The 130,685-nt window shown below is 41.5% G+C and overlaps 1 protein-coding gene across 2 annotated transcripts; it reads left to right on the forward strand.

The window, feature by feature from the left end:
- Positions 1–36,182: 36,182 nt before the first annotated feature.
- Positions 36,183–114,947, forward strand: Slc1a3 (solute carrier family 1 (glial high affinity glutamate transporter), member 3). Of its 2 annotated transcripts, XM_005386210.2 has the most exons (10): positions 36,183–36,338; positions 38,138–38,409; positions 60,516–60,653; positions 98,015–98,219; positions 101,022–101,064; positions 103,895–104,187; positions 106,584–106,817; positions 107,648–107,842; positions 110,795–110,929; positions 112,712–114,947. In XM_005386210.2, the coding sequence occupies exons 2-10, from the start codon at positions 38,229–38,231 to the stop codon at positions 112,914–112,916; spliced, it is 1,629 nt and encodes a 542-aa protein (XP_005386267.1). In that variant the 5' UTR covers positions 36,183–36,338; positions 38,138–38,228; the 3' UTR covers positions 112,917–114,947. The 2 variants fall into 2 exon arrangements, with proteins under 2 accessions (XP_005386267.1, XP_013370449.1); XM_013514995.1 differs by lacking the exons at positions 36,183–36,338; positions 38,138–38,409; positions 60,516–60,653 and adding an exon at positions 61,048–61,088.
- Positions 114,948–130,685: the final 15,738 nt, after the last annotated feature.

A 130,685-nucleotide genomic window follows, 5' to 3' on the forward strand; every position in this document is an offset into this window, starting at 1 on the left:
AAAAAAAAAAAAAAAAAAAAAAAAAAAACAAACTATGAAAATCAACTGTCTCAAGGAATGTCCCAACCAGTGATGGCAAACCTTTTAGAGTTTTAAATGATAACAAATAGGTTCGCCACAACTGTTCTAGACCTATTTTTTTCATTAAATAGGCCCTTTTACTCTTTTAGTTTCATCTTGTATCATGATTGTTGGTTTTGCGTTTTTTTCTAGCTCATCAGTGCTGAAACTACTTATTACAAAGATGTTAAATAAAGTTACCAACTAGCAAGTGGCGAAACCTCTACAGCAAGAAAGTTTAAACCATTCTCTAAATATACCATGTGTGTCAGTAGTGCTCAGCTTTTATATCCAGTACATACTTCACATACACTGAACCTGTAATTTCCCATGTTCCCCACTAGTGGACAAGCTCGTGTTTTTGTGACTCTTCCTGGCTACCACCCAGCACATAATAAGGCATAGCTGACTGAAGACCAAAGGGCCAGCAATGTCAAAGAGAAGCAAGGTGCTGCTATCCCCTGAAAAGTAGATGCATGTCCTTTCAATAGCTAGCTTCCTGCATGTTATTCTTGAACAGGGAGGTTAAATACATGGAGAAAGAGCTTGGGATAGATATGTACTGTACACATTTATTAAATGTCACATTGTACCTCATAAATATGAACACTGTCTATATCTTTAAAATAAAAACACATATTAAAATGATAAAATGAAAAAAGACATACACATCATCGCTAGTACTTTTAGTGTCTTAACCACATTAGAGTATGCACGTATGTGCACATTACATGTGAACATGGTTGAACTAAATGGCAAGGGAGAGGGCTACTGTCTCAGATTTTTGTGCTGCATAACACATTTTCTTTCTCTTGAAAATGGGAATAATATTAGATCTGCTCAGGGGTTGTTGGAAGCAATAAGAGTTAATACATATAAATATGACTCAGTAAAATGTTATATCAGGGGCTGGGGATTTAGCTCAGCAGCACAGCGCCTGCCTGGCAAGCGTGAGGTCGTGAGTTTGATTTCTGGTACCAGAAAATAAAACCAAAGGAAAAAAAATGTTATATCAGAATTATATAATTACTACTACTTTCTAAAAAAAATACTATATTCCTCTCAGGACTCGGGAAGCTGAGGCAGGACAATTGCCACAAGTTCAAGGCCCGTGGGGACTACATAGTGAGCTCAAGGGCCAGCCTGAAATTCGTAGTGAGATCACGTCTCAAAAAACAAAACAAAACAAAAAATACTATATTCTTTCAACACTTCCTCACTGTTGAAATTGTTACAAATCAACACGCTTTCCAAACTCTTCACTGTCATCAGTGTTATCCTCTAAACATTCCATTTGCCAGTTCCTGTGCCTTTATAATTGTATTTCTGCAGATAATAATTTTATTGCTGCAACCTCAGCAATTTGCTTTTACAGCCATTACTGTTGACATTTGTTGGCTTATATTAAGCCTCAGACCAAAAAATACCCAAATGTGTTTCTCCTTCTTTCTCTCTTTCTCTCTTTCTCTCTCTCTCTCTCTCTCTCTCTCTCTCTCTCTCTCTCTCTCTCTGTGTGTGTGTGTGTGTGTGTATTTGAGACAGGGTCTTGCTATCCAGTTCAGGCTGATCTTGAGCTCACTTTGTAGCCCAGGCTGGCCTCGAACTCACAATGATCCTCCTGCCTTAGTCTACCAAGTGCTGGGATTATAGGCATGCACCACCATGCCTGGCTCCCAAATGTCTTTCACAGAAACCTATGATAACTTGTAGTTTCCAACCTCAAACATAGGTTTTATTAAGGAGCACTAAGAATTTCTTATCGACCTTTTTATCAAATCTGATTTGCTTTGGTCCATGACTCTATTTTTTTAAGATTTTAATCATCCAAAATAGAATTGTTCATCATCAAGAACGTGGGTCTAGATCCAAATAGTTTTAAGCTTAAAAAGCAGCTGCCCCCTTCATTAAGTGTAGTCTTAGGTAATTTCAACCTGATTGTTTTTTTATCTGTCAAATGGAATAAAAAATAAATATGTCAGATCACAGGATTCTTAGGATGATTAAATGTTAAAATTGATATACCTCTTAATCTATGTTACTATATACATAAAATATTGCTATATGTACATTTATTATATACAACAATGCATTAAATATTTAATACAGCATTTCAGGTATTACTACTTACAATAATCAACAAAATATTCTTATAAAAATTATTTGACGTAGCTGAGCATGGTGGTACACACCTGTAATCCCAGCACTTGGGAAGCTGAGGCAGAAGGAAGGATTGCCGCAAGTTTGAGGTCAGCCTGGGCTACAGAGAGAGACTCTATTTTAAAATAAACAAACAAAAAATATTATTTTCCTGAATAAAAATGATCCCTGTGATGTTTCAATAAAGACCTCTTTTTAGGGCTTCGATTGTATTTCAGTGATAGAGTGCATTTCTACCATGTGCAGCCCTGGGTTTGATCTCCAGCACTACAAAAAAAAAAAAAGAATTGTCTTTTCAGAGCCAGGCACATGACTGTTCAATAGCTACAAATCCTCCAATCAAATAATTGTAAAAAGTATACTAAAGGGTGTGCAGGTGCACACCTATAAAGCCTGCACTTGGGAGACTGAGGCAGGAGAATTGAGAGTTCAAGGCCAGCATGGGCTACACAGTAAGTTCAAGGCTGGTCTGAACTACCCAGGGAGACCATGTCTTCAGTAAATAAATAAATAAATAAAAACTATAATAGTAAGAATAAAATTCCTGTGCTAAAATGGTTCATACAAATTTTTGTTGGCTTCTTTCTGTTTTATTTTGCTTTTTTTTTTTGTTCTTCTTGTTGTTCTTTTTTCTCTCATTTTATGAAAAAATAAAATTGCATAACAAAAGAACTTAATGGTAGTGAATGCACTGTATTGTTATCTTCAAAGTAGGTGGCTTCTGAAGTCAGATGTTTCCTTTTCGTGCATTATCTTTGTGCATTATCCCCATTTTATTCTTCTATTCTTCTGGTAGGTCCCTTTCAATAATTCCATCTCAGAAAGCAAGTTCATAGGCAGAAAACCTGTTGTCAGTCCTGCAGCATAAGTGAGGATAAAGTACAGTATCACGGACACAAAGGGATTCAAGAAGCACTTGATTTTTCTGACAATACTTAATATTGTTGAATCCCCTTTAAGTATGGATACTGAAAAATAAGAATAGCCAATATTGCATAGTTCTATCTCTTCATGGTGCCAAATAATCTTCTCAGTACTTTCATGTATAAACCTATTTAATACTATCTAACACTAACCCTATTTAACACTATAGTATTACTATCTACCGCTGACAGCATCCCTGTGTTGGTCATCTTTCTTGATGCTGTGACATGATGCATGACACCCTCAGTTTAAAGGGAGAGAGGTATCCTGGTTACTCTTCTCTTGTTACTGAGACAAAGTACTCAACACCCAAATTAAAGAGGGAAAGGTTTATTTAGCTCACAGTTTGTGGAGGTTTCAGTTCACACTCTGCTGGTTCCAAGGCAGGTGGCACATGGCAGAGGGCAATAGTTCATGGCAGCGGAAAACAACAAAAACAACAAGAACAAAAAGGGAGCAGTGGCAAAGAGCAAGCCGTTTTGCCTCCCTTATAGTGTATGCAGGCTACCCACCCAGGGCAGGTGTAGCACTCATACCCATGATCCCAGCATTGGAACATGAGTCAATCACAAACTCTAGAAGCCCCTCCACGTGACTGTATGAGGCTTTGAGGGGACAACTAGACACAAACCATAGCAAGAGGTTTAGTGTAGCTCAGTCTCAGAGAAGCAAGTCAGCAGGCTCCAAGGCCGGAGGATCATAGGAGAAGGGCACAGAGGCCCAAAGATGCTCTGTTCATGGCTGCTGAGAAGCCTAGCAGAAGAGCAGCACCAGAGAGGAAGGAACAAGGGGCCAGACATAGCACCCAAGGTTGTGTCTCCGTGGCCCAATCAGACACTCCAGAAGTGTGTTCCACCAATCCCCTGAGTAGCTCCCAAGTGGTCAAGTTTACACAATCAAGCTTAAGTCACAGTTCCAGCCTACAAATGAAGAAACTGAATCCCAGAAATGTTCAGTTCTTGTCTGAGCATCAGAGCTGAGTCACAGCCTATCCTTTTAACCCTATCTTGGTGAGCTCTCTGCTCAAAAGAGACACTAAGTGCGGTCCACACTGATCTAGCCACGCACTGGTCCTGTCCTGAGCAAGCACACCAGGCCAGAGGTCTGCTGCCAGGACAGCAGGCCCAGGGAGGCTATGGGAATCCTATCCATCCCAAAAGGCCCCCTATTTCAGAGCCTCCAGCAATGGGATTTCCATACCTATGCCGCTCTCGATAATAATAGTGCTGCTTTCTGACTCCCTCTTCTCTTCTGGGAGCCCTGCCCAAAGGTACCCATGGACGGATGGACTAGCTTCCCTCCTCCTCAGCATTATTTTCAAATACCCTACATTGAAATGAATTTTCCCCACCCCTTTGTCTCGGAGGAGCTTGAGGGCATCAGGACAGAGACAAGGTAGAGAGGCTACACTGGACCTTGCACATTATGTTGGATGCTGAACACAGCACGGCATTGCTCAAGACGCCTCTCCCTCATGGCACAGGCCCAGGCGACATGCACCCAGCTGCCCTATTCCCTTATTATTTTGGCAACTCAGCCTGGTTTATCTTTCTTTGATTCTCTTTTTTTCCCCCCTTCTTTTGAACACAGCTTTTCTCTTTGGGATATAACAAAGAGGAATGAAGGTGAGGGAGCAAGGATGACAAAGCCTGTCACATTCTTCACGGTTTTAGGTGACCCCGGGCCGCGCAGCCCCCCACCCCCGCCCCCACCCTGTCCAAGCGGCTCTTCCTGCAGCCCTGGGGCCAGATCTAACTGCAGTGTGGTCAGCCAGCCTTGTTTCTCTTCCCCTTTACTCCACTTCCCTTCCCTCTGAGGGCTTTTGCCACCATCAGGCCTTGTTCCAGCCGCAGTTTCTAGACAGTGCCTTTCTGCCCAGGAGCCGCAACTCCCTAGAATCTTCCACAAAAAGCCGGCTGGAGAAGTCCGTTCTTTAAGATCCCAGCTCATATCCTCCCTCCTCTAGAGCCAAAGTTATGCTCTGGCATTTGCCGAAGACCTCCACACACATCTGATCATCCGTTCTCCTTCAGAGAGAATCACTGCTCACACCACGAGGCCGTATCAAGTCACACTGAAATGCCAGGAACTGCGAGGAGGGAGACCCCCTTCAGTGTCTGACACGCTCCAGCCTTGCACACATGGCCTCCAGGTAGGTGCTCCTGGGGCTGGTCACAGGTGGTAGGCAACACTGCCCAGACCTTGCAACTGGAACTGTCTCCTCCAACTCTACACCCAGCACTCTTTACAGGCAGAAGCAAGAACACTTTGGCAAGGTCTTGCAGGAATACCGGCATTCAAAGCTCTTGCACACAGCAGCATGTCAGTTACACCCATCTCCTGCTGCCCCCTCCTTCCTTCCTTCCTTCCTTTTTTTCTTTCTTCTCTTTGTCAGTGCATTTGCAATACGTGATAGCTCATTTGTTTGGGGGAATTAGAAGATGCACGTAACATACTTTGATCCTTTTTTTTCCCCTTGCACTTCCCATCACCTTTCCCTCTCCCCGATTGCCTTCCCCATTTCCAAAAAGTCTGCCTTTTTGTTTCACACCACCTCTCTCCAATTTTACTCTTTTACACATTTACTTTCATAGCAGCCTTTCTCTGTTGTCACCGAGGATAAGGCCAATATTTTGTTCATATTTATAGTCAAATCTTTCTCTTCCTATCCCGAAGATGCTCAACAACATTTACAGTATGGAGATATTTTAAGACAAACAAGGGTCTGATAGAGAGCTTTTATTAATACTTAAGATTGGGTTTTTAATGAGGCTCATACACAAAGTAAACTGGGAACAACTGACTTTTTTTCTAGGGGAGTCCACTCCTAATCTGACCCATCAACCCAACACCATTAAAAATGTCACAGATTTTTCCACTTTCTGTCCCCCAATGAAATTTAGTAATAGCTTACAGCACTTATCACAATGTATTAATACAATTGTTTTCCTTACCCTATGTGGACTAAGTGTTCATCAAGAACAAGAGACTGAGACACTCTGCTTTGTGATAGGTAAGTGGTAGGTAGTAGACAGATGCTTCCAAAGTAAATGACGATTGCATGAACTAGACTGTCCTCTTGAAAGAGAAAGTGCGGCAGGTTGACGCTAAGAGGCTGTCAGAGTTTGAGATCTGTGGAGAGACACTGTAGAGTGTTAGAGACACTTTAGAAATGAAGCCCAACTCACTCTTTTGAACGATGAAGACACCAGGGAGGTTGAGTAGGTTGTCCAAAGTCACAGTTAGCCACTAAGCTGGAACTAGTTCCCTTGATCTTCTGGTTCGCAGCACGGGGATTCCTACCCTTTTGAGAATTTGAGGCAAGGATGAAGATTTAGAAATCATGCAATGTCTCTCCCTTTCTCCACCGATCCAGGCTTCTCTGGAAACCAGCCTCAAATTTTCACCCTTTCTCAGGGGCCTCATATCTGAAGCAGTGGTAGAAGAATAATTTTGGATGAAGAGGCTTTGAAAGTTATGATGGCACCATATATATTCTCCCCCTTTTTCTTAAGGGTTTCTTCCACTTCAAAGAATTTGCCTTCATTCAGAAGGTGAACAAAGTTGTAAATTGACATTCATCACAAAGGTTTTTGGTGTTTGTTTGTTTTTAAGACAGGGTCTCACTATGTAGCTTAGTCTGGCATCGAACTCACTATGTAGCCCAGGCTGGCCTCGAACTCAGGGTGATCCTCCTGTCTCAGTCTCACATGTGCTGGAATTACAGGTGTATGCCACCATCCTTTGAGACAAAGTTACTGAATAGCAAAATTTTTACCCAATATAAATGTCTCAAAACAGGAAGACATTTAAATAAAACATGGCCAAGCTATACAATGACATATTATCATACAATAATAGCTATTCAATTGTATGTTGGAAAGTATACTATGGTTGGGAATATAGCTCAATGATAGAGCTCTTGCCTAGCATATGTAAGGCCCTGGGTTCAATTTCTGGCACTAGGAAAAAAAGAAAGAAGAAGAAGAGAGGAGGAGAAGAAATTACAAGAATGATAGAGCTCTTGCCTAGCATATGTAAGGCCCTGGGTTCAATTTCTGGCACTAGGAAAAAAAGAAAGAAGAAGAAGAAGAGGAGGAGAAGAAGAAAGAAGAAGAAGGAGGAGAAATTACAAGAAAAGGGAAGCAAAGGGAAAGGTATAGAGACAGGGACAGAAAAAAGGAAAGAGAAAGAGGAAAGGGAAAGGGAAAGGAAGAAGAGGGGATATACTGAGGCATAGGAAGACAAACTCTCAAAAGTTAATGCAAGGAAAAGGATGAATTAGAACTTTTAGAAAAATGTTTTATTATAGGGGGCTGTGGTGGCTCACACCTGTAATCCCAGCACTCAGGAGGCTAGGGCAAGAAGGATCACTACAAGCTTGAGGCCAGCCTGGGCTACATACTGAATTCAAGGCTAGCCTGAACTACAAAGCAAGATTCTGTCTCAAAAACAAACAAAGAGGAAAGAAAAGTCTGGAAACAGAAGAGACCAAAATAACAAAACCAAACCTGGGTAACAAAGGAAAGGCAGGAGGCATCAAAATCCCTGACTTGAAATTATACTAAAAAGCTACTCTGATAAAATTGGCATGGTACTGGCAAAAAAACAGACTTTAGGATCAATGGAACAGATTAGAAGATGCAGGCACAATTACAGATACACTCAGCCCTCTTATCTTTGACAAAGTATCCAAACATGTTTACTGGAAGAAAGATAGCCTCTTTAATAAATAGTGCTGGAAAAACTGGCTTCCCACATGCTGAAGACTAAAACTAGACCATCTATCATTATGCACTAAACTAAATTCAAAATGGATCAAAGATCTAAATATTAAAACAGAAACACTAAATCTACTGGAAGATGAAGTAGGTAGAAATCTTCAAGACATAGGTGTAGGCAGAGAGTTCATGAACAAAAACAAATCCACACAGGAAATATTTCAAAGAATCAACAGCTGGGATCTCATCTTATTAAAAAGTTTTTGCACATCAAAAGAAATCACCGACAGAATGAGAAGAAAACCCATGAATTGGGGAAAATTTTAGCCAACTGTCTCTCAGACAAAGGACTTATATCTAGAACACATAAAAAATTTAAAAAGATCAAAGCCCTAAATTAAAAAACCCAATCCAAAATGGGCATCTGAGATGAATATACACTCTCAGATGAAGAAATACACATGGCAAATAAATATGTGAAAATATGTTCAGCATCATTGTTCATTCGAGAAATGCAAATTAAAACAACTGAGATTCCATCTCACCCCCAGAAAGAATGGCTATCATCAAGAAATCAGCTGACAACAAATGCTGGTGGGGCAGTGGGGAAAAAGGAACGCTTCTCCACTATTAGTGGGAGTGTAGACTGGTGCACCCACTGGGGAAATCAGTCTAAAGACTCCTCACAAAACTAGGATTAGAGGTCCCATTTGACTAAGTTATTCCCCTTCTGGATATTTGCTCAAAAAAATTGAAAACATCATAGCACAGTGATATATGAGCACCTATGTTTATAGCAACACAATTTGTAGTAGCTAAATCTTAGACAACCCAAATACCCATCAACTGAGGAATGGATTAAAAAGACATGGTATTTTTATACGATGGAATAGTACTCAGCTCTAAAGAAGGATGAACTCGAGGCTTTTACAGGTTAATGGATGCAATTAGAGACCATCCTCATAAGTGAAATAAATCAGACTCACCTGTATAAATATCATATTATCTCTCTAGTGTAAGAAACTGAAAGTAAATAAGATCCAAAATCTACAATAGATATTGTGAAAGGGAAAGAAACTGCCGCAAAGTAAAGAACAACTGGGATGGGGGAAATGAGAAAAGGAAGGGAAAAAATACATGTGTATATATACCTATATATATATATACACACACAAGATAGCTAAGATAATTGTACTACTAATTTCCATAAGTTTACTGGAAGGAACAGCCAGTGTTTATATTGTTTGATCAATTTTGCATGCCTATATCTGATAATCTGAGCAACCACTTTGAAGATAACAGTATGCAATGTAACAACCATTGTTAATTTCCTATTATCTTGTTTTGAAATTCTGTACCATTTTTACTGTTTCTAAAATTTAAAAAAAAAAAGAATTTGGGTATTAAGTTTCCAACAAGAGTTTTACATGGGACATTCAAACCGTAATCACAAGGCTGCCTTAGAAAAGTACCTGAGAAACTGAGACAGGCTGAGCCATCACCCTAGCTTCTTCTAACTCCCCTCTCCTCCAAGGTCTCTCCCTCGAGTCCAGCACAGGTCTTGCTCTCACCAGTAAGGACTTTCCCAACTCAGGACCCAGTGTAGGAAGGCAGGGGCCACTTGCCTCATGGTGCCAACTATAGGAATGCCACCTTGGCCCTCTGCAAACAGTTTCCCCAGAAAGGCCATGAGTGGGCCAGTTATATTTTCCTCAGACCTCGAGGTCCTGAGCTAGGGATGTCACATCTCTGTAAAAGGGCTGCTGTAGAAAAGACTGGAAAGGCCAGAGTGGACACCAGAGTCCATTTCCCATTTTCACCTCCGGGTCAACTCTACCTGCGTTTTCCCCATGATGACCTGGAAGTAGGAAAGAACGACTAAGAAATCAACACTTTGAAATCTCTCCGGCCCTTGCTCTCCCCCACTTGAAGCTTGCACAGCCACTCTATCCTGAGTCACTCGGACTATGCTGCTTGCTTTCCTCTGTAACAACCACTTATAACACCCACTGCCTTGCAGTGTGCACACACACAGACACACGCACAGAGGACCACAGCCACAACCGCCTGCACACACCCGCAGGGCGGGCATCCCACAGACACTCACGAAGGCCTGTGCAAAGGGGAAGGCGGGTAGGAGTGCAAGTTCCTAAAATACCTTCTTCTTGGTGTCCTTTGTTGCTCTTCTTGGTCCACCTGAATCCCACCCACTGCAGTGTACGCAGGTACAGAGCCTACACCATCCCTTCTCCTGCTACTCACACCCTGAATGACATCATCCAGACCTATTTAGAAGCCGGCAATTCCCAAATGTACAGCCAGGACCCTCTAGCTAATAATTCAACAATTGCTTACAGACAACCCATCATGGGGAACAAAAAAATGGCAGTCACATAGAGATTTTAAAATCTAGTTTATCATGGGAAGCAAAGCTCTCTCCATCTAATCTTTAAAAAGGAAAGATTTAAAAAAGGAAGGAAAAGAAAGCTTGCTTTAAAATGCTTTGAAGGATATTTAAAAGAAAGCAAATGAGCAAAGCAAAAATATGTTTCATGTCATGGACAATTATAAAAAAATCATACCTTTATTTAATCTTCCCTAGTATCTAAAAATACTTGCAGATTTGCTTTTTATTTGATATTCATAACAACTCCACACACCAAGCAAAGGAAAGAACTTCAACCAGAGTTATTCTAAAAGAAAGTCAAGCCAGAAAATAAAACATAATCTCAGAAGATCACAGTAAACTGGTTTAGCCAAAAATGCATAAATACGTCCTCTGCCGCTCAAATCCAAGCCTGAGATAAATCAGCCGGTACTCTGCTCGCCTCACCAAACCCCAAGCCATGTAAACTCCTCCCTTCAATTTCTCCAACATTTTTATTATTTTCCTTGCTGCTGTTAACTGTTTAAGAAATTCCTGGGTAACATCATAGGGTTGTAATACCTTTTGCTGCATCTAATCTCAACTGGCCTTAGTACGGCTACAAATTCCTTCTGTCCACCTTTATTTGGTTCCTTAGGGGAATTCACTCCATCTCAGATGTTTGCCTTTTCATTTACTCATATCTTCTCCTGTCCTCTTTCTTCTGGTGGTAGATACTTAGAAAGGCTTTGATTTGCTGACATTTGACAACCTGTTCTCTTTCTTCAGGCTGCAGAATGTCCCATTGTGGTTGGCAGACTTCTAAAACAGCTCCCTCAGTTCCTATCCATTACTTAAACGATAGTCTCAGATGTTAGTTAAATTCCCAAATCTATTGACCTTAACATAGGGAGATTATCCAGGTTGTCCTAACCTAATCATAGTAGTGCTTTAACTCTGGGCCTAGAGATCAGAAACAAAAAACCAGAGACATTTGAAGCATAAGAGAAGAATTCAATCAGAAAGGAAAATTCTCTACATTATCTTTGAAGCTAAAGGGATCACACGGCAGGGAACACAAGCATCTTTAGTCTCTGAGAGTGGCCACCTAGCAGCCAGCTAGGGAAGGGAGTCCTCAATCTCGCAACCACAAGGAACTAGGTCATGCCACAACCATATGAATTTGGAAGAAGATTTCACGCTCTCAACAATAATGTGGTCTGGCAAAGCCTTGATCACTTGTAAAATCCTGAACTGAGAGCTCAAGATTCCTGCTCTACAGAACTATGAACTAACAAATGGTTGCTTTTGTAACCACTAGGTTTGTGGTCATTTGCTATGCAGCAAGAAAAAAAAGCTGGGTGTAGTAGCTAATGCCTGTAATCTCAGCACTCAGGAAGCCGAGGCAGGAGGATCACTATGAATTCGAGGCAAGCCTGGGCTACATATTAAATTCAAGGCCAGCCTGAACTACATACACAGCAAGATACTGTCTCATATAAATTTAGGTAAAAGCAGAAACCATGCCCTGGCAAGACATAACATATGTTTCAGGTTTTTCCTCTCTGATCTATGAATGCTAGAATCAACAGCCAATGACCCTATAGAAAGGGATCATGACCTTCTCACTCTCCCATTGATATTACAGGAAATTATTTAAAATCAAGTTTTCCTCATATAAGTGATGTCCACACTAGGTAGGGCTTTGGGGTGCTGGAGTCTCCTTCTACAGGTGGTTTCTAGGTTCTTGCTGTCATGAACAAAGATCTGCTCAACACAAGAGCAAACGATTTTACATTTGTTAAAAGAAGGAAAAGACGTTCACTCTCCAGCATGAGAGCTGACTACTGTGAAATAGAGAACACAGCAACCCAGAGCTCAATGATGACTGTCTCTTGCTATCTCCCATTCCTCAGCCTAATGTCAAGTCAAGGCTGTTCTATCCAAAACTGCTCCACTTCTCATGAGAAGTCCACATGCAGGGGTTCAGGAACTGTTCCACGCATGTGTCCTGGAACTTTCCAGTTAACGGATCATGCTCACTTTCCAACCAGCTTGCCACAACCTAATCTCCTGCCTCAATACTAGCAATGAATAGTAAAAGCCAACTTTTCCCAGTCTTCACCCAGAATAATTTCTCCCTAGCAGTAGAACTCACTGACTCTTTCTCTCCTTTCCCTGGTTCAACAGTCATTCATTGGTCACGATGTGACTTTTTCCTAAACATTAATAATATGATGGCTTAAAAAAATACAGGCCTATGTCCTCAAAGAGTACAGAGATTTAAAACATGTTGACAAATTCTTTGACTTTCTTCCCATTAAGCTCTGGACTATGGACTGATCTTCATGACTCACTTGCAATTAATAGAATGTGACCAAAATGATCATATGTAGCAATAAACCTTCTTTTTGTCTTTATACTGTCTCTTCTTGAAATCCAGCCACCATGCTGCAAAGAAACCCAAGCCACATGGAGAGGTCACAGATAGGAGTTTAAGCCAACAGACCGGGCTGAGGTCTCAGCTGACAGCCTAAAGCAACTACGATACACATGAGGTAAGGAAATTATTGAGATGCTTCCAACTCCAGCCCTCACCTGACTATGACTGAATTAGACACCTTACGTGAATCCTGCCTACATGATCCACGTCAGCTCTCAGGTCTGTAAGAGATAATATTACATGGGGTTTTTGTTTTTGTTTTATACTACAAAGTTTGAAGTGGATTGTTATGCAGAAATAGATGAGTTAGACAGTCTTACAGAAGAAAGAAGACATTAAACAGTCATCCAAAAGAAAAAAAAAAGAATTCCATGATAAAGGTACCAAGTCCTCTCTTTTCTGTTCCAAAGACATCACACCATCCTATCTCTCCTCTCTCATCTTCCCAACTTCCTCTCCTAGTTCATAATGGCATCACTGTTCTGACAAAAGCCAAGGTTGAAATTTTGAAGTATTCTTGGCCCTCATTCTTTGTACCCATATTGAATTAGTTACCATAGCCTATTCCCAAAGGCTTTTCCTTTCCAATCCTGCTACTGTCAGAGCCTCATCCCTGGGATGCTTGCCCCAACTTGTCTCCCAACCCCTATCTGCCAACTTGCCAATCCATCCTACTCCTCACTGTCAGACATGTGTTCTGAAACCACATCCCCAGACTCCCCCTGCCCTGCTCACAAAACTTCACTCTTTTCACTAACTATAACTTTCAATGTCTTAGGCCACTGCTCATCTCTGCTGGGCCTTATTTTCCACCCTGTTCTGCTATTGCACGCTATACTCCAGTTAATCTGAACTTCTCAAGACACACCTTCCAAATACACCTTCTCTGCAATGCCTCTGAGCTCTTTACCCCTCTATCTGAATATTTCTTCTTTCTTTGTGCATCTGGGAATGTACCCCTCCCAACTTTCAAGGTGCCTACGGCAGTGATTGTCATCAGTCTTACAGGAGGTCAATAATAGCCAAGGTCAACATGGCTGTGACCCAACATCTTGCACAACAAAAGCTTTGAATAGTTTTTGACAGTACTGAGCATTGAACCCAGGGTCTTCACACTGAAATACATCCCCATCTCTTTTTAAATTTTTCTTTTTGAGATAAGCTCTCACTAAGTTATTAAATCACCCAGGCTGGGCTCAAACTCGTCATCCTCTTGCCTAGGCCTCCCAGGGTGCTGGGGTATAGGCATGTACTACCACGCTCAACTAGAAGTTATGAACTTTAATTGAGCACATAGTCACCTACAGACTAGATTCCCATCCTTCTAATGTAGTTTAACGCAATAATGTGACTAAGTTCTGGCCAATGGATTGCAATCAGAAATGGTATAAGCCCTTTGTGGGTGGTGTTATTGAAAGGGTTAAATATGCCCCTCTCCTGCTAGCTAGGATGTGGTGAGAACAGGAATAACCATCTTGGTCTTCAATATAGAAGCCACATGCTCAAAATAGTGAAGGCCATAGAGCTCTAGACCTCCTATGTCTGCACAAAGAGGAGAATAAACCTTTACTTATGTTATGCTATTGCATTTTGAGATCTCTTTGTACCCAGTGTGGTGGTGCATATCTGTGGTCCCAGCACTCTGGACACCTGAGTCAGGAGGATCACAAGTTTGAGGCTAGCCTAGATAACTTAGCAACATAGTGAGATTTGTCTTTTAATCTCAACAAAAAATTAGGGGGGTGTGGTGGATTGACAACTGGTGGTCAACTTGTACCACCCAGCTGAACTGAACCAACATGGTGCTGGGTGTGGAAGGCCCACCTAAGGAGTGTTGCCAGCAACATAAGAGGCAGAATTTAAGAGGAAGAAGTTGAGAAGCTGTTGAGAAGCTGTTAGGGAGCTACTGGTTCTCTTGGGCTATTCTGCTGGAGGACCTTGTCATGCTGGCTTTCATGATGAACTTGTCTGGTCTCGCTGGAGGAAGAGCTCGGGACCTTGTTGTCACTGACAATGGCTACGGTTCTCTTTGGGGGAGCTCTGGCCCTCACTTTGAGCATTGCTTCCTGGCTCTGGAGGGGAAGATGGTGCACTGCTTAATCTCCTGGAGAAGCTTGTCATGCTGGCTTTCCTGATAGGAGCTCAGCTGTTCTCATCATCAGAGGAGCTTGGGACCTCACTGTCATGGAGGATGGCTGTGGTACCTTTCAGGGGAGCCTCTGGTTCTTACTTTGAGTGTTGCTTCCTGGCTCCAGTGCAGATCCCTCAGCCTGCTAGCACAGATCCTTCATCCCACTGGCACAGACTTTCTAGCTTCCATCACTGATGTTTGGGCCTTCCCAGTGCAGATCCGTGAAATATGTCCGCATGAGATGTTGTCAGGGGCTCTAAGCCTCCAGCTGGACTCATGGGAGGCACTGTTATGGGCTCTAGGTCTTCAGCTGGACTCATGCAGGGCATTATTGTAAGAACCAGGCCCTCAGCTGGATTCTTTGGTCTTTAGTGTGTGGACAGATTTCCTGCACTCTCTTGTATATGATTCTTTGGGTGACTGTTATAAAATAATCTTATAAAATATCTGTCCTATATTGTATTGTTTCCCCTTGCAAAACCCCAAACTACAACAGAGGGAAATGATTAAAAATTAGGAAGGAAATGTACAAATCTGCCAAAATGAAACCCATTAATCTGTATAATCAATATGCACTAATAAAAACACATGGAGAAAAAGACTTAAAAAAATTTAAGGTCAAGAGATGTAGCTCAGTGGGAAAACTATTGGTTTAATCCACAGTACTACAGAAAGAAAAAAAGAAAGAAAAAGCTGGGTGTGATGGCTCATACCTGTAATCCCAGGATTTTGGGGGCTGAGGCAAGAGGATAGCCACAAGTTCAAGACCAGCCTGGGCTACATGATGAGTTCAAGACCAACCTGATCTTCATAGAGAGACCCTGTCTCAAAAGAAGTAAAAGGAGGAGGACAGAGAGAAGGAGAAGGAGGAGAAAGAGAAGAAAAGAGAGGGAGAGAGGAAGGAAGGAAAGGAAGGAAGGAAGGAAGGAAGGAAGGAAGGAAGGAAGGAAGGAACAAAGAAACAAACAAGGAAAAGAGAGAAAGAAAAAAGATCACTTTGTACAGCAGTTTGGTTTAAACCCTAACTTAATAGTTAATATTACTTTTGAGTGTTTATTAAGTGATAGTCTATTTCACATCATTTTTCTTCTCACAATGATATTATGAAGAAGATAGCATTAGAAATAAAGAATTAGCCAGGTGTGGTGGCACACATCTAAAATCCCAGCACTCAGGAGGCTGAGGTTGGAGACTGGCCTGGGCTACATAGCAAGTTCAAGGCCAGTCTGGACTACATACAAGACACTTGTCTCAAAAAAAAAAAAAATCAAAAAACAAAGAAAAAAATGAAGAAACAGAACCAAAAAAGTTTGCAATGTGCTCAAGATCACATGGCTAGTAGGTAATAGAGCTAAAACTCAAATTCAAACCAATTGTTTTCAGAAACTACATTGTTAATCACTACTTATCCCTGTATTCTATTCCACAGCCATAAAAGCACAGACAGATTTCTTTTAGGCTTGTCAAGTATCTTCACAAGCACTTAGAAAAAAATGCTTTGTCGGGGCTGGGGATTTAGCTCAGCGGCAAAGCGCCTGCCTGGCAAGCGCAGGTCGTGAGTTCAGTTCCCGGTACCGGAGAAAAACCGAAAAAAAAAAAAAAAAGAAAAAATGCTTTGTGTATAGTATATGCTCAGTAATCATTTGTTGAATGAATGCTTGGTTAGTTTTAGGAGAATAGGTTTTTTTGAAAGTTCCTGATGATGTGATGCAGTTGTTCTTGGTTATACAGTAGGTCTGTGTCCCTGATTTATACAGAACACTCTTCTGGGTGCTTAATACTTATTTCTCACTAGAGAATACCATACATCGGAGCACTTTGGTCCATGTCTTTACCCATCCTACATACAATCAGCAGAGTCTATGTAAGGCAATTGGGAAAAGTGTTCATTCAGCCCGCTGCAGTATTTATTTACACAGCTGTTCTCCCCTTTGTTCAAGCAGAGGACTGTGGCTCAGAAACCAGAGATGGAAATAAAATTAGGGGGTTTTTTGAAGACTGCTGTGCAGGATCCCATGTCCTGGGCTCTCAGCAGGGATGAGGGGTACAGGGACTTTCAAAGTGTTCGTTTGTGCTGCATTAAGGGTCCCGGTACAAAGGGAATCACGCTGAGAGCTTGGGGCTATGGGAGAGGATATTACAAAGCGTCAATGTCCTGCTGTGAGGGATGAGTGTGTTCCCTTGTTCAGACCTCTTATCTGGAGCCCTTAGATAGAAAAGAAATAGAGGAGAACGCCTGAACTGTTCTAGGGTTGCCATCAGCCTTCCCCTGGGAAAACGTTTAGCAATAAACACAAATCAAGAGGAAGCTAGAGAACGATTTTTTAAAGGGTCTTCAAACAGCCAGGCTTTATTTTTTCAAGTGGGGGGGGGGACAAAAAAAAGAAATTGCAGCCAACATTCTTTCTAATTAAGTTTCACGAATCTCCCAAAACACAGCCCAGATGGTGTGAGGAGCACTAGCAAGCACTTCGGTGGAGTATGCTTGAATGCAGTGGCTCTTAGAGAATGATTTTTGAAGCTAAAAAAATGTTAAACCAAAACAAAACACATACACAGAGAAAGGCTATAAAAGCCTTTTTGCAATAGTGGCTTTCACTAATCTGGGGGAGCTTATGCAATAAAATTGAATTCTTTTTCATCAGTGCATTCATAATAAATTCATTCTTTTCTTTCTGTTCCATGCTTATATACAGTTAAGATTAGTCCTTTTCTTCCTGGGTGCACCTGTCATATCGATATTAGTGCAGCAATTTTAAAATGAGCATGATTTTGCTTTCACACATATGTTGGGGAATAATGCCTCTGTCCTGGAGTTCCGTGGGCCATAATCTTGGGGTTGAGGTGCAGGAGTAAGATGGACCAACCTCCTAGAGGACCATGTGATTTAGGAGAATATACGATCACTGGAGTTGTTTGCTTAACCCACTGCTACTCTGTTTAGAAGCAGCCAAGTCCCATGGGAGAAGGGTAGAATGGGTGGAGGGTGGATGGTCAAACCTTGATAATTCTAGCTTTAAATTCACCAAATCAGGGAGGATACTGGGTCTTTCCCTTCCAGATTCGAGTTCCACCATTAGCAGTAAGCCCATGATAATCATCAAGGACATGGAGCGTACACTAGGTGAAAGGTTGAGCATCCCTGTGGGATTAATTAAGTTGAAGTAAAAGAATCAGACAGGGCCAGGCCATGGGTTAAGTGCCAAGAAAAGAGGATGAGGCTCTTCTGGAAAAGAGTTAAGTTCAGTGTCCCAATTCCAACTTGAGGCAGCTGAAGGTTGGGGAGAGGATTACCTCTCTGTGAGATTGTATAAAGAATTATTCATAAACCATTTCAAGAAAGAAAAAAAAGCTAAAACACTAGAGAAATGTACTCTTATGATTTCTTTAATGTTTATGTTGGAGTGAGAGAGTAAATTAAGATAATGTGGGGGATTTGTTGAAGGCAAGAAAAGCTTTGCCTACGGAATGAGCTGAGGTAGATGAAGACTTATTTCTGGCTCTCCAGTATCTATGTACATTATGTCTCTCATCCAAAAAAGTGCAGTGATGATTGACTCTCCAGAATCACCGTGTTTCGAGGGGACACTGTGGTTCCCTTCTGTCGAGGGGTGATTGCTGCAGCCTCTCTCCTGCTCCCACTCTTACCTCGGAGAGGAGCCCTGGATTTAATTAAAGAAAATAAAGTCAGTGTCCTTGGCTCAGTTCCTGCCTTCTTCCTGGAAGTGAGCGGGCCATGGGCAGTGCGGTCCTGCCTGGGCACTCCCAGCCTGTGGCATCCTCCAACCATTCCTTGCATGGGGCCCAATATACTTGCCTAGTTCTGTGGCTCAGTTCACAAGACTCTTCCGAGGTCCTGCTCAGCTACCCAACCCAGCCTTGTCTGCTAGTACAAGTCGTATACTGGTTACCCATCAATATAGAACCTACACGTCCAATTCTTTATCTCTTTCCAATTTGTTCAGAACTTGAACAGAGAAAAGAAATGCTATACAAATGCTCCTTGCCTTAGGACAGGTGACATCTGGACAAATCCATCATAAATTGAAGATACTCTAAGTTGAAAAGGCATTTTAAAGAGAGAAAATAAAGGAATGGAGGATGTAGCTGAGCAGTTTCCCAGAAGCACAAGTCCCTGGGTTCAATTTCTAGCACCATGAAAAGAGAGAGAAAGAGAGAAGAAAATGCATTTAAGACACTTAACCTACTGAACATCTTAGCTTAGACGCGCAGTACATGAGAAACAATGGTTGTTTCCCTTTCTTATCCTGTGGCTGACTGGGGGCTGCAGTTCATGCCATGGCTAGCATCTAAGAGGGTAGTATACCACAAATCACTTGCCTGCAAAACATCCAACTTCAGGCAGGTCATACTGGCGCACTCCGGAGCCTGAGGCAAGAAGGTCTGCAAGGCCAGCCTGGGCTACACAGTGGCCTCAAGGCCAGCCTGAACTACATAGTGAGACCCTCCCTGTCTCCAAGAAAAACAAAATTTTTTTTCAAAACGTGGTTTCTGTTGAAAATAACTGCTTTCACACCATGGTAAAAAAAATGTAATTATTATAATTTGGAAACTGTCTGTATATTAGACTCCCTGGGAAATCCTCACCAAGTATTAGGATGAAATAAAATAATGCAACATATATGATAATTTTAAAGTATATGTAAAAGAAGGGGCTGGGGATTTAGCTCAGGGGCAAAGCGTTTGCCTGGCAAGCGCAAGGTTGTGAGTTCGGTTCCCGGTACCGGAGAAAAACCAAAAAAACCAAAAAAAAACCAAACAAACAAACTAAAGTATATGTAAAAGAACCAAACAAGCAAGTATAGCAGAGATAACTGTGAAGAACAAGTAGAGCAAAGGAAAGTCATTACATGACAAGGCTATAATAACTAAACTATGGTGCTAACACACTGACTATGCAGACAGCTCAGTGGGGCAGGTGAGAAAGTCCAGAAACAGATCTAAATAAATGTACAGCTATAAAGGTGAACTTAAAATCAGAAGAAAAAAAAGGAGGATTTTTAAAAAATAAGTGCTATTAGAGCATCCATCTGGAAAAAAATTAAGTTGGCTCCATTCTTTATACTTGATTACAAGATAATTCTGGTTACACTAAATATTTTTTCTTTCTTTCATTCTGTGTGTCTGCTGTTGCTGTTATACTGGAGATTGAACCAAGGGCCCTTGCACCGAGTTGCACACCAAGTAACTTTTTAAAAAAAATTTTAAGGTAGGGTCTCTCTAAGTCACTAAATTGCCTTAGCTGGGTTAGAATTTGCAAGCCTCTTACCTCACCCTCCCAGACGGCTAGGATTATAGGTGCGTGTGGCCATAGCCAGCCTAGAGTACTGTTTAAATTCAAAAAATGAAATAATAAAAATCCAAGAAGAAATCATTGCAGTGCTTTTATAATCCTGCAAAGGAAAAATGTCTTCAGAGTAGTCAGAAAACTCTTAAGAAACCATAAAAAGAAATAATGATCATTTCAACTACATAAAAATAAAAATTTAAACTACCAAAAGAATAGTGAGAAGATAAATGATTAACTGGATAAAATATTAGAAATTTAAGTCACAGAAGAAAAATAAACTTTCATAATACATAGATTTGTTTTCTATTGGTTTTTTGAGACAGGGTCTTGGTATTAGTGGACTTCAACTCACTATGTAACCCAGGGTGGTCTTGAACTTGTGGTGATTCTCCTGCCTCAGCCTCCATAGTGCTAGGATTGCAGATATGCACCACCATGGCCAGCCTTATACGTGGAATTCCTAAAAAAAAATAAGTAAAACGTTAACAATAGGTAAACATGCAAAATGTATGATGTAGAAATGGCTAATAAAGATATGAAAATATACTCAGTACCGTTCTTCAGAAGTAAGTAAAACTACAATAATTCTCTTTTTTTTTCTTATTAAATTGGCAAAAATAAAGAACTTATATAAAATAATACAGGGAGGAACCAGAATATTAATACATTAATAGTGGGAGCACAAATTAATACCTCCCCTACTGAGAATAATCCAACCATATCAGTCAAAATTATAAATGTGCATACCCTTTATCCAAGAAATTTCTTTTCTAAAATTAAAATTATATTTTACTATATAATGCAAATATATATTCTACTAATATATATAACTAATATAATATAACATTTGCACATATGCCAGGTGATATATGGATGAAGTTTTCACTGTAACAATGTTTATAATAGCAAAACATTAAAAATCATCTAAATATCCATTACTAAGGAACCGATTAAATTATGAGAGATCTCATTTAGAATGTAGGCTTCTTGTGGGAAGGGATTCTTGTTTTGTTCACTGATCAGAACTCGAACAAGTGCTTCATATGTAGGATGAATTCAGTAAGTGTTTGTTAACCATATCTACACAAGATCATTCTAAGTAGAAGTAAAAGAAAATGAAGAATCTTTTCAAACACAGGCAGGTCCAAATACATCATTAAGAGAAAACAGAAAGGTAAAAACAATGTGCATAATATGCTATTTTGTGTGACTATATATGTACAGTACATATATTTAATTACAAATACATAAAAAATCTATATAAAAGTACAAAGGAAAATAATGATATTCACTGCACCAAGAGGAGAAAGAGCAGTTAAGCCTGGAGATTGAGAATGAATGATAAACTTTTTACTCCATGACATTTTACAACTTTGAATCTTAAGCCCTGTGAATATATTAACTATTCAAAAAAATAAAATGTAAGTTATTTTTAAAAATTCATTCTCTTCATTGTGGTGATTTTGTGGCTATGTATACATAAAAGCTTATCAAATTGTATACTTTTTTTTTCTAGTAAATCATCTGTGTTGATATTTATTCATTCATTCAGCAAATAACAGAGACAGAGAGAGAGGCAGACAGACAGACTGTATATTTTAAATATATACAAATTATTTTACTTCCATTGTACCTCTGCAAAGCTGCTTTAAAGTACAGTAAACCAGGAAAAGATTAACTATTCAGTAACAGTACTGGGACATTTATCTACCATTTATAAAAACAAATAGAAAAGTTAGAGCCTTACATCATAACAAACGTGAATGTGTTAAAATGCTAGATAATTATCCCCAGCACTTGGAAGGCTGAGGCAGGAGGATCAGAGTGATTTTAAGGCCAGCCTGGGCTACATAGTTAGTTCAAGGCTGCATAACAGGACCCTGTCTCAAAAAATAAATAAATAAAATAAAATGCAAGATAAAAATAAAAACCCTATGAAAATGCAGGAAAAATTTGAAGAGTAAAGTATACTTTTATAACTTTTTTTTCAGTACTGGATTGAACCTAGGGCTTTCTCACTGAGCTATATACCAAACCCTTTTTATTTTTTACTTTGAGACACAGTCTTATAAAATTGATAAACTGCTATCCTCCTGCTTCAGCCTCCCAAAGTGCTGAGATTACAGGCGTATACCAACATGCCCAGCTGTTTTATAACTTCTGAATGGGAAAGTCCCTTCTAAGGAATAATCCAAACCTTGAAGCCCTGGAGATAAAAGGAAGGATAGAGACTCACCCTTTAATACAGAAAACCTGACAAAATAAGACACCATGAATGAAGCCAATGTCCCTGACCAAAGCCAGGAAATTTGCTTTTGGGTTCGTTTGTGTTTTTTATTTGCTCATTTTTGGGGGGGGTGTTTGTTTTTTATTTATTTGTTTATTTTAGACAGGGTCTCTCTATATTTTAAGTTGGCCTTGAACTCACTATGTATCCTACGCTGGCCTCAAAATCACAGTGATCCTCCTGCCTCAGCCTCCCGAGTGCTGGGATTACAAGTGTGCACCACCATTCCTGGCAGTCCTGACCAAAGCAGCAAGATACCTCGTAGCGCATCAGAATGCTGTCTTCAGGTGCAACATGGTACTCAGAAGTGGGAAGCACGTGAAAGGAATGGAGATGCAGATTCAGAGACAGCAGGGCATCCCACCTTTCTCCACCACCGCCAATATCCAGAGGTGATGAAGCCCCTTCTCAAAATCTTGTGAAATACGTAATGCATTAAAAAAGGAAAAGATCACAGGGACCCCAATTATCTTGAAACACAGCCCTGTGTACAGGTGCCTTTATACTAACACTGTGACTAAGAGACTGCAGCAGCTCTATGCACTGTGATCTGCTGTACGATTGTGCGGTGGGGTTGTGCATAGGTGACTTTAGAGATTTCTGAAACGTTCATAAAATGGTATGAAAACATCTGCAGTTTCTACTGGGGACAAAGTCCAGTTACAGTCAATGTAATTTGCTGCCTACATCCATAATTGAGGGAATTGCTGAATTTCAGTGAAAGGTTATTGAAAATAAAGAAGTAATACTTTCCCCACCTAAATTCATAATCCAATGAGTTCTATTTATATCCCCTTCAGAAAACTTCTCCAATCCCAGGCTCAGTGTTCTGGGGAAAGATTTTGACACAACCTAGGGGGATAAAGAGCAGCAAAGTGCAAAGTCCAGTCAAGTGGGGTAGCCCCACTGAAGTTGCTTAACTTTAGATAAAGAAACAAAACCCCAAGAGCCAAGCTAGGTGAGCCACTTCGACCCTTACCCTTCCAGTTCATCCCAGATTCTCAGCACGGCACAACGGAAATCTCTAGGCAACAAGCAACACAAGCTAGCTGAAAACACATTTCCCAAGCATCCCCTGGAGAACGTAATCCCCAGCTTGTCTGCATGACATAATATTTCATTATCAGGTATGTGTTTAAAATACTGGAGAGATTTTAAATTAAATACAGGGGCCATATTCAGCCAAAACCACGCTATTCTGTGCTTGTGCTAAATTTAGAAAAAATCTGATACTATTTGATATTTTAAGTTCTTGTAACATTTAGTAATTTGACTTATTATTTACCACGGCTGCTTTTTCCTCCCTTACCTCATGATCTTCTTCCCAAAATTGCCACATCTTCTTTGCCTTGATTGTTATCTATGGTCCAGCTCACACCCTGCGGAAACACTATCTACATGCAGAATTAGCAAAGCTAATCTCAAGGCAAACTTTACCCCTGACATCTGTCTCTTACGTCTGACAGACTCAACATCCCCACTCAGCTGTCTTCACTTTGCGTTCCTGCCCTGGCCATACCCATACAATCTGTTCCTGGTCTCCCCGAAATCAGTAAATTCCAACTACATTCCTCTGGTTCTTCACGCCAAAAACCTGAATGTCATCCTTCAAGAGCCAATAAAATCTTATGAAAAATTGGCTAACCATGTGAGGCAGAATAGCAGAGATTCAGTTAAGTACCATTCCAGCTTTTGTAATAGTGCTTGGTGTTCTAGCGTTAAACAAAATAACTTTGACTCTTTAACTTTTAGTTATTCCATTCCATTTCGATTATGAATCTTTTCTAAATTTGTGCACTCTCACGCTTCCTCGGCTGATCGTGCAGAGCTTTAAATTCCATGTGTGTGAGAAGTCCCCAGTGTGGAACTCGGTCTAGAATGCCTTTGCCACCTGGACATCTCCATTGGAAGATCTGAGAGAACTCAGAAGAGAGTTCTTTGTCCTCTGCTACCTGACCTGAACTTTGGCCCTTCACCCATCTCAAAGTTAAACTCTTTTGTTTACTCAATTGCTCAAGTCTGAAAGGATTTCTTTTTTTCTTTCTTTCTTTTTTTTTTTTCTTTTTTTTTTTTTTTTAAGACAGAGTCTTGCTTTGTAGTGCAGGCTGGCTTTCAGCTTACTATGTAGCCCAGACTAACCTGGAACTCGTATCAACCCACTTGCCTCAGCTTCCTGAGTGCTAAAATTACAGGCCTGGGCTACCATGTCTGGCTCAAGCCTAAAGCTTTAACTTTGACATTCATGACTCTCTTTCATACTCTGTCCAATTTTTCACCAAGTCTTGACAGTGCTTATTTCAAATTACACCCTAAATTGTACCACTTTCACCACCTCTTTGGTTAGTCACCAAACCACCCTCAGTTCACTGGGGCTTTTTCCAGGAGCCTCTGAACCGGCTTCTCATTCTGTTCACCACTCACTAGCGTGTAAGCAGTTATACTCTGAGACGTCAGTTCACTTCTGCGCACTCAGCACTGCAAGGCTTTCATTCTCGCTCGGAGTGATATCAAAAGTTCTTTCTTGAAGCAAGGCACATGTATTTGATTAGGATTCCCGAAGAGTGGTGCCTTCTCCTTTGTTCACCACTCTACCCACAGCACTTTACACAATCCCAGCACACAGTAGTGTTATCGGAACGTTCTGGCTTTTGATCCTCCTGGAAGGCTACACCAAACTGTTATGGGGTAGCTCCCTCTCAAAGCAGCTCACTAATTAAATGTTACCAGGTTCTGGGGTGCTCACCTCTGCTTTTGGAGTTGGAGTCCAGGTTCTTCTCATCTCAAGGAAAGAATTAAATGAGATGAGCAAAAGCAGTGGTAAAGTTTATTTGAAAAAGTAAAAGTGAAGAGTAAAGGAGAAACTGGCTCTGCAGGGTGAGCTTGGGGCAAGTAAAGGAAGGAGAAGCAAGACAGAAGAGCACCCTGGAGACAGCAGCAGGGTCTTCACGAGGAAGCCAGGGCAGCAAGCTCTTCTTGGCATTTGTGTCCTTTTACACTGTCCAAATCTCGAGGAAATCAGCAAGAACTTTTCATATGGGTCCTGAGACATGGTGCTGGAATCTCACACCCCAGGCTGACATCAGGTCTCAGCCATCCTATTGAAAATCTGGTGAGTGCTCATGCGAATTCCATGTGCAGGGCTTTGGTAACTGTGCTGTGCGTGGTTCCGAAATCTTTGTTATTGACAGATCACACTTAGTTCCCCAACCATCTTGGCCACACCCTACTCTCCTAATATCAGTAGGGTGCAATAAATACGTCTTGCAGAAAGCAGAGAATATGGAGTGAAGGCTGGAATGTGAAGTAGTTTAGGAAGAAGGGCAGCACTAACATTTTATTCTATATCTTTTACTTCTTTACAAAAAGAAGGCCTTTGAAGACCTGCATCTTCAAAAACTTCAAAAGAGAAAAGAGTTAAGCTTGTTAACAAGTCTAAGCGCTATACAATGACTGAAGGGGCACTGCTCTACAGTGCTAGTCTAAGTCTCACCTTTGGCTGGAGCTCGTTTCTATGCTTTTGAAGAATATCTGTGTTTTTGCCCACTTTCTTGTTTAAACAATAACACAGCACAAAAATGATACAATAAAATAACACCATTTTTGATTCATATAGTCACTGTGCATTTGTAAATCTCCAGGCAGCACCTGGTGAGTCAGGACGTGCCTGAAGGAAGGGCCTCTTCCCATAAACCTGCAGTATCTCAAGGTAAACACTAGGATCTATCAAGAAGACCCAAGAGAAACTTCAAAATGGTCAACAAAGTAATGGATTCTGCCTGAGCAGAGCTCCAGGCCCGGAGGATTTGTGGATGTGTGGTGATATTTTTCTGTCTATGAGTAGTTGGGAAGGCCAGACATTCCTGGTGGGTAAATGAAATGTTAGAGGCAGCTCCAGGATTAATAGTAAATGCCCCTTCATGGGGCCGCATCTGGAAAGAGTAAGATTTGCTGGGGCCTCGTGAGGGTATAAATTTTTAGTGAGGTTGGTGGAAAGTGGGGTAAATCCACCCACCCGCCACACGTGATCACTCCCTAATCTGTTCCTACACATTTTTTTTTTTGTCTCTTTGAAACAGGGTCTCCTAAGCAGTTCAGGCTGGCCTTGAGCTCACTTTGTAGCTCAAGCCAGTCTGGAACTCGAAATGACCCTCCTGCCTTAGCCTTCCAAGTGCTGGGATTACAGGCATGTGCAACCATGCCAGGCTCATTGCCACACATTTTAACTGGGAGAAAAACCCCAGAGTGGGATTTTTTTTGGTTTTTCTCCGGTACCGGGAACCGAACTCACGACCTTGCGCTTGCCAGGCAGGTGCTTTGCTGCTGAGCTAAATCCCCAGCCCCCAGGATGGGATTTTAAATCAGGACTGCTTGTGAATCCCTAAACCTCTCCACTACAATAGGACACAGATTCATCTGATAGTTTCAAGAAAGATTCCCAAAGAATCTTGAAAGATTGCAAAAGCAGAACTAGAAGAAAATGTCCTGAGTCTTATTGCTTGCGGTAGCAGAAAGAGGAACACAAGCAGCCATCTGGAAAGGTAGGGCCAGACACTGTGTCCAGGGTTTGACAGACAAGTTCCACTTTGAATTAAATACTACATTTGAAAAGCATAGCAGACATCTAAAAAGCAATTCTGACCAAGTATATAATAAAATTCACTCTACATATCGTGAAAGGCAGTTTTCTAACATTTTCTGCCTGCCTCATAAACATCAGTGATTTCTATCACCTGCTGAATCTATTGCCCCCAAGTCGTCTTCCTTTAATGGAATAAAAACAACAACAAAGCAACCTAGGGTTCTGAGCAAAACATGGATCGGGGGATGTAAGGAACATCCTGGTTCTTCTCATTGTTTGTTTGTTTGTTGAGACAGGGTCTTGCTGTGTAGTTCAGGCTGGTCTTGAACTTGCTATGATCCTCCTGCCTCAGTCTCAACTCACTAAATTGGAGATTAAATCCATATATCATCATGCCCTGCTGTTCTTCTGAAACCCTGCAATATGGAGGAACATTTGCCACTGAAAAATCAATCCAATGGCGTCTTACATTTGGATATATTCCTTTTGATTTGTGAAGTTTGGATAGTTCTTGGAAAGTCTTTGGGTTGATTTCATTGTCATTGATATTATTACTTGTTATGCCAAACACCAGGACAAAAGATTTTAGCATTCTACAAAGTCTATGAATATAGGCCCTGCTTTGATTTTGTAAGTCACACCTAAATACCTGTGTTCAACCCATGGGATGCTGTGAGTGTCCTGTCAAGAAAGCCGGGTATTCTCATTTCTATTTTTGTACTTCTCACCTATGTAATTGTCCAAACTAGTGTGGCCTCTCTCTGTCTGTGTGTGTCTGTGTGTATTTGTGTGTATGCCTGCTTGTCCATCTGTCTTTTCCTTCATCCACTTGTCTATCTGTCTTTTCCTTCACCCTCTTATCTGTCTGTCTGTCTGTCTCTTCCCTCACCTTCTCGCCATGTATAAACAGCCAGGGTGAGCTCCTCACCGGCCCTCCTCACAGGACTCTGCGTCATTGCTCTGCCTCGCCCACAAAACCCTCCCTTTTCCCCACAATAGGAATTCATTCCTCTCCTGCCTATCTAGGAGATTTTTGAACTTTTTTAAAGTTGACATGTAAAAACTGCACATGTTACTAGGGTACCATGTAATGTTTCAATACATGTATATTTTGCAGTTTAAATGAGGTTAAACACATTGATCATTTCCTCATGGTAAAAGCTTTCTGGATCTTTTCTTCTAACATCTTGACATACACAGTACATTACTGTTCTCTGCAGTTACCCTGCTACACCGTAGCACTTAGGGAATTTTATTTGCTACTCTCTCACCGGGTCTGCCTCTGTCATATATTTTTCATCATGCATGATTTCCCTTGTACGTTGTGAGATCCTTAAGGACTGCAACCATTTTGCCAGTTTGTGCAACTCACTTTCCCTCTGGCACTTGCAAATTTACTGTGGGATTCTGAAGCTATTTTTTCATGGGGAGTGTTAGTCTGGGCAAAGCAAAATTGTGCGGCACTGAAGCATCTGCGCTCCCAGTGCAAGAGGCCTGGTGTGGAATCCCAGTCCAACTACTACACCAGTTCCTGACCTTGGCAGTTGCTCATTCTCACAGAATCTCAATTCCTTCATTGGTAAAGGGGGAATAATAAAATTTAGTTCACAATAGGATTGCTGTGACAAGTAAATGAGGCAAATACAGTGTAGTTGGCACAATGCCTGACAGATAGAAAAGACTTAATCAGTGGTAGCTATTTTTATTATTATCTTTACCATTACCATCAAACCTCTGTGCAGACACCAAAATAGTCTTACCACATGTTAATCTACTTACATAAATTGGAAGAGATTGGGCTGGACAGGGAATTTCATTAGCCCTGCCAATGTCACCCTCTTTCAAGGACTGCTCTATAAAGATTAATCACTTTATCAAAGTGCTTACCAATAGAAATACAGTGCAAGTCATACGTACAGCTTCAAATTTTCTACTGGTCACAACAAAAGAAGGTAAAAATAATTTCAATAAATTGCACTTACCTCCATACATCTGACATATTATCATACAACATGTTATTAATATAAATAGTTACTAATGAGATATTTTACATTTGGGAGAGGCTAAGTTTCCAAAATCTATTATATACTTTACAGATAAAAGACCACCTCTCGGGGGCTGGGGATTTAGCTCAGCGGCAAAGCGCCTGCCTGGCAAGCGCAAGGTCGTGAGTTCGGTTCCCAGTACCGGAGAAAAACCAAAAAAAAAAAAAAAAAGACCACCTCTCAATCCCTAGTCACTGTGTTCAGCGGCTGAATAGTTGCATATGCTGGTGGCTACTACATTGGGCAACCTAACATTGTAACATTGGACTTGAAATACATACCTCATAAGTGAATCATATCATACCAGGCTGCAGAAACACAGCCTGCTAGAAATGCCTAACCGGAGTGAGGGAATAGAGATAAGACACAGAGATAATTTCGAAAGGGGCTGGGGGCTCGTGCCTCTAGCATACAAAGAGTCCTGAGTGTCTGACTCACCTCGCTTTTATTCAACTTAAGCAAAGGAGTAAGCAATTAGATTAATGGAAATTTCATCTGTTTCTCCTTATTTGCAAAGCATACTCGGGTAAGTACCTCTCTAAATGAGATCTGAGTTGTTGACTTCCCTGGAACTTGCAAAGTGCCAGCAGGACAGTGCGTTGTCGAGGAGGGACCAGCTTGCTATTCCTCCTGCGTGTCTGCAGCGAAAGCAGCTGGGCCTAATCCTTAGGACTAGTTTCCTACACCACTGAATGTAGTTGATACTATACAATAATGTGTTTCTCTAAAATGAGTAGAGCTAGAAGCACTAATATTATATTCTGGTCTTAGCTTCTGATCTACACTTACACTTGATCAGCTTGAGGCAAACTATTAATTTATTTGCTCATTTCTCACCTTTGCCCTGGGGCTTGGTTAAGTCACAGGATCATAAAACATATGACCAGCCTCTCAAACCAGTCTATTTTACTGCCACCCACTCCTCCAGGCCTAAGTCTGAGCCCTGAAACACAAACCCCTACACATCCTACTTGTGGTAGAATTTGTTAAACAAGTCATGTTCCTACAAGAGACAATCGAGGTATCACTAATCCCACGGGGTTCCTAGAGTTCACTTTATGCTTTTTGTCTTTTCCACAGAGGTTATCTCAGTTTAGAGGGATTTTATTCTTAGAATGTGAATACTTTGATCATTCCCATAGCGTGCCCAGTACTTGGAGCACACAGAGGGTCCATACACCGCACTGGGGGAATAGGAAGAGAGATGGGGAGAAGGCGGCAGAAGAGAGGCGAATCTCATGGCCCCATGAGTAAAACTGTTGTTTATCTCATCATGAGATTTTATTTGAATAAAGGGCTAAAAATGTTTGAAATCCTGAATTCATTTCACCCTTTCCTTAGGAGGAGAGGACCTTTTACAATATCTGCCCAATCTAAGTCTCCTGACCCTAAGTCTCAGTGCATTTTTCTCAAATACCGCTTTCCCTTTGCTAGTTTCACCTGGTCATGTTAGGAGATTTTTGAAGCTCTTACTGGACTTGCGCAATTGTCATAGAAATAAAGATTCTTCAAGCTGGAGCCTGCTGGCGTGTGTGAGCGATTGCCTACATTAACTTTATTTCAGTAAGTGTGACCCTTCCTCGGTGGGAAGGCCTCTGGGAGAAGAAGGAGGCCTTTGCCTCTTCTATCACCTGGAACTGAACTGCCTTGGGAGGTGATAACAATTTCCCTGTCCATCCAGGGAAAACAGGATAGTTAAGCATCCTGGGGACTTTTTTCCCTGGTCTTTCAGCTTAGAATCAGCCCACAGACATAGCAGAAGGGACTCTGACTCAGGAGAACAGCAGAAACCCTAAATGTGTGCTTTAACATAAACTACCTTTATTCTGCCCTTACCCCACCCCCACTGCTATAACACCATCCCATCACCAAAAATTATTTCAGCTGCTAAGATCAATTTGTGGACAAGGTCCAGACGGTTTCTACCATTTTCCGTTTTCTCAGCTCCAAGCTGCATTTTCTGTTGCTTAAAAAATTTGCATATTTTCTCAGTGCCTGTTTCTGACTCACAATAAACAATGCCCAGACGGCCTGCCAAAAAAATGTCCAAATGTGAAATAGTTGCTATAATAGTCGTTTTTGTGATGGCAACTTTGAGCTGTGTGCTTTTAAATTATAATTACTTTTTCCTTACAAAAGATGTGTATCTGTCTTGATTGCTGTAATTATGATTCTATACCAGCAAACAGAGTCATGTCATCGCTGTGCCTCATAAAAACTGTGTCTTTCAATAAGCTTCTTTTGGTGACTGTATTATGTTTGTGTTTAATTTGTGGCAGGGAACCCTAATGAGAAGCTATTAATCATTGAGTGTATATAAAAATGTGTGTCCTTAACTAAATAGCCCGTAGAGGATATGGCAAACCATTATTGGCATGACATGATTTAGAACTGGAAAGGGATTTGAGAAAAATAATCTAGTCTAACCTAATTTTATGGATGAGATTCATTTAGAAGCGGAGGGGAAGGCATGTGGTTCTGTGACTGCAAACATAATAGTCTGAAAGTCAAGGGACGCGTTTTAAACCTGAACGTGGCACTAAGGAATTATGGCATAAACTGCCTTGACTTCCTCATTCATTCTTGTTTCCAAACTGTGGTGTATAGAATTCACAGATTGAGGATTTGGAAATAAAAAGGGGACATCAGCGTGACCTGACCTGCCCCCCATTCAGACAGAGCGGCACCGCTTGAATCTACTTTACATTGTAGTATCTGGTAAAAAAATCGCATTGACTTTTCTCTTTTTGAAGTTTGATGTTTCATCAGTCTGAGAATCACAGATGGAGCAAGAAGAACTGCAGCAAAGACTGGCACTGACTTTAGAAATGCACACCCAGGGGCCTTGGGAGCACGTGGGAGGGGCAACTAATCCCGCTGGATCTAGGGAGCAGGGGTTTAGAGTTGGCTTCCCAGACGTAACAGATGCTAGGTCTTCCTTATCATGTTCTTGACTTTCTTTTCTATGTGCCTTTAATAAAAGCTCCTGGAGACTTCTTCTGGAAGAAGATGAGAAGAGATGAGAAAAATTCCAAGAACTGCGGAGCAGAACCCTTGTCTGACTGTAATCCTGGGAAAATTGCTTACCCAATATGAACTTTCACATCAACATCTGGAGATACAGGACCAGTAACAGGAGAGAGTACCTCAAAGCATCTTGAAGATTAGATACAATGTGTAAAAGTACTAATAAAACTAGAAAGCCCTATAAAATGTTGATTATTGCTATTAATACTGGAAAAGGCTTTAACTCCAGATAACTGACATGATCTTTCCCAACTAAACTAAGACTGTGCTCCTGCAGAGGTTTGGTTCTTGTTGGATAACTGGGGCAAAAGGTCACTTTACAATATAAATAGTAATAACAATTGTGAAATCTTCATTAAAATCAGATCCTCTGCAGTTTTAGTATTTTAAAAGGTGCTAGAGATTTTATTTTTTTTCTTCTGTCTTACCAATTAAACCCAAGACCTTCACACTGAGATATCTCCCCAGATCTCTTTTATTTTTAATTTTGATACAGCATCTCAGAGATCACTAAGTTGCCCCAGTTTGAACTTGATACCTCTGTCTCAGCCATCCAGAGTGCTGGGATTAAAAGCCTGCTCTGCCATGTCCCCACTACTATGCTAGATTTTTGAAGACATCCCTATGTGTAAATTTAGCTAATTTGAGATAAAAGCAATTGATAGCTAGGCATGGAGGCATACACCTGCAATCCCAGCTCTGGCAGGCTGATGCAGATTATCAAATTGGAGCCCAGCCTGGGCAACTCATCAAGGCCCTGTCTCAAAATAAAAAATAAAAATATACAAAGAAAGAAAGATAGAAAAGAAAAGAAAGGGAAAAAAAACCTGCAATGTAGCTCAGTGTGAAGGCCTTGGATTCAATATCTAGTATGGGTGGGGTGGATTTAAAACAAACTAAAGACCAACTACCACCAGTACTACTTCTCCTATACCCTCTTGCTGGTCTACTGTTACATTCTGAGGTCAAGTCAGGTCCTGTTCATTGCCTTAACATCCTATGATTTCTATATTGAAGAGAGAGAATTGACATTCCTTATGGCAATCCTGCAATGTAAGCTATTTTGAGAAAGAATGATTTTTTAAAAGTCTCCTAAAATTAAAAATAAAAGCGAAAAATACTCACTAAAGGTTAAAAGATTTTCTTAATCAACTTCCTTGAAGAATCCAATTCACCCTAATTTCCTAATTCTGAGCACTGAGATCTAACTGTCCTGTTCTAAATTATGATCAGCACTTGCTTATTATCTTGATCACTCATACCTCAAACCAGTTAGTGGGTTGCTCCATTCCAGGGTGGAATTTGTTTTTTTCTTGTTATACTAACACTTTCTTCTCAAAAAAAAGAATTTATCTACAACATACTTAAAGAACATTCAAAGAAAAATCTTGGCAGAGTTTTCAAAAGGAACAGCATTTGCCACATGTGTTTGTTTGTGGTAACTTACCTCCCTTCCTTTCTTCCTTTTTGTCTTTCTTTTTTTTTCCGGTACCGGGAATCGAACTCATGACCTTGTGCTTGCCAGGCAGGCACAGTGCCGCTGAGCTAAATCCCCAACCCCTTTTCTTTCTTTTTTAAATTCTGGAATCCCAACATTAATGATTCTCTGGCTCTGCATCCCTTATCCTAAGTATCTTTAAATGAAATACACACAAAAGTTTGTTCATAGTTTCTTGATCTTTCATTTTTGTACAGTTCCTATGAAGGAAAAAATCTTCAAAGCTCAAGGGTTGTAACTATAAAATAGAAGGCAAAGGTGGAAATACACTAAGTAAACCCAGGTTGTCCCTCAGGCATCGTTACTATAGCTTTCCAAAAAAGAAGGTGGTTCTTCAAAGAAGTAATTCCCAATATTTCCCCCAGACTAAAACCTTGTCATTCCAATGAACTCTAAACTGAGACGCTTTGCATCTCATTTTCCCATTAGGTTTTATTACAGCCAACAAAACTTTCGGTGGTGAACTACTTCCCTTCTCAATGAACACCAGACCCCTCCATGTCTGCACAAACTGAAATAATGAAATGGTTTGTAACCAAAGTTTAGGAATTGGGGGAAGGACCAAAATCTTCTCATCTCCGTGCTAACCAAAGTGTGGTTTTCCAGCCTCCCTTCTTCTTGCCTATGAAAAAATAAATAAATACATACATACACACATACATATATACATAAGCAGAAGCTTGAAAGCCCACTTAAAACTATCAGATTTCTCTTTCAAGTTCTCTCGAAATACAAAGCATTTCTATAAGAAGTGAACAAGAAGCTTCTACAAGAAGTTTTCATGTGAACAAATAGGACCTAAACTCATAGATCAAGTAGGAGCTGGTATACTCAATGAATGCTTTTAAAAAGTAGTCACTGGGCCAGGTGTGGTGGTACACACCTATAATCCCAGCACTGAGGCTGAAGCAGGAGGATTGCTGCAAGGTTGAGACCAGCCTGAACTACAAAGTGAGACCCTGCCTCAAACACACACACACATACACATACACACACACGGTAGTCATGGTGTTGAGAAATGAAATCTGCTCCATGCATCCAAGCCAGAGACATAAAACAAGCAGCTTTGTTTTCACAAAAAATCATTTAGTTTTATACCCTCTTATTATGCCAGCCATTGGTAAAAATTGCTTAATGGTTACTATGTATCAGGCATAAAACAGGTTCTTGCCCTCAAAAAACCTACTATTTAGTTAAGAAGCCAAAACTTACAATGATTTTTTCCCAGCACTTGGGAGGCTGAGGCAGGCGGATGGTTGTGAATTCAAGGCCAGCCTGAGCTACAAGGCGAGCTCAAGTCCAGCCTGAACTGCACAGCGAGACCCTGTCTCAAAAAGACAAAACTTATGATGATTTTAAAAGGACACAAGACAAGACAAGGTACAATTAAATGCTAAATAATGTGGTACAGATGCTAAGCAACCTACAAGATCAGAGAAAAGGAAAAATGGCTGAGGGCTGAGACTGTAAGAGAATAGATTTTCAAAAACTCTTAAAATAATGCCAGATTTAAAGGTTGTTGCAGTGGCTGCTAATTTGTAACTTTAAGGCATTCACATGATTCACCACTATTCTCTAACCAGTAGCTGTTCAAAAGCACTGCCATGAGCAATCAAAGATGTCAGGAGGTATTTCTTCATAACTCCCTAGATTTGCTAATGAGGAACAAAAACTCATACTTTTGTGTTGGAGAACAGACACATGAACCGAGCAGATTTTGTGTGGGGAATTTAGTGGACAGGAACACAAAACTCTGGCTATGGTTTTTGGTGTGAGTTTTGGTTTTTTGTTCTGCTTAACAAGTTTTAAGTTTTGGGAATGAGTCAGGCCCAAAAACAGTTTTTTGATATCTATTTTCACAATTTATTTTCCTTTCAAGAAAAATGAGCTCGAGAGCAAGTTGTCTTCTCAAAGCAATGACAGTCTTCGGACTCCTAAAAATGTTGTGTGAGGGACGTCCAGCGTTCTTTGAAATCAGGGCATCTGCAGAGCAACTAAGCTCTTGCAACCAGGAGGCTTCAAGTGTACATCTGCACTCTTCATCTTAAAAATGCTGGCGAAGATCCTAGTTCTTTGTGTTTCTTACCTTTTCAGTCTGTGCAATGCAGGGAGCCAGAGCTCAAAGAGATTTGTCATTATGCTGTTTAAACTACTAAAACAGTGACGTGTTGAGTTACTTTAAACAAGTTTAGAGTATTACAGTTTGCCTTTTCTCTCTATATTTATGTTCAGGATCTACCCGAGAAACGTCATTCGTATTCCCAATTCTTTTTCATCACAGTTGTACAGCCAGGCAAAAGAACACACTCTGGTGTTCCCTGAAGGGGAGGGAGGAAACCTGCAATAATGGGAAGTAATTAAACTTAGCCTTAGAAAAGTCTTTGAAAATGTTCTAATCAAGACTTCCAGCTTTCCCGAGTGTGTGCGCGCTTTATTTTCCAATCTTCCTGGTCCCGATTTGCATTCCTAATAAAAAGGGAGCTGACAAAGCTTGAAAGTGGTCTAAGCCAGCAAGGCTGCTTTGGGTGAGCCAAAAATTAATCAATATTCCAGAAACCTCGGGGCTCTGCCCGCCTTCCCTGTTCTGTTTTCGTTTCCCCACTCCCCCTTTCCCGCGCCCAGGCTCCTCCCCTTTTCTTAAGTGGCCCTGATAGTAAGTTGCAGTTTCCGAGCACATGCAGAGGTCGGGCCAGCCTGCTGCTCGCTGCGTCCTGCCACTCCGTCGTACCTGCCCGGACCTCACCTTGTCACTGCCTGGGCGGCCTTCCACCGGTTGGAAAATCAGAAAAGGTAAGGATAAGCACCGTATTCCGGCTGGGTTTACTTTCTCTTCCCACTTCCCTGCCGGTCTATTTTGCGCTCCCGCAGTGGGGCAGCGAGCGCAGGCGCTGGCTTGGCCATGTTGGGGGATGAAGTCCACGCCAGGAACTGAACGTAGGGAGCGAGCGTGTGGTGTCTAAGCCGGATCCACTCCCAATTTGGGTTTGAGTCACTGAGGATTAGGGGTAGGTTGTGGTTGGCGATCTAGAAGAGGGAATGAAAACTGGGCCGGTCTGCTTTAAAGTGACTGACCGGTAAAAAGAATCCAGCGCATTTAGTTTAAAAAAAAAAAAAAAAAAAAAGCCGGACCCTTCCCCTCTGCTGGTCTTCACTTCTCTCTCTAAACTTTTAATCTGGTGTAAAGTCTTCAACAAGTAGTAGGTTTTTAGATCCGCGACCGCAATCCGCAATTTGTTTAAAAGTCAAACTGTTAGGACAAATCTTTTTTTCCACCCTTGGATTTGCCAAAGGCTTGCGAGGAATCCTGGGTTTCCAGTTACCTCCACAAGACGCGCACGCGGGCCCTCGCCCGGCCAGACGCGCAAGTCCGCAGGCACCGCCGAGCTTCCCTGCGCTTGATCGCGGCAAAGATTATAGACCCGGGCTCTCCTAAAGCCGCGGGAGGAATCCCTTGGTTTTCCAGATCCTCTGATTTCCAGCAAGGAAAGGTTTTCTTAATAACTGTGTTTGAATAACCTTAGAGTGCTTTAAAGAAATCAGAAACCACCCACTGTAATGCTTGGATTGAAAACTGGATTCTTCTAATCGTTTCACGTAGAAATCCCAAATTTTAAAATACTTAGGAGTCAGTGATAGTTTCCTCAGAAGACACCGATGTGTTTGCCACAAAGACAAATGCTACTTTGTCCTTGTGTTTATAATAACATGAAAATGAATTATGATTTCAGATAATTTGTTAGATATGCCTGCAGCCCTTGGTTTATTTTATGGAAAAAAATTTCAAGTGGTACCCTGTAAAGTAGGCAAGTGTATGACTCATATCCCCTGGGCACTTGTGTTCTTTTCAGAGCGATATTCACTAGTTGATATTCTCATTTTTTTCTTTCCTCTCAGAGATTTCCATAGCCCGGGGGCACCTAGTCACTGACCTGCCTGACTTACACCCTTACCTTTTCTCAACCTCCTCTTTTAAGACAAGGTCTCACCATGTAGTCCAGGCTGGCTTTGAACTTGGAATCCTCCTGTCACTGCCTCTCCAGTAATTAGGGTTAGAAGTATGCACCACTTGGCCCAACTCTTTTTTTCCCCTTAATGAAGAAAACAGCCAGTTACTTTACTGCATGTAACACACTCACCTGCTGAATACAGGTATCTTAGTCCTTTTTATTGACCTGGTTATGTCTTCAACCACATATAAACATGAGTTATCAATTAATTATTGGGTACTGCCTATGTGTTCAGCTAATTGGACGTTTATTGTGTTCATTATGCAAGGCTCTTGGCAAAATTCTGAGGGGGGGATGGAGGATGCTCCCCACATGTGGCTCTGAAGAACCCTCTCTTTAGCCTCATTGGAGGGAAAAGGACAGCCTTTGAGAAACAGAACACAGTTTCTCCTTGAGTTTATACCCGTTTCTCACACATGGTCCTGTACGATATGTGCATTCTAGCCTGGAAGCCCCATACTGTGGCTCTCCAGTCCTTGACGGAAGATTATGCATTTTGCCCACAGTCTGCCATACAGTGGGGCAGCACTGATTTCTCATCCCTGGAATCTGTAACTCTTGTTTCTTTCTTTCCCGGTCTAGTTGGGTTCTAACACCAAAGAGGAGATTTGACTTTCTGGGGTAGTTCCAAGACTCGGAAGTGCAAAGAAGAGACACTCTCAGAAAAGTAAACATGACCAAAAGCAATGGGGAAGAGCCCAGGATGGGCGGCAGGATGGAAAGATTCCAGCAAGGAGTTCGCAAACGCACACTTTTGGCTAAGAAGAAAGTGCAGAACATCACAAAGGAGGATGTTAAAAGTTACCTGTTTCGGAACGCTTTTGTGCTGCTTACTGTCACCGCTGTCATTGTGGGTAAGTCACGTGACAAAAAACCAAAACAAAACAAAGACAGAGGCAAACAAACAAACAAAACCCCTGTATCTAGTTTCTCTGGAGCATCTGGCTTCCTGGGAACATTATCAGATGGATTGATTGTAGATATTCAAAATGAAGCTGGGTGTAGTGGTGCACGCCTGTGATCCCAGCACTCAGGAGGCTAAGGCAGGAGGATTGTTGCAAGTTCAAGGCCAGCCTGGGCTACAAAGTGAGCTCAAGGTCCCCCTGAACTGCATAGCAAGACGCTGTCTCAAAAAGACAAAAAAAAAAAAACTATAGCCCAAGCTCTCCTGAATTTGAACACTTTTTCCAGAAAAATTGTTGATGTGTTCGGAGCAATATAGGGTAAACACATGAAAATCTGAAAGAAGCCTCACTAGGCATCATTCAAATCACTTGATTGTGTGGTGAGGGGGGAAAAAAAATCAAACACTTTCCATCTCGTGTAGGAATAAAGGAGCATTTTAATCATTAGGGATGAGCAGTTAAGTAACACCAGAAGCAAGCAAACATCCTAGATTTGGCCAACATCTTATCATTATACAATGTCACTTTCACTTAAAACTAATTTATACAGTTAATGCCTCAAAATGTGATATAGTTCCTTAACCATAATTATAGTCTAGTTGGTGCTGACTTGAAACTGAGCATCAGTGTTTAAACACTAGAATCTTTTATGTATTTGCATGCTCTCACCCAGTGGCTGGGAAAGAAAGGTAAATTGTAGTTCAAACTGGCCTTGCACTCATTATGTAGCCCAGGTTGGCTTTGAGCTAGTGGTGATCCTCCTGCCTCAGCCTCCCAAGTCTTGGGATTATAGGTGTGCACCAGTGCGCTGGCACCAGCTATATCTTTCTTGAAAGATTTCAATTCCTTCTTAATTTAGCATGGTTGACAGCACTTTGTCCTAATAAAACATTGTTTTGTTTATTGCTATTGGAGTTTTAGTTTATTATTTATGGGTACCATTGATCTTATAATATAGCTGAAAAAATACTTACTTGGAATTTTTTACCAAATTAATATAGAAATCCTTAAGTTGTCAAATATACAAACCAATACCAGGTTATAAAAAAAGTTCTGTCTTAATTTTACGCTAATTGGCTACCAAAAAAGCATTCACATACAGTTTTAATATCTGCCTTGGAATTAGCCAAGATCTCCAACTATAAAGAGGTAATGACTTAGTAAAAATTAAGAAAATTCTGTAGCATCTAAATATAATTATAACTTTTTCCAAGAAAATATGATTCATACATTGCACACAAATTGAAATATAGCAGGAGAATATAGTCTGTCACAAGACTTTAGATATATCCCATTTCAACATCTTTGGCTCCTTTTTGTGACTGTTGATTAATGAATATTCAATTAATTGTAAAGAAGCTCAAAGAGAACATATCCTGACTCACTCAGAGATGTAATGACTTTCCTTGTGTAGATTCCCAACCTTGAGTGTATTCCTGGAAGAGGTATTTCAGTACAGTTCATTGACCTGGGACTCAAGGCAAAAATGCATTATCTTGATCTCATTTTTTGTTCTGAATCACAGGCGTTGTCAATACTCAGAGCTAACATTTATGTAGTGCTGTTCCAGCTGTGTTCTAGGTTTTTTTGTATGTATTAGCTCACTTAATCCTCAAACGAATCTATGGAGTGAGTGGGTAGGTATGATTTCTGTGATCTTTCTCACTTTACAGATGAAACTGGTCATGGAGAGATCAATCAACTCACCCAAAGTCATGAGGCTATTAAGTATTAAAATGGGAAGTCAAACTAGTCTAGTGCCAACTGCTGACTAGTTGACATCATATGAGAAATGCCAGGAAGAGAAACACTTCCATGTGTGGGTGGAGAGCAGTTAGCAAGCAGAGCTAGATGCAGTCATATATCATGGTCATTTTATTATTTGATTTCCCCAATTAAACTCAGCAAAAACTTACCTTTCTCATTCATTTGACAAATCGCCATTAATTCTTTATCCATAACACCTATTAAAAGTGTATTCTAAACCCCAGAAAAATTCAATCTTTAAAAGAGAAATACTTCTGCTAAAGAACAGAGGAAGGGAAAATAATAAAACCTGACCATGGAAGGAGAAGGAAGTTCCTAAATACAAAGTAATAGTATCTCTAAAAAATAGGAAGAAAACACAAGGAGTTGAGGTCTATTTTCCCTAGGAGCTCTAAGATCACTTCCTAGCCCAGGGAGGCCTTTCCTCCAATTTGTGAGAATTGCAAATAAGAGTTGGCTGAGCTGGGGTAGATAAGTTGGCAGGATGCCCTCATGGTTGGCCTTACCAGTGGAAACTGAGGAGTTAGGAGCAACAAGAAGAAGGCACTAACAAAGAACACATAAAAAAGAGCTCATTGACAGTCAGAGAGACCGCTAAGTCTACACCAATGACTTGGAATAACAAATAGATAATTTAGTAACAAACAGATTTAGGAGAGAAGGAAGAACCATTCTGTTATCTGTTGGTATGTCATCCATTGAAGACCCAGTGGAAACAAAGGCTCCATTTATCTAGGCACTAGGTTCCATGTCTACATCAGCCTTAAATAAAATAAAAGCGAAGGAATATGTCTGGACACCAACTCTTTTATTCACTTCAGTGTAATAATAAAAAACAGGAAAGATACTAACAAGGAAGAAGAAAATAGTTACTTTCCCAAAATACATCGTAAGAACTCTAATTATTACTTAATTTTCAAATGCTTAGACTCCAAATTTTTTAGTGAAAAACACTGAGAAAACCTGGGTAGTTGGGGTAATCTTTGTTGTTCAGTCTGTTCTGTCTTTTTAAAATAAAATGAATGTATTGGAAATGGAAGCTAGAAAAATATCATGGAGGAATAGATATATCTGAACCCATATATTCAGAATAAAGCAGAGAATTGTAAATATTTCAATATCAAATCCTCTATAACCATAGAACCACTTGAACAGCCTGATTTTACATCCTGTGTCATTTCTCAGCAAGGTTGAAGTCTTATAATGTGCAGTGCTATGACAAAAGCTCATGTAAGTAGAGCAGGTTAGCATCCTGACAGACAGCATGCTAAGTTTCCAGTCCTTTTAAGAGGTTTTGTCAGGAAAGTACTAGGATAATGTGTCTTCCAGGGCTGTGGCAGACATCTGTCTGACAAAAAACACACTACAAGACTGTTATTCTTCCTCCAGAAAGCACTTTCTTGTCTCAAACTGTGGTGAGTTGTGTTAGAGTGACCTCAAACATCTGGCTGAAAGAAAGGGAAAATCATTTGTCTTCTACAAATCACAGAATACCAACTCTTTTCCGTGAATTGCACAATAAAAAGAATCAAATCTCAGGCAGAGGATTATGAAGAAATGGATCACAAGACCAACGGAAGGGGTGGGAATCTAAATAGAACTGCATAGAATCAGATGGTGGTTTTACCTAATGGGGTTTTTGGGTATCTTTCTCTGCTGTTGGTCTTGCCATTTGTGCATACTCAAAAAGTTTACATTTGAGTTTCCCTTTATGTGAGTTTGAGAGAAATTGGTATTTCTTAAGAAAGAAAACAAACTGATTGCATTTTCACAAAATAATAATACTCCTGGAGTAAATTTAAATTGCACTAAAATTCATTTCAGTGCAATTCTATAAAAATATCTGAATTAACTGGTCATCATAGATGCCTTGGGATAGGAACTAGGTATCTGTGGGAAGGGGTAGAATGAATATTACTTTCCTCTGAATAAGTTTTTGGGGTAGTTTGAATGTTTTGATACTTTTTAGCTCATTAATATGTCATCTATTAGCTATTCTCTAATAAATGAGTAAGTTAAATTGCTTTTTGTTTTTGAGACAAGGTCTCCATATGTAGTTTGGGTTGGTCTTGAACTCCTTATATAGCCCAGGTTTACCTATGACTCACGGCCATCCTCCTTCCTCAGTCCCCAGAGTGTTTGGATTACACCACTATGCCCAGCTCAGATTATTTATTTTTCAAAAATCCAATGCTGCTCACCAATTTAAAAACTATTAAATCCTGTGTATCTAGCCCTGGACTATGTAGTTAGTTTAGAGGGGAAGATGGGTAAGAGTAAGGTGAGAGTATACACAACGCTCAGTGATGGCAACAGCAAAGCTGGAAGTGAGCTCTACACATTTAAAAACTGAGGTTGGATGAGCATGGTGGTGCATACCTGCAATCCAACACTCAGGAGGCTGAAGCAGGAGGATTGCCTCAAGTTCAAGGCCAGCCCTGGGTTACATACTGAGTTCAAGGCCAGCCTAAACTATATAGCAAAACACTGTCTCCAAATAAAGGAGGGAGGAGGATCCTACTATGCGTACTGTTTTGCATGATACGTGGCATCTTTCTCTGGTAATATTTTAGAGGTTCCATTTTCTTATAAACACCTGCATTGGGATCCCTACATGTGCGATATTAAAAGAGAGAGGAGGGGGAGAGAGAGAGAGAGAGAGAGTATGGCCTTTGGTGAAGGATAGACCTGGATTCATATGCTAGGTCTGTTAATAGTTCATATGTTTCTAGAGAAGACATTTAACCTTTTTTTAGCCTCAGTGTCCTCATTTGTCATTACAACTATAATAAAATAACAAACACGCTCTCAATAATATGACAGTCACTCTGTGTTCTGACTATTGTTGTGTTTTAACTTTCTTTAAACATTCTAACAGCCCAGAGAAGGAGGCATTCTTGTTTCTCTCATTTTACAGATGAGGAAACTGAACTCTGACCCTCACTCTCCTGTCGGTGTATATTGAGTGGGATTCCGAATCCACCATTCCAGCCTACTGCTCTTACCACACTGCTCTGGGTGCCAGTCCCTGCTCCCAGGGAGGCCTGTCCTCCTATATTAGAGCAGTTCGTTAACAGTCTGCACTGATCCTCCCCAGGAGAGGTGGGAAGGAGATTTCAATTGGGAGGTTGTTAGACAGTCACTCGTGAGAGTTGGTGATTGAATGAGAGAGGGCGGATTACAGGCGGATGACTTGATTTCTGGATTGTGTGACCACATGGCTAATGGTGCCCCTTTGAAGGTAGACCGCAGGAGGAAGATTCAGGACCTGGAGGGCTGAGGTACACACAGGCAATGATCTCTGTTAGGGACCTGATGAGTTTGACAGGCAAGATGCCAACACAATACATGTACAGCAAGGGAAACACCCTCACTATCTCCAGACTGAACAAGAATGGTACTGTCTTTGGATATTAAATGATGATTAGTAAATTAGGTATTCTATTGCCCTAGCTTCTCTGCCTTTTATGGCGGAAAGCATTCATCTTTCAAAAATGCCATGTTGCATTCTGTACCTAGGACATTATCTGGCTGTGTTGGGGAAGTTTGGCCAAGCAAGTTAACTGGTGTGGTTCACTGTCAGCTGCTGAGCTGACCCAGCTGGTTATGGGACTGCACCAGCTACTTGTTTAAGTTAGTGGAGCAGGCAAAATCTGGAACCCATGCTCATATCAACTCCACCTTGTAAGGCCCCAGACAGAAGGGCATCTCCACACAAGAATCCAAAAAACCGGGAGACCAGTTTCCAGATTCAGATTAGTGGTTTCTTCAACAATTCTGGAAAATGAGAAAAGAGACGCCCTTTGGGGAACTGAGGCAAGCCCTCCCCTGGAAGTATCACAGCTGACTGTGCTACAGCTTATTTGAAGCTTCTGGGGCAGAGGCCTGGGGAGGAGGAAACTGAGAATTTGCTAGAGAGTAAAGACACAGGGAGAGGAAGTAAGAACTTCTTTCAGGAAGCAGAAGTACACAAAAAAAGTCAAGGTGGGTGTTATGGTTTATGTTAAGATGTCTCCCGCAAACCTTCATGCAGTCATAGGTGAGGCTTTTTCAGAGGTGGCTGAATCTAGAGTGGATGACAATGGAATTGATTCACAATGCAATGCTAGTATCAGGGGCTCTAGGATTAGGGGTTTGAGTTCTACCTGCCCTAGGTAGCCTGGATAAAGCATAAGGGATAGGAAAAGCTGTGTTCATTCCTTGTTGCTTTTCTACCTTCTGCCTACCATGCACTGTTTGTTCTCTGAGATGCCTGTCTGCCATGCCACCCTACCTTAGAGCCAGGCAACTATGGACTGAAACCTCCATAAACTGTGAGCTAAACCTTTCCTCCTTTAACTTTGGATGTTGGGTATTTTGTCTCAGTAACAAGAAAAGTAATTAAGACAGAATTTGGTATGAGAGAAGTGGGGTCTTTGCTATGACTCTACCTGACCATATGGTATAGGAACCTTGGAGCTGGCCTGTGGAAAGGGGAAGAGTTAGAAAAGGTTTGGAAATGCTGGCTGAAAAAGTAGAGCTGGAACACATGAGGCTGTACTGATGGGAGATTCTAATCAGAGCTCAGGAGACCAGAAAGCCAATAGAAATTCTGCCAGTGAAGACCAGACTCAAAAGATTTCTGCTAGGAAGAAAGACTACGTTGGTTGTTGGACTCCAGATGGTGTATATTGTGCCTTGACAGAAAGTTTGTCTGCATTTGCTCTTGCCCAGAGACTTTGCCTGAGACTGAGAGGGGTACAAACTTGTTACGGCAAAAATTTGGGCTATATTCCGCAAGAGACCAAAGAGAACAGACAAAGTTTTTAATTTAGACCGGTCACCTCTCATCCCGACTTGCAAGTCCGGGGAAGTGGGCGTGGACCTGTCTTTGTTCCCAGGTTATGTACATTTTTGGTTTCCATGGTAACAGAAAGGAATGTTATAGCCCTGGCCACATGTTGTTTTCCTTGTGCCATGTAACTGGGCCAGGCTCCGGTCATGAGCCCAACCACAATGATATATACTTTTTGTACTCTGTTTTATATGTCCCCCTTTACATAACCGTACATTTACTTTATGGTTACAATGTTTACCTAGGGCCAGGCGATGGAACTGCCCAGGCAGGGTCATGGAGGGTTAACTAGGCCTAGGCGCCCCCTTATCTTGGGGAGACATTCCTAGACAGTGTTGATCTGGGGAATTAGCTCTTACACTGTCCCAGGAGGCTTCCCAAGGCACCTCGTAGGCTTTTACCAAAACTATTTTATCCAAAATAATATGCTAAGATTCATTGCCCCCTACAAACTAATCTGGCAGAAGAAATTTCAAGGCAGTCTAATGTTGAGGCTGTGGAATGGCTACTGTTAGAGGCTTTTAGCCAGATTTATATTGAGAATTAAGAGCAAAGAACCCAACAAAATTATTTAAATCATTTTGAAGTTGGCCAGAAGGGAAGTTCCAGTAAAGTTGCAGCCAGCAAAGGTGGGACAGAGGAAAAACTGGTCACTGAAAAGACTAGAAAGAAATAGCCAAGTATTTCAGAAAAAAAAAAAAAAAAAAAAAAAAAAAAACAGAAAAAATGGCCTGAGGGCAGTACAAGAACCAACAGGACCTCACTCTTTGCAGGCTCAAAATTGCAAGTGTGAAAGACTTGCTTTGAGAAGAAAGCCCCAGGGCACCATGTTCCAGAATGATGTCAGCTTAGGGAAGTTTTTCCTCAGGGTTTGGTTCATACACATTTGACCCTTAACAAGAAAGAAGGAAGCCTGGCTACTGCTCCAGCTGGGAGCAGACCTTGGCAACATCCATGTGATGCTGGTCTTAGGTGCATTCAGATTACAAAATCTGTGGGATCAAGAAGGCTTCCACCCAGATTTCAGAAGACCTGGGAGGCCAGGCAATGGGGCCCTGAGAGGGCAGTGTGTGAAGCTGTGAGCATGAACTGAAAGGTGAGGTGGAGACTCCAGAAGTTTGGAGAAGCCAGGAACGTGGATTTTCTGAGAAAAACTGCAAGAAGGGAGCAGTGCAGACCCCAGAGAGAAGCTGTGGGAGCTACAACCACCAGCAGTGCCATAGGGGTGGAGGCACCCAAGCCCTTTGGAGTTTACAACTTGCCAGGGATACTGGAAGTAGAGCTATGGGATTTAATGTTTGCCTACTGGATTTTGATCTTGCTTTGCTATCCCCTCCCCCATCTGTAACTTTTGGAATGAAAATGCCTATCTCGTGCCATTGAGTGTTGGCAGTGTTTACTTTCTTCTCATTTGTACAGGGGCTTGCAGCTAAGAGTTTGCCTTAAATCTCAGAGGAGACTTTGGACATGGACTTTTCAGCAATGCTGAAACTGTTAGGACTTTGGCAACACTTAGAGATGGATTAAATGTCTTTTGCATAAAGGGATATGTCTGAGTCTTTTGCAGGGGGCAGGGGTGGAATATTACAGCTTGTGTTTAGGTCCCCCTCAAACCCTCCTGTGGTCATAGGTAGGCTTTTTCAGAGGTGGCTCGATCTGGAATATGTGACACTGGAATTGATGCATGGTGCAATACTAGGATTAAGGGTGTGAGGACTAACCGCCCTAAGTAGCCTAGGTAAGATATAAGGGCTAGGGAGAGCTGTGGTCATCCCTTGTTGCTTTGCTGTCTTCTACCTGCCAAGAGCTGTTTTTCCTCTGCAATGCCTCTCTGCTGTGTCACTCTGCCTTGGGAGAGCCAATTATTGACTGGAACCTCTATAAATTGTGAGCTAAATAAACCTTTCCCCCCTTTAACTTTGGATGTTGCATATTTTGTTCCAGCAATGAGAAAAATAAGTAGGACAATGGGGATGACAAGGGCCCGATAGGTATATAATGCATACCTAGAACCTGGCTACTTCCCCATCCTCTCAAAAAGCATTTAAGGGAGCTGCTTCCCACTGTGTGGCTGTATCTAGTAAGGTACTGTGGAGACCCTAGCTCTGGGTTCTAGAGGCAGACAAGACTATGTTTGAGTTCTGGAGCTGAGCCTCTATTTCTTCACGTGTAAAGATAGAATACTTTTGTAAAAACTCTCTGCCAAGATCTGTATCCCCATTCTGCCATGGACAAACTATGTAACTTTAATTGCTTTCCTTAAGTGCTTGACAGGTAAAATGTCCATAGAGAATGCAAACCCATTGCCTTTTGTTTATATCTTCACAATGGCAGTGATCCGTAATGAGCACTAATTTGGCAAAGCTTATCTGCCAGACAACTACAAAAGCCAGGGATTGGAAACATTGAGGGCTGGAAGATATTTACCAGGTTTAGATTTAGGAGAAGTGGCTCGTATATCCTTGGCTACAGAAGAGAGCCAAGAGAGTTGTACAAAGAGATTTAATAGTTGTCAAGGGCCTTAAGAGGCAGAAATGAAAGCCTCAAAGTGAGCAATACTGACAGTATTGACCCGTACCTCACTGGCCTCTTGAGCAGAATGAGAAAGCAATCCCCAGGCAGCTGTTATCACAACACAGACTATCCAATAGGAGGGAGCACCTGGCGGGAGAAGCCTCTCTCAGGAAAACTAGGAGGTGCTGAGAAAATGTTTTTTAAAAATGTTCTAGTGTACTTGGATTCCTCTTTTGTTCCTGCCACTCGGGACCCATTGGAGGACTCACCCCCTCCCCGGTTCTTCCATTGCCCCAGCATTTTTGTGTTTCCTGCTCCTTAGAGCAGGGGCTGGTGACAGGAGAGGAGCTGGAACCTTGAGAGAAGTGTGGCTGGTTTCCAACAGAGTTGGTCAGGGTTAATTTGAAGCAGGGGGTAGAAGGCTTGATGTTGTGCTAAGATTATCTCTGGATTTTATTTTGCTCTGTATCTCTTCCTGTTAATTCAGATATTGAGGAAACTTGAGATGTTGAGAAAAAGTTGAAACTGAGCTGGCAGTTTCTAATTTCTCTTGCCAGTAGGTGATCAAATAAGTAAGGATGTTTAGAACAAGTACTTACAATAATAATACCTTCCATTTTTGCGGTGTTCCAGTTTCTGAAGCACTTTCCCACTGCACTCTGCACCAGTGTGTGCCCACTCCCGCCCACTCACTTTCCACGTCCTATCTGCAAATTTCTGGAATGCGGCTAAGGTGCACTGAGAGTCTCAAGGTCCCGGTTACAGGCCCCGCTTTGCCATTAGCTAATGTATTTTATGATTTAAGACAAACTTCTAGGCCGCTTATTTTCTCATCATTAAAATAAGTATAGACTATTATCTGCTCCCAACTCTGAAATTATATTAAGTCTTTTTGTTTGTTTGTTTTTGTTTTTCTTCCGGTACTAGAAATTGAACTCACGACCTTGTGCTTGCCAGGCAGGCGCAGTGCCTCTGAGCTAAATCCCCAGCCCTATATTAAGTCTTGTTTGCCCTCTGCTAAAGGATCAGAACACGTGGAGTTAGATATACCCTGTTTGCTTTCCAGTGCATGACACTGTACCATTGCAAGGCCCTTTCTCTGATGATCTTCCAGCTCATTTGAGCTGGTCTCTCCACACTAGCAAGCGACCACTGTCTCCCCTCTTGCTTTCTCCATCGTGTAATTGCCTTCTCAGTAACATTCCAGCTCTGGGTCCGATGATTGACAGTGTTTCCTGCCTGGTGTCTGAGGACACAAGAAGAGCACAACTCTATAGAAGATGCATCTATCTGTTCATCCTTCACAAATCAGACAACAGTGCAAGCCCTTGTTTTTGCACTCCTATAACAAGGCTATGTGGAGGAGGCAACCAGAGTTGAAGTGCTATCTTTTCCAAGTTGTATATTCTCGGTATTAGAGTACTCAGTGTTTACGGGACACCGGGAAGCTATCATCCATCAGGTATTTGGCCTGGCAGTGAGTGGGCTGCATCGTTGCTGTGAAATGAGGAAACACAAGAGCACTTCAGGGCACCAAGTTCAGTCACCACAAAAACCGAGCATAAGAATTATGGGTTAAGAGTATTCACACCACGATGCCTTCTTAAGAGATATGCACTGTGATCACAGAAGACACCTCAGCCGAGAACATGTATGTCTGCTAGTACAGCATAAAGATACCTTCACTTCCTATTTGGAGTCATTCCAGACTAGCAAATCAACAGAAAAAGGGAGAAAACTGCATGTATTGACAATATAATTTCTAGTTCACAGTTCTGCAAACATTGAAATATCATAAACAATAGTTTGGAGAGAATGATGGAAAGAGAGAAAAGGAGAGAAAACTGCTCAAGAAGTTTCAAAACCAAGAAAGGGAAGGAGAAATGCCCCAGAGAGGTTTAGATATGATAAACCTGGGTGAAGTAAGACAGGGAGCGGGGCAGGCACTCCTTTTTTCCTTTGTGTACCGTACCAAAGACTCGAAGGTAAATAGGAGCAGTGAGTTGAAAGGCACAATCAAGTTTTGAATTTCAGGACAGAGTTCCTGTCTCCAGAGAGGGTAACTCCATTCTTTTTGTCCCCAAAGAGACTTCTCCAATTCTCCAGCAGAGAGTCCAGGCCACCAACTGCTGCACCTTCCCAGGGAGAGGACAGTGGGCTGTTGGTGAGAGAGCTGTGTGAGAGGAGGCTCATTTATCCCTAATGACAGTGGAGATGGGCAATATCTGGCCTCCTCACCCTGAAAAGACGCTCTGCTTTCAGATACTTTCAGATACTTTTGCATCACGTGAAATTCCATCTTTAAAGCAAGTAAAACAAAACCCTAGGAATATGTGTGCCTGAGAGAAAGTTTGCTGGTGTCTTCAGCTTCTCTGTGAATGCGCAAGTAAAGGCAGTGAGAGGAAAATTATGAGTCTATTAAATGACTGCCTGTGATCAAAGTTATCTTCACTTTTATTTATCTTTGTTTTCTTAGATTTGTATATGTGTATAGTAATGGACATTGAAGCCAGGGCCTTCACACTGAGGTACATTCCCAGCCATTTAAAAATTTTTAAATTTTGACACAGGGTCTGTCTAAACTGCTCAGTTGCCTAGGCTGGGTTTGAACGTGTAATCTTCCTGCCTCAGCCTCCCAGAGGGCTAGGATTACAGACAAGCATCACCATACACTATTTGGATCTACTTTTTTTAAAGCCAGCGAAGCAGTCATGTGTTATTGTTTGGGGCTTTGCAAGGGGAACAATTTAACAAAGGACACATATTTTATAAGATTATTTTATAACAGTCACCCAAAGAGTCACATACAAGAGATTGCAGGAAATGTGCCCACACACTAAGGACCAAAGAACACAGCTGAGGGCCTAGATCCCACAATAATGTCCCACATGAGTCCATCTGAAGACCTAGAGCCCATAATAGTGCCTCCCACAAGTCCAACTGGCAGCGTAGAGCCCATGACAACGTCTCGTGCAAATCTGTTTCATGGATATATGCTGGGAAGATCCCAAAGTCAGTGGTGGAAGCTACAAAGTCTGTGCCAGCAGGATGAAGGATCCGTGCTAGCAGGCTGAGGGATCTGCACCAGAGTCAGGAAGCGACACTCAAAGTAAGAACCAGAGCTCCCCTGAACAGTACCACAGCCATCCTCAGTGACAGTGAGGTCCCGAGCTCCTCCAATGATAAGGACAGCTGAGTTCCCATCAGGGAAGCCAAAGTGACGAGCTTCTTCAGGAGACTGAGCAGTGCGCCATCTTCCCCTCCAGAGCCAGGAAGTGGTGCTCAAATTGAGGACCAGAGCTCCCCCAAAGTGAACCGAAGCTATTCTCAGTGACAATGAGGTCCTGAGCTCCTCGGACAATGAGACCAGCAGAGTTCATCAGGAAAGCCAGCATGGCAAGCTTCTCCAAGAGAACCAACAACTGCTTACAGTTTCTAACAGAACCCAACAGCTTCTCTCAGTTCCCAACAGCCTTCCTTCTTCTCCATTTCTGCCTCTTATGCTGCGGCAACACTCCTCAGGTGGGCCTGCTACACCCAGCACCATGCTTACTCAGTTCAGCTGGGTGATACAAGCTGACCACCAGTTGTCAACCCACCACATCGTGTAAGCAAAGCTGACATTCCGTAAAATTTCCAGTGTATTACAAATTCTGGCATTACAGTGCTTCATACAAGATGAGAGATAATGAAAGAGCGTGTCACCTTTGCCACATGATTTAGAGTGTGAGTTTTCAGTTTGGGCATAGAGTGCTTATAACTCCATAGGCAAACTGATTGAAGCAGTATATAGGTGTGTAACAACTGAGTTCAAAGGGTTTTCATAAACACTTCCTTGTCTCCAGAAAAAGACAGTTGGTAAGAAAGTGATCAACTCACTATAAATCAAGCACGATGAGGGACTTTCCTCTCAAAGTCATCACTGAAGCAACTTACAGCAGTATTAAGAAACACACTCAGAATGAAAGCAACTTCTTAGAAGAGCCTGGGCATCTGGCAGAAATGTACACAAGTGGGAGTTGTGGTGCACACCTGTAATCTCCAGCACCTAGGAGGCTGAGGCAAGAGGACTGCCATAATGTTCAAGGCCAGCCTGGGCTACATAAGGAGATTCTATCTCCAAAAAAAGACAAAAAGAAAAATGAGTAATATAGAAATGAATTCAGTAAGATAAAAAAGATTCAAGAACCTTTCCTCTGGTTATTTGTTTTGTGATTTTACTTATGTAGTAGATAAAATTCCATAGTTTAAAATAAAAAAATACAAGAGGATATAAAGAGAAAGTATCCTAGATTTAGCTATTATGAATTGTGCTGCTATAAACATTGGTATGCAAGTGTCACTGTAGTATGATGACTCAAGCTCTTTGGGGAAGATTCCTAGCAGAGGAGTAGCTGGGTCATATGGAATTTCTAAATTCAGTTCTTTGGGAGATCACCATACTGATTTCCATAGTGCTTGTACTACTTTCATTCCCACCAACAATGCAGGAGGGTCCCTTTTCACCAAAGCCATACCAGCATTTGTTGTTGTTTGATTTCCTAATGATTGCCATTCAGTCCGGAGTAAGACAGAATTTTAACATTGTTTTAATTTGCATTTCTCTAATGGCCAGAAATGTTGAACATTTTTCGTATATTTGTTAACCATTTGTATTTCCTGTGTAAAGTGTCTGTTCATTTCTGTAGCTCATATTTCTGGTACCAGGAATTGAACTCAGGATCTTGGTCTTGCCAGGCAGGCACTTGTGCCACTGAGGTATATCCCCAACCCCGTAGCTCATTTTTTGTCGGGGTCTGATAAACAAAATGTGGTATCTATATATATAAAGGAATACTACTCTGATCTAAAGTATGACAAATTTGAGGCATTTGTAGGAAAATGGATACACCTGGAAAATATAGTACTGACTGAGATAAATCAGACACACAAGCTTAAATATCATATGGTATCTCTCATTTGAGTGAGGCAAAATACAAAGAAAATGATAAAGGGTGGACAGAAAGGGACAAGGGGCAGACCTTGTGCAATGGGGAAGTGGCTTAAAAAACAAGGATGAGGAGTGAAAAAGAGGGGAAGAAGAAATGAGGAGAATAAAGATATGCCATTTTCAGGAACCTAATAACAGCAATCTGTGTGACCATCATACACCATAACATGAGCTAAGAAAAATAATATTAAAAAGTATGTAAAAGGAGATGAGGAACCAGAGGAAGAGGGGGAGAGAAAAGGGTTTAGAAAAAAAAAGCTATAATATGTATGTGTAACTACTCCCCAAGATGATTGTAAACTGCATACACTGCAAACGTGAACTATAAAATTAAATTATATTTTTAAAAAAAGAAAGTACCCACCCACTCTTGTGCCTCAGAGATCTGGTTTACCTTAGTATGCTTTTCTTATGTGCCTGTAGAGCACTTCTTGAATAAAAAAATAAGAATATATTTATTCTTTTTTTTTTTTGCCCTTTGCACACAAAGGATAGCACAATATACAAAGCTTGCATTCCATCTTATTTTCTTACTCTGTGCAGTATATCTTCATTATTATCCCACATTAGCACATACACAGGTTCCTTATTCTCTCTTGAGACTGCGTTGTATGGATGTACCACAATTTATTTAAGCAATTCCCAGTTGATGGGCACTTAAGTTATTTCTAACCTTCAGATATTACTATTAAAATGTACTATGTAATGAATAATTTTGTACAAAAGTTATTCCACCCAAGTAAAGTATGACTGTGGGATACATCCTGGAAGTGAAGTTGCTGGGTTGAAGGTACATGCATCTGTAATTCTGACAAATATTACTAATGTATGCCCATAGAAGTTGTAGTAATTTGCCTCCCTAAAGTATGGGATTTAAAATACAGCCTTGATGCTGCCACTGCTAGAGGTGAGGACTGTGGACTTTGTGATTTGTGCAGATTGACAAGAAAAAGAAATTAAGGAGACTAAGGAAATCTGTGAAATGAAAAAGAAATACAATTTCAGGATGGATTAAGCAGGTGCAGATATTCCCACTGCCCGCTCCACTGCCTGGGTTTGATTCGGATGAGACACTCAAAGCTTTTATTTGTGTCATACTTCAACTTTCCAAGCACCATCACTTATGTCACCATCTGCAATCTTCATAAAAAAAAAAAAACTGTAGAAACAAGGCTTGAGGGAGGTTTGTTTGTTTGTTTGCTGAAGCCTTCCTTCCTCAGTTTAGAAACTCAAACCTTGAAGAATTTGCCAGAGGCACTCAGAAATAAAAGGTAGCTGAAAACTAGACTCAGGAAGCAGGACCACTGCCCTCCTGGCCAGCACCGGCTCTCTCAGCTGTGGTCTAGGCTGGTGAATCCTCCCCAGAAGTAATTCCCCAGAATCCTTGTTATGGTTTGTGTCTAGATGTCCCCTTAAAGCCTCATGCAGTCGTATGATTTCGTCAGAGGTGGCTGAATCTGAAGTATATGACTGATTCATACTGCAGTGCTGGGATTAAGAGTGCTGGGATTACCAGTGGGTGTTCTCTGAGATCGGTCCACTGGTTGGATCAGTCCACAGTCTGGATGGGAAAAAAGGGGCAGAAAGAGGCTTGTCACCCTCTCTCCTGTTGCTTTTGCTGTTTCCTGCTGCCATGAACTGTTGCCCCTCTGCTATATACCACCCTGCCTTGGAAACAGCTGATTCTGAACTGAAACCTCCACAAACTGTGAGCTAAATAAACCTTTCCCCTTTAACTTTGGGTGTTGGGTATTTTGTCTCAGCAACAAGAAAAGTAACTAAGACAGTCCTCTGATGACCTGAGGACCTGAGCATGAAAGGACCCCCCGCCAGTAGAGCGGAAGATAAAATCAGGAAACAGGAGGAAGCTTTACTGTTTGCACTGCACAGAGACTTGTAAGTGAGCAGAACAGAGGCTCTGAACGTACAGAAGGGGATACAGAGAATGAAGGGGATGGGAATAGGGCACCTTGGTGTGTACAGAGCAAAAGGCACTAGAGAGAACTTGGAAAAATGTCAATACATTTCAATTCCAGCTTCTACGCACTTGTAACTTATGTTCTTTTTGTAGAAAGCAAAACAACAGGTTCTGATGAAATAGGAGTGTTTGTTATTGAAGACTCAAAGCAAACACTGAATGCCTTCTTCGGCTTTTCACAGGAGAAAGTATTTAACAAAAATGCAACTTCTTTCATAGCATTCAACCAGCACAGTGAATTTGCATCACCTTAAATATCCCAGGGATGATATTCCCTAGATTCTTATTGAAATACTTAAGCAAGAACGCTATAAGACTGTAGTCCGGGAGTGATCAATGTGAGTATCATTCAGGAAATCTATGTATTATATAATGTCACCAAGATGCAAATCTGGCCAAGTTTGGTTTCGGCACTAACAAACCTACTAGGAAGTAATCCTGATTTTTATGGTTATTTTTGCCAAGTAATCAGCAGTGAACAGCTGTTCTTTTGCACTGTGGATCTGCTGGCCACAGAGTTTTCATGAGCTCTGAGGGCCTCGGTCAGCGTGCTTCAAGTCAGTCCTCACTAGGGAGGTCAGCGTCTCAGCAGCTGAGCTACTTTACCAAAGGGAAGCAGGACTCATGAGACCTTGTCCAAAGACTCGGCCCTCCTCTCAATGCTAGGAAGAACAGGGTAAAGAGGGCTCTCAGATGTTCGTGCATCAAGCTGAGAGGACATCTTTTAGACAAGGCTTTTTGCATTGCTGAGCTAAAATGTAATCAGAATCCTGTTTACCTCCAGAAAAGCAGTCTTTGAATTCAGAGCCCTTCCTCTTGATTTTCCCTCCTTTTTTATGGATCAGGAGATTGAGCCCAGGGTTTTCCCACTGAGCTACATACCCAGCCTTTTTATTCTTTATTCTGCGATAGGTTCTCACTGTTTCCCAAGGGGGCCTTGAATTTGCATTCCTCCTGCCTCAGCCTGCTAGAGTTGGGATCACAGGTGTGTCTATCCCATGGAGCTGCCTCTTGATTTGACTCTGATGGCTAACCAACCTTGCCACTGGCTTGGAGCAGAAAGCTGAAGGAAATGTCTTTCTTACTCATCCAACGAATGAGTTGAAAAAAAGCTAGATGTTGGCTTCATCAGATAAAATCAGTAAGACCTTTCTCAAGCTCTAGATTTAGTTATTCTGCCAGGCATGGTGGTACACACCTATTATTCTAGCACTCAGGAGGCTGAGGCAAGAGAATTGTAAGTTTGAGGACAGTCTGAGCTACATAGTGAGACCCTGTCTCAACAAAACAAAACAAAAAATAGATTTAATTAGCCTAAGTCAAAATAGAATAAGAAAATAAGCAAAATCCTGTGTGCTAACTTAGGCTTCTTAATTTAGCAGTGTGGCTGCCGAGAGGTCACAAGTACAGTATGGGGTGAGAAGTCGGGACTCTGGGGCTGAAGAACCTGGGGTCCAGTCTATTTCCGCTGCTCACTGCGGGAGTGGGTGAGCAGCCTGGCCTCCCCTGAGGCGTCCATAGCTCCACTGCACCCGCCATGTGGGCTTGGCGAGGTACCTACGTCTCGACACTGGCCCTTTGTCTGTGAGGTAGGGATAACAACAGTCCTGGCCTGGATGGCATTTCTGAAGCAAAGTGCTAGCAAAGTCCTGGAACCTGCCATGTGGCCGATGACCACTAGCTGTTGCGATAAAGAATGTGGATCCTGAAACAAGTCACAGTGATGCACACCTATAATCCCTGCACTCTGGGAGGCTGAGGCAGGAGAATCACAAATTTGCACACAATTAGCAACCTAGCAAGATGCTCTCAAAATATAGAAAAAGGCTAGGGATGTAGCTTGATGTGAAGGCCCTAGGTTCAATCATCAGGACCACAAAAAAGAGGGGGAGGACTCTGAAATGTGTTTTTATTTAATGGCCTTTACACTTCTATTCCTGGTGGGTTCCAATGATTAAAATGTGTTCAGAAGAGGAAAGACAGGCTATTTTGGTTAGTAAACTTTTATAAGCTTAGTTGAATCATTCCATTGATTTTTTTTTTTTTTTAAAAGCAAAAGGCATTTAGTGTAGCTCTACAGCAAATAAGACCTGTAAAGTGGTCCTCAGTGTGCTGGGTGTCTCTGGGACATCTCTAGGAGATCTAAGATTATTACCCAGGAATGTGAATGATGTGGGAATTATAGATGCTGATGACCCAGAGGCCTGGTTCCTTGGACAACACAGCCAACAAGGACATGTTTGTGTCTGAGAGGCATTAAAAGTGTAGTAGAAAGAGCACTGGGTTTTGTTTAGATTGGGCGCTGCTTAACCTTGTAAACTTGAGTAAGTTTACTAACTTCTAGGCATCAATGCTTTCATCCTTCAGATAAACATGATAAAATCGACTTCATAAACTTGGAGGAGGGTTAAACACCACCATTAGCACATAGTAAAGGCTCAATAGATATTTTCTTTCCCCAACATAATCTCCTCTTTTCCAAAAGTATAAATGATTCATTTGACAAACCCAGAGGTAGTAAGCCTAGGAAAGCATAGGCAGGGACAAAATGATTCAAAATATATCTGTAGTTTGTTGTTGATAAATAACTGTACTCTTCAAATATTTGACCTAGCACCATGCTTTATAAATACCTGATGTTATAAACGGTTCACACTCTAAGGTGGTGTGCCAGGTGTGTAAATCGGACAGACAAGTAGGAATTTGCATTCTAGATCAGCTGTCTTAAAACACCCCCCAAGTTAAATACATATACCCAGCTCCAGACCACAATGTCCCCCTCTAGAGCACCGACACTTCATTCTCTCTGAGTGTGCACTTTTAAATTATGCCCAGTAAGCTTCTTTATGCCCCTCACGAGAAAGTGATGTTTCCTCTCTGCTATCCCCAGTGTAAAAAAGCACTTTTAGAAAATATGGATTCTGTAAAGAAGCTGAGACACATCCTAGAGCAGCTGAGGCCAATTTGTTGACTGTGAGGGGAGACACAAAAAATCATAATCCTTGAGACATAGCCTCCCTGTCTAACCAGGTCCTACCTGCCCTTGGAAATATACTGTATGTAAATAAGTGCATTTGTAATAACAAAAGACAATTTAGGTATGAATTTTTAAGACCAAGTCTGGTCTTAAATTGGCATTTGACCAGTATGAAAAATTGTCAATAGGGGCTGGGGATTTAGTTCAGTGGCACAGCTCCTGCCTGGCAAGCGCAAGGTCGTGAGTTCAATTCCCAGTACTGGAAAAAAAGCAAAAAAGAAAAAAAAAAGAAAAATTGCCAATGCCTTACTGTGTTCAAGTTCCAAATGATCCAAATGAGTTTCTGGTGTACTTTTTTGTTGTCATGAAATGATAAATGTTTAGATACATTTAAGTAAAGATCAGACAACACAGAATCAATGCCAGTAAAATTACATTTGATTGAAATTAAAACAAAATACTTATTTATTTGGATTATAAGGTGAAGCCCTTAGCTCTGTGTGGCTTGGCTTCCATATAAACAAGCAGGAAAGAACCACATATGATGAAAGCTTTTTATTACTTCCTATGTGTTGTGGATGCAGCTGTGCTGAATGATGCACACTGAAAAATAAGAATTCAATCTCTTAGGGGCTGGGGATTTAGCTCAGCAGCACAGCGCCTGCCTGGCAAGCGTGAGGTCATGAGTTCAACTCCCAGTACAGGAAAAAAACAAAAACAAAACAAAACAAAAAAAAGAATTAAATCTCTTAACCCAAATTAAGTTCCAAGATGATGAAAGGTTAAGTATTTTAAAATGAAGCAAGCAAATAAAAAAAAAAATGAATTTAAGATTTACCAAACTGGAGAGTGTCAAGGCAATTGAAGTTTAATAACTCTTGAAGAAATCACCTTTAAAACATGTTCGGATGTTGGCTTATGTTGACTACAAACCATTCTAGAAAGAAATGCGCTGAAGCACTAAAAGTGGCTGTCTTTCCTCTGCAAGAGGGGCAGGAAGCATGAAAGGTGGTTAAGAGTGGAATTCAAGCAGAAGCTGCCTGGACTTAAATCCCAACTCTGCCACTTAAGCAAATGTTCAGTTCACAGTGATTAGGTTTCTCCATCAGTAAACTGGTGATAAGATCGGCCTTACCCCCTGGGGTTGTTGTGAGGATTAAGTTAGTAACACAAAGAAAGTACTGGCAGTAATGCCTGGCATATTATGCCTGGCATAAGAGCTCAATAAGCATTAACTAATTTCTTTTTTAAGGGACAGAATCAATATAGGCAGGTTTTGCCTCCTCTCTTGTATTTTCCAAATCAGCTTTTCTCTCTTATGCACATTACTATTACATTGGGGAAAACACAATAAGTATTTCCTGAAGGCCCTGGAACTTAAATCAGCCAGGATTTTTAGTCACATACATTCAAGTGTTTATTAGAAATCATGGTCTATAGCTGGGGAATGGATACTTCACGGCTGCTGAGATCCAAGAATTAAAAATTAAAGTTGCAGGACTGATTGAAATGAACTTTGTGTCCCATTTCATAAGAGAACAAGCCTATTTCATAAGAAGTTAGGAAAGTTCAGTTCCTATAAAGGACTGCTTGCATCCTTTGGAAAAACTTGTGATTTCTCAGCTTTCTTTCCTCCTCCCTACCCCTCACCCCCAACCTCAAGCTTCTACCCAACTTAGTACTTGGCATTTTCTCCCCTCTAAAACTTACATGGACTTTTTCTTTACTGAAATCACATTTCAGTATAATGGTACATGTCTGGGTTACTTTTCTCTTGTTGCTGAGACACAATACCTCACACCCAAAGTTAAAGGGGGAAAGATTTATTTAGTTCATAGTTTGCAGAGGTTTCAGTTGATAATAGACTGGGCCAAAGGCAATGTGGCAAGGCAAACAGCCATCACAGAGGAGAAACAGTTCATGGTGGGCAAAAGGTAGCAAAGCAACCAAGGGACCTTAGCAGCTTCTTTATACTCTGTCAAGGCTACCAGGCTCAAGACAGTGCCAAATCAGTGAACCGATTTAGAAATCATACATCCTAAATCCCAGCATCACACACACTAGATTCCACCACCTCTGAAAAAGCCCCATCCGTGACCACATGAGGCTTTGGGGGGACATCTAGACACAAACCATAACAACAAATCTTTCAAAACACAATATTTGATTCAGTAAAATTTCTTGGGCAAGGAAAATAAATTAGAGAAAGAAAAAAGGAGTAAATGTACTCAACATCTTTGTTAATGTCTTAGTGGGTCAACAGGTTTCAAGCATAATTAATTTACATATACAGTTATCATTCTTAAAATATGTTTTGAAGTTCCAGGAGCAGAGAGAAAACTAAAGAAGAAATTGCTTTCTCCTTCTTCTATTTTGTTCCAAATTTTCAAGGGAAATTTTTGGGAAAAAGTCTCTGCTCCTTTTGGAGTCTTCTCTTGCCAGCAACTAACAAATCTGTACAGTACAGTTGCCAAGGCAATGTCAAGACCTTGCAGACAGAGGAAGAAAATGTGGTGTGCAGACAAGGAGATGGTGAAAACAGATTAACAACGTGAGCATGGGGTGGGGGTAACTGGAAAAAAATAAAATCACATTTCCCTTTACATCTGTTATTGTAAAGGAGTCCTTTTTCCCCCATACCACCTTGTTCATGAATGCCTGATTTGTTTCCTAACTCTGCCCCAATCTCTGTACCTCAGTATCAAGCCCTGTCAAAATGGAATCTGGTGCATTCTAGTGAGTCAAAGAACTTTTTTACTTGCTCATTTTTCTGTCACTTTTACTTGAAGCCTTAGATCCAACCAGACCCCTCCGGCTCATAACCACAAAGACAGATGCACCCTACACTCTCCAAGCAGCACAAATATTTGCTTATAGAATAAATTGCTCTTGTCAGATATAAGCAACCAGTAGCAAAATATTCACTCATTTTTCTAGGACTATTGCTTTAGTTTTTAAATGCTCAATTTTTCTTTCTTCACCCTCTCCTCTTCAGGAACAATCCTTGGATTTGCCCTCCGACCATACAGAATGAGCTACCGGGAAGTCAAGTACTTCTCCTTTCCTGGGGAGCTTTTGATGAGGATGTTACAGATGTTGGTCTTGCCGCTTATCATTTCCAGTCTTGTCACAGGTACCATATATGGTTTTTGATGTTTTCTCAAGTGTGCTTACTGCAGAAGATTGCTTAGAAAAGCGAATGCTTTAGGTTTCTGCTGGATGCATGCTCTGTTCTAGCAAAAAAAAAAAAAAAGTCCCTTCAAAATGATGGAAAGGAGGCTTTAGTAATGCATGAATGATTATAACTCTCATATTTTATCAATCACAAGAGGAAATGGAATTAAACTGCCTCACCATGAACAAGGTGCCCTGCTAGACACCACACGACCAGCCTTCCCTGACCGCAGTGATGTAGTTGACAACAGCGTACAACAGGTCTGTTTTCTCACCCTCTTATCCCACCCAGATAACATCTGGTTGGACAGCCTATTAGCTATTGATGCAAGAATGCTTGTTCTCAGAGCCACCAGGACTTGAGCGGGAGCCTTCTTGGAAGCCTCATCAAGAGGTAATGCCCACAACACACTCACCAACTCTGCTGCCACCAACACTTTCTCTTTTCCTGGTGTACCCGCATGATTTAATTTCTCCTTCAGTTGCCCCACACACCCTTGTTACCTTTTACACTGGTGGGAGAGTGGGGAGGGGGTGGGAGATTTCTCTGATAAATATATTGTCCATTGACACTTGGATTTTTAACCAATAGAAGTGCAGAATAGGACTCCGCTTTCTATGACACTGCGATGACAGTCTACTACTGCATGGAAAAAGGTTTAAAAGGTTGTTCGCCTACGTGATTGACAAATACAAACAGAGCCAAGAAGTTGCAGAAAAGTGTTACTGTCCTTCCTGCCCACTCTTCTCTTTCCCCGCAGCACATCTCTGATTTGGAGAAGGAATTTCCATAGGCAGTGCCCCAGCAAGATGGTTTCTGGGTTTGTAGCTAAAGCCCAGAACTCAGGTATTACTACTGACCCTGTCCTCTTTTGCACCCGTGGCTCACTCTCCTCTCCTACGCAGTCCACATCACCTCTGTGTGAGCTGTCTCTGAGCATCTTCCCCTCTCTTGCCAAGGAGTTCTCAAAGATGTTTATGATCTCCTCTCAAGATCTCTATGAAATAAGAACTTCACAGTGCAGTTCAAAGGTCATGAGCAACATTCTGACCATCCCATGCTGTTACTTGGCCATAACTTGGTTAGATTTTTTCCTCAGTGTCTTGAGGACCTCTGCTAGCTTCCACTTTTCCAAGACCTTAAACAAGTAATTGCACATATACAATCTTGAATTGGAGAATGAGCAGCTGTAGAGAACGGTTGATTTGGGGTGCTTGTTTGTGAAAATGAGCTGGTCCATTGCTGACTAGAGATAATCATAATCATTACAATTCTGCTCACAGAAGCTGTACTAAATGCTGACATGAGGGCACACTTCCCATTTCTCTTGGAAACAAATTCTTTGCAGAAAGCCTTTATAGGTCAAAACTCACATCCCACATTTTATTTAGAAGAACAGTGAATCCCTCTTTATCATCCCTAATGGCAATACACCTTAGCTGAGATCTGGTTTCCCTGGACACAAACTAAGGGTGTTGAATTCCTTCATACTCTTTCTTCTAGGGTGTAATCAGTATTTAGAAGTTTCTCCTTTCTCTTAATCGTACCAAGAGCCTATAGTGTTACTTTTTAAAAGAGGAAAGCCTCTGTGTGATATAATTAGTAAAAAAATGGTACTTTCCCTGAGTGGCGTGGTAGTTAACCTGTACCCTGAAGTGGATTTCCATGGTGTTTGTAATACTTAATAATCACCTTTTTAAAGGAGTAAGATATTTGGTTGAGCAATTTTACAGAAAAAATGCTACAATCCAATCTCTTTGCAAGGATAAAAGAAAAATTTGGCCAAAGGTTGAAGAAATTATCAATATGTACAATATTGCCATGAAAGAGAAAGCAATTTGAAGGTGCAAACAGCCAATATAGAATGAACTTCTATGATGTAACCTAATTGCAAATTGGGGTACTGCCACATAGAAATCAAGAGAGTCTCAGTTTTTATTCAGGACTGAATGAAGACAAGAAACCTCAGAAGCATAATTTAGCTTTGTTGAAGATCTTTTTAAGGTGTTAGTGTCAAAGGACTAATTTTTAAATTGTAGTAATTTAGATACGGTGATCAATTAGGATGAATGATAGCTTCAGTGAGAATTTCCTTCATGGTTCTGAGTACAAGGATTCTAAACCAAAGGGGGAGGTTAGGACCCAGTGGGAAGGGGAGGGGAAACTTTTGCACATTACATAGGCCTTGGAGTATCTCTGTGTGTATCGGGAGACGGCACTGAGGAATGTGTTGCCTAGGGAGAAAGCAAGTAAGGCTCCATCAGTCTGGAATGGAAAAGCAATCTTAAACGCTTTTAGTTGTCAAGGGGCTAGCTACATATATGAAGCTGCCTTTTCAGGCTGCTTTTTGTTTTCCTACTTTGATAGAATCATGGATACAGAGAAATATTTCTCTTCCACAGGAGAAGGAGCAGAGACAAGAATGATGATAAGTGAGAAATGATTGCAGTGCAGAGTAACATGGACAAAGGGGAGGCAAGGAGACTATTGGGACCTGGACAGTGTAAGGCTAATCAGCTCCAATTGTTGCCAGGTAGCAACAAGAGCCAAACCTTCCCATTTCTTTCAAGAGAACTTAATTATCCAAGTTTTTAAGAGGTCTTCCATCATTTTAAATGTTGATGCAATTCTCAACACGAAGCACTGTAAGCCAAGCAAAGAATATCTGCTCATCCAGTCCAACCCTGGGGATACCAATAAGGGAAATGAAGTTTGGACATTGGTACTAAATTATGAGGAACACACTGTTAAACTTGTGTGTCCATCAGGCCATCTCTGGGTTTCTTTTGTTGCCTGACTCCACCACTGGCAGAGCCTTGCTAAAGCTTAACTCATGATGGTGGAATTAGCTACTGAACCCCACATTACTGCTGGCTAAATGAACAGCTACGGTGAAGGCTCTCTTCTCCATCTTCTGGGTATGCCCACGTTGTGTGGCATTGATGTGGGCTCTTTCTCTACCAGATAAGGACATCGTAAGAACTCGTAGGTCACGGTCCCATTGAAACTGTTTCCCAGTGAGAAACTGCTTCATAGATTTAGTGCTCCTAAATTCAAATGTCCTATGGTTTATGCAGTAGGAAATTAAGAAATTTTTATTCCATTTTGTTTTGGAAGATTCTAGGAAACATGTTATATACTTAATTGTACTGAAGTCATATTTAGTGTTTTTTGTTTGTTTCTGGTTTTTGAGTGGCTAGTTTTGCATTTTGAGGCATTTATGTTATTGTTGTTGTTATTCTTTCTGGTTTCATCTTGTGTTAGGGCTTTTGTTCATTGATTTTTTTTTTTGTAGTGCTGGTATATGATGGGCAAGTGCTCTACTGCCCCGCTTCATCTCCAGCCCTTGAAGTACACTTAAACTCTGCAAAATCTAAGTTAGATTTTTGTACTTGAAATACTGTGTTTGTAAGTTAGGGCTCTAAAGTCCCTGGAAGCTTAGCTCTCCTGGTCCTGAATTGAAATTCCAATCTTCCCAAACATCCCTGGTGTATTAGCATTCCAGAAGCTGCCAGGGAGAAGCTGGGAGAAAGCCTAATGGCTACATGTGTACTCAAGTATCTATTTTTTTAAACAAGAAGAATGTGTCTATGCCAACACATCACACAATAAAACAGGGTGTTGGCACCAATTTTTATTGATTTTGTCAGGATCATAAGCCAACTAGCTATTTCATGCCAGAAATATGAGTTGGTTTGGATGGGTCAGCATGGTGTGAATTCACAGGATAATAATTAAACACCATATCTGGTTTGCTGTGTGAACATAACTATTGCCTCTTCCTTAGTTCTGCATTTGCTTAGAAAACTAGAGCTTTTTCTCATTCTAAATGAGCATTTCCCACAATAACTAACTGCAGAAGAAATCTTCGGTGTTAGCCTAGTTTTCTGGAAGGGAGTAGTTTCTGCAGTCAGTCTGAGTGGAGTGGGGCATACTGTTGGTAAAAGAGGTAAGAGAGGAGGATCTCTCTTCAGTTACAGAAAAGCCACAGTAGCGGCACCCTGGAGGTAGCCCCTTAAAATGAGTGACATTCATCTTACAGCATTCATTCATCCCTTCATTCATACACAGTCATCGACTATGTCCAACATTGAGTTAGACACAGGAGCCACTGGAGTAAGACGAAACAGTGTCCAAATGTGTATTGGGTGAAAAAGAGGGAACCCTCTCAAATCCCTTTATGAATATCCTACATGTAAGTGAACTCCTATTCCAATTCCACTGATTCTCTGCACTCTCACCAAGAGAGAACTTGAATGATTTTTAAGAATATGATCTCAACACTGATGTTCAGAGTTCAGCATCTCCATCCCAAGTCAGCTAATCAGGAGTTCTCCAATGTGGATACCATCTCTATATCACTTACTTAAAATATGCTTTCAATTAATGTGCTTTTATTGTGATGCTTCAAATCATTACCCGAAATGGAATCCCCCTATTCCTTCTGAAGGAAATAATAAAGTACAAAGTCCTAAATTGATACAGTTGCCTGACAGGCTCAGAGAGCCTGAGACCACCCATTCTCTGGTTTAAAAAGATCAGATGATTAGCAAACGCTTACAAAGCACTGAATATATATGAACACTGAAGTAAGACTTCACCTTCCTTGTGATCCAAAGAATTGAAAAGAATTACTTTCTTATTTATTCTACAATTTAATATATAAATTAAGGAAGAGTTTCTATATGACCAGAACCACTGTATTTATCCCACACTGGAAAACACTGGTATAATCTAACCATTCCTGCAGTTTCTCTCCCAAATGATTATCTACCTTCTACCCAAACATTTCAAAAGTGAAAAGGTCTTTAGAACTCATTTGTCCTTGGGAAACTAACATTTTTTTTTTTGGCATCAAAAATAAAAAACAAGCAGGTGTGGTGGCACATTCCTGTAATCCTAGCACTCACAAGGCTGAGGCAGGAGGACTGCTTTGAGTTCAAGGCCAGTCTGACCTACAAAGTGAGTTCAAAGCCAGCCTGAACTGCACAGTGAAACCCTGTCCAAAAAAGACAAAAATAAGTAAATAAATAAACAAACAAAAATAAAACAAATTTTAGAAAAACAAACTCCTGCTTGCTGGTAATCTAGCCATTTGACAAGTTCTGTGATATGTTAAATATTTAGGCAGCGTCCTTTCAAATCTATAGGTCAATGGATTCAGTGGAGTGTGGGACTCGTGACAGTTGAAACCAAAGCTGGAATGACCAGCAAAGGGCTCTGCTACTTGAGAAAATAATGAAAAGACAGCAGCACCCTAGTACCAGTTGTTAATTGGTTCCAGGAGGTGTGATGGGTGGCAAACAAATTGTGTTGGCTGGAAAGAGAACCAAGTCACAAGGCACCACACAGTCACGTTCTAGCATGCATGTCAAATACCAGTGATGAGTGCCGCAGCTTGTCGCTATCACAACACATTGAGTACCAAGTTCCACCAGTTTCAAAGCAACCCAGTACCGAGGTGTGACCATAAAAGCAATGAATGTTGTGCTTCAGCCATGGCCCTTTGGCTCCAGAGAAACAGTTACGATATGAGCAAACTAAAGTTTTTGTCATTTCATTTGACACAAGTGGTCAGAAAATGAGGCAAACAATTCTTAATTCTTGAGCTTTTGCAAAGTTTATTAAGGTCTTGCAAAAAATGAGAGCCAAAATCACTTAAGAGAAATTTAATGTTTTAAACTCTTCATTGTTAAGGCCCTGACGTGTGCTGAAGGCCAATTTGAATATTCTGGGCACTGAAGAACAAAGAAATTTTAAGGACTGTTGATTTCCCCTATACACACATATTGTTTCAAAATAAAAAGCATCTGGGGCTGGGGATATAGCTCAGTGGCACAAGCGCCTGCCTAGAAAGCGCAACGTGCTGAGTTCAATTCCCAGTACCAAAAAAAAAAAAGAAAAAGAAGAAAAACCTCAAAATAAAAAGCATCCATCTTGGAGAGGAAAGAGCTTCTTCAGGCTTCCCTTTCATGCTGTGTAAAATGGAGGTGATGATAACACCAGTGCCATGGGGTTGGTGTGAGGATGTATTCCTTGCACCCAGTATGTACTTGTTTAGTGGTAGCTACAGGTAGAGTAGCCGCTGAAAGAGCTGTCCTCTGGCAGTTTTCATCATACAAATGCAAATTCAAAAGCAAGATTTCTTCAAGAGCACATAATTAAAGCTCCAGAGTCTATGACTTTCATTTGTCTATGATCCTCGCTACAACCAGTTTCCTATTAAGGTAAATTAAAGAAACCATAAGGTTAATCCAGTAAAAACACAGAGAGCCGGACAGAATTCCTTCCTCACCACCAGAGGGGATTGGTTTCTGCCCTGCAGCATGGAATTCAATTTCCTTTATCACAGATGCATAATACTAAATATTATCATTGGTTATACAACTGCCCAGTCTTCCCTGAGGAACTCAACCCCAGTGTGTGGTACCCTGAATTCCACGGGGCAGTGAATTCCACACACTGCTGGCACACTGTGAAAAGAGCCTCTCCAGCTCAGGAAAACTGAAGGCAAACTGAGTGTCTGTCTCAGCACTCAGACGCACCTCAAAGCTGTAAAGCAGCCTCAGCCCAGTTCATTTGAGGCCTGCAGGCTGGTCCTCTGCTATGGTCTCTTGGGTGCTGCTCACACACAGCGGCAGGGGTGGCTGCACCACGCCTGGCTAGGCTGCAGGATGTAGTGGGAGAACGGATCCATGGAATACAACAGTCCCCTGGCTTTTTATATAGAGTACCAAAGAAATCTTGAGAAATAAATTTTTTTGGCCACTAAGCTACATACCCAGATTAAAGTGTTTTCTCCTCCTGTGTAGTTGGGTTTTGGTGAGGTAGACAATCATGTGAATCTAACCATCCTACAAAATGTCCATGCTTCTATTATAGACAACTTCACTGAGGAAGCCAGGTATGTTTCTAGGACCTAAGGACACCCAAGTGAAAAAGACAAAATTCCTGTCCCCTGGGAGTTGATAATCTGGTTTGTGGAGACTGACTCATGAGTGTAACACCCAGGGTAACACCAATAGAAAGTACGACCTTAGTGGGGAAACAAGATGGACAAAGGAACAGTCCAGCTATCTCTCTTCCCTGCTTCTCCGGTGTTCAGGTTCCCTTGTCAGAAAATAACTCTGAGCAAGGGAGAAAGTGGCTTTTGGTTTATTTGTTTATTATTTTTTCCTAATACCTGAGTTTTTCACCATTGAATACACTAAGAACTAGAGATGGATCCTTTGAGTTTCCCAGGAGAAGTCACCATGGAGAAAGTGTCCTGACAGATGGAAAGTTAGGAAGAAGACTGGCTTGATGAGGTAACCACAGAAACTGTCCCTGTCAGAGGTACCCTTGGCGTTCTCACTTTAGAAAGGATGTGGGTAGAATATCATGCTTCCCTCCTCCCAGCACAGGAGTCCCCTTTCAGCACCCTGGAAGGGAGCCATTTTGCTCTGCCTGGTCATCCCATTGTTAGATGGTTTTGAACGTGAAGCCAAAGTCTGTCTTCTGTGAGGTCCACCAGTTGGTCGTAATTGTGCCGTACAGAGCAGGAAGAGAGGACAGTTTTTCAGATAACTTTAGGAGAGAACCTGGTATCTCCTGGGCACCTGAGCCCCAGCTAGGTCCCCATGCTACCTGGCCATCCTGGTCACCTCGCACACCCTGCGGTGTTCCTAGAACTGCCCCTGGCCCTCCAGGTCCCCTGTGACATGAGTAGGACAGTATTCAGGACCCAGTCGTCCATTAAATGGACTGTTACCAGCTGCACCAAACCAGCTAATTGTTTGTTTGTGGGAAGCTTTTTGTGGTAAAATTGGAACAGTTCTCAGGTGAAAGCCCAGAAGCCCCAAGTTTGGGGCTTGGTGTGAGATACTGCTTGCGAAAGGCTTGGACTTGGACAAGTTAGAAGCTCTCATCTGTAAATTTCAACACATTCAATTTAGTCTGTGGTTTGGGTCAGTTCTGGTTTGGAAGAATTTTTTAAATTTATTTTTAGTAAATAAAAATAACATTTAAGGCCTTCCTTCATCTCTAAGAAAAATAAAACACTTTCCCCTACTATCAACATGATTATCTCCTTCAGATCCCTGTAGAACTCGAGCCTGCGGGCAGAGTGGGAATAGACGCTTTGCTGCTACTGAGATGACACTGGTCTCCAGGAGAAGCAGTAAGGGTTGAATTCCCCCTGGAGCTTTGTGCTTGAGGATGGAGGTGAAAGGTGGAAGGTAGGGGTTGGGAGTGGGACTATTTCTGAAGCGAGACACCATCTTACTCACTTCTGCCTTCTAGCGTTCAGTTGGAGAGAACTGTCCCCAAAATCACTCTTGCCTAAGAGCTCTTTGGTCAGTTGGCCTGAGGTGGGGCTTGGCAGTCAGCATTTCTTTATGGTTCCCTGGGTCATTCTAGCAGTGCACCCAGGGGTGAGAAGGACCACTTTTCAGTTGCCCTACCATTGCTTTGTTTTCCATTGCCACAGGGCCAGGTGTCACCATTTATTTCAGGCCCTAAGTAGTTCAGCTAAACCCTGCAGGGAGCCTCCTGAGGCTTTCCCCAGGCTCCTCCTCAAGGATGCTCCCAGAGGCAGAGGTTTGTTTCCAGCTTACAGTTAATCGCTGCAGTGTGACTTGCTATTAGCTTATCTGTCATTGTCACAGAGGCCTCTCAAGGGTACCATGGATATAACTCACATTGTCTTTGCACTGCTCAGAGCAGAGTCTAGTTCTTAACCTGGCAAATAAGACCCTTTCCAGCCCACTGCTTCTCTGATGGAAACTCTGCTTCCTCCCAGGGTTCTGGTGCTCTCAGCACTTCGTTTTACCCCAGACGCATTTGCCTCCTGACTCGACCTCTTCCCCAGCTCCTTCCCATCCTTTAACTCCTTCAGGGTCCAGCGTGGCTTTAGTCCTTCTGTAAAGCTGTCCCTGCTGTTTGCAGCAGTGAGCAAGGATCCATGTTGCTGTTATTTGTATGTCATCATCACACACTGCAAATGTCTTTTCCTTCAACCAAATTAAAAAGGCTTCCCTTAGGAATGTGTTTTCTGTATTGTGGCACCCAGAGCAAAGTTCACAGCATACCATATGAATGCTTATTTTTAATTATAAAAATCATACACAGTGTATTTAAAATGATGCATACTTGTGTGCATGAAGTGAAGAGGGAAATGTTACTGCGCAGACTATACAGAGGTGGCCGCAATCCAGTGTGAATCCTGTAGGAGAAACAGAGTTTGGTAGTGGGCAAGCACTCAGATTAGACCAACTGAGCTCAAAATCCAGCGTGGTGCTGGGCGTGGTGGCTCACGCCTGTAATCTCAGCACTGGAGAGGCTGAGGCAGGAGGATCGCCACTAGTTTGAGGCCAGTCTGGGCTATGTAGTGAATTCAAGGCCAGCCTGAACGACACAGCAAGACTCTGTCTAAAAAGAAAAAAACAAACTGTGTGGCCACTTCCCTACTCCAAGATCTTCAACAAGTTACTTTGAGCTATCTCAGTCTCCTCATCTACAAAATGGGGATAAAAATAATGTCTACCTCAGGGGCTGGGGATTTAGCTCAGCGGCAAAAGCACCTGCCTGGCAAGTGCAAGGTCGTGAGTTCGGTTCCCGGTACCGGAGAAAAACCAAAAAAAAAAAAAAAAAAAAATATCTACCTCATTTCCTTGTTATAAATATCAATGTTGTTAAGATCCTGTAAAGCTTTGAAAACATTGCATAATATGTGATAGCTACTAGGAAATGTGAGCTGTTAATCTTTCACACTTTTTTTAGAAGTTTACATACAAATGTATTATTTTGTTAACAGAGAATCATATGTGTTCTGCAATATGCTTTCTTTGGTTAAAAAAAATTTTGTGGCTGTTTCACTATATTAGTAAATGCAAATACATCTTGGCACTGAATGGCTGGACTTACTCCAATGTTTTGTGCTTTCAAACGTATTCTTCAATAAATTTCATTATTTATATGTTTATGTTCTATTTCTGAATTATTAATTACTAAAGCAAAGTTGTTCAAATATCAAGTATGTTGTAAATATACTATTTAATATTAGAATGGTTTTAATTGAGCTATAAAGTGAATGCATTGCTCTAAAGTGTGTTTGTCCTAAGAGCTGAAGTTTTATTATTTTAAAGCTAACTTCCTGAGAATACATGGCAAACATTTCCCAAATTGAAAGATAGTAATTCATACAAAAAAATCTTAATATCAACATATCTAAACTACACATTAACTATTTAAGAAAAAGTGGAAATGTCAGTATCTTTTATACTGGAATCTTGCCATAATTTTTAACTTGAGAGTAGAATTTTAGTTTTATCTTGACCCTGTACTTGATCTGAAAGCATTTCTTTAGCATGGACCCCAAAGACACTTTTAGAGCTAGATATCACTGTAGTAATTCTTAAACTAAAAATTCGTAACATTCTTACAAGTACAGTTAGCAAATGTTTACATATTGAACTGTATATGCAGTAGGCATATTAAATATGAAAAAATATGGCTCTTATGCCATATAAGGACAAAACCACAAGCATATTTTCATAAACATGACAAGCTATTGTATTTGTTTATTTATTTAGTTAGTTAGGTTTTTTTTTTTTTTTTTTTTTTGGTTTTTTTTTCTAGTACCAGGGATCGAACTCACGACCTTGTGCTTGCCGGACAGGCGCTGTGCCACTGAGCTAAATTCCCAGCCCCCGCTATTGTATTTAAGTGCGATTGATAATTTCAAATTTTCTAATATCATTTGAACATAATACTTCATAACTTTCAAGCTCTTTTTCTATGAGCATTCAGACAAGAGAAACTGAAGAAAAATCTATAGGGAAAAGTCTTAAAATTATTAATTTAATCTATCGAGTTTAATCTGTTACTTTTTTCTCCAAACTGTGCATGAGGCATCATTATTTGACTTTAGCAGAAACCATCTGAGTGTAGCTTATGGAACACAGATGTTCTGTGGGAACTGACTTGAAGTCACTATGTAATTTCCCGTTAAATAAACAGCTGAACTTTAATTTAACTCCCAAGTGAGCCCAAGGGCCTGAAGTGCTATATACAATCAAATAAGTACGTTTTCCTTGTGTGAAAGATACATTTGTAGCAAGGCATATTAGAGTTTCTGGGGCTTAGAATCATACTTTTGCTCCTCATCACAAACTTATCCTTACTCCTTAGAAGGTAGAAACTTATTTTACAATTGAAAAGTTTCTTTTATTTACATGATGTCCTTAAAATTATTTCTTGGTATTGGTTGACCTAGGGTTATCTTATATCAAGATTGGACTTATTTTTTAACTGGCCTAGTGAGAATTCATTCACTTTCATACAGTTTACTCAAAGCATGATTGAATGGCTTTTAGTATATTTACAGATTTGTACAACTAAAATCAACTTAGATTTTTATCCCTATAAAAAGAAACTGCATTCTTAGGCAGAGTTCCCCAAGTCCTCCATCCCCCACAGTGATAAGACTGTAGGAATATAGTACGTTCTTTCTCCATAGATCTACCTATTCTGGATGTTTCATATGGCTGGCATCGTGCAGCATGTGATCCTTTGTGGCTGAGTTCTTCCACTTAACATAATGTCTTCAGGGGTCACCCATGCTATTACATGTACAAGCTATTACATATATTAGTATTTCACTCCTTTTATGGCTAAAATTCCATCATATGGACTTGCTATAGTTTATTTTTCCTTTAAGTAGTTGGTGGACATATGAACTGTTCTAATTTTTATCTTCCTTTGCCTTTTGCTATAATAATGCTGCAAACATTTGTAGAAATATGTTTTCATTTCTCTTGGATATGCATTTAGGAATATAACTGCTTGGTCATATAGCAATTCTTCACTCACCTTTTGAAGAATTGCCAGAGTGATTTTCAAAGGAACTGTACTACTTTACTCCCACCAGCAGTGTAAGAGGATTCTGATGTTTCCCTTTTCTTGCCAATACTTATTGTTACTGTCATCCTCTTATATATTTGTCACAGTGCATATAAAGCATTATCTTATTGTGGTTTAACTTGCATTTTTCTGATGGTCAATATCTTTTCACATGCAGCTGATTATTTTTATACTTATTTTATTTATTTTAAAGAGAGTAGTAAAAAAAAACAATAGCAACACACCAACATTACAGACATAAACAAAACAAAGCAAGAACATTAAAAGTGATACAGGGTTTCAAAACAAAATGATAAGAATTAACAGTGGTTGTTATATTACATATTATTATCTTCAACTACATTGCTCAGATTGCCAACTGTAAGAATGGAAGATTGTTCAGGAGAATTAAAAAATAATTCTTCAATAAAACATTAGAGATAATACAGAGTTTCACTAGACAAGATGGTAGGAGTTCACCAATAGTTGTTCCATTGCATGTTGTTGTCTTCAAATCATTTGCTCAGATCACCAGGTATAAGCATGCAAAACTGGCCAAAATATAAAAAATTTTAAGCATTAATAGTTCCTTTCAATATAGCATCATATATCAGCAGTACAGTTATCCCAGCTATTCTTCTATATACTTATCTATGTCTATATCTATACTTATCTATCTATCTATTGCCTTCCTTCTTTCTTTTTTCTTCTTTTCCTCATCCCAGTCATTCCTTCCTTTGAGAAATTTCTTTCCCTTTCTTAACATCTATTGTACATTTTGAGTTTTACTTACTCTTTCAGGTTCCTACGCCATGATGTTTACACATGTGGGTCTGATTTATTTCACTTCTGAGTATGGTCTCTAGTTGCATCCATTTACCTACAAAAGCCTCAAATTTATCTTTTTTTCATAGCTGAGTAATACTCCAGTGTATAAAAATACAGCATCTTTTTTATCCATTCCCCAGTTGATGGACATTTGGCTTGTTTCCAAGATTTAGCTATAACAGATTGTGCTGCTATAAACATGGGTGCACATATATCTTTGTGGGATGATGTTTTTAATTTTTCTGGGAAAATACCCAGAAGGGGAATAGCTGGGTTGAATGGGACCTCTAATCCTAGTTTACTGAGGAATCTCCAAACTGATTTCTACAGTGGTTTCACCAGTCTGCATTCCCACCAGCAGTGGAGAAGAGTTCCTATTTCTGCACAGCCTCTCCAGCATTTGTTATTGGTTGATTTCTTGATGATAGCCATTCTTTCTGGGGTGAGATGGAATCTCAGCATTGTTTTAATGACTATTTTTATATTTCTGTGGAAGAATCTTTTCAGATCCTCTGCCATTTTTAGTTGGATTCTCTTTAATAAATTTAACAGTCCTTCTATATTAAAAATGTATTTTTAAAAATTCTAGACCCTGGGTTATATAGCAATTACTATGCAGCTTGTCATAAGTCATAGACATAATCACTCTTGAAGAGGATTCTTTGCTCTAGTTAATACTATAAATAAGTACTCCTAACTGCTTGTAACAAAGTATAGTGAAAACAATAAAACACTGATGAAAATTTCTAGTTCTGTACTATTAAGTGCTTATGATATAAAAGTTTTCACCTTCCTTAAAAAGAAAGTAATTGGATGGCATTGTATAATAATACCACACTGGCACAGTGGCACTTAATGAAAACTACATTTCATTTGTCTTAAGCATAGGAGGATTCTTGCTTTTGTTTGCTGAGTTCTGTGTTTCAGCTAAAATTTTGAAAGCATAAGTAGTTTGGGGTGGTGGTGCACACCTCTAATCTCCCAGCACTTGGGAGGCTGAGGCAGAAGGATCATTATGAGTTTGAGACCAGCCTGGGCTATATAAGTGAGTTCAAGGCCAGCCTGTCCTACATAGTGAGGCCCTGCCTCAAACAAACAAACAAGCAAACAGAAAGAGATAAGTAGTTTGGGAATTAAAACTGTGCATTTTATATTTCAAAATGGTAAAATTCATATCTGAAGTGTTTGGCTACCCTAGGATAACTAGTGAGTCCTTTAAAATATAGATGTTAAACTCACCAATTTTATAACTTTTTGTTGCAATAAAATTTAAGATGTGCTCATTTCTTCAGTTTACACTGGAAAAAAAAAAGCCAATTTTAAAAAGTAAAGGGTTGGTGATGTAGCTCAGCATACCAGGACCTGGGCTCAATCCCCAGCATTGCAAAAGTTAATAGTGATAATAATAATAGTAGTAATATATAAAAATGAGGCGTTACACAATAATTTAAATATATTTTACTGAACTATATAGTTATATTTAAAATTAAAAATATAAAAATAAATAAAGCAGGCATAATATTTTGATACCCATTCTATTAAAGGGGTCATTCTAAATGGCTATTTATCAGTCTAACCTACTGCAGCTAAAGCATTTATGCAAAGCTTTCAAACACATCATAGACTGCTTCGAGTTAAAGAGTTTTCTCTTTATCCTGGATTTTATTTTTTGAAATGTGTCATTCTGAAACTTGGGTTATCCAGAATGTGAGCTCTTCAGGCAGTGGTTAGGTATCTCCCAGCCACCTCTGGGGCTGCCCTAAGAAGGTGTTTGGGTGTCAGGGTGGGGGTTAGGAAAGACACAGACTGCAGCAAGAAGGCCTGAATTGCACACTCCAATTCCTCTAAGGAATATGGATGCTGAGACAGGAGCACAACACAAAGCTCACTGGTGTGGAGTAAATTTGACAAGCTGCCCAGTCTCCTCAATATGCAGGATGGTCCTGTTGCTAAAAGCTCTGTTTAGATCTTTTATGATAGTATTGAGTTATATTTCCATTATGTTTTTTATTATGTGTTATAATCCCAAGTCAGTTATTTTCAATTCAGAAAAGAAGTAAGTGTTTGCTCTCCATAGGTATCTGTACTTGAGCATTTGCCAAGAAAGCCCCTCAAATTGCCAGGTCTGGTAGTACAGGGCCATACTGCCTGCGCCTGAGAAGCTGAGGTAGGAGGATTGCCCTGAGTTCAAGGCCAACCTGGGCTACATAGTCAGTTCAAGGCCAGCCTGAAATACACACCAAGACCTTGTCTCAAAAAAACAAAAAAGAGAAAACCCTTCGAGTTGTATTCTTTCAGGACCCTCCACTTTTGAAGGCACTAATAAGACCTCCAATTCTTAAACTTTCCATCTTTAGGAAATGATTTTCACTGCCTTTTGATCGTCAGTAAGGAAAGACCAAAGTGAAGCTGACCAGGACATTTTCCTAAGCACACCATTTTCAGTTGCTTGAGAAGTTGTCTCATTCAGCTTCCATCTCGTTTCTTGAGCTCCCAGGAGAAGCTACAGAGAATTTACTTTTGATTGATGAGTCAGTTTACCATGATACACGTTATTATTAAATTTCATGCCTGAGTACCACTAAAGCTAAATGTTAGACTTTGTTCAGTACTGTCTGCCTGCCATGGTGGGACAAAACCACACTCTGGTGTGTGTGTCAGCTCTGTTCTTCGACCACATGACTTGCTTATGGAGGCTCAATGCCAGAGTGTCTTTTCCAAGGACAAGCTGCCCGTAGGTAGAGATGCTGTCCTTGCTTGGATTACGCCTGGCAGTCAAGCTCCTCAGCATGTGTGTGTCACACAGGCACAGGGGTCTGTGAGACTGTCCCTGTTGATAGTGATGATTTCCCTCCCTAGGGGAACATGGGATTTTTCCCAAGAAAAGGACTGTATGTGTGGTCTCGCAGGCCATCACGTGGTACCCATGACACTGAAAGTTTTCTCTTTCAACAGTACCCACAAAAATGTTGAAAGGGACATATCTGAGAGAAAGAGTACTTGAAAATTTTCAGGTATGTTATTCCTGCCTCGGTGGAGTAGAAAGAGCATGATGTGAGGGAAGCAGACCTGGTGTCAAGAATTTTAAAGTAGGCAGTACTCACCTGACATTAATTGTGCTATTGGGTATAAGTCAGCTTCAAAAGATTCAGATCAGCTTCATAAGAGTTTCTAACTGACATCATGTCTATTCCAAAGTCCCATTGTCAGTAGCCAAACTGTATCTATTCTAATGAATGCAGGTCTTCTATGACACACTGTTAAAAAGTACACTTTCATTTGTTTTTCTTTAATTGCACTATCGGAAATGTATAGGCTTTTGTTGTTTGTTTTGTTTTGTTTTAGTTTCAAATAATAGTGTAACTTGATCATTTTCCTCCTAAAGTACTCTTTGAGCACTGCAAGTTGTCAACAAATACTCTTGACCACTTTCTATTTTCAGCCACATACCTTTCATAATGCAATCTAGTAAGAGGAGTTGAATGAAATAATTTAACTATTTCTAGTGTATTAAAGAAAACTTAGCTGTCATGAATGGTATGAAGCATACTTGATCCTTCCAAATAAATGTTTTCACTTTTGATTTTCAATCAAGATACACTTAAATTCAAAGTTTTTTGTTAAGAGGAATATTTCCATTGGCATTCAAAACAAATGATTCCAAATATTGCTCAGAAAAAGAGAAAAGAGGAGTGAGACACCAAATGTGTCAATGCAAAATTAATCAATTTTACATTGTCTATCATTTTAATTACACTGAAGAGTACTTACAAAAAAATAAGATAGAATCAGTGATTCTTCCATGGGTGAGGACTTTGTCAGCAACAAATTTTGGTCAGATCTTAACTGAAGGCATTTTCTTAATGAACATCCAGAGTCTCAGATTAATTTATTTTATTTTAGAGCTGAAATCTGTTTTTTAGAAAGGAGGCATTTGCCACAACTACTAGACTTTAGATCAGCTTCTTGTATCATAAGTTATTATAGTGGGGCTGGGGATTTAGCTCAGCGGCAAAAGCGCCTGCCTGGCAAGCGCAAGGTCGTGAGTTCGGTTCCCGGTACCGGAGAAAAACAAAACAAAAAAAAAAGTTATTATAGTAACTTCATGACTTTTTCTTGCTTGTTTTTAATTTATCCCAACATTATTTGGAGGAGGCTACAATCAGCTGTAAGTCTGCAGTGAGTATTTTGCAGGCATATTATTTAAATCATCCATTATTTCATATAGAACTAGAGAGTAAGAAGTACTATATTATCACTTGGACATTTCATTTAATTAAAGCATTAACATCAAGCTTACCATTCAGTTTGTACTTGTCCCATTTTTCATGGGGGCCAACCACATCGATATACAAGAAATAGTGTTTTGTTCCTCTAAATACCTTTTCATTTAGGTTTTGTTTTGTTTTTGCTTGTTTTACAGATATAGGGAATTGAACCCAAGACCTTCCCAGTGAGCTACATGCTGAGTCTTTTTTTTTTTTAATTATAAGACAGAGTCTTTCCAAGTCAGTAATAAGTTGTCCATGCTAGGCTCAAACCTGTGATCCTCCTGCCTCAGAGTCCCAGAGTGCTGGGATTATAGGCTTGTGCCACCATGCCCTGCTAAGTTTTGCTTTATTTTGTTTTGTTTTAATGCACTGTCTCCATTTTGAAAGAAAATTTTCTGCATTCATTTCTTACTAAGAACTGAACTGAAGAAGTCAGGTCCTTCTTTGACCTTGTGATTGGCTTTTGGAGGCCAAGTGCCAGTCTTCTTTCCAAGTACAGGCTGCCCGAAGGCAGAGATTACAAATTTTCAGTTTAGCACCTTTTCAAGGAAATTTGATATTTGCACCAGGAGACCTTTTTACTAATGATCAATATAATTTGGAATACAGTCCTTAATTTAAACCCACAAAATCTACCATTTTTACCATAATGAATTAGACCTTGGTACAACCCCATGCACATCTAAACCACACCCCACACTCCTCGGGATGGTTTAAGAGTTTGAATTTTACAAACTTTAGTTGCCCTTGGAAGGTACTTATGGGTTTAGTGAATTTTTCTCATAACCGTAGTGTGTAAAACAACCTCTAACCTACTTATGACACTGAGGTACTGGTACCAGTTTCTATAGTATGGATTCCCTAAATCCGCATTCAACAGATGCAGCCTCATTGGCAATAGAACTTGAACTTTTCAGTCATGATCAGGCCCAGAGTGTGACTGGTCTTCAGACACAGTAATTCTTGCTGTTTTTCTCTTCAACCACATACACTGAAAAGATTTTTTTCAGGGAAAGTGTACAACTTTGATCTCCCATGACCTTTGCTGCATTAATAACTTAGCTTCAAATGTTACTAAGATTTCAATAGAACAAAATATAAGAATAAAAAATTCAAGAAAACCACCACAAATACAAACTTTTATAGTACATACAAGGAGCATTCTTGGCTGTACAATGCAGTTATTATATTCTTTATGTATGTTTAATTGTAAAAGTCACAAATCTACCCTAAGTGGATGAATTTATCTGATTGGCTCATTGGTAAAAGATTTATCTGAGAATTTCATTGTCTCCATCTCCTGAAACATGGACCACTGGGGTAAATTACTACTCCTAGGATACCCAAAGAAGAATACGATCCTATCTTCTGTTGGTTGGCAAGTTCAAGATGGAAAAATGATATAAAGAGCAGGTCTGCAGGCTTCTGTAACTTGCATCTTTTCTGTTAAAAAAGGAAGATATTTCTTTTTTTAGGAGATTCATTCCAACAGATTGGTCCTAACACAATGCCTGACTGTGTTGAAAGGGGAAGGTATAATTCACTTTGAGAAATTACCCTAAAGAAAAGTTTGTGTTAGTGAGTGCTCAAAAACACATTGCAGTCCCAATATACTTAATGGATTTTTTAAAAATTGTTTTCGATAGTTACTAGCAGCTAATGCAGCCTCTTGTTTTGTTTTTGTTGGAGGTGTGTAGGGAACAAATGGAACTGTATAAATCTACATGATTTATCTAAAGATTATTTAGATACTCTGATCTTCATTTACCTCACTGCTTAACACCTGAGTGAACTATGCCCTCCCACTTTCAAGTCACTATATGAGTTCTCCAAGAATAACAAATTTTAAAATATTCCATCATGAGTCCTTTCAGTATATTTATAATTTGACAAAAAAAAATAGAAACACTAGTTTCTCTTTCAAAAATATATTGCCAGGCAAATGTGTAAGCTGAGCTTGAGTATGTCACTCTACTTTATGACTTGAGAGGCATCTACTTTCTGGTGTAAAAGGCAAGTGAGGAAACTGAGATTAAATGTTGGGTGAATTTACCCACTGTCCCTACCTTGATCTCTAATTTTGGGTTTAGAGTAGAAGATTTCTCTTTTGAATAAGGGATAGGATTTCCATAGTCTGAAGGAAAGACTAGTTTATTTGCTTCTACAAGAGGATTCTTTTCCTTAAATTCAACTATAATATTTGTTATAGCTTGTTTAAAAATTAAGTTGTCTTTTATTATTATCAGCCAGTCCATTTTTTAAAATCTTCATTTCTTTTCTCTCTTTTTATGGTTTATTGGTTTAAATTAAATCACAGTCATACAATGAATGTCTGGCAAAGTTTTTTCATCTGTAGGTGCTAGAAACCACTACCCCTCGTTTCTATCTCTGTATGTCTATCTTTCTCACTCTTGCAATTTGTTTATTGAACAGGCCAGATTTGCATATTTGCCATGTAAAATTGATTTTTCACAGTCTTGATTTCCTGACTTACATCTCTGTGGAGACACAGTGTCTTCCTCTGTCCCCCAGAACGCTATTTTGTGATTATGAGATTCAGGGATTGAGAAGCAGTAGAACTCTGCAGCTGAAAGGGGCCTTGAAGAGCTCTGGCAACCACAGCTTTTAGGAGCTAGTGAGGTCGCCTGGCCAAAGGGCCGGAGCATGGCAGGATCAGACCTTGACAGTGCAGTGGCTACTTCCTTACACTCACAAAAATTCTTCCTCTGGTTTCAAAATAGCAGGGAACATTAAGGTACATCACAGGTATATACATACATAGAATACAAATAGAATTGTCCGCAAAATAAGCTAAAAGACACAGTGAAGGCTGCAAAATTCTGCCAAAATGAACCTCTTGGTACCTTTCAAATTACTAGGATTTTACAGAACTGATTCATTATTAAGACCGTGAGCACACATGGAATAAATGTAGTCCCGCTAAAAGAATATAAACATGGGGGGGGGGGAGTTCAGCTCTTTTAGATTTAGAGCAAAAGAACAGAAAAATTACTGAAAAGTGTTTTCTTTAAATCAAAGAAAACAATTTTGAAATAGGGGCCAAGTCAGAAACATGGCCCCTCCTTCAGCTCCTCCCCGCCCCTCTCCGCCAGTCCAGGCAGCATCCTAATGATCCTAATCTACAGTAACTTTTTCTAGTCTCCCTGCCTAACCCTCACCACATTCCTCAGACTCTTATTCTTTTCCTGCCTGCTTTTTTGTTTTAACATGAAGACGGTATAACTGTTCTAAAACTCAATTCTGAACTCATTCCCCACATTGCTTTTGGAATAAGCCGAACTTCTAAGCAAGTTTGGCATGGCTCCTATTGCTTTCTTTTTCACTCCTGCTCTCCATCCCACTGCTCCGCCTCATGTCTGCCTATATTTTTCCCCACCTTCCCACCTGAAACGCTCCCTTACCTTTAGATCTTACTGTGCACGTGACTTCCTCCAGGAAGCCTGTCCTACCCTTGCAGTGCAGTTAGGTGGCCTCTTATCAGTCTTCATGTCCTCCACCCAACAATAAGTGTCAGGAAAGCAGGGACTGTTTTGTTCAACACTCCACCCCCCAGGGCTGGCAACAGTCATTACTTGAGATTCCAAGTTCCTTTACAAAGTGTTGTGAAAGTCTCCACTTTCATTTTTTTACAGTGTTACATATTGCATCACACATTTTGGAAATATATTGGAGGTCTGCAGGCTTTTTGTAACTTGTATCTTTTCTGTTCTAAGGTCTAAAAACATTACACTGCTTTTTCAAGCAACATTAGACCAGAAAAGCCAACATTTGGACCCCTGACTTAGAGAAATACTGTGCCTCACCAATTGGCTTCTTTCTCCCTCTTCCTCCTCCTCTTTTTTCTTTCCCTTCCTCCTTCTCCTCCTCCTTCTCCAGGTAAAGAGAGCTTTCCAATGCTTTTCCTGGAAAGGTTCACTGATAGATTGATCTTTCAATTAATATTTGGTGAGATGCCTATGAAAGCCATAGTGTGCAATTCTGCCATAAGACATGGGAGTGTGTGTGTGTGCATGTGCACGCCATTGAAACAGTGAACATTACATGAGATTTTCTTCTTTCCAGCTAGTTTGCTTCCCTGACAGGCATTTCTGGGTGTGAGGAAAAATTTATTTTGGCACCCAGGCTCCAACTGGAGTGGGCGCTCACACACATGAGCTTGTTTACACACATATGCACACCATTCACTCTCCATCAGTACTTAGGGTTGACTGTCCCCAAAGTTTGGAAAATGAGTTTACTCTACAGCAGAATAGCTGTGCTCTTGTAACTTTCAGGAGGAGAAATGCCATCTCTCCCTCCCCTAGAGCTGTGTACAATAGCTTAAAAATAGAACAATGTGTGTTTGGTGTGTTCTTTTCATCCTCTGCACCAATAACAGGTGTACAGTTACAGAAACAAAGAGCTAGATTCACATCTTCCCTAGGCCTCTGGAGAATTCCCAGAGTTACCCACAGAGCAAGAGCTGAGCCTAGAATGTTTCATAAAAAGAAAGTAACCCAATCTAGCTATGTACTAATAACACCGCTGTATCACATGGCTTTATTATTCTTCCCTAGTGACTCTAGAATATAAATCCACAGTAGAAGCAAGTTTTACCAGGAACAGTTCTTCAGAGCCTTACACACATATTCTCCAAACCATAAAATAAACTTCATATCTCCAAATTTAGAATGGGAGAAATTGACATGGCTCCTATAAATTGCAGGCCATGAAATGGTTCGGGCATTTTCTCCAGGAACACAGAGACAGCTTTGTAAGCTCCGTGTGAGAAGCCAGATTGATTTGCTAGTTCACTTTTTAATGCATTTTCTAAGATGTACTCCTTAAGTATCTTGTGACCTTTTAGAAGCATAGACCTCATGTTTACCTTGCAATGAAATTCCTTGCCCCTTTTGCATGATCATGAATGTTGTTGCTTAATGAATGTGTTGGAGCATAAAGTCGTAGTGTGGACAGAGCATCCCCTGCTGACACACTTCTCTCAGCAGCTGCTTGCAATCCCTTCACGTTTCCTCCCCAAGGAGACGGCTCAGAATAGACGTGAACAGATGCTAGGTGTTCGGTAGCACTGTGAGAGACAGTAGTTTTCAAAAGTTGGGCTATTTCATGTCTCATCATTAGAATTTCAACAGCACTTAGACTTTCAGTGTGTTCCCGCGTTCACATAAATGCTTAACTTCTGGCTCCACTTTAACCTCTCACTGGTTCCCCTAACCTATTTATTGGTCCTGACAACACTGCTATTAAATTCTTGGCTCTCCGAGTTGATTCTGGTAAACGTGCATGAACAGATCTGATTTGGCACCAACACTGCACCTTCTTTTTGGGTGAGCTTTTCTGATAGACCTCAGTCATGCTGCCAGAACTCCAACTTACGGATTATTCAAGATTCCCCAGGTCTCCTTCCCCTAGTCCCTCTCTTCTGCCAGCTGTGGGTACCTTTCTAATGCCTCATGCTTTCTGCATTGGGGAATGCTTCGTGCCCCTGGGCTCATGAGCTTTGAAAGCAAACACTAAGTTAGATTTCTGTCTATAGCCTGGAATAGACAGGCTATAGATTCCTATACCTGGAATCAAAATGTGCTCAATGCATACATCTCAGATGAGCCAAGGATGGTTAGCTGAAAATCTGGAAAATGCTAATGCTCTCCTTATCAGCCTAACTGGAGAAGACCCTGGATCCTCCTTTGAGGGGTTCTCACATCCCTCCACACTGTTGGGAGCACACTGAAAATTGTTTGGCTTCACAAAGTGCAATATGAGGTGGCTAAGCTGGTGGAAATCTTCTCTGGCTTCAAAACCCTCCATGGCAGGTGAAGGCTCATCTGTGTATCTTGCATACTGATTCTCCATTCATGGGTATTCCATTCATTCACCTCATTTCTTTATACCACTTTTGTCCTTATTTGAAATATTGTACCTTCCTATTGACTGGAAAACTACTGTATAGCATCCGTGAGGCATTTCCCATGCACAGTGATCTCCGTAAGACCGTCAGTACACATCTCAGGCACAGACTGCACCATTTGCTGTATTTCCCCTGTCAGACCGTGTGTAGCTCCTACTTGCACTGGCTGTGTTGTAAATGGTCCTGGCAGCATCCGCCATATGTGTTCATGCTTTGTTCCTGTTCGTCATCGCATCTACGCTGTCTGGGTCATGCACAGCAGTATTGTCTAGCTGAGGTTGTTAATTCATTCAATATTGAGCTCTTTCATTTGCCATGAGACATGCTGATGGAGGAAGTCACAGAAGTGTTAGACCTGAACTCCAGGCCCTGGATCTCCCTCCTCTGCAGAGAGACTAGATATCAAATCAGGAAGTCAAATCAGAACTCCCTCAGGGGGTACAGAAAACACTCAGTCTGGCTATGCTTATTTGTGGTCATTCCTGTCTGGTTTTTAAAGAATACAAACTTGGGAGCTACCAGACTAATTTCTGTACCAGTCACAGTACTAAATCCCTGTGGAAGAAGTTACTTTGGCATTCTGGGTTCATTTCTGAAGTGGAAATCACAGTAACAACAGCAATAAAAATGTTCATCGTACATGTTTCGGGAGAGATCTGGAGGTGAGTTGGTGCAGAGCACAGCTGTGGGGGTGACTTCCCTGAATCTGTAGGCACAGAAGGAGTGTCAGTGATGACTAGTAGTGTGAGATTCTGTTTCAGTGTGTAAACCTTAACTTCAGAGGCCCTTCTGACTTCCTTGTTGGAGAGTATCAGATGTAAGGCCCCTCCTCGCACTTGCCCGGAGAGAATTGTTTCCTCAGTCATGGCCCGGTCCTCTGATGGCATTCTTAGTGACTGCCTAGTCAGGAGCCAGTTTCAGGGATTATGTTGCACGTTCCTTCAGCCCCCGTCAGCTGACTTGCTGCCACCTGAGTAGTGCTGACTGCCGCGTCTAGATGTCTCCAAAGGAGAAAATGCTCTGTTGCCCTTGAGCATAAGTGAAATCACTATATATTTTCTACATCAGAATTTTTTAGAAACTACGTTGTCAAGAAAGCCCGTGAGGGGGCTGGGGATTTAGCTCAGTGGCAAAGCGCCTGCCTGGCAAGCGCAAGGTCGTGAGTTCAGTTCCCGGTACCAGAGAAAAACCAAAAAAAAAGAAAGCCCGTGACTTTCCAAGATTGAGGAAAATTACATTTGATATAAATGTAAGCGGTTTCAAGTTGGTCACTTACATAGAGCTTTGTGTACTGTTTTGGTGAACAAAAGGCCTTGAAGCTTTCTTTCGCTCTGTCCCCAGCTCACCATTAATTGGTGGTGTCCTTTCATACGTCATTGATCCTCTTCTTCACCAAACCAAGAGGGTTTCAGCCATGACTTAGCCCCAGTTTTAGACATTTAATTTTGGCTTTTTGATGACATGCTTGGTTTCCAAGGGTGTTTGCTGATTTCATATGGGATTATGTTCTCTATAATCAAGTTTTCATTGTATTAAAATGGGTACAGGCCCGGGGATGTAGCTCAGCGGTAGAGCACTTTAGTATATTGGAGGGTCTGGGTTTTTATTCTCAGCACCAAAAACTGAAGGAGTGCAAGATTGAGGCAATATTATATGTTTTACTTAATCTAGGACACAGCACGGCACACTGTGATTAAGTGCACTACCATATGGCTTATATCTACAGTTATGAATGTTGAATTATTATTACTCTTACATTATGTGTGATTGATTGGTGGCCTTTTTCTTCCTTTTCTTTTACTTGTCATAATTGTCAGCAGTTATTGGCTATAAATAGCATGCTAATGAAAAAAGAATTATTTCTTAAAGTTACAAAGTCATTCTTAAAGTATTGTCACAAAATATCTTGTAATAGCTCCACGTGCTATAAAAACTGCTTTCATTTATAAAAATACTCCCTATAATAACATTTTGTCTGTAGGATTCCTGATCTAATTTGTTTTGGTTATTCTGAAATTTTTTAACCTTCCCTAATACTTTGACAATAAAATTGTCTTGATAAAAACATTGAAGTGGATTTGGAACTGACTGAACATTCAGACTTAGGAAGTATTTAAGACTCCATGTCAACCTGGAAAGACAACTGGAGAAGTACCTTGGTGTGCTTTTCCAGAAACCCTCTTCTACTTCACTCTGTCAATGACTCAAAGACATAGAAAGTACCTGTTAGTGTTTTCGGATGACATAAGCCCAAAAAAGGATGGTTTTCACTACCTATGCCTATAATCACAATCAAAATGACCTCAGTAGGCTGCAATGCTGGATGAAAACCAACGAGATGAAGTTGAGCAAGGAATAAACGTACGTTACTGTTTTTAGATTCAAAAGGCAGTTGTGCAATTACAGGATGGGGAGCAACTGAGCTTGGCAGCCATTCATGTGACTAAAAGCTTAATATGAACCAACAGTAGGAAGTGGTGGCTAAAATAGAATGAATGTAGCTGTATACTTCCTCAGTAGAAATATTAATAGTTCACTGTATTCTGCACTGGTCACACTGTGTTGGGAGTAATTTGGTTAGCACTAAGCACATTCAGGACAGAACTTGACAAAGTGGAGCAGCCACTTCTAAGGTGGTATTGAATCTAGTCCAGGATACATTTATTGGACTCCTGTTTTGGGCAGGCAATGTGCTGACCAATGCAGGCAATAAAGATACAAAGAGACACTGCTAGTCTCTAGCCTCAAGGAGTTGAAAATTTAAATAGACAGCCCAACAAGTACACACATGACTGGAAAGCAAAGCAGACTGTGAAGCCAAGAAGCGTAAAGAATGTGCTCTGGGAATTTAGGGACTGGACTAGCAGTAGCATTTCTACAGGAAGTCAGGGTGCGAGCAGAGGAACACTTGAAAGCAAAGATGCAGAAACAGGAAAACCCAAGCCACATCTAGGGAATACTGAGCAGTCTAGTTTGCTGGGATAATAGGGTGAGCCTGAGTAGGAAAAGAAGCTGAGCAAAAAAAGTTTGGGCCAGAGCTTTAGGGCATTGACTGGAGGTGCTAAGGGACCCTACAGATGGGGAGCATCTGGAAATGATACATGAGGACCATTGGAGAAAGGATGCAGATTGGAGGAAGGGAAGAGTTTCACCAGTCGCCTGTGCATTCCAGGGACTACCCAAGGCTCTGCAGTGTGTTATTATGGGTGGCTGAGTTTTCTTTCTTCTTTAATTGGGATAGCCATTACTTTATCACCTTCTGTATAAAGCTACCATATTGTGATGTCAGCATTGACTCCAGTGCAAAGGTCCTTTGCTGGGAAGTAGCCCTTGTCATCAATGCTTTACTTTACAATGGATGTATCATCCTGTTTTACTATGATATGTGTTGTTCCTTCATTATTAACTTAAACAGATCTTGGGCATGATTCCCTATTAGGTGGATCAAGTGCTAATCAACAATTGATATATGCCCAGGGCAAAGAATTTATTTTGCAAAGAATCTCCAAAGCAGTATGTATATGATTGAAATGAAGGGTTCAAGATTAGAAAAACATCGAACTCAGGTGGCAGCAATGCCTTTTCTTAGTGGTATGATCTTGAGTGAGGGATTTAACCTCCTGGTTTCCTAATCCATAAACGGCATTGACAATTGTTACTCCCCACTTTAGAGGGTTGTTTGGGAAGATTAAAAAAGAAAGCATTTAACACAGGGAGTATAGGCTCTAATTTTACAGAGTTCTCATATTTGTTCCAAGGACCCTTCAGAACTAAAAATATTTTTGAAACAATAAAAATCATCACTGGTGTACATGCCACTTAATGTATCACATATATTTATTTATTTATTTCTCAGAAAAGCCCTATTTGGCAAGACACTGAGAGGATTCATATCTTGACTCTCTAATAAGTGGAGCAGCCAGGATTCAAAACAATCTGGCTCTGGAGTTCACAGTGATTCCAATGATTTCCTTCATTATTTACCAATAGATGTCCCAGTTTTCTTTCCAGTTCTAGTGCAAATCACCCAGCTTGATACTTTTATGTGTTTTACTCATTCAGGGTAATTCACAGTAATATGCTGTTTTAAATGGTACCGCTTGTAAGAAATAACCCTCTGTGTCTCCTTATACCACACCCTCAGATACAACTGATTATAGATTAAAAGAAACATTCAGGGAAAAATTTTACTTTGTACTGACTATATTCAGACATTTTTCTTATTATTATTCTCTAGACACTATAGTGTAATAATTAATTACATAATATTTGCATTGCATTAGGTGCTATAAATAGCATAGAGATTATTTAAAGTGTACAGAAGGATGCATGTAAGTTATATGCAAGCATTACATCATTTTATGTTACAGCATCCACATATTTGGTATCTAAGGGGGTCCTAGAGCCAGTACAAGGTACAGAGGAACAGCTGTATGTCAGAGGCCCAGTTGTCATGTCTTTGTCCAAAGCATCGAGAAAGTCTTTAATGAATGCTGAATCACTGCATAAATAATTGAAAATATTTTAATTGGCAAAGGAATTAGTAGTCATTCTCAGATGAAGCAAGTTATCCTTCGTCTAACTCAGCTACCTCACCAATACATTTATTATCTGTGATGGGATACTCAAAGCCCTCTGAATCATTCACATAAAATCCAGTGTTTTGCACCCTGTTTTCCTTTACCTTTTTTAAACAACAATGTCTCCAGTACTCTGCCTCTTTTTTAAGAATCATCTATTATGATTGTGTTTCACTCAAATGCACTCATCCACTGGTTTTGCTCATTCCAGACACTGGTGACTGGGTCATCATCAATCTGATTCCTAAATTTCAAGTTAAAGGATTATTTTACCAATCCATCCCACTCAACATCCATCTCAAGTCAACTAAATGACACATCTGCATCCTTTCTTTGTATATTCTTTTAGATTCCTGAAGTCTACTCAGGATAAGCGAAGTTTGATATAGGGGGTTGTCCACAATTTTCATTGGGGAATTTTAGGAATTCCTAAGAATCCCCTGGGGGAAAAAAAATTAAAATATATAAAGTTGAAAAGCTAAATAAATTGAGTATATAGGTATTACAAAAGTGAAGTAGAACATCCAGTAACAACTTCCTTCCAGAAAAGAAAGAAAGCTACAGACATGTCAGCCACTACTTGTGGAATATATCAGAAATAATTTGATTCCATTGTTGCCCTTAGGCCTTGGGGCAGAAATGCAGCTTTTTCTCTTCCAAGAAGAGAGTGTTCTCTTACTACTCATAAGGCAGAGATGAGGGAAGCCAGTGAACTCCAGAACTTGGAACAAGTTTTCACTGTTATGAAGAGATACAGCTTCATTGCTTGGCTCAGGTAGCTGGAAGAATATAATCTCTGCCTCCCTAGGTCAGAGATTTTATTCCTTTATAGATTAGATAAGAACAATTGAAGAGCTTTTAAATGCAGAGAAAAATAATCACGACTAAAAGCGAGTGTTGTTGGCCTCAGTCCAAGAAATACATGGCAATAAAAGCACCTGCTGAACTTTTTCACCCAAATGCCTCTGTTCTTCGTCTTCTTTTCTCTGTCCTCTGCACAGTCCTTCTCCTCTCCTCAGCCCCCAACTCTGTCCCCAGAGATGTCTCTCCCTCCCTCCCTCCCTCCTTCGGCCAAATGTGGACCTGAATTTTATTTAAAATGTATTTATTTATAGAGTACAGAAGGTACATATCTCTGGATTTAATTTGGAAAATAGATAAAGTGAATGTGTTCTATTCTCTGATTTTTTTTAATAAAAAATTCATCTTTTTGAATGATATTAATTTCAGTTTCAAGCCACAAACCTACCTGAGTCCATTTCAGCATGGTCAGGTTGCATTCTGGCTCTAGAATGCAAGGAGTGGGGTTAGGGGTGGGAGATGGGTGGACTTCGTTCACACGGGTGTGTGCAGCTCCTTTGGCCCCATGAGTCTGCTACTTCTCAGCCTGAGCACTAGTCTTGGAGGCCCACTCTTGCTTCAGCGATTCTTTTGGGAAGCAGGGCCAGGTCCAATTGGTTTTCAGCACCCATATGTTCCTTTCAACTTCTATGAGTCTTTCATTTCAATTCCTTTTCTTCTGTGAGAGACAGGCCTTCCGTGGGAAGAAAGGGCGCCCCTTGAAGTCTGACATGCTCTGCAGTCAACTCTAGACGCCCTTTGGTTAACTTTGGACAAGTGGAGCCCAGCTGTGGAATTCGGTCATGGCCATTCAGCATTCTGCCACCTAGGAAACAGGCTGTCTTGACCATCTTCCTAAGAAAGTCATGTGGGAACGTCTTTTCCATAGCAGGAAATGTAATCCAAAGTAAAGAGGGCTGTTTTAGAAAGGGCAAGCTACTCACTCATCCAGTGGCTGGGTGAAAGTCATAATTCTTTCCGGAAAAAAAAAAAAGAAGAGGGGGCTGGGGCTCTGGCCCTCAAAGGACTTCCTCTCATTAAACCAAAGCAATTCTCTGCTCTCTGCAGGCTCTTTCTATAGTGAATTCACCTACTCTCCCCGCTAATATTAACGTTCCTGGTGGCTGCTGGTGGATGGTCCACCCCACAGACTCTTAAGATGCACATTTGCAGAGGACAGAGCTTTCTTTCCCAAGTCACTTTTCAGGTATGACCAAGGGGCTCTTTGGTCAGCCGGTTATCCCCACTGCCCAACACACACTTTTTTTGCTTCCATTTTCCGTGGTCCTGGTTTCTAAGTCTTGGCAAGAGGACAGTCATTCCTTTGTGCTCGGCTGTTACAATGAGGTAACCAAAGAAAGGGTCTTGGTCTGAGGCTGTCAGCTGTTACTAATCACTACTCCCCAGCTCGTCGTGGGTCCCGCTCGCCTCTCCCTCTTGCTCTGCTTAGCACACATAAAGAAGATGAATTACTCTCTGGTTCCTCTTCAAAAAAGCATATTGTGCAGCACATTCCAATACTGTGAGCGAAGGATGGGCTAATGTGAAGGGTAAATGGGTATCTAAATCACTTCACAGTGGGTCTTGCGCCGGCAGCTGGGGGCCTCTGAGAAGAGAATTTCAGAGTCACTTTTCCAAGTTTCCTGTGACCTTGCTGAGAGTGAGAGGAAGTCCCTGCGGTGGGCTCCCTGGCAAACTCCCTGACCGGAACCACCGCAAGGCTGGGTTAGGCTGTAATGAGTCTATTGAACGGTCAAGACCATTGTAGAGAAACCACTGAGAAGCCCCCACCAGCTGGATTCCCAGGAGAGGGAGGCTCCACCTCCAAGGTGAAGCCAAAGGGCACTAGGAGCTTTGGGATATTAGTGGTAGCAGTGGTGGAAACTGGGCCCCAGTTTCCCTTCGCTGTTTGCAGGTTCATTCTCAGAGCCACCTGTAGCCAGAGAAAAGGAATTACAGGTTTAGTGACACCAGACTGAGGGTAAAAATGATTTGTTTGACTTTTTCTGCCACAAATAATATTGTCTGCTCTACTGATTTTTTTCCATTTAATGATCTTTCATGAGAAAATGTTTCTTTTTTGCTTTTCTGCGCTTCATTTTCCCAGGGAACACTGGAACTCCTGGCTTCTTTTTAAACACTGCTTTTACTGAGTGGGAGTATATACCAGTGTTTGCAAACCTAAACTTACAATAGCAAGTACCTTTTACATTGCGTCGCTGCATTTGTTCAGTTTTGTTTATCCACTCATTCCTCTGTTACTGTATGAACGGGTAGAATGACAGCAGTGACTTCAATAGGCTCATTTGCAAGAGTGAAATATGTTAGCAAAGGAGGGAAAATAGTGTCAGAGTGGGAAAGGGAGGACCAAGGACAAGTGAGGGGAAGAGGCGTTCATACTCATGAGGAGTAGAGGTCAGCCAGCTTCCTGGGCTTCTTACCTGCCTGCAGACACCTTGCAGTGAAGGGGGTCCCAGCTCCAGAAATGAAAGTCCAAGTGCTATCACACCACTGATTCTTCACAAGGTCTGTCTCCCATTGTTCCAGATACAATGAACCTCCCTATTTTAGATTAATTCAGAGAAAATCAACCAAAATTGCCGAGTTGGAATTTCAGCATATTTTGAACAAAAGCAACATTAATACTTGTAATCCATATAGTAACCCAAACTAAGTGTTAAAAAAAAAATGTGTGTGGCCTCTACCCAGCACGATAACAACGACTGTTGGATCAACAAATAATTATTGGGTGCCTCCCATGTGCAGGCATTGTTCTAGTGGTTCTTTGGTTTCTTTCACTGAGGCTACAGCAATGAATAAAACAGACGGTCCTGCTGTGTTGGCACTAAAATTCTACTAGAAGGAGACACAGACTGATTGTAACTGTCATTATCAAGGGCTTGCTTTGTATGCATCTTCATGTGTTTAATCTTGTAATATAGGTATTATTAACTTCTCGGAGGTGAGAAATAGAAGCTTAGAAAGGTCCAATAATACTTTGTGAATAGTATGTTTAAAATTTATCTACTTAATTAGTAATACTAGCCCCTAACATGTGTTGAAACCTTACCATGTGCCACGTACCATATGAAAGCCCCTTTTTATGTCAACTTTCATTGTTTACACAGTACAGATAAGGAAACCGAGGCTTACCAAGCCCACATGGTTCCAGAGCCAGAAACAGAACTCAGGCACCCTAACTTCACCGGAGCCATAAATCTATTTTTTAAAGGAAGGTTCTTCTTGAAATACCCAGTGTTGGCCTTCAGTCTTTGACTTTGTGTTTTAGATTCAGTTTGGAGATTACAACCTGCTTACTAACTCATTTAAAATTCTGGTACAATCATTTATTACCAACAATTTGGAACCTAGTGTTTAAAGATTTGCCTTCAGTTCCAGCACTCATAGGCTCATAGAACTTTCTGCTTTTTTTTATAATCTAGTTTAATTTATAGAGGTAGCAAAAGAAGCTACTTTAGTACAGAAAAAATATCTACAATTTTGGACAGAGGTTTAAAATGATTTGCTTGGTATACACACCCTACCCTCCATGCCTGTCCTCTGTGAGCTTTTTGACACTCTGGCCCCACCCCCTTTCCTGGAGAGACAGTGTGCCCTAAATCTAGTAGGGGGCATCTACTTAGGACCCGGGGACCAATTTCTCAATCCATACATATGAAGTGGTATATTTTCTTTTTTTTTTTAAATCAATATTATTTATTTACTTACTTGGTTGGTTGGGTTTTTTTAAATTTTAAAGATAAAAGAATGAAAACATCTTAACAAACACACATACATTTAGAAAATAACACAAAAACAATATAAGCAATACAGAATCTCGGACAAGGTGATAGGAAATTAACAATGGTTGTTGTATTACATATTGATATCTTCAATTTGGATACGCAGATAAATAAGTATAGACATGTAGGATTGATCCTACACTTAAACATTAACTGTTCCTTTCAATAGAGCAATAAAAGTCAGTAGTACCACTATGTTAGCTATCCTGTGTGTGTGTGTGTGTGTGTGTGTGCGTGTGTGTATTTTCTCCCTTCTTTCTTTTCTCTTTTCCCTCATCCCAGTTGTTCTTCCCTTTTGAGCAAGTTCCTTCCCTTTCACAACGTCTATCGTACCTCCTAGATTTTATTCAGTCTTTCAGAGTTTAATTTTCCTACTAAAGAAACCCCCTCCCTCACCTTGTTTTCCCATGAATACGGTACATATCAGAGCTCATCCAGATTTCCTTGTTGTATGCTTGCCCAACTTGAAATTCTAGGAGGTCTCAGAACAGGCGGCTTTCATTACATATTTGTCTGGGAAACGCATCATGGAGAAGGAACATATCTAAAATAAAAACTGAAGCAGAACAATCTCCTTTAATCAGCAGTTGCCATCACCCTTTTCTGTCTTTCTGGGCCCGGGCCAAGGGCCTTGGAAGAACAATGAAAAATCATGAGGATAAGTGGAAAGACAATTCAAAACAGAAGGCCGCTTCTTTAGATTTTGAGTTCCAAACCAGAGACAGGAATTGTTAGGGGGGAATAGACTGAAATACATTAATTTATAAGGCATAGATTTTTCATCATTTGAGAGAGTGAAGCTCTGGCAAATGATAAAACCTTGGGAACCTGGCATTACTGATGTTACCCCTTAATGCTTGGCTGATTACATATTTCATTTACTCAAGAGGTAATCCTAAATATTATACAAAAAGAAATCTGACTTATAACACCGACTTGCAGAGTTGCACATATATATTTATGAAACAATACCTCTTTCTCCTTCCTACAAAATCCCATTAATTTGGTGAATGTTTTTTGTGCTAAACTGATTACCAAAAGACTGTCTTCATAAATAAAATAGTAATTACGTATTTGCTCCAAGAAATTCTCTTCCTTTCCTCTCTTCCAAGTGACGCTGCCTAAAGTACTCAAGTATGTGAAGCAAAGTTTTTGATCTTTTACTTTCTAGAAAGCTTTCTATTCAATCTCCTGTTGACGCTTAACTCATTGGTGAATTTACAGTAGGTTTGCAGAAATAATTTCTTGCTTGATGACTGGCTATTGATGAACAGATCATGAGTAAGAAAAATAAAGTTTCAGTGATCACAGTTAGAAAAAATTCATGGCCCTCTGGGGGCCATGAACATGCGTGCTCTAGGCTGTCTTTCTAAAATGGTGAAGAATTTGCACTGATATCTCAGCTGCTGTTTTTGCTGACCAGCATTACTCAGCTCTGTCTTCATGGACATTTAAGAAATGCAGAAGAATTGATCAGAGGCTTTCCACAATAACATCCTGCAGAGGATTCTTCTCAAGCCAAATACGTCATCTCAACATTGAACTCAATGCAAGAAAGCTACAGAAAGTTAGCTTGAATAAGAAGCAAATGCAGTGTGGACAACACCTTGCTTGTCCATGATAGGAGAGGTATAATAGTGAAAGTACTCTTCTGGAAATGTGGATCTGTCTTTTCCCATGTGCAACACTAGGCAAGTTACTTAACTTCTCTGGCCTCTTTTTGCTTCACCTGTAAAATAGTGTCAACAATACCTGCATTGTACAGTGGTCATGGAGTCAAATGAATCTATAACACCAGTGAGAGGTAGAACCTGGTAAGTGAATGGGTGGACCAGCATAAACTTAAGTCATAATATACAACATATACAAGCAAACAAACATGTCCTTGCAACTGGAAGAACCATTGTGGTATTTGCAGCAATAGTGCAATATAGAATTTCTTTGGGTTTGAAGAATTTTGATCTTGATAACAGATTCTTTTCATGATTAAAAACATCAGGATGCCTTAAATGGGTCTGGCTTAGCTTAGTTCAGATCAGATGAAGGAAAAGAGACAAGTCAAAATCATGATCTTTATTACTTGCTCTGGGATGTGTTTCTCAAATGTCTATTTAGGTGGTTGATGCAGCATGCTCTCACAAGTTCTCCATACCCAAGTGACTTCCTATGTCCTCACCACCCTACTACTCTTTTCTTCCCTGTGTTTTAAAATGAGTGACAAAGCTCAGTGCAAATATTAGGATATTTCTGCTAAAACTGCCTTTCTGCTAAGTGATTTAATACTTTGACCTTACCCCAGACACCCTGACACATGTGTTTAGTCCCTGGCCTAAAACACAAGAATAGGGAAAGAGGATGGTCTCAGATTCAGGGGCGTGAGAGGAAGAACGATGCCCTGCTCACTTGGGGTTTTGTCTTCCAGAGTCCTTGCTCGGTTTTCCTGGTTGCACCAGTATCAAGGCCATTGGATGTGTAACCGATGGTACACATCTGTCCTGCTGTTGCCCTGGTGACAATGTGTGGCCTTGTTCCTGGTGGTTTCTTTAGTTTTACAAGCTGGAGTACCCCGGGAGCAGAGGTGAGCAAGGGATCTTGTGTGGGATGTCAGAAGAGCCTATGTAGAGTTGGTTCGTGAAGATGCCCTTCCGTTCCTCGGCTGAAGCAGCAACAGCTGTGGTCTTACTCTGGAAGGAAAAGGGCCAACACGCAGAACTGGTGGGGCCTCTCATCTGGCTATCCTTCTGTGCTTACTGCTAAGGAAGTGGCTTTCCATGGTTATTATCAGCTACTTTAGAACTGCAAAGTATGGCGACAATAATTTCACATCAGTTTTTATTTAAATAATAACTTTTAAGCATATAAACTTTATTTCCCAGAGTGACTGCCCTACAGCAGTAAGTACTAAGATCACTTTCCTTGTCTTTCTAGCCAGGGGTGGGGGAGGACCATGACACTTTTCTCCTGTGTCTGCCACTTTGGTTTCCAATGCTACCTTGACCACCTGGCATTCTTTCTGAATAGCTATCAGTCGGGAATAGTGGGCAAGCGCGTCAGAGAAGAGCTGGCCTGAAAATGGAACAGCACCACAGAATGGGAGGCCAGAGGGAAAGGAAGCATCTTGGAGGAAGAAAATACTGCTTCCTGGTGCCTCCTAAAAGAGCTATCCGGCCTCGTGTGTTTACACCACTCACCAGGTCAACAGGGAAAGAAGCAAAAGAACCACAGGCTTCAGTGTCAACGAGTTCAGGCAATCGTGGCAAAGAGAGTGGGCCCCTTCTGAGAGAAATCTTTGCAAGCAGGGGGCAGTCAAGATATTTTGAGCTGTAATTCAGATCTGAGAATGAAAGTGAGTGGAGCGAGGAGGATGTGATACTTCAGCTGACAGCAGATTAGGCCATTTATAATGTAGTTGAAGTGCTGAAGGGATGTCATCACAATACATGGATACTCAACCCTAGGTTTCAGGGACACTGGCAAAACAAAGGGGTTAAGTTCATGCACTGAAATGAAAGTTGGCCTCCTCACTTATGGGAGCTGCACTTGGTATCCTTAGGCACAGAAAACTCACTAAACTTAGTTACCTAAGATCTGAGTTTGTGTTCCCACTCCGTTTTGTTTAATGTTAACTAAGATTTCAGACTTGATTGTTGTATAGTCTGCTATATTGGTTGTTTAAAAATATATTAAATACTGAATAAACTAGATATGGTGGCACATACCTGTAATCCCAGCACACTGAGGCAGGATAGTCAAAATTTTGAGGCCAGCCTGGGCAATTTAGTGACTTAGTAAGAACTGGTCTCAAATTAAAAATAAAGAGGGCTGGGAATATACTTCAATGTAGAGTTGGGTTCAATCCTCAGTACCATAAAAAAGTAAATGCTTACAAATGATATGAGTCAGATGCAAATGAAATTATAAATTGAAGGTCATGGATTCAATTCCCACCTTCAAATACCTTTGTGTCAAATCAACATTTTGGGGCAAATCTAACATGTGGCAATCATGGAGACTGTTTTTTAACATTTTATCTTAATCTAAATATGTCTGTGTGAATATGGTCACTATCTAATGTTAAACCACCATGAGAATCTGATATTTACCATTCACACATAGTATAACGTTTAATACATTTGTGGAGACACAATATTAAGTAGTAAATAAAAGAATCTGATTAACTATAATTGGATTTTATTATACTTGGATGTTAATGTTACTATGAGTTGGGGTGGATAAAGAAAAGAAAAGTGAGGAAACAGCTAATGAAGCAGAAGAGTCCATGTTATTATAAATAATTTAGCTTTTGAGAGTTTTGTGCCATTTCCAACTATGTTCCAGCCCAAGAAACACTGAAATTTATCCAACTAGCTGGTACCATTCAAGACATGAGTCTTTTTCTTTTTGCCTAGATGTCACTTTGCCTAAGGTAGAATTTGAAGGTATCTTGAAATGAGGTAAAGAGGTATTTTTAATATGTGACAAGATATCCTAGACCTATGGGACAAAGTAGAGGAAGACAAGGTCCAAGAATGAGAAGAACACCACCAAAATGATTTTTTTAATTTTATGAGATGAGCTGAACTTTGGCTATAGAAGCCAATGTTTACCTGAGATGCAAATGGGAGATAGATCAGCAAGTGATTACAATAATAACATAAGTTGTACATGAAATACACTAAAAAGACTCCCCAAAACATTAGTAAAATAATAATTCTTTGGAAAGAATTTAATCGTGATTAATCTGTGTGAATCACCACAGTTCTTGAACTTGAAGTAAACTTTGATTATTCAGCTGGAAAATATTTTAAATATTTCTATACACACACACACACGCACGCACATGCACACACACATGCACAACTCACATTTTTAGGTTCCCCAACTAGTAGTAACCAAGGAAAAATTTCCACTGTAGTTTCAAACCATTAGAGAGCAGATTTCATTTGTCCATATAAACTCAACTCTTGGGGCTAAAAGTGAGAGATTACATAGCTGATTCCTGGCCATCCTGGCTTTTTCCCTCTACTTTTGTGGTCCCCTGAATAAATCTGGGGCCAAGTTCTTGTAACATATATTGCTGAGTGGGAGAAGGGTAAGGAAGTGAAGAAGGAAATGCTATTCCCATTGTCTTCCACTGGAGAATCCCTGGATTGACTTCCTGAAATCTCCTTCTGTTTGCCTTCACCAGGAATGGCGGCCCTAGATAGTAAGGCATCAGGGAAGATGGGGATGCGAGCTGTAGTCTATTACATGACTACCACCATCATTGCTGTGGTGATTGGCATAATCATTGTCATCATCATCCATCCTGGGAAGGGCACAAAGGAAAACATGTACAGAGAAGGCAAAATTGTCCAAGTGACTGCTGCAGATGCCTTCCTCGACTTAATCAGGTAGGTCCTTACAAGCCTGTCCCTTGGGTATATTCTGACTACCCAAACCCCTTATTTTGGGGAGCTAGTCAAACTCTGGAAGAGGTATCTGACTGAACCAGCCTTGCCTGGCTTGAAATGAAGGTCACATCTCCACTTCTTTCTAACAGAAGTTGAAGTGAGGTTCTATTTTCTGGTATCATATGAAGAGGTGAGAAGGGCAAGGAGAAGAGATAGATTTTGAGAGCCCTGCTTTTAGGATTCAGAATCTCATCACTAAGTTTTCTCCACTGTGATGCTCACCTTGGAATATAAATAATTCTTAACCTACTTTTTAAGTCTTATACTTTAAGGCTGGTGTTTAGCCTAACCATTGAACCCCTAATTTAGAATGTGTATCATTGTTCATTATACAAAACTTTAGTTACCTAAGGGACTTTACAGATCTTTTGGTCATACATGTCCCAAACCTTTCTTTTTAAACTATTTGTGAAGGAAGGATTTGGCAGATTAGTTAGGATATCAAAGGATGAATTCTTTATCACTGTTTTATTACAAACCAGATATTGATCATAAATGAGTCATCTAATACTTGAAGCAAACTCAGTAATAGATGGTTGTTAACAGAACTGCGAAGTAAGCCAAAGATTGATTCTGGCACTTTCCTGCTTTGTTTTCCACACATCTGCCCTGTATTATCAGGTCTTAGCAAGAAGCATGCTGCATACTCAAAAGGAACACTGAAGAAAGTTTGCAAAGACTTAGGCATGGTTAAGGGAACCTCCCAGGGGTGATGAGGGACTGAGAGCTAGTAACAGTAGGAAGCCATTTTGTCCCACTCCTGGGTAGGAAGGGAGCTGTTAATAGAACCCAGAGAGAGCTGTAGCCATGGGAGAGGGGCTTCAGGGTAGGAGCTGTAGCTTTAACTGGAATAAGGGAGCTTCCACCAAATTTGTCAGCAAGAGCGCTAAGAGAATATATACGTGGACTTCTTTTTCTGTCCCACTGTCAGTGCCACTGGACAAACCCACGGGCAACCAGAAGGCAAGAGAATCCATATGCAGATTCATAGGAGACCCTAGGAGTCAACCAGTGTGCAAAGCAAACTAGACAGTAGATCTAGAAATTCTTCCTTTCTAGCTCTAGAGATTTTCCAGAACAGGCCTGCACATCCCCCATCTGCTTAGCACTCCCCCACCATGTAGCCCACCCAGGCTGTCCTCCTGAAACCTAGCAGCGAAGTGACTAGGAAAGGATTTCCCATGGCCACCTGAAGAAAGCTCATTCAAGGAATTGATTTCTTTGCAAGGAGTGGGTCTGTGGGAGTAAGATTCACAAGAGATTTGGGAGCCAGAGGGTCTCATCTCCAGCACCTCTCAGTTCCCACCATGGGAATCACACAACCCCATGATGTTTCTTCTTGAAAATCCTTTCCAGGGGAATTAATAACAATGAGCAAGTCACCCTCTAATATAATTTTCTAAGAAGTTGTCACCCAGCAAGTATGTTTTTAGTTCATGCAGTAACTTGAAACTTTTCATCATGTTTTCATGAAGTTTACTCGCAAGTAGTTTGTTTGTTTGTTTGGCTTTTTTGAGGGGGGGGGATTTCCGGTACTGGGAATCGAACTCACGACCTTGCGCTTGCCAGGCAGGAGCTGTGCTGCTGAGCTGAATCCCCAGCTCCCTCTCGCAAGTAGTTTGGGTTAGGAGTCTTTTATTACAGCCACTTTTCCTGTCATTTGTACCTCTGCCTGAAGAATTGGTATCTTTTCATTCCCAGTCTGATTCATCCATCAGAGCACTGTGAGTTTGTGCCCCTCTTTGCCCTAGTAACAAGATATGAATATCCTGCACCACCCAGGCACTTGGCTTCAGCATTTATCCTAGGACCTCTGGAATGTATCATCTATCATAGAAATAAGCCCAGAGAGCACAGATGAGAACAAAAGGAAATATGATGGGCTAGATAATAGAATGAAAGGGACAAGAATTTATAGCCTTAAAGTATGACTTTGAAAGCATGTAACTTCTGGAATCTCAAATAACTGCATGGATCACATTTTCCCCATCTGCCATCTTGGACCTGTAATGATGATTTAATCCAGTCTCCTCTTTAACAGATGAGTCAACTGAGACATAAATGGGTCTCATGACTTGGACAATGTCATGCTCCCCAGCCTCAGTGCTGCCTCTCTCCCAGAATGAGCTCAAACACTGCTCTGATACAGTCTCTGAGGAAGTGACAAGCCCTGCTACACGGGCCTCAAGATCAGATTTTGTGGGCCATCGCTCCACTGGCTTCCAAAGACCCTCAGACACTCCAGCAATTCAGTGCCAATGTCCCATCCCCCATTAGACGGTGGGGAGAATTTTTTGAAGAGTAGAATTTAGAGTCCAACCATGGGTTTTGATTCAGAACACTTGCTCCCTAAACACATAGCACAATAACTAAAATGACCACTGCTGAATAATACCTCAGTCAGTCACGCTGCTAATGATAAAAAGGTATTTCCAGTCTCACTTCAATCTTTCTAGGAGGAGTGTTTTTATTATGTAATATCCAAATAAGGAATCTCACTGGCTGGCAAGAGGACAGTTGAGTTGAATTGGTGCTTGCATGAAAAATAAGAATTGCATAGGCCACACTTAGTGATGACCATGTTCCATTTGAAGGCATAAAATCCTCCAAAATCTTTGTCTTTTTCCATTTGCTACTCAGTTCAGTGCAATCTTTACCTTAGACACAATCAAACAATATTGAAAGAACAAGCCTACTACAGTATTTGGGAAATTTGTCAAGTAACTGCTGTTTTCTTTACAGAAACATGTTCCCTCCGAATCTGGTGGAAGCTTGCTTTAAACAGGTAAACACTACAGCAACTCGTTCACTTTTGAAACTTTTCTTTGGCTTATCAAACCAAGTGAGAAGCCACCCATGCATGCATGGCCACTGCAGTTTCTCTGCACCAAATGGAAAGCAGCAGAGTTTTCTAGGAAATTTGGGGGATTGGGGAAAGTGGTTCTTACCTTGTATTGAATGCTTTCTAGTTGTCAAATAGTAAGTATCAGGTCTTACCCCCAAATAGCACATTGAGTCCTTGCTATTGTAAAGAGGGCTGATCAGGAGATCCCCTTCCTCTCCCTTTGCTCACATATGAAAGCCCACCAAGCAAACAAACTCCAGTATAAAACGCATTAACAACTTTCTTTTATTTTAAAGATAAAAGAACGAAAACATGTTAACAAACACACAGACATTTAGAAAATAACACAAAAACAATACCAGCAATACAGAATTTCAGACAACTTACTTTAAACAAGATTGAATTGGCTATTTGAGTTTCTAGGTTTGATTTTTAAAAATCTCTGGACTGTTCTTATTAAAATCTGTTCAAGACCTTCAGGATTCTAAAGAAGAACCATAGGAGAAACAAGTGGCATCAGCATATACAGAATGCCTGTTGTGTGCCATGCACTAGCATTATATTTAATCTTCATGTAAATATTGTGAGCATCATATCCTCGTTAGACTGGTGAGGCTCTCATTTATAAGAACAAGGAGAGTAAGTGATGGGCACAAGTTCTCCCAAATAGAAAATGGCACAGCCACCCAGAATTCAGATCCATTGTGCTGACTAGAGATTCCATCCACTTCCTTCTACTTCATTTGTTCTCCAGAAAGCTACATTCTGGCGATGAGACACTTACCTGGAGGCTAATGCGAAGTCCAGTTCTTTTTAGCCTTGTATCTAAGCAATTCTTGGCTCACAGAATTGTAAATACAAATATATTTTATTTTTAGGGAATAAAAAACAGCAAAGTTCATTCTAACCTCCTTTGACCATAAAAGCTTTGCTGCCCAGAATATAAAAAGGAAAACAGACATTCTGGATTAAATAACAGTCCCCAACCCTTCCTCACAGGCTGTCAATTCACCTACGTGGCAGCTCCCTAACCTTTCTGCTTGGAATCTTAAAACAAACAAGACAAAATCCCAACCTCAGGGAAAACAGTGTTTACACATCTAAGTCTCCTTTTATTTTTTCTCTTTAAAAAATTATTACGACTATTTTAATAGTGCATGTACACATTGTAAAATTCAAGCAGAATATTTTCTTTTAAAAAAAAAACCCTAAGAAGCCAAAATCTAACTTTCTTTGTTTAAAAACAGCTATAACCATAAATAATAAATCCTTTTCAACCCAGTCAACCAACCACAGCACCATGGATCTGACTATTCCAGTTATTTAGCTGGCTCTGGGTGATATCAAAAATGCTGATTTCCAGATCTTTCAGATGGGAAAGTGCTGATTTGTACAGATTTATTGTATTTGGTTTGGGAAGGCATTTACAGGATTTTGAAGGGGAAGCCTTAGATCAGAATGCAAACGGGGTTGCAATTTCTGAGTAGGCTGCAAACTGTGTTTAAGGGGAAGGAGTTGGAGACACAGAAAAGGCTTATGGGGATAGAAAATCTACCATGACAACTTATAAAATACCTAAGCACCCAACAGAGTAAAGAGATTCAGGAACTGACTAGATTCTTTGTTGTTTGAAATTACTAGCAGTACCACTGACTGGTCAGGGATGTGTCCACAGTATTGACAGCTAGGCTTGCACTTCTTTGGGAATAATAGATTCCCAACAGACCAGAAAGTCTCCCACTTACTCTTGGCAAAGAAATGTCCAAGCACTTCATGTTCAGCCATTCTTTCCCTCCCCTCTAAATCTAGTCAACATCTTTACATTATTACCCTCGCTGTTTCTTTGCAACCACCATTATCAAGACCGGGAATTCTACTCCCCTTAAAATCATATGGGGATGAGCTTCATTGTCTCATGTGGTCCCAGCCATATTGTTACCATCCCCTGCTAGGGGCATCTATGCAAAGCTAGGGAGGAAAGGTCATTTCTTCGGTTAGAAAAGGAATGCCGCTATGAACTTGAAGAAAATGTCATCATCAGCTACTCATCAGGCACCTATTCTTAAGAACTGATCACATCAGGAACAGCTTGATGACTGGTTATTTGGGACTTTTACTATCCACTGAAATCTCCAACTAAGTCTTATTCCTGAAGGACTTTGTCTCTGAGTATCATTAGCCAACATTAGCACAGTCTTGTAAAATTTACAAGATATTTTCATATATTATTTTTGATTTGATCATTGCAACAACTCTAAGAGGTAGAACCAATGCAGCTATTCTTGTTTCATGGCTGTGGAATACGGGAGAAAGGGGCGGGTGAGAATTTGTTTGTGAGCCTGTAGCACGATACCTGGATAAAATAAAAGGACTCTTGTGAATATTAGGGTTTATAGCTTTTTAAAAATCCCATTATCGTCATTTTATTGGGGTTTCAGAAGAAAGTAAAATCACATGTGTGTGTTTAATCCAATGGTTTTAGCTGGATATCTCCTTCCTACTATGATTTATTATGTGCTTGAGTGCAAGTATTATATGTATCTGAGTGTATCTAGGTATGCCTGTTTGTCTGTTGAGGAATATGGGTTTACCACAGATATATAGAGAAATAGATGGTAGATGGATGGATTAATAGACAAATGGGTAATTTCTATAACATTCTACTTTAAATACAATGTAATGCTTATTATTGTGGAAAATTTAGAAATGGACAGCAGAAAGAAAAAAATAAAAATCAGTTTTAATTCCTGGTATGCTTTTTCTTTTTAAGTTTAAAACCAACTATGAGAAGAGAAGCTTTAGAGTGCCCATCCAGCCCAACGAGACTCTCGTGAGTGCCGTGATAAACAATGTGTCAGAGGCCATGGAGACGCTCACGCGGATCACAGAGGAGATGGTTCCAGTTCCAGGATCGGTGAATGGGGTCAACGCCCTGGGACTAGTTGTCTTTTCCATGTGCTTCGGTTTTGTGATTGGAAACATGAAGGAGCAAGGGCAAGCCCTGCGAGAGTTCTTTGATTCTCTCAACGAAGCCATCATGAGATTGGTTGCAGTGATAATGTGGTATGTATTTCTGTTTGCTACATAACTATATAAAGATGCGTAATGGCATAAAAATACATGAAGTGCTAAGAAAGACACCACCAGGCCAGATGGCCAATTGCAGTGATCTCACTCTGGTAAGCACAAGAAAATCAATGCATTTCTGAACCTGTAGAGATCATGAACCCATATGTAAGCCTCTCAGTAAGTTTACTTCCTTGTTTTCAAAAGGTGTCAACTCCTTTACCACAGTGCCAGTGGAATCCCACTCCTCACTGGCCCATTTCACATCCCACAGTTATTAATTGCAAACATATTTATTGTCTACTATATGAAAAGCAGACTGTGCAAGGCACTGTGAATACAGCAATGAAAACAGTATGCAAGGATGTCCCCTAGAGTTTTCATTTTTGAAAGGAGACAGACATGAACAACTAAATAAATCATCCAGGTGCTTTAGTTACAAGTGCTGTGAAAATACAAAATAACCTGCATGGTGAAGAAAGACCTCTGAGTTTGCTAAGTCCTGAATGCCCAGGTGAAGCCAATCCCACGAAGTACCCAAAGAATAGCATTCCCACCCGAGAGAAAAGCAAACGCAGAAGCCCTACACCATCGGAAGAACTCAGGTCTCCTCTCTCTGTTTGAGCCCTAAGAAAGAGGTGTACACACCAGGGCTGGCGCAATGTACAGAAGGCCTCGTGGGAAGTACTGTGGAACACAAGCCACGATTTATAACAGAACTTCCTTTAATAAAGCTGAGAGCAGGAGACAAAGAAAAAGACTAAATCCAAAGAGGAACACTGACCTTGGAATGTAAACTTTCCCCAGCAGGGAGAGAACACTTTGCTTGGTTCAGGCCTCATGTGGGGGTTGCTTTCCTTTTATCCTTTATTTTTAATATCCAGCTCTTTCCTGGCACCTGAGGCAGGAAGGCTTCCTTTGCTATGAAAAACACTCACTCCCCAACATGATTAAAAATGCCCTTTGTCTCTAGTGGCACCAAAGCCCAGAGAAATCCATGTTTTAGGAGTTTGCACAAGATAGATACGAACTTGGGCACAAAGACAGGTCAGAGTGTGATCTCCACAGGAGCCTCCAATTGGAAGGCTCCTTTGAAATCCTGGCAGGGCTGAAAGTGGACATTTATCTTTATATTATTAAAATGTCTCCACCTTTCACCTCTTCCATGAAAGAAACTCATTCAAGGCCACTGAATGAACCTCACATGTAGCTTTTCTAGCTATACATTTGCCTATACATTCAACGCTGAGTTATTACTTTCATGAAAACAGATACTCCTATAATTTCCTGGTCTGCATCTGTAAAGGACTTTTGAAAGAAGCACTGTACTGTTCAGTTTGCAATAAGTCCTCTGCAGTTCCCAGAAGACCCTTTCCCCAAGGGTGATAGCTTCTCTGCTTTTGGTAATGTGAGTTTAGTAGTAGTTCACTGCACGCATCAGAAAAGAGGTTTGAAAGCCAGGCAGCAGAGCGTTCGGGCAACAAGTGTTATGACAGCATGTCCAAGTCATTTTGTTGTCAGTCATTCATTCTCTTCGGGGTCTGCAGGAGAAGGCTTACAAATGGCAGGAGCAGCCTGAAGGCAATAATTACTTAATTACAACACCCGTAACCTAATTGTGGTAGAACATGCTTGCACATTATTAACTGTAATAACTATGAATTTATTTATATACTATTTAGAGCAAGTGATACTAGTTTTCCATTTGCACTGTAACGTAAAACTCTCTCTTAAAGTAAATTCATTTAAGTAAAAATGATGACTTGAAGAAAAATACTAAGTAATGTTTAAGTGATGTGGAAATATGGAGAAAAGTAATAAAAAGATCCCTGGAGTAAGAGAACAGACTGTAAATCTGCAACATGGTGTTATGTGTCTCTTGCTTGAACTCAGGAAGCAGGCTGTGATGTGGATAATTTGCCCAAAAGTGTGGAGATCCGTCAGGTGGGTTGTGGCAGTTCCAGTACTCGGCAGTGTTCAGAAGCAAGGGGAGGTGTGAAAACCAGTAAAGTGGCCTAGGTACAATGAAAGGAGAACTGTCTAGTACAGAGGAGAACCACTGTGCCTACCTTTTGCAAAGGTGTAAGAGGGAGGGGCTGGGGATTTAGCTCAGCGGCAAAAGCGCCTGCCTGGCATGCGCAAGGTCGTGAGTTCGGTTCCCAGTACCAGAGAAAAACCAAAAAAAAAACAAAGGTGTAAGAGGATAAAAATGTGTCTTAGAGCAAGACTGGGTGAGAAGAAAGCCTGATACAGCAATATCCAGGGAAAGTTTATGCTAAAGAAAAGGAAGAAATTTACAGTTTCTATAAATTCTAAAAGTATCCCGGGGAATTTGCATGGAATAGCCCATTAGAAATCAGACTTTCAATCATGCATGTGTTGCTTCTCCATAGGTACGCCCCTCTGGGTATCCTCTTCCTGATTGCAGGGAAAATTGTTGAGATGGAAGACATGGGTGTGATTGGAGGGCAGCTTGCCATGTATACAGTGACGGTCATTGTCGGCCTCCTCATTCATGCAGTCATTGTCCTACCTCTCCTCTACTTCCTGGTAACCAGGAAGAACCCTTGGGTCTTCATTGGAGGTTTGCTGCAAGCACTCATCACAGCTCTCGGGACCTCTTCAAGGTATGAATGCCTGGATTGGTGAGCTTTTCTGTCACTGAGACAAAATACCTGATGAGGGCAACTTAGCTTAAAGGAGAGGTTTAACTTGGCTCACAGTTTCAGAGGTTTCAGTCCGTGGTAGGCTAGCTCTAAGGCAGATATAACATGGTGCAAGTCCATAGTGAAATAAATCTGCTCATTCCATGGTGTCCAGGAAACAGAGCACAAGGGAATAGCATGGAAAGAATGGGACCAAGGACCTGATGCAGTCCCTAAAGTCACACCCCATCCAGACACACCCTGTGTGTGCTTTACTAACCTAGGCATCATCTCTCAAGCCAATCAAAGAGACAGGCAAGCCTAACCATCACACTCCTCCAAGACAATGTGTCTAAAATTTGATCTTGAACTCGAGCTTCCCAGGTTAGAGGTAGATAGAGGCATTTGTGCTGGGTTCTACACTTCAGGAATAATGAATTTGCCTTTTCATATCTATCTGGGATACAAGGAATTCTTAAATTCATTGACCGCATATTCCTTGTGGGGGACAAAATGGAAGTCGCCTATTCATTGCGATCACCTTCTTGCAGTTGAGATGGCAGAGTGACTTGGCACAGGGTACTGTGATGGGGAAAAGTCATGAGTGAGGCCTCAGAGGAACCCAGAAGCAGGACAGCTGCCAAGTGACCCCATGACGGGCCCACATTGTTCCTACCCCTGCTCCCCTTTTATACAAGTGCTGACTTAGTTCCCATTAAGTTACGGAGAGGAAGGAACTGTCTGCCCAAAAGACCAAACACAGACAGAACTACAGGACCCTCAGCTGATGCACCTTGTTTTACTGTTCTCAGTTCTGCCACCCTACCTATCACCTTCAAGTGCCTGGAAGAGAACAATGGTGTAGACAAACGTGTCACCAGATTTGTGCTCCCTGTGGGGGCCACCATTAACATGGATGGAACAGCCCTCTATGAGGCTTTGGCTGCCATTTTCATCGCTCAAGTTAACAACTTTGACCTGAACTTTGGACAGATTATTACAATCAGGTACAAGAAAAGAGTTCAAAACAATGTTTTCTTAAGAACCGATTTTTAACAAATAAGATAGAGATCAAGGATGGATGAAGAAGGGCTGGGGATGGAGCTCAGCAGTTTAGCACCTGCCTGGCAAGCGCAAGGTCGTGAGTTCGGTTTCCGGTACCAGAAAAAAAAAAAAAAAAAAAAAAAAAAAAAAAAAAAAAAAAAAGACCCCGAAAAAAAGGATGGATGAAGAAATAGTTGGGAAGAGAATCCCACATAGCCAGGAGGTTGGGGGTTGGGGGAATAGTTAGATATTTTTATTAGCTATGACAGATGTACATGCTTATTAACAACAAAATGAATAACAGAGAAATGTATAAAATGCAAAGAATAGCTTTTCTGCCACCATATCACTGGGTCTTTTTGTAAGCAATCATTATTCATGTCTGGCTTGGAAAGAACTTTGCCTATGCATAGACACATGTCCATTTCTTTTTTTTTTTTTTTTTCATACTAGGAATTGAACTCAGGACCTCATGCTTACCAGGCAGGTGCTGTACCACTGAGCTAAATCCCTGGCCATTTCCTTCTTTTTTTTTTTTTTTTTTTTGAATTAATCATACATATATACTGAGTACTTTTTGACTGGTTTTCTTATCAATATATCATTTACAAATCAAGTTCATTCATTTTAATGCCAGTAAAATGCATAGTATGGATAGTTTTCTTTTTAAAAAGTTAAGTTATACTTCAATAGTGTGTTAGCTTTTATAGGCAATACTGGAAAATAAAAATACACTTGCAAAACTGGGTTAATTTTTTGTCTGGGGTTAGTTTTTAGGCACTATAAGAAAGATGACAGATCATACTGGCAAGTAAGATTGAGAACTTGATTTTTACAGGAAATTTTTTAAACTATAATGTTCAAGGTATTTAGTGAAAAGTAATTTTCTTTTTTAGAGCTTTTCCCAATCTCTTCGTTTCCTTCTGCAGAGGCAACCAGTGTTATTCACCAGTTTCTCTTGTACCCTTTCAGAGATAATCCATGCATATCCGTGTGGGAGTGGATATCCCTGAATCCCACCCCCTTTTGCCTACTGAAAGCTACCGGGTATCAGGGAGCCAGGGGTCTAATGGCCACAGGAGATGTTAAGCATCATGACCCGCATCTGCCTCTGCTCTTCACCATTGTGTATTTTGTTTTTAATTATTTTGAACAATATATCTTGAGGGTCAAAATAGATCAAATTTTTTTCACAGCTTTTTATTATGAAAGTTTTTATACATATAGAAAAGCTGAAACAATGTTACAACAAGCATCCTCTACCTAGACCTAAAACTTGTCAACATTTTACCTTTTTTGCTGCCTCCCTGCATCCCTGCTGTCATGAGATCTCACCCGTACTTCATTCGAGGTGCATCTCCTAAGAATAAGGATAAACCTCTACATAGTCACCATAGTACGAGTCTTGAAAATACTTCCAGAATGTCCAGTATATCTTCAGGTTTCCCCAGTTATCCTCAAAATGTCTTTTATAGCTTTTTCTCCCAGACCAAGACCAAATCCAGGCTTATGTGAAACATTTGGTTTTATGGTTTCTTTTCATCTTTATCAGTAACCTCACATTTTTGTTATGTTTATTTAGAAATAAGTTATCTCAGGCTCTGTATATATACTGTATGCTGCTGGGAAAGGGTATTAGCTGTAGGGTGAGACTGGTCATAAGATCATTCGCTGAACTAGAGGTTGTGGGAACCCCAAGCCCAGTCTAACCGCTCTGAGAACTGGAAGATCAATGTCTCAGCTCACTTGTGACCTAGTCTTGAGCATACTCTGGCATATTGATTGAAAAGCCCTAAATCGGAAAAAGTTTCAGTTACATGGGACAGAGTTAAAAATAATGAGAACAGTGTTAATGACTTAAACAAGGTAGAAGTTCACTTCTCTTTCACGTCTCTGCTCCACAAAGCCCTCAAAGCTGTTAGGTGTTCTGCTGTGTAAGGGACCAAGGATGTGATTCCAAAATCTCTCCGTATTACTCTTTCTGGGTAGTCTAGAATGGCTCATCACCACCCCCAAATTTTAGCCAGTAGAAAGTAGAGATGTGCTATAGCCTTTAAGTTAACAGATCACTTCCCTCAAAAAAGAAATTCCACAAAACATTGAAGTAGAAAAAAAATAGGTCGCGTCCACCCATGCCTCATAGGCTACAACTAAATCTAAGCTCCAAAGCAATCTGGGAAATGTTGTCTTCATTTGGAGTGCCATATACCAGCTGAAAGTGCTAGTACCTCTGTGGGCAGTCCTGCCACAGACTTAGTGCTTTATTAATACCATTTTATATCTAAATATTATTTATAAAACATTTTTATATTCTCACATCACCCTATCAAATAGGTGTTTAATAATCTGAGTTTCAAGCAGATTACACACTTGACAAACCAGTCCACATTACCATTACCACATTACCATACCCTCCAAAAATTTAGAGCTACAGAACATTGTGTATCAATCATTTTGCTTTTGAATTAATTTAATTTTTTCTGATTACATTAATTGTACAAGTTTAGTCTCTTTATAACCCTCCACTTGGATAGGCAAATTATTAGGAACAAATTGTTACTGTAATCCTATGGCATTATATATGTACAAACACTTTCAGGAACATGAAGAAGAATATAGACATCAATTCCTCCATGTAAAGATGGCTGTAATAGTAGGACCTCCTTCATGAGGGTTGTTGTGAGATTTGCATTAAATGTTTGGCATACCAGATAAAATGCAATAAGCATGTGTTGAATAATAATGTGATATTAGTGCAATAAGTTTTCTTTTTTAAACTCATTTCTATTTTTCTGAAGTGGGTCCTCCTCTGGCAACATGACAGTCAGGCATTGTTACCAGGTGTGTTTTGCAGGGTGTTCTCCCCAAGGTGAGATTTGTCAAACTGCTTTCTGTCTCGGTGTTTATTTCAACAGCATCACAGCTACGGCTGCAAGTATAGGGGCAGCTGGGATTCCTCAGGCGGGCCTGGTCACCATGGTCATCGTGCTGACATCTGTGGGTCTGCCCACTGACGACATCACGCTCATCATTGCAGTGGACTGGTTCCTGTGAGTATGTGTGTTCTGCATTCGCCTCAGTTCCCAGGGCACCAAGCAGCCTGGCATGCCTACTAAGAGAAGCAGGGGAAGAGGGCCAGCTTGGTCTGAAATTAGACTTTCCGCATGGCCTGATCCCTGGCCCGAGGTGCCGTGTGCACTTATTCCCCATCAGCCTGCAGGGAACATCTGGCTGCCATGCTTCTCACCTCATAAGCCTTTCAGAGTTGGGAAACCTGCTCTCTGCAAGCCAGCATGAATCGGCAGGGCCCTGTCTGGATTGCACAACACATCCCCACAGTGGTCCCACACACTGGCTCCGGCGCTTCCTCCTTGCACTTCCCATTCCAGTGGTGAAATGCAGGACAGATGTTCCCATCTGAGCCGCACAAGCTGAGCCGGGGCCCTGCAGACGGTGGGAAGAGACCTATCGTCATTAAGAGGAACTGATTTCAGGCTCTGGGAAAGTTCTAAGAAATGTAACCCTGGTCACTGGGGCTTATCCCTGTGTCCTCTTCCCTGTGGTTCCAGCTAACATTCTCCGCCCTTTGCCTTTCACAAGTTTCCTTCCAGTTTTGAAAAAGTTCTCTCCAGGAAGCCCAAAGCCTGTGCTAGAAGAACACACTGGGCACTGTGATCCACATGCTGACTTTACTAGAACTGACGGACATGAAGAGCCACGAGTGTGCCCTAAGCCCGAGTCCCAGCACGGGCTTCTCAGTCACTGGGATCGTGGCCTGGCCCTTGACACTAGGCAGGCCACCCACCTCCCTAGTTTTCACCTCTGTTTAGTGAGAGTGGTCATGTCCTCTGCTTCCTGTGGCACTGTGAAGGTTAAATGCAATGACACATATGCTGGCACTGAACCCCTTGTAAGTTTCCTAACTATTCATATGACTAGAATCAGCCTAACTGCTTCTACACCCGATGAGTCGATACCACACATTGGGTAACATTTGCAAAAGCCTACTACATACTTTTGAGGAAATGAGTATGAAAGGGAAAATGACACTTTAGTTCCATTATACAATAGTTTGCCCCTGAGGGCCCCCAAGTGTCTCTGAACCACACTTTGAGAACTACTGGTATAAAGGAAGGTGAGTGGGAGGACAGAGAAATCTTACATAGAAGGAGGAAGTGAAGGGTCATTTCCCACCACTGGTGTTCTAGCTACAGTCACCCAGTAACTGCAAATGGACTGTCTGTGTGGTCTTAATAATTTTTAATAGCTACTCTTATGAGGCTTATATTCTTGTAAGTAAGCATGCAATGGATAGATACACCACACTGAACTTTAAGAGATGCTTGTAGCTGGGTGTGGTAGCACATACCTGAAATCCCAACACTCCGGAAGGTAGAGGCAGCAGGATTGCAAGTTTGAGCCCAGCCTGGGTAACTTGCAACTTGGCAACTTGGCAAAGCCTTGCCTCAAAATAAGAAAAAGAAAAACAAAAAAAAAAGATTGAGAATGTAACAGTGCAAAGGCCCTGGATTCAATTCCAAGTACTATCAGGGAAAGAAATAAGGGAGGGGAGAGGGAGGGGAAGGGAGGGGGAAGGGGAGGAAGAGGGGAAGGGGAGGGGGAGGGAAGGGAAGGAGAGGAGAGGAGAGGAGAGGAGAGGAGAGGAGAGGAGAGGAGAGGAGAGGAGAGGAGAGGAGAGGAGAGGAGAGGAGAGACAGAAGGAGGCGGGAAGGAGTGAGCTCCTGAAGACTTTGTCGGCTGGTTCACAGTATAAATTGAAATCTCCAGATATTGACGGGAGCCTCCTTTTCCTCTCCTCCCACCCCCCACAGGGACCGCCTCCGAACCACAACCAATGTCCTGGGTGACTCCCTGGGAGCCGGCATCGTGGAGCACTTGTCACGACATGAACTGAAGAACAGAGACGTTGAAATGGGAAACTCAGTGATTGAAGAGAATGAAATGAAGAAGCCATACCAGCTGATTGCCCAGGACAATGAAGCTGAGAAGCCTCTGGACAGTGAGACCAAGATGTAGACTAACACAAAGAGACGCCTTCTTGAGCACCAGCGGTTTGACACCATTGTGAAATGTGTCCATCTCCTTAGGCTCATTCTCTCCAGTGAGCCCCTTCCCCGCTCTTTTCTCCCCACTCCAATAGGACTGGAAGGTATTCACCCCAAAACAAGGGAGGATTTTGTGGCAGCCAAACTGTATCATTTTCATCCCACTTTTGCAATTTGAAAATCATCTCCTATTAGTTTCACCTAATAAGGTAGTAGGATCAAAAATCATCTTGATCAGGTCTCACAAATTTATGTGGAACAGGATCCCACAAATGTGACTGTTTTATAAGTTAAAGAATCTAACAAATAAGCCAAAATATTTTAAGTCAACTTTCAGATTACAAAAATCCTTCAGAACGTTAGCTTCAAAACATAGCAACTCAATGAAAAACAATCAGCTGTCAGTTGGACAGTAGAAGAATTTTTTTCCCTCTCTCTTCTGACCCGTGTCTTCCTTTTATTGGGAGGGGGAAAATATACAGATGCATCCCACACAGCTGTGAGGAGGGGCAGCAAGTGAAATTTCCATGCAGCCTTGAGCAACTTGCATCTCATCTCTAGGCCTCAGTGTCCTCATCTGTCCAGTGAATGACTTCCTTAGATGCCTTTATGGTCTTGCTAGCCCAGACTTCCTGTGACATCACAAAAGAGCCTGCCCTCAGTTTCTCCATGGAATACCCTGCACCACATATCAGTCAATGGAGTACAGGGCTCTGAGAAAGAACACTTAATGGAAGTGAACATTTCCACACTGGGACAGGATGGTGTGTGGATCACCAGCTCTGTATCCAAAACGTCAGTTCTGCAAGTCATCAGGTAGAAGGCCATTCCAGGAGAGGGATTATTCATGCAGCTCTTTGCCTAATTATTTCCAACAAGAGAAGTATCCCCTTTTCTCCTCTCCCCAACCTGAAGGGACTGCTCTGGGGAGGATGTCTCCCACCACTCAACTGACAAAAAATCTTTAGGAAATAAACAGAGTAGCAACTACCAAGCGTGCTCGTGGTCTTGCTATGGAACACTACAGAGCTAGAGAAGACGTGATCACGACTGACCTTAAAGAGAGGATTTTATCATACAAGAGGTTAGGTCTTCCTTAAGGAGAAATAAAGAAGAGCTTCATTTGGGTCTTTTTTTTTTTCCTAACCTGAAACATTTTCTCTTTTCAGTTTAGAATCATTCCCCCAAGAAACGTACATACAAAAATATTACTTCTTACATATTTTTGAAGAAGTCCCATGAATGCACTAGTACAGGTCCATGAAAATATTTTTTACTTTAATCAGGTCTTAGAGAAATGACATACTTCTTTGTGTTGAAATCCCCACTTACTAAATTATTCAGAACTTTTAGCTAGAGCAGGGTTTGCTTTAGTTTTGTCCGTGTTCCTAAGAGATACAGTAGAAGACAAATCCGTAGAAAGACAATGTCGATGAGGTTGCAAAGAAAGATAGGAGTGGCATTAGTTCCAGGCAAGGCAGCTCCAGGTTGAAAAGATTAATTTTTGTCCCCTAAAAGAATATTCAGTCAAAGACACTCAGTAGGAGCCATCAGACAGTACCAGCTGTGTTTGAGCTTCTGCCGGAAAATGGTGAAGAATGGACTTAATTATGCTAACAAACTGAAAATCTAGACCTGCACCCTCTGATACACAATTAGAGATTTTTTATAGAGATCTTGAGCACCATGTGCATACAAAAGTTAACCTTAGGCTGTGTAGAGTAATCATTTAATGCTGAGGCTCTATTTGGGAAATACACTACACAAGTTAATGTACGAGGCTGCCATCACACTAGTAGAGCAACAATTAATTGTGTCAAAATAATTCTGTTACACAGTGTGATGTTTTTTATACTAACCGTTTCTTATGAAAGCAGGTCCTCTAGGGCGATCCTCTGGCCGGGCGGTCACAAGCTCTGCATATACACGTGCCTAGTGTGGACCAAGGGGCGTTACTGTATAGGTGTATTTTCAATAAAGAAAAAATAGTTTTACATTAATACGCTCATGTGTTGTTATTCTTTTCCCTGAAGGAAACTTAATTTTCTGCTCGTGGAAGTATTGCAATGAGCTCAGGGCAAGCTGGGGAAGGATGCCACGTGGCATTGTAAAATCTTGGCAGAAGGCGCTGAGGGAGTCGGCCCCAAGGAAATAAGTAAGGACATGTTCTCCTGTCAGTTGCTAAAACTGGAGGTGGAAACTGGACGAGGTGAGGGAGCCAGCCTGCACTTACTTGTCCAGGTCAGATTCAAATTTCTCAGATAAGTGGAACCATTTTCATGTTGGGATTGGTGAAGTGTAACGCAACCACGGGACTCTTCCAAAAAATGATTTCCGACCTTCAAATTAAGCAGATTTATCTGTGTAATTGCTAGTGCTGCCATTTGTGAAAAGAGCTGAGTAAGAGTTCAAGGGACATCTCAGAGCCAGCCATGGTGCTAATGAACCTCTCTTTTCATAAGACAGATTTATGGATGACTCCTTCCCCACCTGCTTTTTCATAAAGAACTGACAGGAATTATCGTGAGATCTCCAGAAGGAGGTTGCGTCTAGAGACCCTTTCATCTGACCCTCTACTCGAAGGGGGCGGTCACCTAGAGGAAACGCTCTGAAGTCATGCCCGTGACTTCTAGGTCTTCCGTGTGAAGACTCCAGTGGGTTTATAGCCCTTGGAATTGTAAAGAAAATTCCGTGCATTGGCCTGATTCTCTGGGTGAAATCTTTAGACTCCATCAGTTTCTCTACAGGGTCTTGTGACGCCCCTGAAAATTGCAGATCCACTGTACTGTATTTGATCAATACATTCTAACTTTTTTTCAAGGTATAAAGTATATAATATTCATGTAGCCAATTTGGGAATAGGAAGGAGGCTGCTCAGAGTCCAGAGGAAGAAAACCTAGTCCCCCTAAGGAAATCAACATCTGCACGCTTGGGACACTCTAATCACTCTGAAGGCACCTGAGGGCCCACATCCCCCCTCCGCCACCTCCCCCCACTCCGTCCAGGGCCAGGCCGTGCTCCCTCCTGCAGCAACGTCCCCCCATCTGCAGCCTAAGCTGGATTTTGCAGTGGTACCAGGTTGAGAAGCTGGTCACCGGCCCGGGAAGACTGAGGCAATGGTTAAGGGACAGGGCAGTTCGATTCCAGGGTGACCAGAACAGAAAAAGCAGGTACAGTTCCCTATACTTCGGAGTCACAAATCTGCTCACAAATGGGACCGTGGAAAGTTAGTAAACGCATTTCACAATTATTTTTGAAATCCTAGACCCTCGGAAGGTAGGGCCTGTGCCTTTCTATTCTCATATCCATCCTGTCACCAGAACTGTCCAAGCCAAGCAGGATTCCTTTTCCCACGTGAAAAACCTCACTTTACCAGTAAAATCCTCTGCCCTGTGCCTTGAAAACAGAAATGGAAGAGCTGTTAATTGCATGGGTCTGAAGGAAGCGTGGAAGAACGGCTCCTTTCCCGCTGGAGGGAGGCTTTGTGACCGATTCTGCCGGGTCGGCACAAGGCCTCCTTCCGGGCGGCCCGCCGGGCCCTTGACCCGAAGCTGCTGTCAATCATCCGCGGCCCCGGACCGCAGCGCTCCCCCTTCCTCCACCCGGGTGGTCCCAGAACTAGGGCAACAATGCCCAGCTCTGTGTGGCCTCGTCCTGGGGCCAGAGCAGTTGAGAGGTGTCACGCCTAGGGCAGACTCCGAATGAATAAGCCGACACAAAAAGAAGAAGGAAGGAAGGAAGGACAGAGGGAGCTGAGGAGCAGCGTCCTAAAAGGGAAAGTAGAGATGAGCAGTCGCTAGGCTCTGCGAGGCAGGGTCTGGGCGAGCGACACCCAAAGTAGCCACCAGGGGGAGCACGAAGCTTACGCTGGGCCGATTTCTCAGGAACCCTAGGAGCGGCAAAGGATTCACCTATGAAGACCATCAAGCTGGCTAAAACTTCTCAAGGGCCCCCAATTCACGTTTCCCTCTGGTCATCCTGTTTCTGTAGTAGCCTCTCCAAGAGAGCGCTCTGTTTTTCTGGGCACCCTCTGTCCTTTGTCCCTTATGTTTTTCTTGCCTCTGTCCCCCACCTCTCTGAATCCTGCTGGGGAATCTCATCTTCCCACTCTGTCGCTTGCTTTTTAAGTTTCCAGGCAAAGGTAGTGTGGTAACATTTCCCAGAGGCTACACCTCATCCTGCCCACAAACTGCTATCTCAGCCTTCAGTTGTGAAACGGCCACAAATTCTGCACCTTCTATGTAAGGTTGTCAGATAAAATACAGGACACACAATTAAATCTGAATTTCGGGTCCCTAACAAATAATGTCCTCATATAGATGGTAAATAATCAGGTGTCAGTGTAAGTATGAACAATAGGGCGTTAGCCCTGCGTTTCTATTTGTGAATCTGGTAACCCTACATTCAAGTGACAGGAAGAACTGAAAAGGACTGATGTTTGCCTCGGAAAAGGACAGAACATACATGAGAGGGTTTGTATGTTTGAAGAGGGGGCATTTCCTCACTTTTTACTGTCCCTCTGAAGACTTTCTCTTTAAAAGCGTGCTTTTAAAAGCGTTTTTTCTTTTCTTTTTTTAAAGCGTTTTCTCTTTCTTTTTTTAAAGAAAGAAAACTTTCTTTAAAAGCGTGCTTTTAAAAGTCCAGATCGAGGGGCTGGGGATTTAGCTCAAGCACAGCGCCTGCCTGGCAAGCGCAAGGTCATGAATTCGATTCCCAATATGGAAAATAAATAAATAAAACAAAAAATAAAAGTCCAGATCTGACACTTCCTACTATTTACTTGTTCCGGAGACGTTATCACTCAGTCTGTGCTTGTGAAGCTTGTGACCACAGCCGAAAAGCCTGATGAATCGCCTTTAAGACTTCATAGAACTGTCTTAAGTAAATTCAGCAATGTTTCCGTTAGCCATGCTTGGGATGTTTTAAGGCTGGCATCTGGTTTTCTTTTCTTCCCTTTCATATTTAATCCTTCCCTGTCTCATTCCGTATTTCCACCACCACCCCCCAACCCAAGATAAAGTGTTTTCAGTAATCCATCAAGGGCTGACAGATTTGACACTCACGCACTCTTTTCCAATGATAGACACATTTTTTTTTCATTTGGGGGCAACTTTTAGAAAAACACCCAAGTTATTTTTCATGTATTACTATTCAAAGATAATCATTGTCCAGTCACTATAAAACTGGGAATGAATGAGGCATTTCTTAAAGGTTTTCAGGGAACTCCAGCCTCCATGAATGGGAATAATTCCTACAAAATACCCTTCTGCAAGCCATGGCTGAAGGATATGAGAAACAGGGTCCAACCAGTACTGCAGGACGAAACAAAATGAAATCATAAACTCTTTCCCAATAATGACATAGACACAGCCACATTACAGATAGCAGATGCAGAGCAGCAGATCTGACACTAGAAGATAATGTCAGGTGGCCACTTGGGGATTTCTTTTCCAACTCTACAGGGTCAGGCATCATAAAAAGTCCTGAAAGCAGCTAGCCAGGAGCCTCAAGGCAGAGCTGTCTCAGGAGAAAATAAAGACCCTAACCTCCCAAGGTTTTTGTCAGCAACGCAAATCTGAAAACTCTCACCACATTCCACCGCCTTGAAACTATAGTGCCTTAGAGAGGCACTTTTCCTTTAAGCCCCTGAGGGGCTATTAAGCAACAAAATAGAAACAAACCTGAGAAAGTCAGTGTGCATGTTAGGTAACTATCCTATCTAGGCTTTAAAAAGCTTCATCCTTCCTAAAGCCTAAAGGCCTCCGGCTACAAAGTGGTGTTTGAATCCAGATCACAGTGATGGGTTGAATCCTCAGTGGGAAACACAAATTTTCCTTTTTCTCCTCTCCCTTCCCCTCCCTTCATATCTGCCCTTCTCTCTCCTCCTTTGTAATAGAGATTAAACCCAGGGCCTTCACACTGAGCTGCTTCCCCAGCCCTTTTTAATTTTGAGACACGGTCTTGCTGACTCACTAAGTTGCCCGGGCTAGGCTCAAACTTGCAGTCCTCCTGCCTCAGCCTCTCAGAGTGCTGGGATTACAGACATGTGCTACTTCACCCAGCCCAGACCTGAATTCTTGAGCAATTTGTCAGGGTCCCGGTCAGTAATCTTGCCCCTCAAATATGCCATCTCCACCCCCGTTTCACATCCGGTTACCCTGTGTTGAGGGGGTTGTTAGGTCAAAGTTAACTAAGCTTCACAAATGTTAGGCTAAACCTCAGCTTCCTTATCGTAAATAGGTATGACCATACCTTTTCCATGATGTTGTAAAGAAAATTAAAGACAATATATAGTATTATATATTATATACGTGTGCACATGATATAGATAAAATTCTCAGCATAGTTCCTGGCATTCGGGAAGATTCTGAGTATGTTTAGAACAAAAAAGATTCAGCAACAGGGGAGGAGCCTGGGGGTGGAGCTGGATGGAACCCACTGCCTGGAAGGAGCTGGAGAGGAGACCACAGCCCTGTGTCTTCTTGGGGTGGGCTCTTGGCCGAGGCCGTCACCCTGGAAACCCACCTCCCGAGTCTGCCAGGCCTCTTCCCCAGGGCGCAGGCCGCCCTTGCCAGCCTCCCCCCAGGCCTTTGTCAAGCCTGGCTCTCCCAGCAGCCCGTGCTGCGTGGAGGTTTTGTGACGGGCACAATTCGACACTCTGAGGAGACCACCCAGCTTCCTCTCCCAGAGTCTCGGGAGGACAGAACCATCCCTCTGTGTTCCAGCGACCTCCCCCTCTGCCCGGCCCCCTCCTGCTGTCCTCCGTGGCCAAGGGGACACAAGGGCCAGTCGGTGGGAACCCAGGGGACCCAGCGCTAAAGCTCCGTTGGAGTGCGAGGCCCAACTCCATGCCTGGGATGCTGCTGCCACCCTGTGGCAAAGGCCTGACGGCCCGGAGCAGCACAGGACAGAGCGAGTGGACGCAAGGTACATCTGGCTGCCCTGTCATCGGAGTACAGAGGGAAAATGAGGTTCCTTCCCTAATTTGGTTAACATACATTTGTGGAGTGTCTACTACGTTTCAGAGACACTAATAGACAATTGTCAGTAAACCCTCCCTTCATGACCTACATTTTAATACAGTACATGTACAATATAGGATGCTGTGGGCTACCAGATGTCCTACCCCCAACAGTTCTATGTTCAAATCCCAACCCTCCATGGGACTCTATCTGGACACGGGACTTTTGGAAGTGATTAAGTTTAAATGAGGTCATAACGGTAGGGTCCTAATCCACTTGGGTTCTTGGCATTGGCAGGGAGAGGCTCTCCATAAGCATGCAGCAAGTGAAGGCCACAGTGAGAAGGCAGCCAGGAATAGGGCCCTGGAGAAATCAGTCGTGCTTGTGATCTAATCCGGGCCTTTCGGCCTCCAGAACTTTGAGAAGTGAATGTTTCTTGGTTTAAGCCACCCGGCCTGTGGTGTATTGCTACGGCTGAGGCATGGCTCCAGCGGTATCATTGCTATGAAGAATAATAAAGCTGGGTAAGAATGGGTGAGGGACTGGAGCACTATTTAATTAGGGTTCGACAAGGCTTCCTGAGGAAGTGCTGCGCGAGGAGACACCTAGACGAAGGCGGACACCAGGCCTGTGGATGCAGGGGAAAGGAAAAGCCTGCCCAAAGACCCGAGCGTGCAGGACAGGCTGCGCTGTGGCTCTAAGGAGGAAGTCAGGGTGGCTGGAGGAAGGGGACAGAGTCAAAGAGGGACGGAGGGCCATCTGGTATGATCTCACAGACCCCAGGAACATGAGGAGTTCATTCGAGGTGTGACGGGATGATGCTGGAGACCTGAGAGCTACGCACTCCTTTACTTTGGTTTGAATGTGTCTCCAGCATTCAGGAGTTGACAGTGTGATGGGTTGAAGAGGTGAGTAGGTGAGGAGGGCTGCTCCTTCGTGAGCAGGACTAAGGCCCTTCTAAGAGGGACCTCAGACAGCATGCGGGCCCTGCCCGCCAGCCTTCTGCTACAGAGGACGGAGTCTTTCTCTCCTTTGGAGGATTTGGCCCTCACCAGATAACTGGACCTGCTGGTGCCTTAACCGTGACAAAATAAATTTCCATTCTTTATAAATGACCCATTCCCAGGTATTTTCTTCTAGCAGCATAAAAGTAAGACAATGTCTCACTCACATGCATCTTCCAGGTTGATGTCCCAGTCTTTTCCCATTTGAGGAGTCTCCCGTGGGTAGCACAGCTACTCTCTATGTAAGGGCTGGGCGCTTTCAGTACAATACCCTAGTCCTTTCACTCCCTCTTCTTCTCCCCCGGCCCCAGGCAAGGCCCCAGGCAGACGGGCTGGCTCTGACCAGACATCCTCAGCTAATAGGAGAGAGGAAGAAGCTCTGGTATGAAAGCCACACCCATGCTGGCACAGGGCACTCAGCATCGTCAGAGGGTGGAGCCAGAGCCCTCTGTCCACAGGGCTCTCGGCCTCTCTCAGGCCTGTCCCCTGCGTCCAGAAACTTCCCTCACGGCCTCCCTTCTTTTCCCAACCGCCCTGAACTGGAAAGATTGGATTGTCTGTTTTCCACATCCCTTCTACCTGAGTCTCCCAGTGAAAACCTGATACTGTGGCTCATTAGGCCTGGCTTTTGATAAATAAGGAAGGAAATTAGAGAATTCAGAAAATCTTCTCCCTCCACAATACCTAGCCTTCTCAAACCTATTACTGGAAATGGGATCCTATTTTGAGGGCCAGGGGTGTACCTCAGGGGTAGAACACTTGTCTAACATATGCGAAGCTCTGGTTTCCATCCCCGGTATACAGCACGCACGTGCACACGCTCGCACACACACACACATTCTATTTTGAGAATCTGAACCCAAACACTGTCAGTTTCCTTCTGTAATTACCCTAACTTGTTCAGACAAATGAGTGGCATTGACTACCTCAGCAAAAAGTATATTCTGACAAGCAAAAGAGAAAATCATATCACATCTCCTTCCCTAAATATTATGTCATTATTGAGAAATGAGGCCTGGTAGTGGAGAAATATTCACTGGGGTTCTTTTTCATACAACAGGTTTTTCAAAGACTGGTTTTCCACTTCCTGTTTCTCCCTTTGAGGTGTATTCATTTACAAGTTCAAACTTCAGCCTTTTATGCCTGGCCTTGTTTTCCTCCCATAATTTCCTCCACTTCTTCCTCTGAGATTGCAATCCACTCCAGGTCACGCTGCCAGATCACCCTGCACCTCTTTGATACACTCTACAGAAAAGACAGGGCCCACGCTGGGGCAGAAGAGGAGTGTGTGGAGTTCAGTCAAGGAGCTGGGAGGGCCTGGGTCTTCTAGTCCCCCTGAGGGCAAGCCTGGATCAAGCGTGGTCCTCTCATCACAGAAGAGCTTTATTGAAAAAAAGAGAGGAGGTTTAAAGTAAATTAATTAATCCTTCCTCCTGAAGATCAAGGAAATCCTTGGCCCAGGGAAGAGGTCACCATTTACCACCCACTTCCTCCATATGGAAAGCAGAGACCAGGATGGCAGCGGTATCTCCTCTCTGATTCCCGTTCAGACAGGGAAAAAAATCAAGAAATGGATTGAAGCAGAACAGGACAACTTCCGTATATGCGTCTGATCAGACTAAGCAGATGCAGCCTTGTTCCCACCTTGCACCCGCTGTGAGTGACTGAGACCTGGCTCATCTCAGGAGTCGCCACAGCCAGTTAACCCTGAGCACTGAGGGTTATAGTCTGAGGTTCCTGGTCCAAATCAGACCCCTCCTCTTAGGCACTGTACAATCTGGGACAATAACTTCACTTCTGTAAACCTAGGATCCCCTGCCTAGGAAAACAGTATTAGAATCAAAGATGCTAGTGGAGATACAATCAGGTCACTCTCAGCCCATACCCACCATACGTGTGTTCAATAACCTGCAGCGTCCCCAGGGCTGAAAGTCAGTGCACCAGTACGGCCACACTGGCTACTGCTGTCCCGTCACTTCTGATTAGTTAGCAGTAAAGACTTTTTAAACTGTCACTTCTGAATCGTGTTACCACTAGTGTCAATAGTACCTTAGTTTTCAGTTTGTCTCCTGTGACTGTGTCTGAAAAGATCTCACCCCAAGAGGGCAGCAAACTACCTCCTTTGTGCTTCCCAGCTCTGAAGCCTCCTCAGTCTACTGAAATATTTCGATCTACATCATTTGGAGTGAAGTCAGCCTGAAGATGGTTGCTACACAGACCAGTGGTTGGAGCCCAGAGGTGCATGCTTACCTGCTCTTACCCATTCACGGCGGAAATCTGCAGGGGGCGTTTGGAGAGGCTGGGGCTGTGTTCATGAGCCACAGGATATTCCTCTGTTCCTGATTTCTCTTCCGTCTCTTTAATCCACTGCTCCCCCTTGACTGGATGGAGTCCCCCTGCCACCCCTCTCTCTCCCCGCCTGCCTAGCCCTCAGACCAAGATTCAGACAGCTTACTGGTTTTCCATTTCTATCTGCCTAAAGCATCATCCGCTCCTGCCTCTGTAGTCAATGCCCCACAGCCCAGGCCTGGACCCTGAAATACTCAATTCCAACCTGGACCCAGACTCCTACTTGTCCATACGGAATCAGACCAGAGTCCCGGGTCTAGCAACCACATCACTATCAGTACGATTTATTTGAAAGTTGCAAACATGCTGAGCACTGAGTTAGCAGCTGTGTGTGTCCAGGAAGAGAAGTGAGGCTAGGAGTTCTGTGACTACACAGACCAGCCCTCGTCTCAGAGCGGGAGTTTAAGTCCTGACTCTGTTGTTCAGCAAGTGCGTGACTTTAGGCAGGTGTTACACCCTGTCCAACCCTCAGATGGGTAAGACGGGTGTAATAATGACACTTACCCTATCATGGCGACCTGCACAGAGCAGGTAGTCACAAAACAACAGGCATTGTTATCATAAGACAGGTTCAAGGATTATCATAAGACAAGTTCAAGGATTATCTATAAACATACCCACCGTGGTATGGAGTAAGACGCTCAGGGCTCAGAAGAGCTGGAGTGCAAGAAAATTGCTCCCTTCCCAAGAAACTATGAGACTCACAGACTGAAAAAAAGCTTACATAAATTCTGGTTTAAAATAATTCCTGAGGCTGAGGATTTAGCTCAGTGGCACAGCGCCTGCCCAGCAAGCACAAGATTGTAAGTTCGATTCCTGGTACAGGAAAAAAAATTTTTTAAAAAAGTAGAATATAAAACAATTCCAGTTCCCTAGTGAGTGGTATTTATTACCTTGAAAGTTAGGGAGTCAGTCCTCACAGCTCCTCCCTCACCTCCCAGGGATCCTCAAGCATAATCCTCCAGATAGGCCATCTGACCCTCCAGTCCATCTCATTCACAATTACGCATCACCTCATTGATAGCTGGGCCACCTACTCTGCACCATCCAAGCGGAGATCTGTGAGGGAAAACAATTACACGAGTAATGATATGCATACGCTGAGTGCAAAGAGGGTCAGGCAGGGCATCACAGTGAAGCCACATGTCTTCCTCTGCCCAATTCTGCAAGGGAGCTGGGCCAGCAACTCTGCCTGTGAGCACCAGAACACCTGAACTACAAGCAGGATGCCTCTATGTTTAAGGATTTTCAGCTGCTGGTTTTACGGTTTAGTGCCTCTTCCACATCAGAAATGCCTTCATGTAGTTGAACTATAAAGTTCTCTTAGCACATACAATACAAAAGCCCTTAAGTACAGGAGAGGAAAGTGTATGTATATACTGAGAGCCCATTACAAATGAGGTGTCTCCTGACAGCCCTGTGAATAAGCATCATTCTATCACTTCATATCTGAAATGATGGGGTTCAGAGGACACTGACTTAGTCAAAGTAAAGTTGTGACCTTAGTCCACATCCACATTCAAAGCCAGTGTTCTCCCCTAGTCTACTTTAACTCTGGTCAAGCATCACACACCCAGGCCTTCATTCAAAACATACAGTGGGATAATCAACTAGGTTAGTGTTTTTCAAACTGTAGGTTATCAGCTTAGTAGGTCCCAACAAGCATTTCATTTAGTCATTTATTTCAATATTTTGGTGTTGAGGATGAAATCTGGCGAGGCAGGCACTCTATTGCTGAGCTTCATCCTCAGCCCTAACATTTTTTAATGAAAGAATAATCACATGTATCAAGGCCTTTACTTGGGAAGTTCCATTTTGATTGTGTATATAGGCTTTTATTTTGACTTATGTTTCATAAGCAACACATTTAAAGCTACTGCTGATCAATAACCAGTTGATAACTTTTTCACTTCACAAATTCAAGAGTTTCAGTGTTTTCCAGTTTCAAGAACTGACCAGCTTCAAGGAATGTTCATCTTTTAAATCCAAATTATTCCTTAGGAAGAGATGCTTGAACTTCTGGACTGCGAATTTCCTCCCCCAGGCATTTTCCAAATTCAGTTCCAGTCCCCCAAAGTGCCACACATTCTAGTGAATTGAAGAGGGGGCACCACAACCAGGCTAAGCTTCTAGTAGGCAGCCGTGTGTCCCTGCGACGTTTGACAAGTGAGGACACAAGTGTACTCTGGCACAGATCTGCAACAGAACCCGGCTGAGGAATTCCACGTCAACACTGACATCTGGTGGTCGTCCAGAGGCCAGTGCCCCAGTGTCTTGAACTCAAAGGAAAGTGTGGCCCTGGGAGCCAGGTACCAGTCCGGACTCCAGCAGGATTGATTTCTTGTGTCCCACACTCCTCCAGAACCACCTTCCTCCTCCGTGCAGCTGGGCTCAGCAAGGTGGGGGAAACAGGAGGATTTACAACCACATATAACCAGAGTCCTTCCTGTCACTGGATCTTGGATAAAGTAAGACTCCACTGCAAGATCAAAATAAGAAAACAGTTGACAGTGGGACATGGAGTATCTTATTTTTGCTCAAAACAACTCCTTTGGTGTTAAGTTCTAGATGTTGTTTCCACCGCCTTCCATCATTTTATTCAAAGCACTCTCATCCTTCAGAGTCTGGAGCCTTTTTGCCTATCACCACTGCTTACTCAAAGTAATAGCTAATATTTAAGGCGAGGTCACTACGAGCCAGGTGTTCTGAGAGATTTACATGATCAAAATCAAATCACATCAGCCCTATGAGATAGACTATTACCTCACTCTATTTCACAGATAAGGAAAACAAGGTGGGGTTGAGATTAAATAGGACGCCCAAGTCATCAATCTCCAAATGAAATTTTTAAACTCAACAACAGGGCTCCAAAGAGTGCACTTTTAACCTCTGAGCTAAGTTTGACTCTTTGCCTCTTATTAAATTAATAGCTAATACTTATTGAATCCTTAAATGCTGGGCTCTTTGTATGTATTGTCTCACTGATCTTTACAAAATCCTTATGCAGTAGCTCTTAGAATTATCTTCATTCCATAAATGAAGTTACATGGTGGAGATCACATGACTTACCCAAGGTCATGCGGTAAAGAAAGATGAATTGCAACCTGGTTTGATTTTAGAGTCTGGCACACAGGGCAGTCTCTCTCTGGAGAAGACAGTTCCTCGCCAGATGGTTGACGACAGTGGCAGTGGTCAGACCCAGTTGATCAAGGAGGCCAGTCCGGCTTTTGTGACTGTACCATAACGCAACATCAAGGAGAGATAAACAGAGAAGGCCCAGGTGACTGTCCAGGGTCTGAAGGCAGGGGACAACAGTCCTGACACTAACAAAGTTCTCAGTTCAGTGGCACCACCCCTGACATGGGTCCTGTCCCTCCCTTGACTTAAACCTTCCAGTGCTTCTTAGAACTCTATGATAAAGTTCAACTCCTACACAGAGCTCCACAGGATCCTCCATACTGGCCCCCTGCCACTCTATCCATCCTCTCTCGCAGTCCTCACCCATGTCAGGATGGAAATGACATCCGACTGAACTTCTTACCTTCTCCTCATGGTGCTGCTCCCCTAGCCCCAGGCCTGGGTGGCAGATGCTGTTCCTTGCCCAGAAACCTCACCACCCTCCTCCAGCTGTCCTGCTGTATCCCCTAAACACTCTGCACTTCTTCCTCACTCCAGTCCCAACTTCAATGGGGGCAGCATGAACCTTGGGAAGTCTTTCCAGAACTCTCCTTTATGCCCCTTGGCCACGTGGTTACTACCCCTATGGCACAGTATATACAGATCATGGTGAGTTACAAATGGCCATGATGTTGGCATCTATTTGGGTCCTATACCACTCCCCTTCCCAATGTTGCTCAGTACAGGTGTGTTGTAGTCAGAGTTTACAAGGGAAAAGATTTAATACAGGACACATAGTTTATAGGATTATTTTTTAATATTCACCCAAAGAGTCAAATGCAAAAGAATATGAGTGATCAGTCCACACACTACAGACAATCCAGCTGAGGGCCTGGATCCCGCAGCAATGTCCTCCACAAGTCCAACTGAAGATCTAGAGCCCATGGCAATGTCTCATGCAAGCCTGTATCAAGGATCTGCACTGGGAAGGCCCAAAGGTCTGTGGTGGAATCTAGAAAGTCTGCACCAGCAGGATGAAGGGTCTGAGCCAGCAGGCTGAGGGATCTGCACTGGAGTCAGACAGCAATGCTCAAAGTAAGGACCAGAGCTCGCCCAAAGAGAACCACAGCCATCCTTAGCGACAATGAGGACCTGAGCTCCTCTGACAAGAAAACAGCCAAGTTCATATCAGGAAAGCCGGTGTGACACCTTTCTCCAGGAGGATCAACAGCGCACCATCTTCCCCTCTAGTTCTCTTTTTATGCTGTTGGCAACAATCCTCAGGTGGGCCTTCCACACCCAGCACCACACGGATTCAGTTCAGTTGTCTGTTGCAAGTTGGCCATTAGTTCATCCACCACAAGGTGCTACTGGCTTTTAGGATAAGACCATTCATCAGTTGGGATTTCCCTGAGAACTGCAGGCATCTGGTATCTCTGATTCGTGGATGACAAATGCTGGTAAGCCCCAACTCTCTATCTTCCCTTCTCCTCCCCATTCCTCATCTTCTTGTCTCTATTGCTATGACAACAGAAATACCCTTATTTGTTTTTAAACATCTCCTGGGAAGTCACATGATTTGGGGTGAAATTTCCCAGGTCAAAAATTACTAACAGGTGGTTCTGATTCAGAGGGAATATACTTCACTTGAATTAGGCACTCACAGTGTTTATGAAATTTATATGTTGCACTTCTAACACTGTTGCTCCTTGGTTACCTGTCAGGTATGCTCCCAGAGACCCTGTTGGTGTCAGTGAGCTTGAGCCACCCACCAGTGGCATGATGAGTCTGCCCAAGTGAGGGATGAAAGTGGAGGAGTGAAGGAGGAGTCCAGAGACACAAATGTTGGTCCCTTTGCCAGAGCAAGAATAATATAATATTTGCCATTTCCTTCTTGACCACCTTTGTGAGGATGAGAACTTTTTTCTGGTTTCTTGTTATCCATTGTTAACACCAAACACACAAGCCATAGACATTGAGTCTGTATTGGGAGGAGGTGGCCAGCCTGAAGACATGCCTTACATGCTTCAGAATGGCGCTGGGCTTTAGAAGTCATACGTTGACTGTTCAACACTGCTGATCCATAGTTGTAATGGGAAAGAAATAATTCTACATGAGTAGTGTTCTCAGTTCTCTGGAAATGGAGGTATTTTGTAAATGCCTGTTTTTCTCACTGGTAGAGCAAGAAGGAACTTGTTGGGATTTCTTTAATGAACATGCCACTCACCTTTCTGTCTTGAAGGGCAGTCATTCTTGGTGTCAAGCCTTGTATCTTTATCCCATCAGCACGTAAAAGGGTTAAGTATGGGACTCTGTCATGAAAAAGACTTGTGGAACTGTACCATCATTCCATTTATACTCACAGGCACTGATCACTTTAATAAACACACACACACACCTTTGCTTAAAACAATTAGCTTTGACATAGTGTGTGTAAACAGAACATTAACTTGTGTGTTCATTTTCTTCTTTCTGACCATACATATTAGATAATAGAGACAAGAAAAGTAGGTATAAGGTAACTTTGAGTGATTTGGGGGCATTATTACACAGTGAGGCTGGTGAGATTTTTGTCTTTCTGACAAATTGAAGGAAGCCAGCAGAACAAATCTTGTTTCATGAGTGCATTTTCACTTAGCTGCCCTCTAAATGGAGATGCATTTCTCTTAGAAAGAAAAATCAAAGCTCTTCAACTGGCTGAAGATAAAATGACAAATTTGGCTTCCAGCAATACATTCTTGACAGCTACTCGAGTTTCAGGAAAAGAAAATAAGGAAATTAAATTTGACAGAAATAAAGAGGAAGAAAAAGGAGGGAATTTTTTTTTTCCAGTTAGACTCTCAACGTCTTTAAAGGATTTGGGGGCAATTCAATAACAGACGGCTTAGGTGTCTCTCCCACGTTTCCTTGTGAGTGTTCTTGTAATAGGGCTGTCACCCTATAGAGAAGAGATGCTGCCCACATGTTAGTCCATGGATTGATTGCATGACGTTGCTCAAGACAACTTGAAAACAAACATGCGCCACAACCTGCCTGGAATGAATTGTACAGCTTTTCACCAGACTTCATTTCTGTAAACTCCCAATACACTTCTGTAGAATTCTTGCAAAAACTTCTTCTCTAGTTTGGGCTTCAGATTAAGGAGCTTATTTGTTCCATGTTTGGACAGCTGTACTACCCTGGGTGACAGTAGCTATTTAAACTTCAATTAAATAAGTTATTTGAATCAATTATTTAAATTAATTGGTTATTTTTTTAAATAAATGAAATAAGGAGTTGATGCTTCAGTCACATGTCAAGTGCTGAGTAGCCAGATGTGGCTAGTGGCTAGTGGGCCCGTGGACAGCACGGATACTATATAAAACATCACCATCATGATGGAAAATCTTACTTTCTAGTTATCTCTGAGTGGATATGTGGATATAAAAGTGTTTGAACTGGGGCACGGGTGAGGTGGCACAAATGGAAAACAGCTGTGGGGGAGAGGCTGCAGTGGACATCTGTGATCAACCACAGGACAATCTGAGTGGTGAAATAATTGCAGATCACATACTCCATGTGGCCTGAATCAAAACTGAAAGAAACAAGGATGGGTAAATAAGATGTGGGTTCCTGCTCTCAGGAAATTTAGAATAGGATGAAAGAAACAGAAACACTTATTACAAAATCACTTTAATACAGGCTACGATGCCAAAGAAGACATATCAGGAGAGAGCCAGGGAGGAGCTCATGGAGTTACTAGTGAAAATTAAAGATGAGATTACCAAATGACTGGAGGATAGCGGGAAAAGGAGATCAAGGGTAGAAGAGGACACCAGAAGAGAAATGGCAGGAAATGGAGAGGAACATGAGGTGGAAATGCTGACAAACACAAGCTCAGTGTGGAGCCAAGCAAACAAAGGGTGAAGATGCCCAAGATCGCCAATGACCATTTCTTTTTCTTTTTTGGTTTTTTTGTTTGTTTTTTTCCAGTACCTGGAATCGCACTCATGACCTTGCACTTGCCAGGCAGGCGCTGTGCCGCTGAGCTAAATCCCCAGCCCCATCCAATGACCATTTCTTATTAGTCTCCCCTACCACTATGTTTTGAAAGATGTTTACCCTTATTACATGAAATTATGGAACAAGTATAAATGCCAAAGTCAGAAAAAATTGGGGTTAAAAAAAGAAACTTGGGTTTGACCCCTGTCCTCACTGCTGCGTAGCTTGACCTTAGGCAACATATTTACCTTCTCTCAGCCTGCATTCCCTTCCTCATTTACACATTTACAGGCAACATATTTACCTTCTCTCAGCCTGCATTCCCTT

Source organism: Chinchilla lanigera, unplaced genomic scaffold (genome assembly GCF_000276665.1).
Source record: "Chinchilla lanigera isolate Chin_1 unplaced genomic scaffold, ChiLan1.0 scaffold00025, whole genome shotgun sequence".
In the NCBI taxonomy this organism is placed as follows: Eukaryota; Metazoa; Chordata; class Mammalia; order Rodentia; family Chinchillidae; genus Chinchilla; species Chinchilla lanigera.

Excerpts from the sequence above, each read along its gene's own strand:
- Slc1a3 (XM_005386210.2), top strand. The coding sequence starts at position 38,229 with ATGACCAAAAGCAATGGGGAAGAGCCCAGGATGGGCGGCAGGATGGAA. Across the intron at positions 104,188-106,583 it reads TTGGTTGCAGTGATAATGTG|GTACGCCCCTCTGGGTATCC; the intron begins GTATGTATTTCT and ends GCTTCTCCATAG. Across the intron at positions 110,930-112,711 it reads ATTGCAGTGGACTGGTTCCT|GGACCGCCTCCGAACCACAA; the intron begins GTGAGTATGTGT and ends CACCCCCCACAG.